The sequence below is a fragment of the Anopheles coluzzii genome, chromosome 2 (assembly GCF_943734685.1).
Source record: "Anopheles coluzzii chromosome 2, AcolN3, whole genome shotgun sequence".
Classification (NCBI taxonomy): Eukaryota; Metazoa; Arthropoda; class Insecta; order Diptera; family Culicidae; genus Anopheles; species Anopheles coluzzii.
This window is the reverse complement of record NC_064670.1, coordinates 21868536-22011911: the sequence shown is the minus strand read 5'-3', so window position 1 is coordinate 22011911 and position 143376 is coordinate 21868536. Positions and strand designations below refer to the sequence as shown.

At 47.3% G+C, this 143376-nt stretch overlaps 8 protein-coding genes across 10 annotated transcripts; 4 read left to right on the top strand and 4 right to left on the bottom strand.

Annotated features, from left to right (window-relative positions):
• Positions 1 to 81314: 81314 nt before the first annotated feature.
• Positions 81315 to 110820, top strand: LOC120948256 (octopamine receptor). Of its 2 annotated transcripts, none has more exons than XM_049606482.1 (3): positions 81315 to 81650; positions 83465 to 83960; positions 101766 to 110820. In XM_049606482.1, the coding sequence occupies exon 3, from the start codon at positions 101957 to 101959 to the stop codon at positions 103886 to 103888; it is 1932 nt and encodes a 643-aa protein (XP_049462439.1). In that variant the 5' UTR covers positions 81315 to 81650; positions 83465 to 83960; positions 101766 to 101956; the 3' UTR covers positions 103889 to 110820. The 2 variants fall into 2 exon arrangements, with proteins under 2 accessions (XP_049462439.1, XP_049462438.1); XM_049606481.1 differs by having other exon boundaries at positions 81315 to 81664.
• Positions 110821 to 114466: 3646 nt separating this feature from the next.
• LOC120948245 (delta-1-pyrroline-5-carboxylate synthase) lies at positions 114467 to 126393 on the top strand. Its single transcript, XM_040364375.2, has 6 exons — positions 114467 to 115106; positions 123366 to 124356; positions 124434 to 124675; positions 124785 to 125268; positions 125351 to 125632; positions 125719 to 126393. The coding sequence occupies exons 1-6, from the start codon at positions 114993 to 114995 to the stop codon at positions 125979 to 125981; spliced, it is 2376 nt and encodes a 791-aa protein (XP_040220309.2). The 5' UTR covers positions 114467 to 114992; the 3' UTR covers positions 125982 to 126393.
• Positions 126394 to 126755: 362 nt separating this feature from the next.
• On the bottom strand, positions 126756 to 128102 carry LOC120948253 (uncharacterized). The gene is made up of 2 exons (XM_040364386.2): positions 127984 to 128102; positions 126756 to 127899 (listed from the first exon to the last, which is right to left on the bottom strand). Exons 1-2 carry the CDS (start codon positions 128005 to 128007, stop codon positions 127159 to 127161), a joined length of 765 nt encoding a protein of 254 aa, XP_040220320.2. The 5' UTR covers positions 128008 to 128102; the 3' UTR covers positions 126756 to 127158.
• An 84-nt stretch (positions 128103 to 128186) lies between these two features.
• Positions 128187 to 132368, top strand: LOC120948244 (uncharacterized). The gene is made up of 3 exons (XM_040364373.2): positions 128187 to 128587; positions 128681 to 131957; positions 132033 to 132368. The coding sequence occupies exons 1-3, from the start codon at positions 128491 to 128493 to the stop codon at positions 132112 to 132114; spliced, it is 3456 nt and encodes a 1151-aa protein (XP_040220307.2). The 5' UTR covers positions 128187 to 128490; the 3' UTR covers positions 132115 to 132368.
• Positions 132369 to 132456: 88 nt separating this feature from the next.
• Positions 132457 to 134581, bottom strand: LOC120948249 (MAPK/MAK/MRK overlapping kinase-like). Its single transcript, XM_040364381.2, has 6 exons — positions 134092 to 134581; positions 133812 to 134016; positions 133519 to 133735; positions 132987 to 133441; positions 132807 to 132915; positions 132457 to 132735 (listed from the first exon to the last, which is right to left on the bottom strand). The coding sequence occupies exons 1-6, from the start codon at positions 134111 to 134113 to the stop codon at positions 132544 to 132546; spliced, it is 1200 nt and encodes a 399-aa protein (XP_040220315.2). The 5' UTR covers positions 134114 to 134581; the 3' UTR covers positions 132457 to 132543.
• Positions 134582 to 134623: 42 nt separating this feature from the next.
• Positions 134624 to 135534, bottom strand: LOC120948250 (uncharacterized). The gene has a single exon (XM_040364383.2). It carries the CDS (start codon positions 135532 to 135534, stop codon positions 134629 to 134631), a length of 906 nt encoding a protein of 301 aa, XP_040220317.2. The 3' UTR covers positions 134624 to 134628.
• A 127-nt stretch (positions 135535 to 135661) lies between these two features.
• LOC120948255 (DCN1-like protein 4) lies at positions 135662 to 140519 on the top strand. Of its 2 annotated transcripts, XM_040364389.2 has the most exons (6): positions 135662 to 135817; positions 136251 to 136677; positions 137573 to 137670; positions 137943 to 138196; positions 138286 to 138493; positions 138562 to 140519. In XM_040364389.2, the coding sequence occupies exons 2-6, from the start codon at positions 136586 to 136588 to the stop codon at positions 138627 to 138629; spliced, it is 720 nt and encodes a 239-aa protein (XP_040220323.1). In that variant the 5' UTR covers positions 135662 to 135817; positions 136251 to 136585; the 3' UTR covers positions 138630 to 140519. The 2 variants fall into 2 exon arrangements, with proteins under 2 accessions (XP_040220323.1, XP_040220324.1); XM_040364390.2 differs by lacking the exons at positions 135662 to 135817; positions 136251 to 136677 and adding an exon at positions 137144 to 137474.
• Positions 140520 to 140521: 2 nt separating this feature from the next.
• On the bottom strand, positions 140522 to 141584 carry LOC120948251 (protein FRG1 homolog). Its single transcript, XM_040364384.2, has 3 exons — positions 141431 to 141584; positions 140779 to 141360; positions 140522 to 140712 (listed from the first exon to the last, which is right to left on the bottom strand). The coding sequence occupies exons 1-3, from the start codon at positions 141487 to 141489 to the stop codon at positions 140565 to 140567; spliced, it is 789 nt and encodes a 262-aa protein (XP_040220318.2). The 5' UTR covers positions 141490 to 141584; the 3' UTR covers positions 140522 to 140564.
• Between the last annotated feature and the right edge of the window lie 1792 nt (positions 141585 to 143376).

Sequence of the window (143376 nt, the reverse complement as noted above, 5' to 3'; positions counted from 1 at the left end):
CACACACACACACACACACACACACACACACACACGCACATTGCAAATTGCAGCGTGTGGCGGGGCGCATCGGTATGCGATTTTGCACGCCACGGTTCCGGTGAAAGGATGGCTGGCGTTGGCGGGCAGGTCTCTTTTTTTATTCGCTTACTGCCCTACCCTCTTCACTCTTCACAAAGGAATCAATTTGAACTAACTAAAGCTTTCCTGGTTTCGTGATGTGATAAGATTATGTGCTCACGGTTTAGCACTGTACTGGTGCTGCTGCTGTGGGAGTATCTTTCACGGGGAGGATTGTATTCACGTTCGACGGCATTCGACGGCATCAGCGGCGAGATCTTGTTTGCGGTAGATTTAGTGCGCGCCGGCGGTGTCGAAGGAAAGCCGAGATCGATTCGAGACACTTTCGCGGCGGTTGCTCAGTAAGCGGATTTGCTCGAGCCGCGCTGCCGATACGGTTTATCCCGGCATTCACTTGCGAACAGGCGAAGCGAAACGAAAAGCAAAAGCGCACATTCGTTTATCGTTTTTGACGCTATTTGCATACATTCGAGGTGGAGCTGTAGGGCAAAAGTGCGGCATCGAACGGCTCCGTTGAAAATAAACACTGGCAGACGCATCGAACACTGCACGCCTAAAGGTATGCAATACGCGCAACGCTATTAACGCTTTCACGTGCTACACTCATCACAGCAGCAGCCTGCCACGCTCTCTCCCCACCACCCGAAAAACTTTACATTCCGGAAAGTAAGAAAACCAGCGGGCTCTTTCCCACCACACCCCCCCCCCCCTCCCTCCAAACTACCCACTTTATCTCGGTTGGATTAACGCTCAATCAAAGATTAATTTATACGCAGTGCATTAACGTGTTGCAATTCCCCAGGCCACCATTAATTTTACCTGTCTCGGGTACGGGTTGGGCCTTTTTTTCCCCCTTTTTCCATTTTCCCCAAAGCAGCAGACAACAGCATGTGCCGGATAAATTATCTTCCCTCAATCACGTCCCACGCTGTATGTGTGCGTGTGTTTGTGTGTACATTCCATGTGTTAACTGCTGGTGCATGGGTGAGCCGTCGCGTTTAATCCTTTGCCCTTCCGTCTAACCGGCACGCGCACCGGTGAGCAAAAATGCGTACAACCCATCCCCTTAAAATAACATAAATTATGGTCCAACTGGTCCCTCGTCTCTTTTCCTTTCAACTAAAAAAAAACCCCTCATTGCTCTACACTGCCGGCAATGGTGGCCTCGAGAATGGAAGGCAAAAGGATAAGTGTATTTAATCGAGTAAACAATCCCGTTTTCAAAACCTACAGGGAAAGGGTACGCCATGTGTGTGTGTGGTAGGCACATTTAACCGTGGAAAAATAAATGTGATTCGGGACTTTCCTGTTGTTTTGGTGTTTGTGTGTGTGTAAAGCTCCATGAAAAGGCGTCCGACACATGAATTCAATTTTAAGGGTTTCGCTTTGTAACAACTACAACAAAAATGGCAAAAGAAATATGGAGTCCACCGTACAAATAAACCCTCTCGACAACATATGGGCGAAGCATTTGCCACCCAGTAGAGGAAAGTGGGTAAAATGTGGTTTAAAATGTGATTCAAGCGTTGAAGACCGGTGGAACGGCAATGCGAAAAGGTGCCCGAGAGAAAAAGTCAGAAAAAAACAGGTTTCACAAACCTGTGTGCAAGGGGCATGGGATCGTCTTTTCTAAATGGAATTTTTGCCCATTAAAAGAATCAACAATAACAAAAACAGCAGCAAAAAAAAGCCCCTCCGCGAAGGACGAAAGCTTTCCCTATCGCACGCGACTTGGCAACTCGTTCTAATCTGTACGCGGTTTTCGTCCCGGGCGAGTCTAGTGTGGGTTTCTTCTTCCTTTTCTGTTTTTTTTTTTGTTTTTGCTCCCCCATTTCCATGTTAAATATAATTGCCAAGTTTTCAGTAAATACAATTTATGAGTAACTTCACCAAATACCACTCCGGAGCAGCAGCAGCACCAAGCAGCCTGGTGGTGGTGGTGATGGTGGTTGTCGGTGTAAACCGTCTCCCTGAAGGAAGGATACCGATGGCACCACGGTGAAAGGTGGCAGCAGCGTTCGAGGAGGATGTTTTAACTTCGGCAATAAGCCCACAACTTTGGGTGGGACGTACACGCGAATGCTGCTCTGCGTGCGCTAGAGCGACGCCCGGAATGTCCGCAAAATAAATGCGAAAATGCGGAAGTGCGATACATCAACGGGATCTCGTGTCGTTGCCGAGTTCGATTCGAGCAATGGTGTGGGAAGCAAAGCGGGGGGGAAGAAATAGGCAGACAAAAAAAAGGAACACACAGAAAACATACTTCGTTTCCTTATTCCCTCCCATCCCTGTGTTGGAATGTTGCCTATTGAAATACTTTTGCTACAATTAAACCATAAAGGTTCTTCTTCCACCCAGCTTCAGGGCGGGCCGCGGGCTGCTGGCGATCGCTTCGTTCCACCACCGCCTAGCAGCCGCCGCGGCAGCAACACGAAACGCATGAATGGCGAATGTTTGTCCTTCTGTACGAGGCAAACGAGAGAGTGGGAGAGAGAGAGAGAGAGAGAGTCCGAAGGAAAAGCGCGACCCAGCTTCATGCGCGATCCCCGCCGCTTCTACGAAGTGGAAAGCAAAGTTTTTGTGTGCCTGCGTTAACATTCCAAATTTCCCCGCGAAACAAACTTTTGGTAGCGCAAGCAGAGGAAGAACAAAAAAAAAAAAAACGGACCCAGAAAACACTCGCGGCCAACAGCGAACAGTGGAGTAATGGCAAAGGAAACTTTAAACCACACCACTCTCGACTCGTTTTTCCCCCGCTTTCCACTGATAAAAAGATCCGTTTTTTTGTTTCGGTAGGTAGCGAGGAGGAGGAAATGGAAGGCCGCGGGCTCGGGTGGCAGGACAGGATTGTAATGTAAGATTTGTAGCTGATTGTAAATTTTTCAACGTTTAAATTTCAATTCCTCACCGATCCACCGGGCGCTATCCTTCGGTGCGCTTGCCCTTCCCTTCCAGCTTCCTCCGTCGGCAACACGTCAACACAACTGACGTCGCGGGCAAACTTTCCCACACTGGGACCCCGTGTTCTCGCCGCCGCCACCGTCGCCGTCGTCGCCGTCGTTGTGATTTCTCACTCGGGGTGTCGGTGTTGCGGTTTAACCTCGGGCGCGCCAGAACCGTTTTCTATCGACGGGGGGAAGAATGAAAATTTATGTTGCTCACGGCTGACCGCACCCTCTATCGCAGCAGCACCGCCCAAACAGGTCGACGAATTGATTCCAACCTTCACCGCTTCACCGATGTGGAGAGTGAAAAGTTTTCCCAATTCATCTTGTTGTGGTTTCGGCTTGGCTGCTAAAGCACTTCTTCCCACCCACACACACACACACACACACACATATACATATCGGTAGCCGCCCCAGGGAAGGGCAAGCAAGTGCCGAAAAGGTGAAAGTGATAAAACGGGCCAAACGCAAAAGAAAAACGTCAATTAAACTTGGTCCTTGGCCGGTTAGTTGGGCCGACTTTACCTCCCGTGTGGGATGTCTAGTAGGTTGAGGTGGGTTGGGAGCAAGGAGAAGCGTCAGCGTTGCGCCAAAAGACGCTCGCTAAGTTCCCGGACGCGCTAGGCAACGCCGGCGTCGGTTAGTGCTAGAAATGGTTTCCCAAATTCGCCGCCCAACCGATAAGTGGTTATTTTAGCACACGAGTTAATTCTCCCTTTTTCTAGTTCTTCTTCTTCTTCTTCTTCTTCTTCTTCTTCTTCTTCTTCTCGTTGTCATTTCATGTTTGCTTAGAGACGCACAAAACCCTGGGGCAAAAGTTGGAGCAAATAATCTGCTACCAGCAAAACTTGCTCCGGCACAGTGATGTCCGGGGCCGATGATGTACACTGAGCACCTCCGGCGGATCTCCCAAAAAAGTTCGAACGGTTTCTTTTTCTTTTTGTTTTTTGTATGCGTCCAGTAGGGACATAATAAAGGGGGGCGAGTAATGAGTCGCCCTCGATTTTCTTGTCCTTTTTTTTCATTTTTGTTTAAAAGCTTAAAACATTAGTTTACCAAACTACTGGCGCAGTATAAATGGTGGAAGCTTTTAGGAAGATCACTCTCTTTTTTGTGAACTTTTAATGCATAGTGGTTTTAAGTGGAGTGTGCGTTTGAAAATTGATTCCGAGTAAGATCGATAGCTTTTAGTAGTTTAGTGGACAACAGCACAGCCCTCCAAACAAGGTGAAACGGAACAGTGCAGCAGAACAGGGCACCAACCGAAATACGACCACGGTTGCTGTCCAGCACTGTCCATCTTGAAACAGACACGCCGCGCTGCGTCAGTTCCCCGTATGGGCGTAATAATGCGAAATCATTGCCCGGGGGTTTCGAGCAGCAATTTCTCATGTTTCATGTTTGCATCGACAGTCTGTTCTTCGCTGGCAGCTGCTGCTGGGCTAATAGATTGTTTCCCGTGCTGAATCTGGTCCAGCGGTAAGATGTCAAGTGTTAGTGTGAAAGCAAAGTTCTACCAAAGGGAATGGGGAGTTTCCGTTCCCGGGCGCGTCCATGTTTCCTCCCAAACACTCATCCTTCCCTCCCCGCTCGGTGGTATGTCGCAGTGTTCTGGACGCTTCGGTGTAATTTGCCGAGAGGCACTGATGTTGTTGAGCTCTGCCCGGCGAATTCGAATGGCGATAGGTAGGTGTTACGTGACGTTGATATAAAATAGCAATCGCGGGGGGCGGCTTTCGGTTGAATCCGCATTGCCACACGGGCGCGAATCATTATTATTGTGCTGGTTTCTTGCAGCTCGATCTTTGAAGTGGCAGCTCGTTTGGTTTGAAGCGGTTTAAAATTACGATTTATTCTGGCGAACTAGCGGCGATTCATCGTGACAGTCAACAGTGATGGGCACGGCAAGGGCAGACTTTGAAGAAAAAGGAAAGTACGTGAAACAACATTCAGACATACCAAGAAGCTCGATACTGTTTTAGACAGTAAAACAATGAAATACAAAAAAAAAGCTTGTTTGAGGTTTCCAATATCTACTTTGCAACTAATAAAAGCAGCGCCATCTGGTAGGAAACCGTCAAATCAATCAACGCATTTGCTTTGATTAGTTATGTAGAAATGGTGTTTTATAAGCCAAAAAAAAGCCCATTCCTTTTTAATGAATCGTTTTTCTTTGCCAAGTTAGTGTGAATGCTCGTGAATGCTGTTCAGCTGAGCACTACTCCAATCTTCATCCGACGGCATGCAGCAATCAAGCTTCTCAGATTGCAAATTTCCTCAATTTCGGTTTTGATGCATTTACTTGGTTGGAGCTGCTAGTGGTGGCGGTGCTGCTACCGTGTTGATGCTGCGGCAGGACAAAGTTTGTAATTTAATTCCACCAAAGCAGCAGCCCCAATTCATTTGTAGCGTATGCGTACGCAAAGTTGCCGGTAGCGTTAAATTAAGCTCCGGACGAACAGTAGAGAGCGAACAGCTCAAGGGCAACCGGTGCCTGGAGACGGCAAGTTGCGCATAGAAACCATTGTCGGGGCAGTGAATGGGCTGAGCAATTTCAAAGTACACGCAGCTCTGCAGCATGCAAAACTAGCTCGAGAGTACTCCAGTGTTTCGGTAATAATTAAAATTGTCATTGGGGCCCTTTCCGTTTTTAGATCGTAGGCTGAAATTTCAGCCTGTCAGCTGTTTGCATTGTACAGCAGTTTTCGAGCAGCTATCTACCCGCTGCGCAAAGCGACGCAAGAAATCATGGAGTTCTGAGAATTTTATCATGCCCTCTTTTTCTCTCCAACGGCAAATTTGTCGAGCAGCGTTTCGAGCTACCCGTCCCTGGCTCCGCCTCATACCCCTCGCCAGAGCGCGCTGCCGAAGGTTTGAATGTGTTGGTGCGTCAGACGGCCAATCGCTGTCAGCCATCGTCCGTGCTCTTTCCCTCCCTAGCGCTATCTCATTCTCGCGTGTTGTCAATGCTCGCGAGCTGTTGTGGCGCCAAAAATGCCGTTAACAAACATTGCGGCGATGAAGTTGCATTTTCACAAATCAAACCAAAAAATCGCAATGAGTTCAAACACTGCAATATAAAAATGACTAAGCAAGCGCTAGTTTACGCTGGAGGGTTTGCTGTGCAACGCGCTGAACCCTAATTCGCATTGACACGTTCAGCCCGGCGCTGATTTTCATCAACTTTCCGTTCCACCAGCATCTAGAACGCAGGCCGGAAAGTTCACTGGCAGTTCCTGAGGCCTGCCATCGATCTGAACGTGTTAAGTACTAAGCATAACTTTGTTACACAAAGCTTTTGCTTTCGTATGTTGTAGATTACACAGATATGCTGTGCCGTCTGCGCAAAGGTATGAGCGTGCGTGTGTGTGCAACACTTTCGCCAAATGTGGTCAAAGAAAGGAAGGTGTTCATGAAAGGCGGAAAGACGAATGGAGGCCCCTGTCAATGGTAACTGATGACCGGGAGCAGGGGGTATTGGCACACAGCTGTTGGAAGATTGAACGGTATACTTAAATTGCCGGCGGATGGGGGGGAGGGGGGTGGCCATGGGACCCCTACGATCATCGGTCACAGTCCCTAAAATTGTAGTAGCCATGGGGGAAGGGGAGGTGCAAATGGTTCTCCAGCCACGGAGCCCTAACGACCATCTTTCCCGGGGCCCTTGTCGCTAATAATCTGTCCACTTGTAGACATACGGCATACTACAGCCTAGAAATCTTCGGCGACCGCCTAGTCCGCCTACCGTTAGGTCCACCGCTGGTTCATGACGGTGTTTTTTTTTTTTACTGTGGATGTGCATCCTTCCCCCTGCCTGCTGCGTATGCACCGGGCAGGAGACAGTATGGCAGTATGCAAGTTGCACACTGGATAGGAGCGGGCCAGCGGCACCGCCATCATTCCGCACATCTGCATGCCCGTCGCGTATGAACCGGCAGTCGTAGCAAGGGATTAGCCACCGGCTCCGGCTACGTGGTACTCAAGTCCTGAAAAGGCCGACATGATCGCGTTGGCTATTACGCCAATAATAATAATAAAAAGAACTTAGCGTAGCAGTCCACACCCGGGTAAGAGTTTATCTTGACTTTGTTGCTGCCGGGCTACCGCTGTGACGAGACAAATACACGGAATGCACTCGACCAAAACATGAACCTACCGATCCGAACCCATTCCAAGGCATTGCCGGTCAATCGGCGTCATGATAACTACTCCAAACCAACAAGCCACTAGATTCTGGACGGACAGGTGCAGCACCATACGCGCACCGTAATAAACAAATTAAGAATCCTCTTTTGTATGGATTCAATTCAAAATGTTGTTTCCACTTGCGTCCGCTAGCTGAATTAGAAATAAATGTGCAATATATCACACGCACGTTTGCTTCGATCGTGTGTCTTTTTGATACTCCCAACAGCAGAGACGATCGCAAAGATGCCAATGCCAATGGTTGTGTTGTCTCACAGGTAGCGAGATCGAAAATGCGTGGTATTTTGTAGCCGCAGCGGATGAAAATGTACCCATCAGAATCAAATAGTTTTGGGGTTTCCAAACGCACGCACACACACAAACACGCGCGCGCAAACTCACACACAAACACGCACGCGCAAACTCACTCACACACACACACACACAAACACACACACACACACGCGCACACATGCATGAACGCGCGCACGCCAGCACGCACGCACGCACACACACGCGCACACATGCATGAACGCGCGCACGCCAGCACGCACCCACGAAAGCGCGCTCGCGAGCACGCACCCCGAAGTCGCGCAAGCACGCACCCCCCCTCCCTCCACGCATGATCGATTACGGCTACCTTATCGGTAGAACGGTTGGTTCAGCTTTCTTGTAGCATCCTCATCCCTAGCGCCGGGCGGGGTGGGGAATCACGACATGATAGAATGAACGGTCACTTTCCCCGCGCTGTGTGCGTGTGTGTGTCGAGACCCAAAAACTCGTGACAAATTTCGGCACATTAAAAAAAAAATATATTGTCACTAAACACTGTGCTACATGATGTTTAGAAGGTCGTTGAAGAATCAAAAAAGTTCAAATTAAAAAATATTAGATTAGTGTTAGACGTTCTCCTACGCTTGTTTTAAATAGGCTTCTTCACCCTCAACTGGTAGGGGCATCGAATGGTCTCATCAGCAGCGGCACGAAATAAAATAAACCATCAATACACCGATAACACTCTGAATCCCAATCCAACTTCTCCCACAGCGTCTCAAGGTCACACACAAATTAATAAATGCTAACACCCACCAATAACAATACACAACCGCAATGCACATATATGAATCAACGCATACACCACAAACACCCAATCAGCTGGCGGCGGAAGGCACGGGCTGAAGCGCAAGTAGTGCAAGGCAGGGCGAGGGAGGGAGAAGAAGCGGACGAAAAAATGGGCGCCATTTTTTTTAAATTTTTTTGACCGTTTTTTTTTTTTGCTCCGCCGCCGCCCGAACTGTCCGAACTGTCCGAACTGCCCGAACTGCGCGACCCAGCGCAGAAATCGCTGAAGAACAGCGCGGGAGACCAGGCCAAATCTGCGCTGGCCAGCGCAGATTTTGGTGCATTTTCTGCGCTGGAAACTGCTCGAATTTGCGCAGCGGGTTGTTTTGCCATTTTTTCGAGCAGGTACTCGAATCTAATTCTAGCTTGGAGGCTAGAATAATCTAGACTGAAAATTGCAGGCTAATTGTGTGTGTGGTTTTGTATGGAGTTTTTACCTGATTTCAGCCTCCAACTGTCAAACTCCATACACAAAGCTGACTAGAATCGTGAAGGGCCTCATTTGTAGAAACACTAAACATACTACATTATTGCTGATGGATACTAACTGCTTGGATTGTAGAGTTTATTGCGGGTCAAAAAGAACACCACCATCGTTCGTAAGCCGACAAAAACACCGAGACATGAAGGTTTGGAATAAGTTTTTCCTGATGTTGTACGAAAAAATCCATACAACTTGACATGCAAAAAAAAGGGAAGAAAACCTTTTAATATGATTTACCTTCCAAAAATCACAATTCCCTTTCGCTTGAACCACCACAATGTGCCCCATTGTGTGATGGCGAACACTTGGCACAGATTTTTGCTGTTCTGGGTAGTTTGTGTGTGTGTGTGTGTGTTTGTGCCTTCTTTCCTTTTGGGCTTTTTGGCTTTTTGGTTGGTTCATAATGATAATGGCTACCGTTTCTAGCAAATAGCCTCCAGCGACTGTTTGTGTGATGATGAATATTTTAATTGGATTTCGTTCGTCCCGAAATTCGTTCGTCGGGTGTGTGTGTGAGTGTGCTCTTTGTTCTGTTTCGCATCTCGCTAAAAAAACGTGAAAATAAGAAAGAAAGAAAAAAAACATCTTTCCGGATAGAAAATCAAACATATTGTGCGAACGGTTCATTATTCTTTGCATTGTGCTGACAGATCAGTACCACAGGTAGGCAGGTGACGGATGTGACGGACTAAACTCACAAGGCCCATATCTTACGGGTGTGTCAAAAAGCTAACCCAGCTAACGGGGCACGGGTTGCCATGAACAGGTAAAACAAATATCTCTACACATGAAGCCAATTTTATCTGGTTTTTTTTGTTTCCACTGATAAGCGAAAACAATTTAAAATGATACAAGAGCTCGTTTGAGGCGAGGATGTAACCTTTCACGGACACCCTACTCGTTCGCCTGCAATTTGGAATCGTTCGTGGACAGAGGTAGCGGACAGCTGCCTGGAGGGGCGCGTATCATGTTCAAGCATTCTTAACCAATACTATCACGTACGCACCGCGAACACGCACAGCATTGCCACAACATAATAATAAAAAAATCCACTGCGTAGGTGACGGTAATGAACTTTGAGCAGCAATCGCAAATGATGGTGCTTCGGCCACACCAGGCGCCTCCATCCGACGAGAAGTGAAAAAGCTTGCCCTCTTCCCGCGCAAACAACCGTACCCGATGGGCGTGCGTGTGTGTGTGGGTGCGCACGTGGGTTTAAATTGAATAATGGTAAAGAGCAGGCAGGCTGCACCGAAATTTCGGGATCATGAGAGCGCGGCATGCTCCGGAGCATCGTATATCGCGCGCGGCAAAGCGAACGAGCTAACAAACCGCAATCATTGACACACGGTTTACGTACAATGAATTTATAATTTGTTGTACCGCTTGTGGGAGAGACAGAGAGAGAGAGAGACAGGTGCTAGCTGATAAGCGGAGAATAGAACGCAACCTTATCATTCCCTTTCGCGAGCACACGCTCCCGCCCTTCGCCGGGTGGTTCGAAAAGGCGTTAACAATAGAATATGTTGTATACGACCCCATGGCACTCGTGTTAACAGTTCGCGCGCAAAGAGCGCAAAGAGTGTGGGGAATTTGTTTGCGTAAAATGTTGGGACCTATTGCTGTACGGGCAAGCATCATCACGCTGCTGCTGCTGACGAAGAGACGATCACGCTCAGCATGCTAATCCCTGTTAATATGCTACACTGAAACCAAACCTGTTGTGTTGCTCGTACCAAGAAAGCTCAGCCAGCTTAAGATATTTTACAGTGGTTAAATGAACCAACCCCTCCCCCCCCCCCCCCCCTTAGCTTCCAGGAAGCTAATAGCGATTCATGCTTTCCCACTGTTAGCACATGGTTGGGTGCATTCATTTTTGACGCCCTTGCCACAGCACAGTGGTACGCCTGCACGTACACAACACTTTTAATCTTCCATTTTATCTCACCACACGCTGCAGAGGCAAGGTGCATTTCGACTGTAATGAGTTGGAAAACTGTTTCCGCGGTGGACAGAAACGTAGCGACTGCCAGGGCACACATACTTATTTTTTATCGCGGCAGCAGCCCACGTCAGATTTATGTCATTCCTTGCGCCCCCGTGTGGATGCACAAACGGCACCAGGCCTCAGCGTGTTATGAGTGGGGCTCTAAAATCAAGGACATGGGGGCCACGACGGAGCTCTCGACCGTTCTCGGTCCAGTGGCCGTGGGATTGGAAACGGAAACACGAGATCTTGCTATTTTGTTTTTCCTTTTTTATCTTTTGTATGCTTTTCAGACACCCTTAGCTGTCCGTCTGCAGGGATGGGCAACTGTCTTTTGGGACACGCTGCAAATTATTAAAAAAAATCGATGCATATGCTAAAAGTGCCTTGTTATAGATCACAAGGCTGCGATATATTCGAAGTGTACTAAGGTTAGAAGAAGTGCTATTTACAAGCGCTTCGATAAAGCAATTATCATTACATTTATTGTGGTATTTTGAGCAATTTGCATTCAATTCTAAGTTAGTGATTCTTGATTTTTGATTTGTGAATCAGTTCGTAGTAGTCGATATTCGATTTGAGACTCGAGAATCAATCAATACTAATCAATATCAATATTTTTCATATGCACCGATATTCATTTCGTCAACTGAGCAACGCTGACTTAACACCTCCACTGGTGTCTCATCCCTGACCGGCAGAATCATTGTCCGGTGCGGTGTTGTGGGTTTGCGAAAGAATGCAATTTTCCGTCAGATCACAACCACACTCACCCCACTGGTACGCCGCGTGGGCACTTGTTACACGATGGTAGTATACACCAAGCCGGATGTGGTCCCATTCCCATGTTCCTACTACCCGGACGGATGCTTGCTACTGACCGGCAGCAGTTACATCCCACTGGTTCCCTTGTGGTAGCTATTATTTGTCACGAACAAAACCTAAAAAAGAGCGGAAAGAGAATGGAATAGAGGGTCCCCATTTGCTCTTATCGCGAGCCATTTTACGACCGATCGTGCTGAGGAGTGTCCGTACCATGTGGGGAGGACATCGCGACGAGGATGCGCCTTGGAGTTTCCATTATTAATGTCGCAATTATATCCGCGCCCCGGACGACCGAGAAGACCGAGTAATTTGATGCAAATGTATCGCTGCAGTGGGAGCGAAACTTTTGCAAAACCTGCAACCCGGAAGTGGGCAGTGCAATCTGGTGTTGGATTGTTAAATCGCGGGAAAAATCCAAACGGTCTTCCAAAGTTGTTGGCGGTGGTAGCGAGTGAAGATAAAGAACCAGAACTGTTCCGGACCGGAACACGATGCTGCTGTGATGCCGTGTGTGTGTGTGTGTGTCGCTGGACTAGGGTTTTATATTACATGCTCGTTAGTAGCAGAGCTTGTTAATTTTACACAGCCAGCAAGAAGCGCTACTCCACGTTGACCCATAAATTGCATAACTTTAGGCGTTTTATAGCACCTCGTTGATCTGGTCGACAAATCAGCCTGGCAGTATGTAATCCTGCTAACCGTTCGGTAGCATTTCTTGTTGAACAGAAACTTTTTACCGCACTTTGTGTAAACTTCTTTACTTTTTCATCTAAATCTTGCTAAGCTGTGATTTATGTAAACTTGAATAAGAGAGGACACAGTATCTTCTACGCTTTGTGTGTTTGTCTTGCACTTTCTTCTTGCCAAGGAAGTTTAATCTAGTGCTGCTCTGTCATAATCGTTGGCATACAAATGTACTGAATATCAAACAAGTCAGCTAGAAAAGGGAACTGAGGGAGCTCGAAAATTTCCATACTTATTGTATTTTCCTATTTGACGGTAATCGTGAAGGTATGCCTTCATACCAGAGGGTCCAGTATGTTGGAAGATTTTATGATATTTTTTTTGCAATGGAATGATTGTGTCAGAATTCAGAACCCGCATTCAAGAGAGGACTGTCTACTTTTCCAATCACAAGACAGAAACAGTGGAAGCAGATAATAAGAATGGTTCTCTCTGACCTGACACTGAGCATCGAACTAGTGCTAAAGCCATGGAAAAACGTTATACATACTGTCCCGCACAATAAAGAATCGGTATTTTACGTGCTGCTTGATCGTTCCGTACACTTTCTACCGGTACCGTTTGTTCGTTAGTGTGCTCTATTTTTTGTTCGTTTGTGACAATACTTATTACGGTGATGGCTCAACCAGTAGAGGGTCTGAAATGTCTACAGCACTGCTTCACCGGAAGCGCGTAACGTACCACAAGTAGTAAGTAAAGTGAAATCATTGTTATACTATGCGGTGGGCCAAGTAAAACGCCATTTCACCATCATAAAAACCGTTCATAATAGTGGCCACTACCAAACCCTAAATAGCGTACCGTACGTGGTGCAAGGTTTCGTGCTGCTTCATAATTGTTTTAGTGTGAGATAAACTTTGCCCTCTTCGTTTTTTGGGGGAAGCCCGAAAATAAGAACGCACAGCACCACCGTCACACAATAGCTCAATTTATTTCAATAACATTCCATTACGCCTAGGATATGGGCTAACTTTGGTCGTACAATAAAATGCGGCCCAAACTTTCCGTTACGGTAGTTTGATACTTTTGCTAGCCCGACGGAGTTTCCCCCGTTTTGCACGTTGTGGTTAGCGTTTAGAGCGGGCATACATTCAAACATGGACACAAACCCACATTGGTGTAAGTTTGTTAGTGAAAATTTGAACAACCTTCGGAGCTAAATTTTACGAACAAAAGAGATATCAGCATGATCGCACCGATTTGCACAAACTACCGATACCAACCGGGTGCCATTGTGATCGGGCCATTCACACCGGAAAAAGGGGTTTTGCGGACAAACTCCTTCCCAACTCCCACTCACCCACAACCACGGACCCCTTTGTTTCTGCATCTGCAACTGGTTGGGTTGGATTTTCGTGAATCGATGACTTTAACGCAAGATTAACGGCAAGAAAGCCGCACCCCGAACCGGTTACGGTAAGCACGCCGGCAAGATAAACAAACTCCGGTCCGAAATTGGACCCCTCGGTCGTGTGCGCATTGTAGGCTTCACTATCGACCAACAACAATCTCACGAAGCCACGGAGGGAACAATCGACAGCGATAAAAGTCGATCGGTACCCGGGCACGGGCGTGTTTGTCGTGTTGTTGCCATTTCCACTTGTCTCAACTTTCAGCGACCAGCGATGCGTAAAAGCGCCCCGAAAGGATGCTATGCACAAACAGGAAGGATGTCGCATAAGACACACACACCGAGCCACACGCAACATAAACTCACGGCAGGCAGGTTGCTTTGGTTGATGCTCTTTTGTTGCTACTGTTGCTGACTGGTTTTGTTTCCCAGTTCTGTTCGAAACGTTTACGGTGGAAGTAAGAGTCGTTTTTTGTTGTTGATTCGGTTTCACTGACCCTCATCCATGTGCCAGGGGGAAAAACTACTCAGCTGAATGGGAAAAACAACGCAACACACAATAAACGTCCATCGTTATCTTTAATGGTTGGCTGGGTTTGGTCCCTTCGCCTTTTTTTTGCGCTGCCACGGTGACATTTGGTTTGAATAATTGTGCATCCGCTGTCAACGGCGATGAAGGGGGTGCCTGCCCGCTTGCGTGTTCGGCGGTGGGCATCATCGAAAACAATATTTCTCGTTGAGATAAGAAAAAACAACTTCATCAAGCTGCCCTGGTGTATCTGATATCTTTGTAAAAATGCAGCAAAAAATAAAAATAAACGCAAAACATGACGCATGCTACATTGCTGTAACTCATGCGACAGTGGTGGGCTAGCTCTTCTGTTATTCAATTGTTTTTCCCTCTCATGCCCATGCCTCAATGGGTGCTAAGATATCTTCTCGCTCTTGCAGATCGGCCTGTATGTGTCCGATGAATAGCAGGCCACAATTTTAAATGGCTTGCAGGCGAAGTAGAGATGGCTTTGCGAATGGAATAATTAATGATAGCCAAACGGGGGCCACAACGCTACACCACAACCACAAACTGTGTGGTCAGGGGATTGGGGTCACATTAGCGGGAGTCGGTTCGGTTCTGATGATACCAATTTAGTGGTGGCATGGGATTCAACTCCCAAACTTCAACCCAAAGACATTAATTATGCTTCGTAAAGATTGATAAAAGGCGCATTACAACACAGCGTAAGCCTTCGCAGGGGGAGAAGCGTCGGTTAAATTGTACGTTCTACAATCGTTTACAGCATATTAGAAAACCGGCTGTTGCCGAGTAGCAATGCTTCCTGTTACTGGAAATTGAATCATTTAATAATATTGTTATCTGCTCCCATTTGACGCTAATGACGTTAATTTCTTGCAACAAAGACTCAGACGATTAGAAACATCCAACCAATCACCTTTTCGCCCAACTACAGTCATGAGGTTTGTAGATTTCATAACTGGACATATGGCTAAAATGATTACCGTAAAACGAGCTCCAAGAAACGTCATTAAAGAATGGGAATGTTCTGCGAGTGAACGGGAATTTAATTTCGGGTGCTGCGGGAATTTAAACAGTCTGCTTTTGACGTTCACAGTGAACCTGAACGTTGAGATGGCAAGGGTTGAGAGATTGATCGAGTGTTGTTGTTGTTAGGTACGTGTTTGTATGTGTGTGTGTGTGCGTGTGTTTTTCCTAGAGCTCGAATCAATTCTTGTGACAAGGGTTGTGATCGATGCTGGTTAAGAGCTGGTCAGTTGCAGTAGCATAAACATGAGGAAGAGGTAAACTTACGTTCGACATGCATACACACACACACACACACACATGCACACAAACTCGTGTTTTGCATTGCGTGGTACTAATTGGGTTATGGACATTCTGAAGAACGGTTTGATTGGGCGCTGATACGTTGGAGCTTGCTTCAAAGCAATGTTTGCCGACCAGGGAATAGTAGGAGTTACTCATCCATACCAAACGCTATTGAAACACATCAGCTTACCCTAACCGTCCTCTCTAGCCGCTTACCAAAGCGATGGCCTTAAAGAGACGAAGTGTATCAACACTCCTATTCGTGGTGAGAAAAGTCTTGCCTTTCTGCAAGAGTCCCATTTCATGCTCCACATAAAGAAAGTCCGTCCACGAAGCATCCTCCAGAGACCGATAACTTCAATGAGCGCGACTCATAATCGTACTACAGCCGGGGCGAAAAGTTATTCGAGTTATTCAAGTTTTACTGTATATCCTCGAACGAACGGTTGAATGTTTCGATTCCCAACAAAACACACAAGCGATCACATTTAAAGCAGAATACTTTAAGCGAAACGATAATGTAAACTTGGAAATTATGTTACGAGTATCTTGCTTCGGAGCCGCTCCCGCAAGAATGTGAGCCCAGTGAAGTGTGGTTTAGAAAATGCTGGTCAAATACAACGCCTCCCTTCGGTCCCTGAAGCGTTGAAGGATTCCGAGAACTTTATCTGCTCAAAAAATTCGCAGAAACAAACGATGGAAGATGAAAAGACGACCAGGTGAAACCCCCGACGCAACGAACGGGAAACAAAATGGTTCGTTTTATTTTCATACTTCGCATAAACATCGTTTAATGTTACCACTGGTTCTAGTACATCGAGCCATCGAGCATATGGCTGTCCGACATCTCACAGTAACGACTCGCACAATATTTAACCTTGTTCTAGACGCTAGTATCATTATAGCTTTCATGGAACAACAATGAACAAAAGGAAAGTATGGCAAAATAAAACGAACGTGATTCAATATCGCTCGTCCACGATTCGATACCATCATGCCCTGCTGGGTGATGTTGTGCTTCACTCAAGCACCGAGCGGACACATTGCAGCAAGCAAGCTTGGCAGGCAACGAGGGAAAGGTAAAGATTTTTGTAACGGAATTTGTTTATTTCCTGCCTTTCTCCGTACGGAACCAAAGCCCTCGTAAGTGAGGTAAATGGTGAATGATGGAGAAAGTTTTATGTACTGCTGTTCTCGCTATCAGACGATCCCATGTAACAAATGCTACCAGTAATTCGGGGTGGCGAAGAATGATTTAAAAGAAAACAAACTACTTGCAGTCACTTCCTTAGCTACATTTTCTAGTATTGAGAATTATTCTTTTTAGCAAACTTTTCAGAACTTTAAAAGACGTTAAAACAATCGATAGTGTCATACATTGATGACTAATAGATTATTGTTCTTTCAACATTGCCCAACTCTTCCATTCATTACAATTCAGACACGTTACTGCTTGCTTCTCGTCTCGCTCATGTGTTCTTGTGTACGCCACGGCAAACTAAAGATCACTTTCTCAGGCGGTGGTTTTGGGCAGACTGTCCCGGCAAAGATTGAATAAGCGCTCGGGCGAGTAACTCCACTGGAAAGCGCTCACGAAGCCGATGAACAGTAGCGCATGCGCACGTGATGCTAATGCATTCCCGATTCAACAAGGAACTCACGTTCATGAAGATGTGTTTTATAGGCATCAACTTATGATGCTCACATCATTTATAAAATCGAATAGCTTATTTACGATGGATTACAATGTGTTTGTTCAAACGATATTACATAGAACATTTTTCAAAATGAAATTTTCTATTGATTGTTTTCTATTGATCATACATTTACGAATGCCGTGGAATGATCAACGTTATATCTACTTGCATACTTTACCAATGGTTAGGAATACAAAAAGGAGATTATTCTACAAAATTGCTGGCAAGTAATATTTAATAACTGCTCCTCTTAATGACATGACGAATAGATTATCGTGTTTCAATATCGATGTGTCAATAGTACTTTTAAATGCATCACTCAATTGCGCAAATTACATCCCAGCGTCATACATCATTTTCTGGTTGTATCGAAGCGCACCAAGCTGCAATGCCACTAGTTGCCAGCCGCAGCCGGGGAGTCAGAGTCATAAGCCAATTCCACACGGCTACCCAATACTTATAGCAATACAGTTTTGCAACCGTACCAACCGAATCATTGCAATTGGGCAACCTATTCTGATGCGATAGAATACAGGAAAGCGAGAGAAACAGCGATATTAACTTGCGAGCAAGAAAGAGAAAGAGAAAAATGCTACAAATTCAATTTCATTGCTAGTCGAACGCTTCAAAAGGAGCCGATCTAGGTAATGACGATTTATCGAATTTGGAACGCTTCAGCTGCCGGTGTGCATGGGGAGGGTTGGGGTAAACGGAGCAAGAGTATGATGTAACTATGCTGTCCGCATCCAGATAAATGCATTTGCTGCATGGATTTTGTCTGAATACTGTATCGAGCAAAGCATTTTGAAGCCCCAAACGGAGCGGATTGATACTGTGCACCAGCATTATTTCGTTGTTATCTCGTCCTTTGTAGCTTTGTGGTTCATGTATCTTGAGAAGGCAACAGGATAGTATTTCAGTTTCAATGGCAAAGAATATCATAAGGTTGGAATAGAGCGCTCGAGTAGAGTGGAACATTGTAAAGTAATTGTTCATCCTTGATATATCTGAACACTGTCCTACTTACGTCGTTGGTCTAAAAGCTAAAATAATGAACATCAAACGATGCCATGCGGATGTCCTTGGTGTAATTGCAATCCTTTTATAGTCGTAGTTAATCGGAACCGGATACCACAGCTACTTCGAGATTGCAGTAATTATGAGATATATGTTTGAGCATAGGTGAACATTCTAACAGAACAGAGAGCAAGTTGTTTAAAAAAGATAGGTAAGGAAATAATTGCACAAGTAGTTTGCTCCCTTTCGCAATATTCCGTAACAAGTTAGCTCCTAGTTTACCTCTACCCTCTACTTGTTTACGAGCGGCAAGATATATGTGGTGCTTTGATTGCTGAACTCTTTCCTTCGCTGAACATCTGAGGCGAAAATAGGAGCGAGATATAAACAACAATGAACGCTGATAATAGCTGCAACTAATATGAAAAGTTTCCTTCCCGTAGTTTGGAATAATTTGCGTCATCGAGAACTACCAAGTTCCATCACCACTGGCAGCATCTCAGCAGCGGGAAGGAAAGTTTATCCTTTGCCGTACAAGCCATTTGGTGCTCAGCATGGTTGTTTCTTTGCATGCTCAAGTAACGATTGTTAAGCACAAAGGGAAAAGAAAAACAATCGAAAAAAAAGAACACCAACACCAACAAAAGTCCGCAAGTATTTTGAGTTTTAATCTAAATTGCTTTCTCGAGGTTCCTGCTTGATTAAGCCGTTCTCGAGCCGCCTTAGATGGGAGATGTGTTCTAGGCGAAGGGTGGTAGATTATGATATTAAACGACAAAGTGATACGAGCGCACCGAGAAATATTGAGGTATAGCCAACACGTGCGAAGGATCCCGGTGCGACATAATTCGATTTTGTTTTCCTCCATCATCGAGAGCTCTTCAAAGGATAAGAAAGAACAATATTGACCCACATATTGAAGGGAAACTTGACGCAACTGGCGCGTAATCCGATGGTCCGCAACATCTACAAGAACGAGAGAGCAACATCCATCGAAAAGAACATATCTAGTCCATCGATATTAGATACATCATCGGTTCGGTTTGCAATAGCCCGTAAGCAATAGCCCAAAACAGTAGAGAAACATTTATTAATTCCTTTTCTGCTGCTGTTTTTGATTCAACTATAAAAAGCAAACCTCTTCTCCTTTGGATGCCTTTTTTCCTCTCGTTTACTTTGGTCAACAATGAGCGACACACTGTCAAATATTGAATTATGATCCTCCGGTTCGCACGAATGAAACATCTCAAGGTGTACGGCCTTCATGCCTCACATTTCGTCGATGTAGAATGAACATCCCAAACAACCTTCAAAGCGCGTCCGAAGACGAAGGATAAAGTGGGTAATATTTCAGCGATTGTGCCCCGAAGGATTCTATGCGAACACGCTGGACAAATAGAATGGGTTTCTTCTTGTATTTGATCATTAGAAGGACGAGTCCATGAATCGGACAACAACAGAAGCATTTCGTCTTCATGCGAATCATTCTCCATTCTACAAAACGGTAACGAAATAACCAACCGAGGCTGGTCATCGCAATCCAGATGCCGAATTGTGTTTGTTCTTCGTCTTGAATTTCGCTAACGATTCCCTTTGGGCCGGCAATCCGACCTGCTGGTGCGCGTTAAAAGAAGAAGAACGACGGACCCAACGAATCGTCCGCTGTTTATCGTCCATCGTGACGCGCTTGGCCGTGATTCGAGGAAGTTTGTCGAATGGAACGTTCATTATGCCGGACTGAGCAGGGTGGTGCGTGTGAAACACGATACCATCACGGTTCGTTGTAATGATGATAAAGAGATCCTTCGAGACTTTAATTCAATTTATCATTGCTGCAATTACTTTGCAGTTAAGATTCGAATCAGACTACAAGCAACGCTAATGCCATCGAGTAAATATAGCTTTAATTCAAGTTACACAACGACGGCCATGGGAATGTCTTCCTTGCAGTAGGATGTAACAGCTCATTGAATGTACCTGAAAAGATGGAGTTCCGGAAATATCCGTGTCACCTCACAGCCAATCACAATGATTGGGAGAGTGAAAAAGAGCTATCGGTGTGCGTTTGGATACGCAATTTGTCACCTGGAACCGGAGATAAACAACGTCACCAACCATGCGTGGCCCGTTGATGAGAATGACGCTCGAGTGTGTTCCTTCTGTGCGTCTGCGAATACCAGGCATGATGGCGCGAAACCCGGTAAGACCCTCGATACGCGTTTCGTTACATCAATAGCGCACCGGCAGTAGTACTATGACATCAAGGAGTGTGATAATCTTCTTACAGTCTCGCTTATGTCACGGTACACAATGTCGGGCTGAATTTCATGGTGGAATTAATCACGACCACGGAAACGTGCGCTGCCGGATAGGTCGATGCAATAATGGGACTTTCGCAGCGTCTTTCGTACCTAGCCATTTGACTGAAGAGAGGGTGACGGGTGTTCAGGAGAAGAGAAACAGCCACATTGCTCGAGATCTTGACATATTTGTGCCACTGCGACAAAGACGAATGTAGCTTATTATCCGTGCAAGTATCTCGAAGAAACATGCAGAATTACAATCTATTCTGTAAGACATGGAAAAGCTCTATCTTCATGAATTTGATTCAATCGTTGATGGCAGATGAATCGACAAACGATGTTTATTCTGCTGCAGCTGAAAGAACTAGGCTATGGGACTTTTGGAGATGACAATGACACACAACCATCATCTCCCAAATTACAATATAAAATATCTAGGAACACGGAATTAGAAAGGAATATCTAGGAACTCCGACAATACGGATAATCGAGCATTTTCACCTGGAACATGATACAGATATGATACTTTTCCATTCCTACAGTACTCTCCTGCTTTCTGGCGTAGGATGCTAACCCAATTTTCGTCCTTACTGATTCTTGCACGGCATTGCACTTCAGAAACAAACGGCAAAAGTGCAATCTGCAATCTGATCTGTATTTCAACACAGTGCGCACCCGGTCGGCGAAACACGTCCAAGCTGATTGCATGACCGTGGTACTGCCATTTCGCATTCCCGCGATCTCCCTCTCTCTCTCTCTCTCTCTCTACGTGCCAGGCGCGATGATAGTAGCTGGGTTTCCATTGCTGAAACCAACCTGAGCAATTGCAATTTATTTTAGCGGCCAACGGGCGAGCTGCATCCGCGGACGTGGATGCGTTCGGATGCGTAAAGTGAACTTGATTGCACAAGTGCACTGCCGCCGGCAACCCAATGAAATGAACACTTGGGCCAGCGATGGTTGTAGAGCTTCTGTTCGAGTTTTGCACCGAATGTATAATTATTGAAGAGAAATCTATTTTCAACACAAAGTCAACAGCTTCACAGCGACTAGATTGTGCTGACAACTATCACGTTTCTGGGAAATGTTGTATTTCATCAACCTGTTCGCATCGTTGGCGGTAAATTCGATTTCCTGTTCAACAGTTGCTACTCTCCAAACATAAACGAATGCGATGCACTACGGAATGAATGAACTTTGCTGTTACATTTGAAATAAATTCACAAAATGCGTACTTATACCAACAGACGCATATTTGATCAATAATGCTAAACGTAACTTTGCAATTTTGTAAGAATTGTTTATATTGTGAGCACGTCCTGAACCTCTGATTAGTTTGCTTGCCATTTTTGATGACACGACCAATTGTGTATTATCCGAAATATTCCAACTTTCAGGCGTGTTCAAATGTATTGCTTTGTACCCTTTTTTGGATTACTTTCATACTACCATGAATCAACCAGACGCATCCGAAACCCATTCATCGATGAATTCTATTAAGTGCGCTCCGTAAGATAAAATTTAATTTTCTGAATTGATGAAGCGTTGTGGAACCTTCTGCGAAAGTTACAGCTTTCCAAACATACGTACGCCTTCAAACTCTAAGATTCGTCATATTCAGCTGAAGTTTTGCTTGGTCGTGTGCAAAATGTCGGCACAACATGTTAAGCACGTCCAATCAAAGCAAAACTTTTTCAAAGCTGCATATTGCAAGCGTACCTTGCGCATCTGTCAGCAGAGCACTCCCACCATGTAGGGGAGTCCCAAAACGTAATAGCAAGAAAGTTTGTCGTTCAGACACAACCCCTTGCGGTGAACAGCGAGAGAAAACAATATTTGTTATAGAAATTTACTGGAATTGCAGAAAAAAAGAAATACCCCCATTCTATGAACGCTTCGGTAATCTATTTTTCATGCAAATGTGCATACGTCTCTATTGAAACTGGATCATAATCATGTCTTTGAAACAAATCTTCTCAATGTGCTTGAACAGATCCTTGCAGCTGAATGAAGTAATAAATTCCGAAAAGTAGTACCATCTCACATCCCTTTCCAGAAGATTTATGTTTCCGAAAATGACGTTTCCCGCTAGCTTAACTGAACGGAAGAATGTATATGCCGGCACATACCAGCCAAGATATCCATCGCCGAGAAGCGTCGGTATGCAAAGCTGATAGGGAGTTTGAAAGTACAAACACTGCCCCATAAGCGGCTTACTTAATTTTGTCTTGCCCGTATCAGTTCGTCCAGCAAGTACATATCTAATGCCGGAACATCCGAACATTGCCACACGGCACGATGTGCCTGCCGTTTGTTGTTTTCTGTTGCTCTTCTCCACAGTCACGTACGCCCGCTAGCGAAAGCTCTAATCAACACGTTTGAAGCTTATTTTCGTACCATTTGCCAATGGAGAGGCGCCTTTGAAAGTAAGTCATCTGCGCTAAACTCGGACACTGTTTACGCTCACCGTCCGTTTTGCGTCCGTTGAAGCTGCCCTGTCGTTGGTCTGTATGTGTATGTTTGCCCAGCACTGGCGCGCGGTACCTGGTGGGCTTCAGGTTTTGTTTTTCCTGTTTTTTTTGCAAGGCATTAGCTAAGAGTATAGCACAAAACCCTCGCTCGGTACGTGAGAAGTGTCGTTTTTGTACGATGAAAACAGGTTGAGCATGCCTGAATCGTGAATATAACAACATCTTACCCATGGGTTAACACAGTTGCAGTGTTGTGTGAATGTTTTAGGTTCTTTTTTTTACAAATCCTTCTAACAAAAAAACATCCAACATTGTTGCTTTCCCAGCTGCAATCGAAATGAAATCATTCTCTACTGCACTTTTGTTCGCTGTGCCCATCCACACGGCATTGTTTATTTGAAAAATTGTGTCTGTTTGCGATGGTGCTTGCTTGAAATTGCCCGAAAGCTACGCTCAACCTGACAAGCTGGGGTCTAAAATCGAAACCCCCTCCCTGAGCTCTTTTGACACTGTTTGAAAAGCCTGAGGCTGCAAAAGCTGGTAGATGTGTCTCTTCCGCGTGCCAGCAAAGTGTATGCCCGGGAGCAGCTTTTCTTTCCCTTTTTGTTCCAGCGCTTTGCGTAGGTTTCGGCACTTGCCGTTCTTGTTTCCGTGAACGTGGCAACGGTTTTATGCTTCAGTTATTCGTACATTTATGTTTGCCAGCGCAAATATTTGCTTTTCCAAAATGAACGGAACCGCTCCCGGCCCTAAAATGGCAGGCTCTATCCTAAAGGAGACATGTTTGCAGTTTTGCGGGTTTTCCGTCGCGTGTGGTTGATGTCACATTAAAGAATCAATACATATAAGAGGGAGAAGTGATAATTTATTGAATAGATAGAGTTATCTCTCCATTCGGAACGGAACATTTGGTTTGCGCTTTCGTGTTTGCTACCATAAAATGTATCCTGTCCGTTCCTTTTATTGCCAATATATCCTTCCTCAGCGCACTGCACGGTAGATTTCTAACTGTTTCCAAATTTATGACATCTGGCAGAGTGAGTACACCGAAAAGTAAACGCTTGACATTTGCGCGACAGTGCAAAGTTTATGTTAAATCGTCAGCGTTAGACGTGGCGTGGAAATATATTTCTACAGATGATTGATTATATGTGGTGGAGAAAACCGAGGATGGTTTTGCCTCATCACGAAAACGATATCTGCTAGAGATTGAGTGATGTGAGCAGTTTTCGTTTACCGCGTTCAATCGCCCCGCGCATGTTGCCGGTTCTCTTAGGGTCCCGTGTTTACTTTCCCATGTTTCGTGGGATGTGTAAATTGCCACTGAGCGGCAACCCAACCTCGCTCAAAATAGATTACGAAAATTTACGCCCTGCGGAGACGCCCGACGATCCGTTTACGCGCGCAGAACCAATCAATCCTTTAACCAGCGAGTTACTAGCACACTCAAACCCACAAACACATAAACGCATGAAAAAAGGAATCTATCCGCAACCACTCGAACGGCATGATTGATTGTCGACCGTTTGCATGATTCGACATAAATCATGCAAGTACCTTCTGACCTCCGACCAGGGACACAACAGTGCGTGAGACGACACACCAAAAACGGGTCCTTTTTGGGGTGGTTCGGATTATAATGTTAATAAAGCAATTGGCACTGTTCCGATCGAATCGATTGCAAGTGGCGAATCGATAGACGAGAAATGAATGTTTAAGGTTAAAAGTATCCATTTCACCCGAAACTCCGGCGGTCGTCATGAGCATGCTGAACAGAATTGCTATGTTTAGTATCCAAGACATTCTATGTAATACAAGCTTTTCGTGCTGAAACGTTTTCAAACTGGTCACTCAAACAGACGTTTTAACCCTCACAATATCATACACATTTTTGTCGCATCTCCTCGCATCCAGTGTGCCTTCCAACCGCAAACAAGAAAGTTTCAAGGTCGAACGGTTGCGAAAGAGTTACAACAGCGGCAGGACCACATAATGGTGCTCTTCTACAAATGAAGTAATCCCAACTAATGACCAAGAAACAAGAAAAAGATCCTGCCGGGCCCAAAACATGGCGTCGATCACTGCGAGCAGGACATTAATTATCAGGAAGGGATGCGAATCAACTGTATTCAAACATTAACCTTTCCCTGGTATCCCCGACACCAAAGCGGTCGACATTATATTGACTGGTTGCTGGAGGTAGAGCGAAAGAGAGATATAAAAGATGAAGGCAGTGGAGGCAGTGGGAAGGGATGAAACCACGCAGATGGGGCAAAAGGCTATGGTCAATGGTTATTTATGCGTGAAATGATACTTTCATTCGCCTCAAGTTCTGCTTCATTTTATCACCATCAGCTTATAGCTTCCGTGTAGCCGGCGGCGATTGTGCTCAGTCAGTGGCTGGTCGGGAGCGATTAATTTGATGACTAGATTAGTGTACGGTACAGGCCAACGGCTTGCGGGTTTGTTGAATAATTTGCATTCATTTAGTTTCTTTGTTGCCCGCCTGCCCAACTGCCTAAAGCGAAAAATTCTTTCTGTTCACCCTTTAGCAAACTCATGGTAAAATGCAAATTCGTACGTAAAATAGTGCCTTTAACGGTGGTTACAATCAAACTTCAAAAATCGATTTCTGTTGCTGCAGGTTCCTGCTGCTCATGGGCTTTTCAGCAACTTTTTCGAGGGTGCAACCTGTCCACGTGCATGAACGAATAAGTTGTGAATTGCAGTTAGTCCAATTTTGTATGGACAAAACGGGCGACGTGCCATTTTTGCTGACTTGGTAACAACTTGGTGTCCTTGCCCCTTTACCGGATCCGATCCGGCTGTGCAGTGAAGGAGTGCGTTGACGGAAAAGCGGGCGTTAGTTAGTAGCAGGTTATGATGCAGCAGCAACAGGAACGGTGGCGTATGGAGGCGCTTCCGATTATTTAAGCGAATATTGACACAGCTCGCCCTTGTGTTGCATAATTGGGATTCCATTTGTTCGGCTTCTGTGCAGCAGGATGTGCTAACTACTGCTAGCAAGCTTTGGGTGATTGTTTCGCTCACACCGTGTGCACCGTTCGGTCTGTTTCGTGTTGCTGCCATGTGCAGCCGAAATTTCGGACAGCGACCGTAAAGCATCCCAAGATAAAGTTGGTAATTTAATTTGCGAAGAAACTGTCGATAACGTTACCGGGAAGATTGTTAGCCCGTGCTGTAGCGATTGTTAGCTACACATTAAACTGTGCAATTAATGAAGTACGGCTGCCGCCACCGAATAATACACAGTGTACGGTAAGAACTCTTCTTTAAACATTTAAACAAACTACGCAGCCGAAACTTTGGTCGCTTCCAAATCTTCTAAAATAGCGGAAAGTTGTTGGAAGTTGCAACAAGTAGCAGTAGCAAAAACAGACAAACCGATACTCACTTACATTGTAAGCAATCCTTTTGATCTGTGCATGCAATAGGTTGTCATAGCAGAGCGCGCTCACCGAAGCGAAATGCAGTGCAGGTGTAATACATTCAAGCCAATTTGTCATTTCGTTTTAAGCATCAGCTCTGTTTTTCTCCCAGGGCACAACTTATCCGTGGGTTTCAGCGTATCTTGCTGTGTGCTTCATTTGCAATGCTGGTCGCGTTCGTAGCATTTAGAAGCGAGCGCTGCTTCTGTATGTCATTCGGGATTTTTTTTTTCGTTGCGTTTGTTGCTGCTGGTAGAGATATATCGTGCTACAAATGGTGACATAGCTTGCGTTTGCAAACTGGGGGGCAAAGTATAAACATCGACGGTGGGTAAAAGATCAAGGTATCATAACGTAGGGCTCCCCTTTGATGATGGCATTAGATAGCCTGTTACTGTTTTGCGACTTCATGAAAGGTATGCATTTGTAATGACAATAATGCATGCGGCGCTTGTTCGCTTTACTCTGATTAATACGATGGTTTTCCATCACCTCTTTTCTCACTCGTTGGAAGAAAAAGGTAATTTCGTTCGTTTCAATGTCCTTTTTCTACTAGCACCTACAGGCACCTGTGTCGAATTTTTATCGAATTTCATTTGGATACCTTTAATGGTACACCAACAGCAGAGCCCTATCATCTTACCCAAACACAGGTCTACAGCGCATTAATCATCAATCCCATTGTTGCTGCTTTACGTTCAGTCTGGTGGTGGATGCCTCTTGAAACTTGAAAGCGCGCTAAATCCGCAACACATACTCCATCTGTTGGCTAACCGCCAAGCGTCACACGCTCAAGTGCTATTTCATCCGGCCCATCCACTTCCAAGTTTGCTTGCAATCAATTACCGAGCTTTAAAAGGCTTTACACTCCAAAATGGAAATGAATCCAGTGCGCTCTTTTGACCAGTCCTTGCTGTTTGTGGACTCACGCATCCGGAGGAAAGCCTGCTTGTAAATTATAATGCATCCTTATTGCTATTTGTCGGCTTCATTTGGATCCCAGCCAACGAAATGCACGTAAATGGACACCACGGAATTGCATTCTTCTTCATTATATTAGCTGTTTGCCAGCACCAAACCCGTTTGGTATCCTTTTTCGCCCCCTGGGAGCACCAGGATAATCAGGAATGAGATGTTACGCTTCTCTCCACCAGCAACACGTCCGAGCACTTGCAGCCGGTTTGGGACTGCTGTGGCGTATGTTTGCAGTGTGTACATTTACATTTCCTATTGTATCGTTTCGACGGAAGCAGTAGAAGGAAATTTAATTTTAACCCGTACCCGTACCCGTACCCGCTCCACATTGATTCGGCTAATACAAACCCCGGGGCGAAAGCGGTACACCACGGAGCAGAATGCTGAAGGTGCGTCGGTGCTGTGGCTAGAAAGTCGGACCATCTTCTTTTGCCCGCACCCGGCCGGGGAGCGGTGGAGCGGTTCTCGGCAAAAAACAGTCGATGCGCTGCTGCGTTACACAGCCGGTCGGGCAGTGCACGGAAGCAGTGAAGCAAAAGAGTCCGTACGAAACGTTTCCCATTGAAGGCTGGCCCTGGCTAAGGGACCAGGGCAGCCCGGAAGGGAACGGCCCATTGAAAATGGGCGGTTCGGTTTACGGTCGCTGCCGAAGTGGAAACATTGGGCGATACTGATGGTTTGCAATGATGGTCGGGCGAGCTGAATGGTGCCTGATAGTAAATGTAGTTAAAGAAACTAAACTAAAAGGTCCTATTTTACGCCCTTCCAGTCAGGGCTTTGGGTGGGAAAAAAGACTTTAATACTCTTCATCTGTTTTCCACAGGAAGCTTTTCAAATCCGAATGGAAAACATATTGCGGAGAATGTTTCGTACCGTTTCCGGAAACATGCATTCAATGCTTCAAAGCTGGGAAATTTCTATGCTACCTCCTCTCCCTATGGAGTGCTCCATTTCCAACATATTGGTGGTTTGTTTGCTTCCCCACAGTGCCTCCACACTTGTTGATATGAACTTCTTGTACAATCTTTCACATCAAAGAAGCTGTGCAAAATTAATTAAGAACTCAACTGTGCAAGCAAGCTTGATTTCTATAGCTCAGCGTTGCCTTCTTCGTGACCTAGTGGTGAAAACCCCCGTACATCGGTACACTGGTTTTGCTGATTTTCTAGTCAAAGAAAACGATTCTCCGATGGCGGGTTTCATCACCACACTCACCGCCAACACACAGTTACAAGAAAACAGTTCCCCATTATGAAGGTTTAGTAGCGAGTTCCTTGCTTGCGGTGGCGATACAGCGCCAATGCTCACTTGAAACGTTACTTGCCATTGCAATTCGTTCCCGATCCGTGGAACAGTTTCAGTGAGAGAAAGGAAGAAAGAAGAAACAGGGACGGAGGGTAGGGAATTGCACTCCCGGCACTAACGATATGGATGCACTTTTCGCAGGAAAATTCAGCGTCGGGGTTTGCGTATGATTGAACCGTAACGCACCCAAGGCACCCCCGCTGTGTTTGCTGTTACTATCAGCTTAGGAAAAGCAATCACACTTTCCGCAAAAAAAAAAACACCGCTTACCGCTTACCGCTTCGGCACGATCGCAGTTGAAAAACGGTTGCCTCTTAGTACCGGCTTTCTTTAACCGCGTTGTGCCTGTGCGGGAAAACGGGAAAATGGTGCTGCCTCGAAACTTTCCGCTGCCACAGCACTAGAAAAGGAAACCTTTCAAGCTTCCCTGAGCGCGCAGACACACCAATGCATTGCAATTGCAACGGAAATGGAACGAAAAGTGTGCCATTTTCAATCAAAACACTCTCTCACGCACACACACACACACACACACACCCTAGAGTTGCACCCAAGAGATCACCGTGCCGTGCCCTGCGGTCTTGGGTTATGTGCGCGCACAGGGCATTCGGCGGTAATCGAAATCTGTCAGCAAACACGAAGTCGCCCGCAGCCGCAGCCTAAGCGTAGCCCTGTCGATGGCCATAACTCCTCCCGGCGTTTTCCCCCTGGAGAGTCATTTTCACGGTGTTAACGGAGGAGGCGTGAGGGTGTGCAGGATAAACGGTTGGTAATCTGCTATCGAATTAGTGTGCAATGTTTGTGCTGGGGTGGGAGGAAAAGAAGTATTGTTGGGAGTGGGTGGGTGTGTGCAGGGGCTTCGATTTCTTGAATTGCAATTGGAAGGAAAATTCAAGTGCGGATTGTGCTGCGTTTGCTTGCCATTGCCAGCAGTTTCCCCGATCGGCTCTTTCAAGGAGCTTTATTTGCACGGTCGGTCTCTATGATTTCAGTTTTCATGGTTGTTGACTTTATTGTTAATTAGAGTTTTCAATCGCGTAGGTCTTCTTCTTCATAGCTTAGATTTATTTTATGATTATTACTGAAATACAACAGTTTGCCGATTCACGTGCTACTTTATGGAGCGCAAAAAACATGCTACTAGAAACGCGTTTTATTTTCCCCACTTCTGTATTCGCATCTTTCAGGCCTCATGCGCAACTTCTCATCCATCAAGGACGGAACAGTTGTTTGACTTTCATCTGTCATAATATATTCCGTGCGTACTTGGGTCATGCTTATCGAGCAAGTTTTGTTCTTGTTGTGTTACTTCACACGTTTCCATCATGACCATGTTTTAGAGGGGTGCATTTTTCGTCCCGTTTCATTTCCCCCGCAGGGCTTGGTCGCTGTGCGGAATGGGAGAGCCTTTTTGACAGTTAGTTACACATAGTGAACAGAGCAAACTTTTACCGCGTTTCCCCTCGACCACACCCCGCAGCAGTAACCGAGTGCGCCAAATTGTATCGAATGATTGCCGTATTCCGTGACAACTTTTCCACCAAATGTGACACATCGTTTCATATTTATGAAGAAACTGCTATACGCGCACGTGCGAGGGTGCTTCTCCGCACAGTCGCGTGTGGCGAAAGACGAGAAGTGAAATTGAAACCCGTCCCATTGCGGTGAAAGTTTGATGAGATGGAAGATGATGATAACGCATCACTTTGGGATAAACTTTGCCACTTGCCACCGGTGGAAGAGATGCTTTACTCGCATGTGCTTTAATTGATTTGTTTGGTCTCGGATGGTCTTGGAGCGCATTGTTTCGTATGGCACAAGCTGCATCAATATTACACGAATGGTGAGCTATGGGAAGTTGTTATTGCTAACGAACAGAGGATATCGGTTGAACTATTGTCAGTGTTGGAATAACACTAGTAATTGCAACTCACATCAATAGCATGCTGCATTTGCACGTCTACCGGATGACATGCCTTTCTACGTGCACGCATTATAGTATGCTGGTTACTTCTTGGGATTGGCCACTTATATAATTATACCAGCAGACCGAACAAGCCCATGCCTCATCAGCCATTCATGCGTACGATTGTTCACACGGGGGAAAATCTGCCTTATGTAGTGCCGTCGTTGGGAGAAATTAATTTATGACATTTATTGATTCCCCAGTCGCAGCTTGCTGTACCACATCAAAGGAACAGAATGTACCATCATGCAAGCCTGGCAATATGTCAGACTGGGGGGATAGTTCTCTGATCGGATTGTCTATTGAAATCTCTTGCTGTTCGATGGAAATACTGTGTGCTATTGTCGTGTCTCGACTGACTACTGCGCTTCATTTGACAGTGACTTCAATGGAAATATACCAAGAAGAACACAATAAACTATTCAAAGGCAGAAATATGATGACTTAGAACATCATCGATGCACCATAGCAACATATTCAGAGCTGTTCCTTGAAATGAATTGTTTGTTACGCTATTGTACAATACATTTCTGCTTCTCTTTCTGAATATATTTAATTTGTTTAGCTACCTTCTGCCTTCCATCTTCGACTGCAGTTGGTACTCATTGTTAGCAGACATTCGACAAAACAACCATTCGACAACCAGTGTTCATTGCATTGGGTTGCCGGCGGCTGTGCACTTGATTGCACTTCACTTTACGCATCCGAACGCATCCACGTCCGCGGATGCAGCTCGCCCGTTGGCCGCTAAAATAAATTGCAATTGCTCAGGTTGGTTACAGCACTGGAAAACCCAGCTACTATCATCGCGCCTGGCACGTAGAGAGAGAGAGAGAGAGAAAGAGAGGGAGATCGCGGGAATGCGAAATGGCAGTACCACGGTCACGCAATCAGCTTGGACGTGTTTCGCCGACCGGGTGCGCACTGTGTTGAAATACAGATCAGATTGCAGATTGCACTTTTGCCGTTTGTTTCTGAAGTGCAATGCCGTGCAACTATCAGTAAGGACGAAAATTGGTTTAGCATCCTACGCCAGAAAGCAGGAGAGTACTGTAGGAATGGAAAAGTATCATATCTGTATCATGTTCCAGGTGAAAATGCTCGATTATCCGTATTGTCGGAGTTCCTAGATATTGCTTTCTAATTCCGTGTTCCTAGATATTTTATATTGTAATTTGGGAGATGATGGTTGTGTGTCATTGTCATCTCCAAAAGTCCCATAGCCTAGTTCTTTCAGCTGCAGCAGAATAAACATCGTTTGTCGATTCATCTGCCATCAACGATTGAATCAAATTCATGAAGATAGAGCTTTTCCATGTCTTACAGAATAGATTGTAATTCTGCATGTTTCTTCGAGATACTTGCACGGATAATAAGCTACATTCGTCTTTGTCGCATTGGCACAAATATGTCAAGATCTCGAGCAATGTGTCTGTTGCTCTTCTCCTGAAGACCCGACACCCTCCCTTCATTCCAATCGCCAGGTACGAAAGACGCTGCGAAAGTCCCATTATTGCATCGACCTATCCGGCAGCGCACGTTTCCGTGGTCGTGATTAATTCCACCATGAAATTCAGCCCGACATTGTGTACCGTGACATAAGCGAGACTGTAAGAAGATTATCACACTCCTTGATGTCATAGTACTACTGCCGGTGCGCTATTGATGTAACGAAACGCGTATCGAGGGTCTTACCGGGTTTCGCGCCATCATGCCTGGTATTCGCAGACGCACAGAAGGAACACACTCGAGCGTCATTCTCATCAACGGGCCACGCATGGTTGGTGACGTTGTTTATCTCCGGTTCCAGGTGACAAATTGCGTATCCAAACGCACACCGATAGCTCTTTTTCACTCTCCCAATCATTGTGATTGGCTGTGAGGTGACACGGATATTTCCGGAACTCCATCTTTTCAGGTACATTCAATGAGCTGTTACATCCTACTGCAAGGAAGACATTCCCATGGCCGTCGTTGTGTAACTTGAATTAAAGCTATATTTACTCGATGGCATTAGCGTTGCTTGTAGTCTGATTCGAATCTTAACTGCAAAGTAATTGCAGCAATGATAAATTGAATTAAAGTCTCGAAGGATCTCTTTATCATCATTACAACGAACCGTGATGGTATCGTGTTTCACACGCACCACCCTGCTCAGTCCGGCATAATGAACGTTCCATTCGACAAACTTCCTCGAATCACGGCCAAGCGCGCCACGATGGACGATAAACAGAGGACGATTCGTTGGGTCCGTCGTTCTTCTTCTTTTAACGCGCACCAGCAGGTCGGAATGCCGGCCCAAAGGGAATCGTTAGCGAAATTCAAGACGAAGAATAAACACAATTCGGCTTCTGTATTGCGATGAGCAGCCTCGGTTGGTTATTTCGTTACCGTTTTGTAGAATGGAGAATGATTCGCATGAAGACGAAATGCTTCTGTTGTTGTCCGATTCATGGACTCGTCCTTCTAATGATCAAATACAAGAAGAAACCCATTCTATTTGTCCAGCATGTTCGCATAGAATCCTTCGGGGCACAATCGCTGAAATATTACCCACTTTATCCTTCGTCTTCGGACGAGCTTTGAAGGTTGTTTGGGATGTTCATTCTACATCGACGAAATGTGAGGCTTGAAGGCCGTACACCTTTAGATGTTTCATTCGTGCGAACAGGAGGATCATAATTCAATATTTGACAGTGTGTCGCTCATTGTTGACCAAAGTAAACGAGAGGAAAAAAGGCATCCAAAGGAGAAGAGGTTTGCTTTTAATGGTTGAATCAAAAGCAGCAGCAGAAAAGGAATTAATAAATGTTTCTCCACTGTTTTGGGCTATTGCTTACGGGCTATTGCAAACCGAGCCGATGATGTATCTAATATCGATGGACTAGATCTGTTCTTTTCGATGGATGTTGCTCTCTCGTTCTTGTAGATGTTGCTGGAATCGGACCATCGGATTACGCGCCAGTTGCGTCAAGTCCCCCTCCAATATGTGGGTCAATATTGTTCTTTCTTATCCTTTGAAGAGCTCTCGATGATGGAGGAAAACAAAATCGAATTATGCCGCACCGGGATCCTTTGCACGTGTTGGCTATACCTCAATATTTCACTTTGTCGTTTAATATCATAATCTAATCCTTTCTGCTTCGTATCGAACGTTTTTATATTTCATTTTGATGGAACAGATCACGGTTTCGTGCGGTTTCCATCGAAAAAAATGAAATAAAATACGTTGAAACCGACGCGTGAAATAAAACCTCACTAGCAGTTGTACACCCTTTTCCTTTCAAATTACTTCTCCAGAACTATCAGTCTTTGTCTCATAGGGTTATTAACCCAGCAAAATACGTTAACTGGTCGAAGTTTGCCTTTGTCATGCATCAACTAAGTTTATCGCAACTTTTTGCTGCGGCAATTGAAACGACAGTCGAGAGAAAGGGTATCGCATACACACTCCGAGACATACCACATTATCTCGATTTAGCATTCTTCTTGATTCAACATACCATCCATATCGAGCCTGTCATATTTGACGCTTCGCAACAACGAATTTGACAGCTTTGAAGGAGTTTTCAACTTGCCCAAACAACCCTTTCGTACATCATTTTAGGGAGCCAACCCTGGTGCTACCGAATTTTGTTAAATTACAAGATCCACGTGGGCAAGAGTACACAAAATATGGTTGCTATCAGCCAGCAATTTCTGACCATACATAATCCCAACACGAAAGATGCTTTATTTTGGGAAAAACGGCCTCAGCTTTCATACCGAGACGGCCGAGTACACTGATACACACATGGACCCTCGTCACGGAAGTTGATTGATCCGCACAAAAACAACAGACATTTTCTTCTGACCATGGGTGATACGCAACTGGACCAGCAAAGTCATCGTTGAACGAGAACCGCTAACCCTTCCCCCCAAAAGCACCACTGCGTTACAGCATTTTATTGCGTGTTTAACCAAAAGTGGGAGGTACGCCCTTGGGGCACGATGGCACGTGCCACCGGGAAAGAGAAAAAGATAGAGATATCCCATGCAAACACAACTCCGTGCAACCGTCTTGAAATAAACTTTTCAGCGCGACATTTCATTTGCGTACACACTTTAATGTGCCGGCTGTGGTTGTTGCGTAATGCGTAACCTGACCGGCACGGTAAAAGGTCTTGCTGGCTGTTGGCAGGGGACCATTTTATCGCTGGTCGGGGCGTATAACGAGGCGAAGGAATTTCATTTGCAACATCAAATACCACACAGACACCCGGCCAAACCATACCGATTCGCCAAAAAACAGAACAAAAAAGGATTCTCTCGATGGAAACGAACAAGCGAACCGGAAATGTGACGATAAGTTACGAAATTTAATACCCTTCACCTTGTGGCATCGTCAAGAAAATATGCCCCCCCCCCCCCCCCTCCCACGACCAACCTCATCATTCAATCCCCGGAAGACGGAAGTCAATAAATGTCTCATCATTTTCCTATTGCGATGGGGGAGCTGTTGCGCCCTGCGGAACAATGCGCAAGCAATCCCCCTCGGCACAGGGGGGGTTTATTCGTTCTTTGCGGCAGTAAGATTAATTCGTTTCATCCATCATGCCGGAAATTCAGGAGCTTAAGTGAGTGTTGTTATGTTGCTTTTGCCGTTGCGTGTGTGGTGGTGTTGTTGCTCTGCCAAATAAACCATTAAATATCGTCTTGCGGCCCGTGGAAGCAAACAAAGCACACAAAGCACGCGGTAAAAACAAGCGATCGGCATTGGTGTGGGGCACAGAGAAAAACATGATTTTTCATTTCTCAACCTGCCCTGCCACCAAGCGTCTCAAGAACTTTATCTTCAGAAGAGTGATGAACGTTTTCGCTTTCAATTACATTTCCATGCAGTGCAATGGAAAAGCTACACACAAACAAAACAAGTTAATCTTCCTCCCAATATCTCTCTCCCTCGTCTTCATTTATTCGTATTAAATAGAAACCACAGCACTATGCTGCATGTTCACAGCGCCCAGGCAAACATTATCTCGCGCTGGTATGTTAGTTTTGCTGGCATGCTTGTAGCCGGACGGACGGGCAGTTGCGTCCACTCTCCTTAAGCACACAGTTTTCCCTTTCTATCTCATTCTCGTTTGCGTTGGTACTTCGCAGGAAATTATGTTTACCACCACCCAAAAACTCGGCTCGGGCTCGGAAGTGAAAGTTTAACGCTACGTTAAGAACCAGTAATAAACCGTCCTCTTGCAGTGTTGCTTTGCCCAGCGACCACAGCAGCGCTGCCCCGTTCCGGGGTCAATCTTTCCTTCTGCAACCGGTTCGTATTTCTGCGGAAAGCAAGGCCAGCGCGTGATCATACACTTTAAGTGAAGATGCTCCACCAAACAGCAGCTTGTTTAAATGATGTTCCATCACACGGTACGCGCTGTACCCACACACACACACACACACACCCTTGTACGACCGTGCGGAGGCCGTGGCGTGGCCGTGAAGCTAACGATTACCGACCGCGAGCGACTGGGGCAAATGGCTTACTTTTTCATCTTTTAAATAAACTTCTCAAACACCGAGTTTGGCATTTCGGTCGCTTTTTACGGCAACACACATTTTAGGGTCAATAGGGGAGGGCGGTGCGGGGGCGCGGAGCAAAAACAATTCCACCTTGCGGCAAACGCAAACGCTTGTGGAACGAAACGCAATGGAAAGTTCGTTCGGTTGTAGGCGTACCAAGAGGAAACCCGGTACCGAACGAGCTAGGCAGGCAATCGGCGAAACGTTACACGCGGGCCGAAAATGGAGCACCCGGCTGGGACAAAATCTCAGGCAAATATTTAAACTCTAGCGGCTTAAACTGACCCGCTTCAAGCGTGCATTAACGATGCAAACGTACCGAACGCACCTGAGCCCACTCGAAGCGTGTACGGCTTTCATTACTTAGAAAGATTAATAAAACTGGCTGGTTGTTCTTCAAATGGTTTCAAGGTGGGCTTGCACGAGCTAGACGGGTGATATTTCAATGCAAAGGTCACGAACGAAAGGAATAATGTATTTGCGCAGCGAAGGAGCTTAGGAGTTGGCAAAGCTCCGAGCAGACGTGGGGTTCTTTAACGGGTGTGTCTTTAACTAGTTTTCTTTTCAATAAACTCGTGTAATTCAACACGTCAAACTGATCGTTTACACGATTTATCATTTCTTTTGATACAGATCTTCTACTTTGGGGCAAACAAAAAAATATAACAGAAAGAAGTTTCGAAAAATTCATACCATTTCTGCTTATCGCTGGCGTTTTCATCTGGGACGTCTGAATCGGTAGCTTTCTTTTTCCTTCTTCTTTTTTGCTGCTTTATTCGGGCAACTCGGGCCACGAAGCGTGAAACTTTTGCAGTTTTACCAATCCCTTCCGGCGATCCGAAAGTTCATCTCGTTAAAATTGGACGGGTTAACGGGAGACGACAATCTTCGGCGTACGCGGGCGAAGCAAAGCATCTCAGCTGCAGCAGCGGAAGTGCTTTTAACATTCGCCCCGCGGACGTTTGTGGACTGTAGAATGCTTACGCAAGAATTAACCACCAAAGGTGCGGAGATGGTGGAGCGCATTTAGCGAAGTTTAGGGAGAAGGCGAGAGAAAAGGATGAAAGCGCAAGCGAAAGAGCTCCCGAGCGCGATAAACGACGCGCGTATTACAATGAGTGTACTCTCACTTAATTATGCGAACGTTTTCTTAATTAATGATACCGAACGCGACCCGTTTTTGCCCGTGCTCGCAGCAAAACCATCGCACAAACGTATCCTTCTTCAGTTGGATGAAAATCTGAAAACAGAATATAATTATCTGATTGTCCTTTTTTGTGGTCCTCCACCTGGGGATGAGAGGTTTATGTTCTTAGCAATGCAGCGCGCGCGTCCGTGTCTCGGGTGCAGCCTTACATTGAACGAGTCAATTTCCTTTTTCCCCCGTTAGCATGGTGCATGGTCTCTATTCCTTCCCAACTAATTTCATTCAATTTCTCAGGTGCTAATTTGTCCAGAGTTTGCTTTTGAACCAGCTTAACAACAGTCGACGCTCGGGCATGCTCGACTCGTTCCCTCTGCTTAGTAAGAGTGATGATACTACTAATCGGCAATGCTTGCAAAGATTGCTTCGGTTTTAGCTCATAATTTTCACCGGAACAAGAGACAACCACCCGTTTCTAATGGTATGTGCTTATTGCATTGTGTGAAGACGCGGATCGTTCACAATTTACACCCGACCTGCCACAGCGCTAGTGCACGCTTCTCGCATAAAGTAGCGACTCAAGCATCTCAGTCTTCCAATGCTTCCGGCGATCGAAGCTGCATTTGCTGCCAATGGCGGATCCTCGGTTCCACTCCCCCAGCCGGCAAACTTCCGCTGAAAGTTTGAAAGACTTTTGCAACCAACCTCGATGTTTTTTTTGCTGTTGTTATATTCATTCCCAGCTATTTCAGCTTGCTTTTCACCACGGCTTAACCCCTTAAGATAGCGAGCCACAATCATGCCGGCGTTCGGGACCGGCGGAGTTCAAGCATGCAGAAATGGATTTTCTATCGAGCGCGGATGCCCTTAAACCCCCCCCCGCCCCCCTTACTCCGCTTCTCGTGTATTTGCCTGCTCTCGTTTTGTATTGCCCAAAGGCTTGCCTGCGAACGAGGAGTGCGTTGCACAAAAAGGGCGGCACATCAGCCCACAAACTCTCCAGCCCATCCCCCGGAACGCTTAAAGTGGATTTCAGCCCGACCGAATCGATTGGTTGATTCTTTTGCCCTTCCCGCATTCCTTACCCCCCACCCCCCTCCCCCCTCTCGCCCGCCTGTTGGTGTGTTTGTGTGAAAGCTGCTGAAGGATCGGGTCAGGATAAATTCGATCAACGTGCCGTAACGGAGCGACCGAGCAATATGGAATTTCGGGATCGATAAGAAGGCGGGGGCCTTTTGCGCTGTGATTTTATTCGCAACAGTGTAAAAGCTCTTAAAGCAGCTTATCGTTTAGCGTGCCGAATAAAGGTCTTTGCTGGCTATAAAAACCAAGAACGGTTGTGTGTGTGTATTGCTTGTTTGCTTTAAAGATCATTCTAATGTTTAAAGTGCAATATTTTACAAAAAGCTCTTTTATTACTCATGCAAACAACGTCACCACCACGTTTACACATTGATCCATATTCGAGCTATGAAAGCTTTGTTAATATACCCTATGAAACAACTCATAAACACACAAACATACACACACATACAGGCTGCAACTTTCACACCTACAAAACATCGAACCCTGCAGCCAAGCATTATCTGCTATTTAGCATACCACCGTTTGGGGCGCAATTTTGGTTTCAGACCATCAATTAATTCATTCCACTCACACATTAATCATCTCACTGCCGTACCTCCTGCAACGCAAAGGACTCCACCCATCGGTTTAGTCAACCGAGCGCTGCCGGAGCACGTGCCTTCGGCAGCAATTTGATTTTCAATTTTCCCCAGAACCCATTGACACGACGGATGATCTAGCAGCGTGTGCGAAAGCTCTCGTGAGCCCCAAACCACAACACGCTATTTATTTCCCATCAAACCGTCGCCTAGCACCTTCCGAACGTGTTGCCTTATTCACCGCAACAGGTCTGGTGGTGGTGTGTGATAATTTGAAAATTAATTTATAATAACTTTTCAAACTGAATTGTAGCGCCATTATGCATTGCAGAGACTTATTATTTACAGGGTTTCCCACGATTTATTGGTTGGTTCCCACGATTTATTGGTGCGTTCCCACGATTTTTTGGTCATTTCCCATAATTTTTTGGTAGCAACCCACGATTTATTGGTCGGTTCCCAAATATTATTGGTCGGTTCCCAAATATTATTGGTCGTTTCCCAAATATTATTGGTCGGTTCCCAAATATAATATAATATAATACCGACCAATAATATTTGGGAAACGACCAATAATATTTGGGAACCGACCAATAATATTTGGGAACCGACCAATAAATCGTGGGTTGCTACCAAAAAATTATGGGAAATGACCAAAAAATCGTGGGAACGCACCAATAAATCGTGGGAACCAACCAATAAATCGTGGGAAACCCTGTATTGATTTGAGCGATAATCACAACACACGAATTGCGATGGAAAGGGTAATAAATAATTACGACGAATTGCTGGTGATCCACCGTGCACTAACACCGGGATAGGTATGGGATAAAGGTTGAACTATACGACGGGATGCATAGATGTAATTTTAAATGTAATCGTGATGCAATCATATTTCATTTATCGAAACAAGGGCGGATTCGGAACGATTATTTGCACGAGAGACATGGATCATTACAGGGATTTATAGGGAACATACCGTTTTTATAAGCTTAACATTCACACTAATTATGAATTATTGAAGTATTGACTGCACCATAGGTATTTTGACAGGCTCAAAATGATTTTTAACACACTTAACATTGTTTGTATGAGCTATGGCTCATATATTTTTACAGGGAATATTTTTTAAACTACAGTACAAAAACAAATAAAGTCGGCATTTGTGTTTGTTGTTTACGAGTAAAAATGTCATTGCATCCAAAGGATAACTTAAACTTGCACCGGACGCTGTAAACTTCAATCTAAAAGCATTTAAACTATTCCAAATAAAGAACTTGCCCGTGTTTGAGCGAGTTGAAAAAAACATGGCAAATACATTAAACTGAAATTTTCTATCCACACATCAACAACATCCACTATCACTAACAGTAGCAGCCGCAGACAAGCCCCATGAGTAACGGTTATTGCCCGCACTGTTTGCCCATTACTCATCATCCTGCCCGAGGGAAACTATTTCCGAAAATGTTCTCCCTTTTAGCCTCTTTTATCTCTGTTCCCTCTCCCATATGCACACAGCATCACTCTGCTCTCCACCTGTTGCATGCCGGGGATGCAGTTTGGAATGCAACGGCACAAACAGATAATTGTTTTCCACAAAATGGGAACTTTCAACACCATCTGTTCCTACTTTCAATGGTCGCTTCGAGCATGTTCGGCACGGTAAAAATGCAAAAAACTATTTCCACCGAACTACTTTTCTTTCCCGACTGGTAGAAGTAGCAAGCGAACAACGCTTCCCATGACAGTGCGTTACTATTTCCAGAGTTAGAGTGGCGAAAAAGAGGAAAGCTTAAGAAAAACGCAAAAAAGGAACGTGTAACATTTTTATGATCGTTGTTATATTGCTGTTTGCTGGGCTTAAATTTACATTTCCTTACCGGGTGCAGTTTGCTCTATGGCCCACCCCATCGGATGTTGTCGATGACACAAGGAACAAAAGGAACAAAAGGACGTACGAATTTACGGCAGAGAAAACAGAAGAATCAAGAAAGTAAGAAAAAAAGGAAAACAGCCTCATTTTGTTTCCTACCGTCGACAGCTTCTGTGGTTAGCTTCGGGCATTTCGTGATTTTTGTCCGGAATGGTTTGATTTAGTGTTCGGGGGAGAAACGTGCCCTTTGCACCAGTAACTTGATGGAAATGATTCGAATCTTAAGCGAGCAAATACTGCTCTCCAAATCAAAAACCGACTAAAAACCGAAATCCCGCCCGACAACCGGCCGTGTAAGCAAGCAAACAAAGAATGATGAAAAGCGGGAGGGCGAAAGCTGAAGAAAGAATCGATCTGTCGCGCCTTCTGGGCGGTGAGGCGTAACAAATCGGTTTCGGCTCGATTTTCAAGGGCACAGAAGCAAGAAAATGTAAGAAATGTAAAACTTTGCGAAGAAAGATTTGACATGCGAATAAAATTCCACTCGTTTCGCACACAATCAGTGTCTGTATGCGGTTGATTTTCCTATGTTTTCCGTACAATGATTTCTTTATCAACTCAACACTGTTTCGAGTCAGTGCACCACGCATAATGTGACAGTAATAGGATTAAGGATAATAGAAAAGAATCATGTAAGCGTGTAATGATTTGGAGTATATATTGTTTGAATTGTTTTTAAAGTCATTAATTCGTTGTTAGTCGTGTAGGTTGTATACATTCGGGCGTATTTGTATTGCAAATGCAATGTAGATTAGAAGTGCACTCTGATGTAACAGTCATAGTTTAGTTTTTCACTCAACAGTCGTGTAAATTGGTCTGATAAACCTATTTAAAAGATTAATACTGGCAAAACCAATTCAAGGCAATAGAAGAAAAACAAAACTACACATTAGAAGCCAGCTTTCACTGCGTAATATTCGTTAGTTAAAAAATTCGGTAGGAGTATGTTTTTTCCTTTAATTTGAGTGTTTTATCTAGTGAGGACATCACAGCTACTGGCTTTCTCCTTGTGCGTGTCTGTCTGCAATCTTTGTCAAGCAACCGGTTACGGTGAATACGTTTGGAAGGTCTGTTCGTCGGCAAACAACTGCTTTACCCATCATAGCAGTACTTTATTTTCGGTTCCACATAACTTTTTGGGCCGACGAACCCGCATACCATTCGGTTTGTTTGGTGAGCCACGGACTTGTACGTTAGATTTTTATCATATCGAGTGAAGTTACGAAATGGGAAAAGTTTGAAAGCTCAACCCTTCCAAAGCTGAGACCGTTAACAAACGGGTTGAGGGTTTTGCTTAAGCCGAGCAATTGTTTCAGTACTTTTAATCTTTTAATTTGTTGTACTTTGCCCATTTTGCTGTGTAGAGAAAGGGTACCATTTTTAAATTGTAAAATTGCCCCTCACTGTCACTGACACAAACATATCAGCACATGCCAATCGTTGCAGATGTCACCTGGTACCATCGATAATCCAGAACAAACGTAATATACAAATCCTACCACAGACCGCAGAACCCGGTGCAAAGTAACTTTTTGTTTCAACGCAAGCTTCCTTCGTTATGGGATTAACGGAATAAAGCGTATGAAAAATGTCATTGAAATAAACAAAACACACGCCCGACAACATCCGTCAGGGCAGATTTGCCCGTTGCGGTGCCGGTCGGTGGTCGCTGCCAGCATGCCAAATGAAGCTAATGGCTTGCTGGGTTTCGCTTTGATTACGTGATTAACACTCGCCGCAAATTCGATCGGGGCGAACGGAAGAAACTCGATGTAATCTTTGCGGTTGCGGGACGCACCGATATGACACACATGCATACCTAATGGAGGTTTACCAGCACATAAACACGGGCAAACAAACGGCACACACACGCACACACACATTTCGACACTCTCTGGAAGGCTGCGCTGCTCTGCTGTGATGTGTTAACGCGTAAACCACATCAAAATGCACGCGCTCGCCATGCTTGATTTTTTTGCGTGACATTAAACGAGTGGGAGTAACGAAACCTCTCCACCCCCTTACCCCTCCCGTATCGAAGCTGCAACATGGGGCACAGCCTTACAGCCCACATGAAAACCGCAGCTCAAATAGACCGTAGAGTAAAACTCCTACTTTGGGCAGAAGGGTAAAGAAATGCCGATTCTCCACCCTTTCAGCCCGACATCGGGCCCTGTGTCCTTAATGGGTAACATGTATAATACTAATTGGATGCCGCTACTCCTTCCAAAGTTCGAGCGACTGCCGAGCCTTCATGTTATATCATCATTTATCAGCGCTACCTACGGATTAAGGATTATTCTTTTTTTTCACAAGATCTGACACTTTGGTCAGTTTAATAAAACATCTTGTTGTTTTTTTTGTATTTAGAAGGAATTTCCAATCCATATTGTTGGAAATGATTGTATTCATAGAATATCTTCAGCGTAAATGAAAACATGGCTTCCAAATATGTTTCCAGCAGACTGCACATTAAAATGTAATAACCACCCAAATGAGCATTCCGTCCAACAGGCCAAACGAGTAGATTCGATCGAAAATCGAAAGCCGTAAAAAAAGCTTTATTGAAATTGATGAAAGGCAAATTCTTTCATAATTCAGTGGGCATCATCGTTCCTGATTTTTTGATGGCAATCCATACACAAAAGCAAGCAAATACCACACATTAATCCCCGAGAAATTCTGAACTATTGAACCAGAATAAATACCATGCACGACAGGCAGAGAGAAGGCAACAAACAGCACAGCGACAAGATTCGCATAATTTTAGACTTATTTGGAATACTAAACCCTTGCCACTAAATTAAGCTGATTAAATCATATTTGGGCAGCAACACCTGCATTCACAAAAACGTTCGCTCTGTAAAGTCTCGATCGAATTGATCTAAAATGCTAAATACAGAAATCAAATCACAATCAACATGAAACCAACAACTTTCCTGCTGCTAGTTTGTGGTTCGCTTGTTTAGCGCGATGCTGTTTCTTTATCTTGCCAAATTTCGTTCAGCAAACGTTAAGCGTGTTTCGTGACCAACATTTTAACACATTCCAAGCAGCGCACACACGGTTCACTGGAACCGTTTGACAACTTTCTCTGTTTGACTTCTGGCACCACCTCCCTGCCAGAGTGCGGTGTAACATGTAGTTCATTAAGTGTGCAATTTAACGCTTCACATGACTCGCACAAATCGCACTAACAAAAAGGCACCCGCAATCGACAGCTTTCTTGAGAAATGCAATAAGAAACTTGCTCCTTTGTCAACGCGAAACCGGGGCACACCGTGGGGGTTGCAAGATCGGAGCGGATTCCCATGGCCGGCAAGCAGCAGCAGCAGCAGCATCAAATGCTAGCTACACGGACGAAACTTTCCCTTCGCAGGGTGGCTGGCTTTATTCTCCGGTAGCAGCATGCAGCACGGCGAGGGTGGTTTCCGGAGCGTTCCGGGCTCGAGCAGCGGGCACTGGAGAGCGAGAACAAATAGCCATAACACTTGTTTGAGTACGCTTTCTCGCTAGATACACGGTGCGCTCGTTTAACAATGGGATGTGAGCATGGGGTCGGGGTGTTGCCAGTAGCTTCTCACACTGTTTGCGAGCGATAAATTGCCAATTAAGTAATTTAGCAATAAAACTTCCGTTTTTCATAAGATTTTCTTTTACTTGAGACGCACTCAAGCAAATTGTTGCAAGACCACAGCCGAAACAAAAACTTCGGGTAAAAATCAAATATAAATCAATTAAAGAGTTGACACTGCGCCACCAACTCATCTACTCACAATGCCGGTCGGTCACTAAACAACAACTGCCATCCCAAACAAAAAAGCTTACACTTGCCAGTAAATCTTTGCCCACAATCTAGAGCAGATCTAGAGCTTACTTGGTACGACGCACCGCTCACGCCGCACACAGCATTATCGAATGAAGTTTGGCAAACATAATGATCAATTCTACCTTCCCCACCCATTCCCAACCAAAACCGGGGAAGTATGGTGAGTGATTTGAATTTCAAATCACCATTCAAATTGTGCCCGGTGGGATTCCGATTCTTGCCTTCTGCCGACTGCAATCCAAATCCTTCCAGCTCTTCCGGCTCCCACACCGCTTCTGCGTCACCATTTTGGTTCTGTTATGATGATTGTTTCCCATTTCCCATCGGTTTACGGGCAATCGGCACAAGGGACCCGGTGAACAGATAAGGACGCCTGTAGGGGCAATGTCAAGCGGATATGATTTGTGGGAAAGATTATTTCGGGATGCCATGATTTGAATTTGTTTAATCAAGGTTAAGCCGAACGGGAGCCAACAGTCGGGGAATGGCAGTCATTCGGATAATGCTCTTCGGCTGTATTTTCTTTTACTTAGAATTGTTCTTGTGTTTGTTTATTTTTTTTCTCTTTCAGCGAGGAGTATGAGGTTTACAGATTTATGAAATTGCTTTTGTGCTGAAATGGAAATTACCGGTGATGTGATTTTCTGTCATTAGCAATATGCCATCAAAAAGATTTATGGTCAAAATGTTTATAGAGTTGCTTGGAACTGTGCATTTAAAACATTTTCAAAATACTTCTGTGTAAATGAGTCCTTCAGATATTAAGTTACATTTCTATTTAATAACTAGCACGCCCATTTAAACAAACGAATTTCCACAAAATGCGCACAATGGCAAAAAGCAGGCAACTTTTCCCGGTACTACTGGATACCCATACTGCAAAAACGGGCAGAGAGGATCAAATGATGGCATCAATTGATACTCATCGTTGTGTCCTTATGAATTTCCTCGAAAGCAGTTTTTGTTAAATCCTCCCGTTCTTTAATATACAGTAGGGGGGGGGGGGGGAGTGGGATGGTACCATCATCTTGAACCACGCGCGTATAGCGAGCATTGAAAGTAAACCTCTCGCAACCAACGAGGTGGAGTGAACTGTGGTTCGGTGAAAACGACAACAACGGGGAAAAAAACAAAAAATAAATTCCCGCAAAACACCCACGCGACAACGAGCGCGATCAGCACCGAGCTGTTCCTGCGGGCACTTAAATCTCGACGCAGTAGCAAAAGCCATTCTTCGCCAAGACTAGACAGGGCAAACAAGACAGGGTGTCTCGTGCGGTGTGCTGACCATGTGGATGCGTTTGGCGAAAAGGAGGGCACACGAGGGAGGTGTGCCGTTTTTTTGTTGCCATAGTCGTTGTACAGTTTCTTTGCCCACCCGCATTTAACACCAGCAGTGGATGCTCAAAAGCTCAAACCTGTTCGCTCGTTGCTGCTTATCGCCGACGTTAGCGCTTATCGTATGGCGCGCTCTCCAGTGACTGTCGCTGTGTCGCCGTGGCTTGAGGCAAACTTAGCCCGAGCACATGCACACACATACACACATATTCACTTTCTTGCATTATGTATGAATCTTTTTTTTTCACTTCTACTGTTACCCTGCATATGTGTGCCTGTTTGTGCGAGTGTGTGGTTGATGATGCTTGCAACCATCGCCCCAACACCATCAGTGCGGACACGTATTTCGCGCGCTTGTATCGCGCAACGGAGGGAACGCAAAAGTGCAGCGCCATCGCGTTATGAAACGTGCGTTTGTCACCAGAAAAAATGTCACCCCGGGGGTTCGACGTCGACGAGTGACTTTGCGAATGCAGCCCAAAATACGATGGGTAGAGAGACAGTAGGGGGAAAATTCCACTGACGTGGAAGCGTTAGATTATTTCTTCAACTCTTTTTCTTTTCTCGTTCATACCGTTTATTGCACACGTGAGTAGCGGCTGGCGAGTGCAAAGACAGTGGCTTTATGTGTCAGAAATGTTGGGGCCACAGTCCTGCTCCATACCACAGTCACCAGATTAAGAAATGATGGAGTATTGTCAGCGGGCGGGATCAAATATGATTTTTAAAGAGTGTGATTTTCTTGAGCGTCTTTTTTCACTGGATTAGTTCGCTGGTTGGTCATCTTCGAGATGGAGTTTCTAGAAGGATATCTGTATGAGATCCGCCGGTTTTTGTTGGCCTTTTCCCACTACTTTCGAATTCGCACGAGGTTCTGTGAAAAAATCATTTTGAAAACAAGAAAGCCAAATACCAACACACTATAAATACTCAGCCAAAGTACATTTGAATAAGTGGTAGCATATCGGCCAGCTGTAAAAAAGCTGCATGCGCTATTGGGTTTTTAAGCACATTAAATGTACAATTGCTCCCCTTCCGTTAAGCTGTTTTTATTTGCCCTGTTAATAGGGGTCCCCTCAATAGACTAAATGCGATTTATGTATTTATCTCAGCTCTCGAGCACATGCTGTTCAGTGGTCTCACGGGCTACAACCTCAAACGAACCTACCAAACCAGCATCCCCGAACCACACCACCACCAGCTAATGAACCGCAAATACTTTTTCCCACCAGTACCCGTCGTACCACGCCAACGCCCCTAATACCATGTGTCGATGACGGTGTCACAAAAGCTTGCTTGGCGCAAAGAGGATACGGTTAAAAGTTAGCAATCGCTCCACCATCTCCTCCCTGCACGAACTCCATTAGTCCGGTTCGGTGTAATTGAGTCAATGGTTTTGCTGTCCCAAAGTGAACCGAAACCTCCCAAATACGAAGGTGATAACGTATTGCCACAACACCACCGCCAGCTCGTAAATTGGCAGGTTTCAGTTGGGTGCTGACCACGCTGTTTGCATACAATCTAAAACCACTCGCACCGAACTTAGCCACCGAACCCTTCCATGCAGGGCTCGCTCTTTGCAGAGTGAAATGAACTGCAAACGCAGTTGCAGAGCTAACCATCTATTACATGGTCTCACACTAACCTACCCTATTTGCACCGATCCTCTCTCCCTGGTGACCGTAAAAGCCCGATAGAAACAATACTACTAATGGTGCGCACTGTCACACACACACACACATACACTCCCAAAACCATGACCGGGTATCATTTGGGCGGGGAAATATTTGGCCACGCGAACTAGACACTCCCATCACACCCCCCCTTTTCCCCTTCCTTCAGATCAGAGTTCCACTGGTTGGTTTGGAAAATTGGTGAGTCGTTCGAGAGCCATTAAACGCTAGTTTTGGACGTTCATGGTCGTGTGTACACGGACGGTCCTGTCCCGCAACACCACCAGATGGCACTAATGGGCACTTGAGCGGTGGGGCGCGGGAAGGGGTAGAACGTTCGGCAAAACAAAAAATAAATAAAACCGAAACTCCAACAACTCCCGGCGGCTAAAGGGAGACGGTCTGGGGCGGTACTCGCCCTCGTTCGTTCGTTCACCCGTTCGGTCTCGGGGCACTACTCGTTTATTTATGCTGTACGGACGGCCCGAAATGGACACCATTCATTCGGTGGCAGCGCCACATTAGGACCAACGCCGTTTTGGGCTCATACGCTGTGTTGCGGAATGGAAACAGTTGGCTGGAAGCTGCCCACAGTCACCACCGCCACAGCGGGAGGAAAGTCGCAAAGTCTCTACGCGTCCCATCACTTGGGAGTGTCCTGCGGTAACGAGATTTCGGATTATTTTTTCAAAACAAAAGACACATCGGCCACACCAACGGGCACAAAAAAGCCCGGTCTCACAACAAAGCTGAAAGCGTGAGTGGTGAGGTGTCGTACACCTCTTTCCACTATCTTTCACCGCGCCCACTGTGTTGCAAGGTCAATTTACGCATAAATAACGCGCCACTTTCGCCACTTCCCCTCGGAACAAACTCCCCAGCCAATGGCTCACCCAGAACCAAAGGAGAGAACCATTTGCCTTTCGATCGTACTACCCCGCTCAATGATTTGTGATGCCCAAAGCCCAACGGTAGCGACAAAGCCTGCACCGCGTGGGATGGTTTTTGAATACGTTTAAATCAAAGTCAGCGCCACTCTTTCCCACCCGGACGGAACCCAATCCCCCGAAACCATTAAAGCAAAATTATACAGAGATAGGCCGTTTTGGCAGCGGCCGTCCCTTTCCGTGGTGCCATCCGGTGCGAACAGCAGGCGATTGAGCTCCCATCTTCGTTCGTCTTTTGGTCGATCAAGCGTGATGGTTACCATTTTTTTATGGTAGCACAACGGGTGCAAAAGTTTACAAACTCATTTACAAACCGCGGGATGTGACACTTTTGGGGCTTAAATTGGGCTCATGTTGTGTTGTGGCGGACCGCACACCGGCACGATCGGGTGTGAATAATTTACGGTACCGAAGATGTTGAGCCGTACCGAAATGTGGGTGGAATTGTTCGTACAGGTTCCCTCTGTAACCCTGCTTTACACCGACCGTGTAAATTTTAGGTCGATTCCAGCAGGCAGCGCAGTAAGGGGACAGTAATGTCGGGACATAACAGTCGATGTTGGACAGATTAAATTGAAATAAAGGAGAGCAAAATCAACACACAATATATTGAGTTTTTCAACAAATAAAAACTCAAACTATATATTTGAATGAAGCAAGATGAGAGAAGGGTTTAGTGAAATGCAATTTCAATAGTGTAAACATTTGATATTATTTCAACGTAACTCCAAAATTGTAATTATCTCCTGCAATTAAAAGGGCATTGATTTCAATCACAACATTGATTGTATATTGGAAAGCCAGTTGATATAGGAAACTACTAAAAAAAGCAGTAACATATCATAGCAAATGCCTTTACTGACTTTATTTATTTAGGCATTCCTACCCATCCCAATAGTTTACAGTACGGTTATTAGCATGAGAGCGTGTGCATTTTACCATAAAATCACTAACGCTCAGTTACATCCCCGTTTGCTATTTGTTTGTCGTTGACATACAGTTCGAACACGTTTTAGAACACACAAGCAACACGAGGATGGGCATGTTATTGACGCAGGTTTGTCGGAAACAATCATCCACAAATTAATGCACCTGGCCGGCGTGAAACGGGCAAGCTCGAGCACATGTCACCCATCGACACGGACATAGTAAAGGATTTTATTTGTTTTCCCATATGCGCAGATTAAGCGCCAACCCCATTAGGATCTGTGCATGCTTCATTGCACGATGATGAAAAAAAACAACCACAACAACAACAACGCAACAACATTTACTTTAATCAAACACTAGTGAAGCAAACACACAGAGCATGCATGCACGATCGTACGGACTTGTTTTGTGGGGCGGGAATTTGGTGGTGGTGGTGGTGGTGGTGGTCAGTTGGTGCGCCACTTACACGGCCACGGTAGGTTTATGGTTGTTCAGGCATGCAGGATTGCCCTACTGCACACCTGGGGGCTGCTTATCTGACCCGGGTAGCGCCGTAGCGCGCGCCTGTTGAATTAGCAATGAGGCAATACGTTCGCCTGGCCGGTCCCGCTGTCCCAGGTGATAATCTCATCGCAATCGGGCCGGAACACGAAAAAGTGACATTAAGCTCCTACACTGCTAGGCGCGTGTGGAAAAATGCCGATGTGTTTGTGTTTTTTCCAGCTTTAGTTGCGTTGAGTTAACGAAAACAGGAGCGGGAACAGAAACTCTAAATGAATTACCGCTAGAAGTAGGACGATATCCCTGCCTAGCCAGTGTTCATAGACCCTGCTCTAGACGTGCTTTAATAATCTTGTTTGCGCCTAAATGTTCTTCTTGTCGGAGCGTAAGAGCGAGCGCAATTCGCCGTAGTACCTCGAATTCATCCCAGTGCAAACAAAACCTTCACCTGGCACGGTAGCTGGTTAATCTTTGCGAAATTAAACGCAGCGAAAAAGCCATAGCACAAGCACTGCTCTACAAAGAAACAGAGCGCGTCTGTTGTTCTGAGAACTCTTCTCAGCGTGGTGTTAAATAACCGTCCGAAATAACCGGGGCGGGACAAATACGCCGTTGAAAGTCGATCCTTCACTCTCATCTCTTCCTGCTGCTGCCATGTTGAGGGCGAAGTGCCTCATTCAGCCGACCAGCATATCGTGCCCTTGCTTTATTGCCGCCCAGGAACACACACACACGCGTTTAATGCGCCAAACAAATGGAAACAGAACCCCGAAACACGCCACGGAAGCTGGTCCTGAGCCATCGAAATCTGATCTAAATGCCGACACTGGCGCCCCAAAAACCCAACCCAGCTTGCTTAGACCTTAGCTTGGGTTGGCCTGCAAAGTTTTTCAAGTAGTTTGTTTTGTTTCGTCCGTGAGCGGTAGTGATTGCGCGAACTCCTTGAGCGGATCTTGAACTTTCACCTGCGCTACGATGGGATCGGTGGTATGCGGTTGTATCCCCCCCCCCCCCTCTCCAGCAACTCGAGCTGAACCGCGCACGCTTAGCAAATATTGGCTCAAAACATGTTTGGCCCCATTCCGAGGACAAGCAAAACACTCGCCAACGTAGACGGTGTTTGGTAGATCATTTCTTCCCCCCTCCCCCCTTTCCTTTCGGCACTCCCGCACATATGTTCCCGTGTTTGTGTGTTGCAACCGAACCGAACACTCAGGAAAGGGCGGTAAAGCTGGAGGTAAACAACTGAAGTACGAGCGTTTAACGAGTGGGACAGGCCCGGTGGAAGATCTCGCGAGTGAGAGATTTTATGAATAGGTAGGTTTCTCGAGAATGAATTACGAAAAATATGAGCACCCACATATTTCTACCTCTTCTTCCTCGCACGCACAAACGGTGAAAAACGGTGGGTTTCATTTTCTACACACATTCAATCAACATTCCCCGACACCGGAGTGCCATTGTTTTCGCTCCCAGTGGCCGGTACGGTAAAAGTATTTTCCGTAGAAGTGGCCCGTTTGCAACATGACTGTAATCGATCGGAGTTGTTGGCCAAACGGGTGGGCGGCGGCACGCACCCCCTCGTTTGCTAAATGTGCAAAGTGAAGCAACCGCTCAGTGTGTGCGCCTGTTTGACATATTGTTTTTCCTGGAACATCTCCAAGATGGCAAGCCGTATTTGACAATGTTAATCCTGTGTGTGTGTGTGTGTGCGAGTGTGTGATTTTTTCGCCCTACAACAACTCGGCTGAACTTGATTTGTAGCACATTTTTCTCCAATCAAAACATTCCATTTTGCAGGAATGCTACACTCGCGGCATTTCAATTCTTCCTGCCAGTTTCGCCTTGCTAAACGTTAAATCTATGCAAATTCAATTTACAACAGAGATGGCGAGCCAGCCGCTCGAGAAAACGGCAACAATGTGTGCGAGAGTGCGGTCTCGATCGGAATCATCCTGCCACCCCGCCCCCGGTTGTGGCTTGCCGAGACTCTTTTCATCAACGTGACACACACACACACATGATATCCAGAACCCGCAAGGCTTATCAACTCTGCGCCGGCGAAACGCTGCCTGACAATCTGACAAAATTCGAGCAATTCCACGCTTCGTTAGACCTGTTTGGGCGCCAGCTCAAAAAACCTTCCACCGGGAAAGTAACGAACAATGAGCACGGACAGGGCGGGCATGTTGCTAAGGGGTGGTACACGGGTAAGGGGGTAGAGTAAATGGGGGAATGAAAATTCCACTCATCCAGCCATTCATCCGCCCGGCACATCTAGCTGAGAAAATAAGAGATAATTTCTTTCGGTGTTTCTTTTACCAAAACGAGCCATTCCTGGACGTGTGTGTGTGTGTGTACTTTCAGCAAACCGGTGGATGAGTGGGAGAGGGGAAAGAAGTGGGTAAAATGTGTTTTCCACAAGGGAGAATCTGATTTTTCATCCCATTGCTGTGGGAAGAGCTATGGGCTCGGTGCCTTTTTTTAACCAGCAATCGCTTGCTTTACGCATTTGGTAACGGCCCAAGCCCCGGGGGTGGCCAGTTACGGAGAGGAGAGGATTATAAATAAATGCTACAAGACATCTGCCACTGTGACGTGTCAGTTAAATACACTCCGATAAGCCCAACAGCACACATGCATACAAAACCGAAGCGCACACAAGGCAAACAGCCCCCATCGTCGTTGCATCGGAGCTTATCTGTTGCCCCGGCATAGTTGGTGGCTTTTCAGCTGTCGCTTTGGCTTTACAATCAAGCCTCGTCAAGCCCGGTTGCTGAAGTTCGTGTTGGCAGGAGTCGCTCGTACCGGGAAAATGCATCGTGTCCTGCCCAGATACTTCAGCGGCACCACTACACAACAGAGCGTCATGTTGAGGAAGAACTGGTACAGAAACTCATTACTCATTGCAAACTAATGGAACCTGGGTGTGTGTGTGTGTGTGCGTGAGAAGGAGAGCGAGAGAGTAGGAAAATGAGCAAGTGAAAAACCAGTGCAGCAGTCGAGTGCAGCTAATCATCCGATGATAAATGTGATAAGCTGGCGGGATACCACAGCATAGTTTTATGTGCTTGCGCCATTCCAACGAGAAGTAGACAGGCAGAGACAGGAAGCAGTGCCTGTAACTATGCATCTTTCCGGAGTGACTGTCTTTTTAATACCTCTTCACCTGGCTGCGGTGAGGCAGCGGCAAAGGGGAACGGATGCCCACCACATTCTTTCGCGTGAAACCGTTTACCAACTCCCGAAAGGGTTTCTGGCCGTGGCGTTAGTTTGCGTTTGATCTTACACGAACGATGGCTTTGAAATGGCTTCATTTGCATTAATTATACCGTACGGTAGCGCAGATTGTGGTACGAATTTCCACAAACAGCTTTGCCGGTTTCTTCGCAACAAGCAATCAATCAATGCGTGTTCTTAAGGGCGATACCGTCGAGTGATTCGATAGAGAAAATCTACCTCTACTGGCAGTTGGCTGGCAACGAGTCCCGCCATTGACCTATAATGAACTTCGGTAAAAGCAGATACGTCTTAATCCCAATAGAGATCGAGTGGGGGGAGTGCGGGAGAGGATGAGCACACGCTAGCTTTCTCACATGGAACGCCAATAATCAGTGCACGCGCACATGTTGGGATTTGTTGGCAACCGAGTGATAATAACGCTCGACAGAGGCTGAGTCCCTGAATCGTGAGTGGTTTCGTTCGCTGAAAACAATAAGACATTATTGCGGAATGTGCGTTATATATCCTTCAAGAGCGTTTGTGTGCATGTGTGAGTATGTGTGTCGATGAAAGAAGGAAAGTGAAGAAAAGTCAATCAATCATGTGGTGCGCTAGAGCTAAAGATAGTTAGCAGCTCGAGGAAAGGATGAATCACCATGATAATCAATCACTTTCGATGAGGCGATGCTACCTTTCATAGAGCGAATGCTACGCAGATGCTTTAGTGTCGAGCACGTTCGCATAAGGGAGCTAAATATGGCATGTGCGTATTATGAAGTTATGCATTACATATTTAAGCGACCAAGTGGAAAGGTTTGTTTTTAGATTTAATGAGGAATCAATAAAAATAATTCGTCACACACAACCGTTTTGATTGCAATTGCACGCCTTACCTGACATAAAAGTATAACCAAAGTGTTCGATAAAGTGAACTCTTTTGCCTTCCGCATGAAAGACCAGGCGCCTCCATTAGAATTATTATTTTTTTCGTTTCATAAATTCAAACAAAAATGCAATAAATGTAACGACCATCGTTACAAATGATGCTGTTTACAGTTGTGTAGCGTTAGAATATCTCTCCATACGTAACGTCATATCTGTTAGGTAGCTGATATATTACAAAAGACCAGGCGTCTCCATTTGCAATCTTTCTAAAGATATTTGAAACTTTGAAAGGTTTCGTAACATCCGTCTCTAGGGTAACCGTTACACAAACAGCTCCTGTTAACCTTTTCGCTTCCTTTCAGTTACAATTCAACAATACACTTGTACCGTAATTGTCCTATTAAATTGCAGCGACAACAGATCAATCACCCTTCAATCACACACCGTTACGTCAAATCCGTTGATTTTGCGAACCAGTTGGACGACGGATGGCAAAGAAGAAAAAAACATCTACCCTCACCAGACAATGATTTGTTTGCCTTTGCTGGCAGTTTTCGTCCCCCCGAGCCAGCATGACCTATCGTTACGATCCACGCGTTGCGTGCGCGGGAGGAACAAGAGAAATTGAACCATAAACCGAGAGCCGTAAAATATCGCAGGCCACACCACAAAAAGGGGTGATCATTTCACATCAACCAAACGGGGGAAGCCTACGCCTAGTGAACGAAACAGAGCTCCTGCTGCTGCTGCTCAACAGATGATTTCTGTCTGAGCTGGAAGCGAAAGGGAAAGCTGTTGACGATCTGCTGCCTACCCGGCGAGACGAGTACACACCAGTGACGAATCGCTTCGGGGTGGAGCTTTTATTTCTGAAATTGAACAAACATGAGCAGCGGTAGACCAACATCGCTCAGAATTGATTGAACCGAAGGGCGTTAGGGCACAAACGGAAGGCACTATAGGGACACAGCAAAATTGTTCGGCTTTTTTTTCGATTGTGCAAAGCAAAATGTGATAGGAAATAGGTTCGGTGATAAATGTTTTATTTATTTTTCTTGTTGATTTGCACCGAACAATGGTGAGACTGATAAAAACCTTTCACCAAAACGCTGCCAAACTACCTGCTCCCTTAAAGGTGGTACAAAAAGGCATCAGCATGATATGTAGGCTTTAAACAGCTTCACATTTCCGCATTGCTCATGCGACCAGCAATCTGTCCAGAATGGAAAATGTTTCCGTTCAAGGTCGCATTCCAAGAAAAGAATGTTTCAAAAAAGGCAAAGAGCTCGGAATAGCTTTCTTATTTACATGTTTGGCTCTACCTCGCGATATGTATTTGCGCTTATGTGCCCAAGGAAAAGGCAGCAGAGGGTGGAAGGCGACAGGCGAATGGTTTTTGTGTTGTTGCCTTCGAAATCCTTGACGAAGGTGCCTCTTAGCATAAACATCCATCAAAAGGACATACGATGCATCCCGTCAAAGGCCGCATATCTTTTGGCACGTGTTTGACTTTGGCCTGCTCTGGAGTGATATTCTGTTGCCAGCTGTTGACATAAGGAAATAAGGGAAGCATCAGGGAAGGTTCGCAGTGAAGCAGCCCCGTAGGTACTATATAACGGCTGTCAGGATTCATGAAAAAGAAATAATACACATAAGTTTGCTTCATCGTTTGCTGGTTTACAGGAAGGGAGTCAACCATCTTTCTGTATACAACAATTTTTATAAATAATAAGAATTTAGCTATTATTGACGTTGGTAAGCCAGATGGATTTGGCAAATCCACATTCATGAAATTCAAGAAAACCGACAACACTTAGTACCGTTCATCCGGCCTGTCCTTAACCCTCCATTTATACAAATCAACAACCAACCGCTAACTTACAAAAAAAAACTCACAACGAATCGTCGATTATTATACCAGCCGCAGGATGCCCTGAAGGTCGTATGTCGCTTGGGTACCAAACTTAACCAAACAGTCTCACCCACCGAGACACCTCCAGACGAACCTCACACAAGGCAGCTCCTCTTTGATATTGTGACGAGATTTATGTTAATTCTGGCTGTTTCTTGCTATCGTTGCTTACTCTTTGCTTACAATTGGGAGTAAACCTTCTGCCGGCAGAATTTATTAATATCTGTCTAGAAAGTGCTGAAGCAAAGATTCCCCCCTTTTCTCATTTTAATTCAATATTCCTACCCAAAAATGAGAAAAAACGGCAGGCAAAATGAAATAAAAAATGTACACCTTTTCCACGTTCTTACAGTGTTACAGGGTAAAGAATTCAAACATCCATTGCAGCGATTTGTGGTAGTCGAGATCAGAGAATTCATCTACAAACACCGAACGGGGCTTACGACTTACCCCGAATACGAGCAGACGCAGGCCGAAGTGACTGATTGACGGGTGCGTATCCATCTGCCGGAAGCTGCTGTCACAGGCACCGGGCGATGACGTGCACGGAGGCAATATTAAAGCTTCAAGCAAGCGCTTTCATAGCATTATTTTTTCTACCGTTTGAGCAAATGCGGGATAGAGGGCACGGTCGTGCCCACATTACTCGAGTGTCAAGGATGGCGCAGCACACTCATTTACATCCGCCCCGTGCTGCGAGTAGCGCCGTGATTTACGATCTGTTTCTTGCGATGAACCGATAGCAGCAGGCAACGTGCGTTGCGGGCACGTAATGCTGTGAATGAAATGGAAAAGAAAACGTATTTCAAACATTGCATTATTTCCTAGCTGCTTTGTAAAGAAAAAGTACCAATAATACAGCACAGGCACACAGATTCGCATTTAAAATTATCAACATCGACCGAATCGTACTAGCAGGAAGGCTCAACACACCGTATGAAATGGGGCTTCGTTAGCCTAATCATACACTCACCCCTTCCAGCGACCGTTTCAAGAGTTTCGGTAGGTGTTTTGTGTTTTAAAGCAACCGCCTTTTGCCACTCTTCTTTCACCAGTAACTAGCGCTCCGAGATTCAGTAAATCACACCAAGCATTATGCTGGTGTAGTCTATTTAAGTTTGATGGATCGCCTCCTGCTTTGGTGGTGGATTGTACCACCTTCATCCTCTCCTAACCAGTGGGAAGATCAGTTTTGCTGTACCCGGCGGGTCCCATCCGGCCAGCAATTGTAGCATTAACATGCGGACGGTATCGTTGTGCATACCTTTTTTACCACCCGGTGACGTTCAAACTCCTTCCTTTGGCGTCCGTCGCCAGACTGGCCCACGCTGGAAAAGGTGGCCCATGTACGCTGGCACTGGCGGCGTGTAGGTCATAAATAGTTTCACTTTATTACAGCCACGGGACTGTACAGTGAACATGTCTCTCCCTGTGTATGTAGGTAATGTGGTGCTTCCATTCCGTGCGAGTGCTTGTGCCAGGACTTTGCAGCACGTTTCGTCTTCGATGCCCTCCAGTGGAAGCTTTGTGGGTTTGAGTTTGTGTGTATGTATGTGTATGTGTGTGTGTGTGTGTGTGTGTGTGTGGGTAGCGGAATTCTCGAAACACTTGCCGTAATGCATGAAGAAATACATCTTCCAGCTAGAAGGACATTATGGATGCTTCTCCTATTACCTATTCCATTATTGTGGGCATGTGTGTGTGTGCAGATGTGTTCGTGTGCGTTAGCGTATAGGTGGCATTATGCACACGGGCAACCGATCCAGTGAACAATATGTGCTCACATACACACGTCCCTCCTCGTTCATACACGGCATACCGGCCCGGTCCAATGCTGACATCCTTATTTATAGTTTGTCGAAGCCTTTTATTACTGCCGTTCAATAGTCAGGCTCGTGCCACAGGGGCATGGGAGGAGATGTGGCGAGCTGTAGTAACTGAACCCGAATAAAAATTCTCCCACACTCATCTAAAGTGCCGTTTAATGGATTTACCCCTCTTACGCTGTCTCCTTTACCCCCCCTAGATCACCTTCTACACGTTATTTCCTCGATTCACAAACGAACGGCCCCCCAAACGTACCTTTTGTCCTGCAATATCCCGGTTCTTTCAGTTTTGTTCTTTCCTGTTGACTGCACACTTAACGATTCGGTACTTTTACAGCGATGATCTTTAGAGAAAATGGCATACACACAGACAAAGAGCGGACGCAAAACATTCCCGAAATCGGGATGGAGCAAAACACAACACACCACCGGGGCACGTCAATTGACAATTGCTTCTCATCAACCGTTTCCATAGCTTGCTACGATTTTACGACCATGCACAGCAGTCGTCAGCAGTAGCGGCACAAACCACATCGCAGTAGAGCCGCACACTACAATGCTGCAACGAGTAGTCTCTTACTCTTTCTCTCTCTCTCTCTCACTCATACACAAGCTCCCTCTTTCAGTCAGATCAAATTCTGGATGATTTTGGCAAAGCGAATCAAGTGCATGAATGTTTCATGAAATAATCTTTTTCTTTTTTCCCCGAGCCACACACGGGCAACTCTCCCCAGCTGGGGAATTGCATGATGTAGATTGATTTCGAAAGCAGCCTAGCTCCCCAGTTTTGTTCATCTTTTTTTTGTATTTTTTTTTTGTGGGCCGAGGGAGTTTCATTTGGCTATGCAAACGTCCCGCACATCGCTCGGGTGAGTGGGACTTGGGGAATACGGGCGCAGGTTTTCGGTGGGTCCGTTTGAGTGCCGATCGAATAAACGAAAGCATCCGCATCATGCAAAAGGATGCGAGCAGCTCGAACCACACACAGTGATAAAATACCCAGGGCTGGCAGCACTAGCAGCACAGGCGGCGCATTGCATATTTATGGTAAGGGCGTGCGCCTGGCGCTGGCTTATTGGAAATGATTTGAGATAGTGAGCTCAAGATTTATCCCGGCCCGTACAACAAAGCAGCAGCACGCCGCCCGCTGCACCACACGATTCAAGTCCGCCAATCGCATTTTTTTTAACCTAATGCATGTACATGTTTTATGAGTAACGCTTAGAACTGTTTTTCGTTCCACTCTTCTTTGCTGATGGTACAATGTAGCAAAGGCAGCGAGTTTGATCGGATCAAAATGGGTTGAAAGGGGAGGATTTTGATTTTTTTTAAATTTCCATAAATATTTCATTTTCAGTTAGTAGATCACTGTACAGCATATACAAGCAGGCAGCACCCTTCCTGCATGGCAAATTTCACAACGACAATATCGAAACGGCCAAAAGCAATGCGAGTGCAAAGATTTATGACCGCCATAGGCAAAAGTTGAAAGTCTTGCGCCAAACCCACCCAACAACCGAAGCGTTTCAAAATGGGCCGCTTAGCATTAATACCACAATCATCAGCACCACACCGGTGTGGAAATACACCCGTGAGGGAGAAAACGGCCTCGTCAGGCGACGAACCCCCATTTTCACACTGCGCTCCAGGCACATCCCACCAGGCGGGTCGGGCACGGTTCACTCGCGGCCACGCACAAAACAACAGAGCCTATGACATGACAATCCGTGTATTGTCACCCCTTGGGAAGTGGAAAGCTCGAGCTCAGAGAAAGCGAAGGCATCCAACCGGGTCGGTACCGGGTCTGGTAAGCAGATTAAGAGATGTGCAGCGAACACCAGTGACGACGACGACGTGTTGTTGGCATTCCCGGAAATGGCTTTCAAAAAGACACCGGCATGCAAAGCAAAAATGAGGAAAAGTGATGGAAACAGAAAGGCCACGGTCATAAAAGGGAGCCCTCATTTCTGATGCAATCGCATGTAACCCGAACCCCGGGACTGCCATCTTTATGACTTCTTCCGCTTGCTAATGACAAATTGTCACCAGCGGTGGGACACTTCTCGCTCGTCGTCGTTGTTGGAGCACACATGAATGTGGGGGAGGGGAATGTGAAAAACTCCCACAGATCAAACGCAGCCGAGCGCATTCATGTAGGCTTAGTGTGTGAGCTTTAGTGCTATGTTTCGTACCATCGCGTGCCCGTGTTAGCTGTTCAAGGGTTCTGTGTATTGCAAATATTCACGAACAAAAGGTGATGTTGCGTTGTGATGGAATAATAACAAAATACTTGCAACTTTATTTAGTACTTGTGCGCTATTTTACATGCGCATTTCGGAGAAACATTGGAACAGGGAAGCAGCAGTGTATTACTCGCGCTTGCAATATTTTCAGGCGTTCGTCTTTCATTAGCCGTTACATAGAATTGTGTAAAATTATTAATGTGTTTTTCATAGCGTCGATCAACTCTCTGCCCCATGTTTCACTACTCTACTCCCCTCCCACCCCCAGCCTCCTTAGTGTAACAATAGCGCATTGTTTTACTTTAATTAACGAGCGCGCGAATTGAACGGAATTACTGGCCATGAATGCAATGTAGGCAATACATTAAACCGCCTCGACCCCATCAAAACGCCTGATGCTCAACTCAGCCCCGTAATACGCATAAATGTTATTTAATTAACAGCGAACAAGAGTTCACACACAGTAAACGATCGCGGATTGAAACGAGTTGAGTTTGTGTGTGTACCTCTCACCGTCCCCGAACTAAAATCCGACCCGAATACCGTGGTGCAGTTTCGCACCAACTTCGCTTGTACATGCAGACCCAAGCACAATGGGTAACCATTTCGCTGGAATTATCGTACCGTATATTCAACGTTCAGCAAACTAAGTAAAAATCGCGGAACAGATTCACGGTAAACGGAAACCGGCCATTCGCCACACCGTGGACCGCTGCACTACAAAGTTACCAAACCCCGCTCGTTTGTCGGGTTTATCGTGTTCATTTTGTCATTTCATCGGACCCTCCTAGTGCCGTACTTTTTCAAACAGAAATTAAACATCCCTTCTTCCCGGTGAAGTGCACTTTTATCAGAAGTGGAAAATAAATCTCCCATCGCAAGTAGTGCGGCGTAGTAAAAGCGGGTACTGCTCCCTCTTCCCTTTCCCACCTCACCCATTTGCTGAGTGGTAGTGGTGCAATTGTGCCATTGCTTTTTTTTCTTTTTCTTCCTCCTGTCCCGGATGGATGGGCGGGAGCCCCCGAAAGCCAATTCGCCAATAAATTCCGACCGGAAAGGAAATGGAAAACCTGAATCTGCCACCAACCGAGCTGGGATGGAGTTTAATCGAAAAGAGCGAAGAGCGAATGGTGCGAGAGGGGGAATCTGCACTAAGAATAAAAAAAGGCTGATTTTAAATAAAATAGCGCAGCAAAAAAACATATCTGATACCAGCATTCGCCGAAGTCACGATTGCTACCGGTCAAAAAGTGTGGGCAAGAGCCCGATGGGAGATGTAGAGGAATGGTGGGGAGGCAATGGCAAAGTGAACAGCGTCTCGGTTTGGCCACATGGTTGAGTGGTTTTTATCTGACAGAATGCATTTGCAACAGATTGTCTTTCTGTCTGCGCTGCTTGTTTCGGTGGGTGACAAGAGGAACAATGTATTTGGGGGGAAAAGGATAATTGGAAAATGTTACTCACCACGCTACCACGCCCCAAAAAGGGCAGCAGCAGTTGTAGTGACGGGCGCAGGAGGCCATGGTCTATCAGGAGGCTGTCCGTATCAACATGTCGTGAAGTACACTTTCGGCCACCGCCTGCTTGATGGGGCGGGAATGGGTCTGGCTCTGTCATCGGTGACCAGGAGCTGTGGGAGATGTTTTGACAAGTGCGTCTGGTTGGGTGACTTTTACATTTAAATCACCGCCAGTTCGCTGGTGCATCCGGGCTTGTTGTCACTTCGCCAGAAACCCCTTTAAAACAGGGAAGTAATTCGTACACCTTTTCTCAGAATATTTATACACTCGTTTTTCTTATTGTATTACATATTCAAAATGTTTTAGCTCTTTTACTATCCAGTTGCATTCCGTCTCAGCTTGTTAAGCATGGCTCAATTATTCCCAGGGTTATGCCGCTAAACTAATGAGATGATCCGCCCCACGTGATGGGCTTTGTGCAAGACGATTATTTGTGTTTTTTAGCCCTCAACAACCCCTATTTAGCCGCGCACTTTGTTAAACATAAGGGTAAAAAGACTTTTCGAGCCGCGAGTTTACTGGTCAACAACACACGCCTTTAGTCGTATCTAATCCTTCCGTCCTTTTTTCGATTTATCCCTTGCCTCAGCCAATCATTAGGAAAACCTCTCGCCCTTTAATGAGGGAAAATCCTCATCTTTTTTTTAATACAAAGACTTATTATTAGAGCAACCGGTTAGGCGTACTTTTGGGTTCAACTTTTTTTCTCTCTCCAAGACCATCCAAAACACACAATAATCACATCGTGCACGAAGAAGACAGCAGTTGGCAACACACGCGACAGCAGAAGATGCCGTTTCGCAAACCCTCAAGCCATTAGCCGATCCAACCGTTCTGTTTGTGTATGTGCCGGGATCATCAATCATTCCAGGAATGATAGCATAACAATAGTACTTTTTTGTTTCCACGAAAACCCATCCCCGGCTTGCAGAATCTACTGTTATGCTCTTCTGACCGAAATGAACCAGGTTCATTGGAGAGCAAACGATCGCGTGTATCACAACGCGGCTCGCACAACTTTGGCCAAAACGGGAGCGAAGGGTAAAACTTTACCACCAGCCCCACAACCCCACCAAAGCGCGCCACTTGGCCATTGTTATTAGTTTCGACGGCGTGCTAAAACTTGCTCGTCGTGCGCGTCGGGAATAGTGCAAGGATTGCCGAATAAAACAACTACAACAATGCAGTTCGCCGCTCGCTTGAGTTGCCTCTCACCGTCGTTGATTAGTATCGGTTTGCAGCCCGAAGCCCCATAATTGATCGTATCGATATGCAATAAGCACTCGTCGGTGAAGCACGGCGCTCACCCGTGGAGAGAAAGCAAGGCAGCGAACGCCGACAGCTAAAACGTTGAGCAAATCCTTAAGTATGCTGTCTAATTTCAACCGAAAGGGTTTGAGAATCGTTTTTAGACCGTTCCAAGAAAACGGTCCCTACGAGCGCCCGCGGCACACACGCACGTACAAGCGCCGATAAGTTTGTTTGATAGTATAGCTTAAAAGAATCTCAAGTATCGTTCTGGCGTTCCGAGAACGAAGGGCCCGCTGGCTAGCGTTATTTAGCGATCCGGTTGCCGTCGTCAACTGGGTCGGGGCGGGAGGGGAGTTTGCGCATCTTCCAATAAATCTGGCTTCATTACTAATAATTGTTTCGCGGAACCATCCGAGACATGTTAAATGAGAGAAAGTTTAGATAGAGGAAGGGGAAAAAAAAGGTTTGAATTATAAAGCACCGTACCAGCAATGGTGGTGGGACTTGTAACAAAATTATCACGAAAATTCCATAACACATTCCCATCAGATAATATTACTAGGCAGGAGCAATGCATTTAAAGAAATTCACGTAGCAAAGCAGAGAAATTTACATCCTATTCGTGGTATCGTACTTTGTAAAGACAATTTACAGATAATTTTATAGCTTCCAGATTAGCGGGAATTATGGTATTATCCCTCAGCTGTAATATCCGTGGAAATATCTGAAGTATGATGTTATGTAATTATAGGATTTGTGATACTTTTTCAATCTCGTTTTGCAACACTCACAACATTATAAGACATGTAAATTGTTTTTGAGGTATACATATCGTTAAAACACCTGCACAAGAGCTCAAGCTGTACTCAAACAACCATAAATTAAGAGCTCAAACTGTAAAACATTGCGGTACAAAGGATAATCTGTACAGCAGGTTTGACAATCTTATCTGGATACCACTCACTATCGAGATACAGACGGAGAGATACAGTGATAGAAAAATGGCCAATCTGAAGCTATAGGTTTATTAACGTAATTATGAAACCATCGTGACGTTTGCTTTACCCAACACTTGGGAGACGGACTAATTACACCAAGCAAGCAATATAGCGAGCGAGAGAAAGAGAAAGAGAGAGAGAGAGAGAGAGAAAGGCAGAGAGAGAGAGAGAGAGAAAGAAAAAAAAACAATAGAGCAGAAGGCCCACTCTAATGAGAATCGGAAGCCGACGAGAGCCACTGCCGACCAACCGTGTAGCTGTCGTGAATGTGCGCTATTAATTATGGGCCGTCCATTTGTTGCTGTCAGACGCTCCGGGCACAAAACAGACCCAGCTCGTTCTCGCTCGTTCTGGCCACCGCTACTACCGGTTGTGACACACATCGACACGAAATGATGTTCATTTGTCGCGTGTCCATGGGGCCGTGCCGGTGGATGTGTGAAGCCGCCCGTCATCGTCTGCAGTTCTGGGAACTGACGGCTTTCCACACGTTTGGCCAAAAGGATCGTTCGCGTCTCCCTTGCGCACATAGACACCCACACGGCGTGTTAACACACGTGGCCGACGACGCAAGGCAAAGGTGGCTCGCTTGGTGGACCAAACGGAGCAAGACACAAACGGGACATTCACGAACATGGAGGGTTCTTGTCCTCAGCTGGTGGGCGGGCGGAGGTGGGTAAATGTTTTGTTGCGGTCGCGATGAACAGCTTTTGTTATGGCAAACTATTAAAAGAGCAAACGAAACCAAATCGTGCGGTGAGCATTGGTTGGTTGAGCTTTTTCTCTCTTCCTTTTTCTCTGTTTCGCTTTCTCTCTTTCTCGAAAGGAAATTAATCAACCCCACACGTATGAATATTTAACACCGTGCTAATTTATCAAAAGCGGACAGCAACGAACACACATTACGGTAGGTTAATATTCAACAGCGATGATAAGAAAACACGCCTCGGAATTACTTTATGAATGCACTTATGGCATGAAAAGCGTGCATAAAAATGCACCAACGCTGAAGAGCATTTCAATGCACACGTTAGAGGTTGCATTCATGTTGATGTTTTGTTGTACGATAAATTATAAAAACACACACACACACACACACATACTGTCTCTTACCCTTGCACTGTTATTTCATCATTATTACGTATGGTTAAACATCACCCGGACGGTGTTTATTCTGTTCGTCCATTGCATAAAATCGATTTAAGCACCATTTAACGCTATTAAAGTGCGCACCCGCTGTACCAACAAGCTAAAGAGATGCACATTTCCCGCTTATCCTAAGGGTTTGCTCTGTTGCTTTCCACCCACTGTTTTGCCTTGGTGCAATTGCTGTTTTGCTTGGCTTTCGCCCAGACAGTCGCCCTGGATGTGATGCTCACCCCCCCCCCTTTCGCTCGACTCAAGCTACGCGAAAGGAGAGCGGCACCGGAAAACATTGGCGTTAGGATACTGCACTCCAAACAGCCCGCCAGAGGAAGGGCGTGAAATGCGTCCCCAGCCGCCGTAGCTTCAATCCTTCCCGGAGCATCTTGGCCGTAATCTTATTATCGCGCTAGTTTGCACACTCGCTAACAACTTCAGCCTGATATCAACTTTAATTAGAGCGTAAGTACGTAATAACTGTCTGCCAGGTAGGACACGCGCATCCGTGCACGTTGGCGCTGCTGCGGCACCACTGTGCTGTGGTAGTGCGACCGCGAATGAGCTTTTGCATACATTAAAATTAATAACATTTGCTTCTCTGCCCTTCACCAACCGAGCGCACGTTTGAGCTGGCCTGTGTGTGTGTGTGTGTGTGTGGGACAACACACGGTAAAAGTAACGTGCTCGAGAGTGTCCGAGATGGGCAAACCGAGCATTCCCCAGCAGCACGAAAGGACGAGGATGAAGAAAATGTAAATAGTATAAATCATCATTACCGTAACTGGGAGGCCAACCTGTACGCTACCGTCCGGATGGTGTTTTTTTTTTTTTAATCAAGCTTTTGAAGCACATGAAGCCAACACTGACTGCACGGTCAAATGCTTGGATGTGAGGCGCACGGACAGCAAAGCGCTTCATTAAGTGCTGACGAAAGGAAACGAATTAAAAGATTCCATTCCACCGTATGTCTGTATTAACATGTCATCAGCAGGATAGCGGTGTGTGATGTTTCCCACACAGCAAACAAAAAGGTAAGCTTCCTTCCGGGCACCGAGCGTTAGTAAAAAACAAACGAACTAAAAAAGGCAATTATGTTTCCGGTATCAACGAGAATGTTTGAAAACATATATTTCCGGATGCGGAGGAGTACGGTCGTCCTTCGCTTGAAGATCAAAGCACAAAGACCGTTAGAATGGTTTTGCAGGATGAATTGGAAAGCAATTTTATGATTCGGAAGCAGGAACGCTATTACAACTATTACAAAGACTAAATAAGCATACCAACGGGCAAAGTGAAACATTTCAAAAGTGTGTTTTCAAACGTTTGCTAATGAAGTTTGTGATTAGTGTACGGCGGATCATGATGATGATGCGAGGCATGAACCATTGCTACCAGAGGGCGCAGCTTTAAAAGATTCCATTCTTCATTAGCGTAACAATTTCTACACTAAAACCGCATTCATTCAATGGTCGTATGGCATTTCTTTAGTGCATAATTCAAGTGTGACGACATGCGAAAGCAATCGCTTTGATGTGATTAACCACATGGAAGCGGTTGGCCACTAATAGGTTGTGAGTTGGAGAGCTGAGTAGTAGTTAAAGCAATTCCAATTCATCATACGTTGTTGTGTGGAGCAAATCTAAAATTGAAGTAATTCGTTAGTAAGAAAGTATGAATAAGGCATTTTGAAATAAAGCAAGCTAATGTCAAACTATTCAAATATAAATCCGAAATTCTACATACATTGTAATTTTAAACCATTTTCACCACTTACTGACTCCATGCTATTCGTTGATTTTCGAATGCTTCGAAACATATTTACTCCCTGCAACATTGCATTCCTCACAATCAGCACTTATTCAGCACATTTCGCGAAAATGCGTCACATTCCTATAATAGGCTACGTACAGAAGCACACAAACATACACGAACGCTTCTCCAAACGGCGACCGATTTCGATGGTACACACTTCATTTACGGTGCACTGAACCGTTGCGTACGACATTGGCACGTGTGTGCGCATCAAATGATTACAAATTAATTAAAATGTCACTCATGCAAAGAATTCTCCATCCAGCGCTAGCACGTGTTCCGCGAGCTGGAATATAGAATCCCGGTTACTGCTACGTTTACAGTGCCGCGGAATTGTGCGAAGAGCCCGCTATATCCTGTACAGTGTCTACGCGCGTTACACCAAAATCCACACCGAATGGGACACACACACACATATCAACGCTGTCTTCACAAGGCCGACATTCCGACGTGGAAATCAACACCAGTTCCCTCCTCCCCACTGGGATGGTGGTTCATTCCGTTCATCAGCGGATATTTGCAGGTTATTGACAGTGCATGATGATTCCACGGGAAGCTAGGTCACCAATTGGCCTGGCAGCGCTGTCCACACGGCTTGACCGTGGTCACACAAACTTCGAGCTGCACAACAAAAGCCGCACATCACTGCGCAGTAAAGAGCCACACCAAACACACACACACACGCCGATTTTGGCAGGCTAGTCAAATAAACTGAACACGTACGTCTACAACCGATGTCCACTTGGCCACTTGGCCAGATCCTTTCCGACGCTTGGGTTGCGGTTTTATCAATGCGCGCACGATGGCTCTGAACTGCTGACAGCTGTTCCGACCGCCGCTGCACCAGTCCGGGGGAACAGGCTCACTCGCTCACTAACTAACCAGCTCCTGTGGTCGCCGGTTGCTTTGGCGGCTGCGGTGCAAGCGCTGGATGGGAAAATCACGGCTTTCCGCGGCGGTGTTTGTGCGGTTTCCAGCGCCTACTGTATACATGGCAGGGCTAACTGGGTTTTGCGAGGATTTTTCGAGAAACGTGCAACCAAAAGCTGAACTTTGCACTGATGGCCATACGGGATGCATTATGTTTTGGAGCAGTGATGAAAGGCTGTTGCGATACTGCTGGGCACCAGTTTATGGGCCATCCGTTTCGACCCAGTGTTAAAGGAAGGGCGAAAGGAAAACAGAAAAAAAAACACACAAAAATTGGTCAAAAACATCTGCGCTACGATTTGGGAACAGATTGCTCGGTTGCAGCGAGCAAGCTTCCCACGATACGCCATGATACATACGTCTCACACAGCTCATACAACACACGGTCCCACGGCAAAGCGGAATAAAACAAACCACAAACGCGATGGCCGGGGTGAAACGGCGAAGGCAACAAGTCTGCCTTGGCAAACGATGCCACTTGCGCGTAAAACTCGCATCCAATAGGCCACAGATTGTTATCGCGAGCAAACTGTTTGTTTGTATGTCTTGTACCGCAAGACCTTTACCCCCTGTGTATGTGTGTGTGTGTGTGTGTGTGTGTGTGTGGCCTGTATGAGGCAGCTATGTCAGAAAAAAGGCTTATTTGGCAACGGATTTCGCCGAACGCGGGCCCATGGAACAACTGGAGGAAAACAAATTTATTGTCCACCGGAACGTGAACCAACGGATGGTTATGCCCTGATATGTGTGTGTGTGGGGAGGGTCTCGTTTGCTGGAAATGCAAACTTTCAATTTATGTATGGATTCTGCTAACAAGCGAGAGATAGAGAGAAGCATGGAGAGAGAGAGAGAGACTACGAAAGCATTTATTTATTATTTTAATCTCACCGCAGCTGCACACGAAGGCAGCCGAAGGTGGGGGGCTTTTGAACAAAGAAACAAATTTGGAATTGGGGACTTGTTATTCCTCTTCTTTGAGGAAATCCGCTCTTCCCTCAGCTGCCCTTGATTGGTGTACCTGTTTTACCTGCTATCTGCGCAACAGTGGTGCTGAAACGGAAAAGGAAAGGTGGAGGAATGATCGCTTCATTACTCGCACGACCCTGCCAGCCAGTACTTAAAACCTTCGTCGACAGTAAGTCCTTTCCGACCGAACCCAGGCCGTCGGAGCTGCGATCATTATCGCCATTGTAATGAGCGGGTGTTGTAGCCTAACAATGGAACTCGTTTGAAAGTGCTTTAGTGCCCCACTCTCTCCCTCTTACGGCTTACACGCCCGAAAATGAAAGAAACACACTGATTATCCTTGTGTGGCAAATTGTCCCCCCGGGAGTATTTTTTGTCGCCGCTCTGTGCATACTTGCAGGCGCTTTAAAGAGAACTTACGTTCTTCCTTTTGTTGTTGTGGTTGTTGCTATTCGTTTTAAAGCTCCCGTGCCATTAAGATCCCATTTACACGCTTCAGCGCCAGATTGACTCGTTCCGGAAGGAAAGATAAATCTTGTTTGTTGTACGGTGCTCCTGGTCCTGCGGAGTGGGGAAAACCTTGCGCGGTAAAGAGCGCATTTGAATTCAAACATTCATTAGACCACTTGTCCGTTTTGGGGCTGGACGGAGGCCAACCAAAAATCCATTTCCTGGAATTGAGGGTAGCAATTGAAGTTTACCGATGCAGGCAAACGATGAATGAAAAATGTAATAATGCGTAATTTAGCATTCCGAGCGGGGAGCAACCAAGGAGAGGAGGAGGAGAGTTTTGCTTTGTTTTGGTTTTGCGTGAAATTTGGGTATCACATTCAGCAAAAAAAAGAAAAAAAAGGAAATATGTTATACGCGATATAAAAAGAGGGTTAAGCTTCACAATTTCCAGAAGGATTTAATACCTACTAGTGACTAGAAAATGGCGCACAGACACACACAGTCACATACAATGGTACTGATTGAATACTTCAGCGCATTGTATAATCAACCAAACTGCACACAAACATATCCTGACCTCAAGAATCACAAAGAAACGGATGTTTAAAACATTCTAAACAAACGCAATGAAACAATGTGTTCTCGGTGAGTCGGAATGTTAATGTCATTCCTTTATCTTACATCGCGTGCCGCTACCATGAGGCCTGACAGCAACACGCATCACTGCCAAAATTATGCTGCAGCAGCACCATACGCATCATTATTGACCTGCCCCCGCTGCGATTGGAAGATTATAAAGCTTCGGAAACACGCTTCAACGAACAGCACGACAGTGGTAGATGGAAAGTGGAAAAACCCAGGCGATTAATCATATTTATTGCAGGCTCCGTTTTCTCTGGAAACTGTCGACGGCAACACGAGCATGCGAGCATCGCACCTCATAACGCGGATAAACTCGAGGACGGTTGGCAAGCTCTGCTCCATTACGATAATATGCTGGCGTTGTATACCCCCCCCCCCCCCCCCCCCCCACCCGTCAATAAGCGGCAAAAGCGAGCTGTAACCACCCGGCTGCTAATAAGCTGCTTTTCATTGCGCGAATTCGAAAGCGAACACGGGCTCCCAACGCCAACACAAAAGCGCTGTAGCATAAACCAACTCAGGCTAGATTAGGCGTCCCGTGGAACTACCCATTCAACTGCCACCACGGGCTCACCAGTCTCTTCATCCATTTCATTAATAATTCGGCTGCCGTAGTGGGGGGCAGAATCAAAAGCGTACATCCCATTGACGGGGAGCCTTTTTACCATTTCCGGAGGCGCGCAGCAAAGCTAAGGATGAGGCGTCTCGTTCCCGCTCGTATCGATTCACCAACGCTCGAAAGTGGTCCAGCGGGAGGGGCAAGACGACCCAGCCAGCACAGTGAGTCGCAAGGGAAATTTTCAACTCAACGTAATGCTCACGACCCGGCAAAGCAGGCAAGCAGGAACGTTTAACGTGGGCGCTGCTCTCATATGTGTTTTCGTACGTTAATAGCGCTGGGACTTTCTGCACGAGATGCTTGTTAGTTTTGTCGTGGAAAGGAGATGGCTATGTTACGAGCGCACCGCAACCCGTACAGTTGTTGCAAACTGAAACTTAGATTCAAGCAAATTTTACATCATTTCGTACACTTTTTAGAGGTACAACACTGTACCCTGTGTTTTTTGTTTCGCTTTCGCCTTCCACCTTAACTTTTCCTCAGCATACACTCACCTCACACACACGCACACAGTGCAGAATTTAATTGGGATGTATTTATGTGGCTCACACACACACACGTGTGCACAACGCACATCACAGGGTTAATTAAATTTTAAAAGAAAATTAAGTCGAAACAATGCATTTTCCATCCACTGCCAGACGGGGGACGCAGGACGTTTGCAGTCGCGCAAAACCAAACGAGGCAGCAACATCCATCCAGCTACCACGTGGAAGCCACACATTACCACAAATCCGGAAGCTTATTACCCGTCACCACCATGGCAACGGCTTGCGCTGCCTGGCAAGATAAAGCAAAGATGATGGAGAAGCAAGAACGCTTTCCGTAAAAGGAAATGCTTTCCGTCACCGAACCGGGCGACATTTAAATATCACAACGGACCAAAACATGGCCGGAATATTAATGGAATGTGGCCGAAAGTAGTTAACGGGCGCGTTTTTGCCCAACAACGAAGCGGCGACATAAAAGAAAGCACATTAAACTCTGTACACAGTGCGCCAAATGGTTTTCGCGAAAAGTGTGCAGCATAGCAAAAAAGGAAACAAGGAAAGAGAACAATCGTCCCATTTGCCAGAAGAAAAACGGCGGCCCCAAATTCAACGATGCCATTCAAACCTCATTGGAAATAACAAATTCTTCAGCCAGCATCCGGGTCGTGATTTAAATAACGGCGGCTAGCGCTGCTAGCCAGCCGTCCACTAATGGACTGTGGCGCCCGGTGCGATTCAATTTTCGACACGCGGCCCAGTACGAAGCAAACGGTGCGCCGCCCTGTCACTTGCGCTAAAATGACCTGTCGTTTTCCACACATTTTCACTTGACTGACAATTTACAACGACCAAAAAAAACCCATTGGCGACTTCGATCTTCGCAGCACCCATCCTGTGTGAGGTTGTTGGAACAGTGTGAGAGACAGAGAGAGAGAGAATCAAATACAAACACAGACATACAAGGACAAGCAGCCAGAACCAGTGGCTCAATCATCGCATCCGTCATTGACAGTGCTGTGAGGGCAACCTTGTTTGGCAAATGATTTTTCCCCCACCCTCTTCCCGTACAACCTGCCGCCATTTTGCCGACATTGGCAGTCAGGACCAAGTGTCGATGGGTTTGTGTTTTTGCTGCTTCTTATGCTGGTTCTAGTTTCGCTTCCCGTTTCCAACAGCCAAAAGCAATGCACACACACACACACACACGAACGCATTGGGCGTAATTTCCCAGCGGCATTCGCACTTTTCGCCACTCGCCGGAAATCTCATTTCTTAGTATGTAAATTTCTCGCTCAACTCGCTCGCTCCTGTCGTTCTTACTCTCTCTTTCTCTCTCTCTCTCTCTCTCTCTCTCTCTCTCTCTCTCTCTCTCTCTCTCTCTCTCTCTCTCTCTCTCTCTCTTTTGTCTCGCGTCCGCCAACGCTCGTTTGCACTTGCTTTCGAGTGCGCTCGAGTGCAAAGAAATCTGTCTTATTCTTCGGCGCACACGGTGGAGTCTTCCGGCCCCGTACCTTCCATTTGTGCGCTTGTGTCTGTCACGGTCACGGCCAGTACGGAATGGGCGGAAAACGAATCTCACCTTCCCGTCCCTGCAACGCACCAATATACCCGCGTCGAAGATGCTCGATGCTAATTGGAGCAGAAACGGATTTCAACTCTAGTTTCATGGCCCTTCGTACCACTTTGCCCTATCCCTTTGCTGAGTGTCAGTGCGCCTTGCTTGAAGAATGCCGAAAGCAACGAAGAGTACCCGGGACGAGCAAGAACCACTTTTCTAATCCCAGGTTTTTTTTTTTTTTTTGAGCATGGAAAGGGATGGTACGATTTGCCTAACTCGTTAAAGACGACCAACTGGATAGGCAAGCGATTCCACCCATTTCGCGCGAATTGTTGGGATCGTCACTGCTAACCAGCGCCACCAGCGCCAGCGTTTCGTGCGTTTAACCCACAGGCAGCATTTATAATTCATCCTCCCTTGCAGGACGCCATTCGGAAGCGTTGTGGGCACATTTCCCGGGTAAAGCGAGGCAGTTTATCCACCAGTGTCAATCATCCACCGGCAGCCATGTGTCCTTGTCAGCGGGCTGGCAGTTTTTACAGCCAAAGCTGCGGATTGCTGCATTACTGGGAAGGTTAATACGCAATCTAGACACCAGGAGGGGGGCAATGTGCTGTCGGTATACGTGTGTCTGCACGTGAAAGGCTCATCATGCTGCTAATCTTCTTCCTCCCCTTTCTGGTATCACTCCCGTTATGACAATAATTATTGATGAGAATTATCGAAAATCAATGTTTGTGCCATTCTATTGGTTGCGATTGGCGTTTTTTTTTTCTCTGCATACACTTCCCTCGCTCAATAATTGATCTAATTGAGAGGAGCCACTCAAAAACAGCGTGTGAAGGCGGCGATGCAAACACATACACACACACCCACAGCGATGCGAAAGCGATAATTAGCATTGCATCGTTTAAGCACAGTTTAATGCGCATACCATTTGCCTAATTAAAACCGATTATCGTTTGAGTTGCTAATCGTTTGCTATGAATAAAACATTCGTTTTTATTTGAACTTGCATTATCGCACAAACAAAACAAAAGTTAACGTGCTGCTGCTCCCTATTACGTTAAAAAATCTGCTTCAAAATTAATCCTTTTGCTGCACTGATTGTCCGCCCCTACTGTCGGTGTTCCGGGGGCTCAGAAAAACCAAGTGCCAAGTGCCAAACTGCTTGGCGGTCCCAGCCCCCCCCCCCCCCCCCCCGCGAACTCTGTCATCCGACACTGTCACCCGTGATCGACGTCTAAGTGGGCGAACGAAATGATGAAATATTTACACAGCCCGGCCATGGCAGCGGAGAGGCATCGATTTCCTGCCATACATTCGTTCGGGGGCCATTCAATTCAAACAATCAACCCCGTACGGTGCGGTGCTGGGTCATGCTCGCCCCGCCCAACAGGAAAGGCCCGACGACCGGCTGTGGCATTGTGTTTGTTTTTCTCCCTCTGATGCTTTTCTCCTCCCCCCCCCCCCCCTGCCTTTCTAGCCGATCCGAGCGAATAAACGTGTCCTTGTCTCCGGCGGGACCATGTGTGTTTGTGTGTGTGTGTGATTGTATGTCAAAAAATAAATCTTTCCAAAAGTGAAATCGGTCGGTAAGCATCCGGAACGGTGAAAGTTCACGTTTTGCTCAAACAAGTAGCAAACTGAGCAGGGGGGGGCAAAATGTGGCGCTGTTTTGTGTTTGTCCGTGTTTAATCAGCTATATGCAGACTAGCTGGAGGATGTTGACTCTCGAGAAGAATTGAAACCGTATAGTTACCGTACGTACGGCCAAACCCTGCCCCTGCCCCGGGAGCTTTTGCGTTTGCGCTGGGGCCCCGTTTTTGGTTGCAGACATTCTTTGCGTACGCAGCGACCATCAGCAACACGTGGGACGATGTATTGCTTCCAAGCAGTTTAGCATTAATCATAATAAAGGCATTACACATTGAGGGCGGCTTGGGCTTGGACTTGATGCACGAAGCGAGACGAAAGCCACAGCCCTAGGACCATCCGTTTCATCTTTGGTACGTGGGACACCGACCAACAGCAATACGGCCGTAAAGCTTGACTGCAATTTCGTTATTTTGTGAGAAAGAAATTGTTCATTCCATTTATTAAAGACGCCCAACGCGGAGGTGGGAATGTTTTGTTTTGTGTTTTTCAAAGAAAGCAGCAGGACCATCCATAACAGATTAAAGCTAATTTTGCAATCAATCTTGCGAAGCATACTTTGGAGACCTTTTTTCTGTTGATACAAAAATTAATACATCTTGACAAACAAACAAACACATAAAATGAAGACACTTAAACTTGTACACAAACAGCACTTCCGTTTGCTCTGACAAAATCGAACCAACCCCTGGGGGTGGTGTATCCAAACAATTCTCATACTTAATGTACACTCGCGTACTTGGTATTTCAATTTTGCTTTTTTGTTGTTTTTTTTGACAATTTGTTGTGTAAAATTCTGTTTTCGAGCTTTTTTTACACGATCATTCTCAGACGGGGCTAGCTGTGCCGAGTTTTCGCTGTTGATATTTAACTGTTTACACTGTTTGGAAGCGTTTCTTTTTTATGTTTGCTAAATTGGAAGCAATCATATCTTTCCTGGTTAGCCTTCACTAAGACCACTCTCTACTAACGACAATAACAAAAAATAACGCCTACACCAGCACTTGCACAAGAGTTGCTATTTACACTTATTTTCTACCAAGAATGCACGACTTACGGGAAGGCGATGAAATCAAACTTTTAACGAAAATAGGAAGAAAAGTCCTTTCATCTTCTTCCCTCCTCCCCCGCCTCTCCTCCCTCTTCCTCTCACCCTCTCCCAAACGTTCCTTTCCATGCTACGTTTTTCTTACAATTTCTTCCTCTTGTTCCTATCATTCTGTGCGATGCTTGGTGGCAAGGCATCGATACAACAATCGGTTTCGTTTTTGTGTTGCTACCCCGGAAAACTGACAGTTGTTGCCCGAAACGGAATTGATGCTTTATACGCCCACGACAAATCTACACCCGCCCTCGAAGCCACCAGCCACCCCACAGAACAGAACGCTGTCGCGCCACGCCAATTGCGTCTAGCCGGAAGGAAAGTGTGAAGCGAAAACACAGGCCATAAAAATGTCTCCACCACAGTACTGGTCGTGGCTGTGGGCTGCGGTGCAACGGATGGTGGGAGGCTGCGATCGACATCCCACACTACCGTCCATCCCCACAATAGGAAGACGGTGTTGAATTTAATGGAAAATAACGACCGGCGCTCGTTCTGTGAAGCCACAAACCCAAGCGCCATCGTCAGTCAGTTAAACACGCACACACACACACACACACACATACACACACACACACACACACACACACACATCCACTTGCAACTACTGTTTTCACAGAATACACGTTGAGAAGGGAAAATGAAAAGGGGATGGAGGGAAAAACAGCCCAAAAAGAGACTAAAGGGTAAACGTACGAAATGAAGCGTAACTTGAAGGGTTGCTTGAGAAAAGGTTTTTTTTTTGGTTGGTAAACGCCATCGGCAATGGAGAGGCTATGGGCAGAGAGAAGTGCCGGGAAAGGAGCATCGCTGGGACGTGATTTTTCTCACCGAAGGAAAAAAATTCTAAGATGTGTTGGAACAGCGGAACGAGCTGTTGTTGTTATTCCGGGGGTGGGTTTTTTTCGCTTTCCGTTTCACGATTTTCCAAACTCCAAAACCGCATAACACAACCGATTTATCGACCTTCGCACGTACGCACCCCACTGCGAAGCTGCGGGACAAATCCGAACATCAAATTTGGCTCACCTCTTTCGCCAGCCCCCTGCCCCCTCTTCCGCCAACGCAAAGAATGCAAGAAATGTATCGAGTTACACCATTTATCATCCTGATTTATTGGTAAACATACCAGCGATGGTTTACTTCGTGTGGCACACCCCTTATTTGCGCATTCCCTTCCAAGTGCAGTGAGATTTATTGGCGATCGATTAAAGCCGATCCTCACATACACACAGAAGATTGTTATTGCTGACATTTCCTTCAATCGAAACTTTCAAGCTCTCCATCGACCTTTCTGCCCCAATCCACTACAGTTGACATCAAAAAAGGTCACACCAATTATAATCTTTGGGCTCTAATTTGAAGCATTCGATCCACTGGTTTTCCACACATCCCGTACCACGTGCTAGCAAAATCCCCTTCCGCCGGGAGCGGTCCAGGGGAGCGTGTTTAAACAAATTTATGCTGGCCTTTGCCACTTAGCACTGGCCTGCTGGTGGGTCAACGCCACGGTCCACCCACGTCCAAAAAGCTTTATTTGCATTTTTGCTAATGAAATCAAATAAAGGCAAACTTTTCCAATTACAACCATGTGCGTTCGGGGCTGCCGGGACATAGGGGCATCCCTGCTGCCTGTCTTTGGGGATGAGAAATTTGTCCACTGATTTAATGAGCGTGCTGGTGTAAGGGGCAACACCGCACACATACCCACACCGGGTGTGTTTGGCCAGTAGCACGGAAATCCGCCCCATGCTGGATCTCTTCTAAAATTTCCAAAAACGAAAAACTATCAAACTGTGGTCTACCCTGAAGCAAGTTATAGAGAAAAGGATGTCTACCCCCTCCTGCTACCATAACTCATTAGCTAATCTTCAAGGAAAATATCATAAATTTAAATGCAACGGCACTAACGAGGGGCGTCGCCCCTTTCCGGTCAGCAATTGCGGGTTGAGCTGGCGGGCTTTCCATCTATGTAAACATTCGCCAACAAGCGAACGCTAACAGTTTTGCCGGTGCAAGTGAAAATCGGATATGTGTTTAATGAAAGGTCACACTTTCCCGAGGTACACAGCACCCTACAAACGGGGTGTTTCGCAGCAGCACTTGCGCGAGTAGGGAAGCTGTATCAATTATGGCTATAACGTACAATATTTTGCCATGCAAAATGGGTAGTTTACTTTCTAAAACTTTGGGCTGATATTTTTAAAACCAAATGTGAACATTTAAAAACAATTGAGGAGCAATAATTCCATGTGTAGTTAAAATCAATACCCAAGTGACATTTGCTCGAATTTGTTTTTCCATAACTGCTCGATTAGTACTCGATACGCCCGAAATTGTGGATTTGTGTATGATCGAGTGTGTTCAGAGCGCTAAGATTTGCTTTGTTCGTAAATAAGACTTTCTTCTATCGATGGATGATGCTGTCGAGCTCATTTTACATTCATAGCTTTGGTATTTAATAAAAAAACAAAAGCAAATTTTGTGTGAGGTTATTTTATAAATAAAAAATCGATATTATTTCAGTATAAAATGGCTACATGACCAACAATAACGATAGAAAACATCATTTCCGATTTAATCTAGAAGAAACCAACGAAAAAGCCGCATCACAGTTGATTTTACAGGACTTTTTCTAAATTCTCTTTAACTGGTGCAGTTTAAGGGAAGTTTAAGGCTCCATTTTAAGGGAATTTGCTCAAATTCCCCGTTATTCGTGCTCGAAAATGTCAATTGGGTAGTAACTTTTGAGCCATTTTGATAAGCTCAACTATGGTAGAATTTGGAGATTTTTAAACATCGATGCAAAAAGTTAATTATTTAACGATTTCATCGACTTTTTCCAACATTTTTTCAATAAAGTGCGTTTTTTTCTTTTGCCATAAGTTTATAGTTTGCTGCAAAGTACATATACACTAAAAAGCACCTTTTTTCTACTAGCACGTTATTTCCACCAAGATAAGCCCACTCAAATTTTTGGTTGTTCTTCAATCGATTCTAACACACAGACACACGACAATTATCTTCATCTTAAATGGAAGAGAGTAGCAGTTGCTTTTCAAGCTCCGCTCACTCACTTGACCAAAAAAGCTTAACCGAGCTCGTTCCCACCATGGAATGGAGTTGCATGACCCACAAAATGTGTTGCGTAATTAAAAAAGCATCCATTCTTCTAACGGGTTGGCAACATCATTATAGTACCATTAAAGAGCCGACGAAAGCGAGAGAGAGCGAGAGAGAGCGAGAGAGGGAAGGAGTAGTTTTGTTCGCAGCTGCTGCGGATGCTGCCGGCGACAATTATTTTCAACGAGCGCGTGGAGCATTAAAGCATTCGCCCGCACAAAGGGAAATAGGCGTAAGAACACGTACCACCACACCATCGTGGGTGGCCGTGGGTGTTGTCCTCCGCCGTTCTTCAGCTCCGGGAGGTAATGATGTCTTCAAAACGGGGGGCCCACAGTTTTACATTAACAACGCTTTGGTCGAAACAACTCATTTCACCACAGCTACACTACGCCAAAATGTTCGCCTGCTTCTGCACCGTGAACGTGCACAGTTCATAAAACATGGTTGGCTTAAGCCGGTGCGCTGACTTTCTTGCACGGTACAGGTAGCTGGGTGTCCCTATTTAACGCTTGGCCGATGCAGAAAAGAAAACGGTAAGGATAGCTTATTTTTTGTCTGTTTTTTTTTTCTTTCCTGGGGAAGGTTAGCCTTTTTTGCTCTCTATTGTACCTTCCATTGCTATCTCTCTTTCTCTCCATCTCTTTTTCGTGCTCATTTAATGCTTTACTCCAAACGAAACATGACAGATTCTGAAATGGTGGTACACTTCTTATTTTATGTTTTTTTTTGTTTTTCCACAGCTCTCCCGTCGCTTTCGTGCTAAAAGCAAGAAGGGTTGCTTCCTGTGGCACCATCATAACTGATGCACGAATAATGTACACGGTGATGTGATTTATCTAGTACAACTTCTACCGGCGTTCCTGGGACCACGGTGTATGGTCCCTGTGCCGCTCTGTACGGGAATGTAAATTATCAAATCACCAACCAAACGGCCAACAACATCGCCAACAACTCTCCACCGAGAGCTATCCTTTGTCTTTGCTTAAAAGCGACTCTTCAAACGTACATTGCTCCGTGTACTGTCGCGCGCGCTACACGCGCACCACTGCTGTTGTTTATCCGGAGAGTGCAGTAAAATTTATTTTTATTTCCAACCGTACCGAAAATAATAACGATTTGCATCCATCACGCACGCGGCAACGTTTGGAAGCGTGTCGCCGTTTGGCTTGCGGACGCTCTTTGCCTTCAACAAAACCCACGTTGACGTCAGCGTGTGGCACAGGGAAGATGGAAGTGAAACGCATCGCAAGATACGAATGCATCGGTTGCTAAAATTCGATTTTCCCACACACTGCCGATTCATCTAACAAGCATTTGCGCTCTATATATGTACCTTGCACGTGTAGCATCTTCAATAAGCATTGAATGTAATGCTTGGCGCATGGTTTACGGCACTCAAATTCGATTCTACCGTTGCGAAAAGTTGAAAATAATGGGCTGATAGCGTCGTACCATTCGGTCGGTACGTACATTGTCAAGTGCGCTGCTAGCGTTGGCAGCACAATGTAGAAGCACATTTTACTTTATTTTTTCTCCCCTCTCTTTCTCTTCCCCTCTCTTTTTTGTATGCATCAACGGTGCATCGGTGAAATTGTAATGCATCATTTGCCCCGTGTACTCTATGCGTCCTGAATGATTTATAGTGTGCTGATGGCGCGAAACTTCAATCCCCTCCTACCAACCCACCGGTGCACTGCAGAGCATGTTCGATCATCATTGACGCAGTAATTAATAGCAAAGTGCTTCCGTTTGATCCGTGGGTTGGTTTCGGGAAAGCTTCAAAGCGCTTTGCCAACAAGTGCCGCCGTGAGCGAGTGTGGCAGCAGAAGTAATGGCACCTTGTTGCGCGAGAAAACCTATTTCTTTCCCTTTGATTCGAATTTCCCTAGTACCGTTTACCGTCGTAAAGTATGCACGCGCAAGCTACCGCATGCTCCCTGCCAGTGTGCTGCTGCTAACTGAGGCCACGAAACGCTGCGGTTCATAAATTAATCAAACAACTACGAACTACGTGAGCGACTGGGCGTCTCCATTTCCGCCGCACCAAAATGCCCGGCAGCGCGAAACATCGAAAATAAAACACACCAGAAACCGGGAAACCCATTTCGGGGCGTGCAATAGGCGAAACAATACTCAACCTTTCGATGCCGCAATGCCTGGGGGGGAGGGTCATTTTGTGAAATGTGAACATGGGAGAGGAAGGGGCGCGATAAAGGTTATAAATGGATTTTTGGCTAGTGTCGCATTGGTACGGCGCTTATTTGTTCACCCGCCCATCAATGAACGAACTGCCGGGTGAACACAATAGTCGAACGGGGAGCAATAAGTGAAATAGAAAAAAAATGGCGAAAAAAGCTAAAATTCCAACTAACCGTTGACATGGTTTTCTAATTTGGCCGCCGGGCCACGTGTTGGCATTGTTTGCAAGGTTGGCGTGATTTGAAACACGCACACAAACACACACACACCCTGTTTCTGTCGATCAACGTCAAGTGCAGTTGATATTTTACCATTTTTCTCTATCTTGCTTGTATTCCTTTTTCCCGTACGATCCTTCCGGGACACAGAAGAAGGGCGGGAAAACGGAATCGCACGCTCGGGATGATAGAAGTGGTTCCTTTATTTTTGCTGTTGGGAAGCATTCCTACCCTAAGACGCTGCGAGTGCTCTCGCGGCAGTGTTCATTCTTCCAGTGTGAAAATGAGTGCCACTCTCGGGAGTGTGCGAACTTAACCGCTGCGGCGAGTGCCCACGAGCGGTTCGGGGTTCCGTTTGCGAACGAGCATGTAAACAACACGACGAGCGCACGAAACGATCGCCCGAGTGCATCGTGCGCTGGCTCCAGCAGGCAACCGTACCGGGGGCCGGTCAGTTCGATTCTGTGTCTGAACGGCGCCGGAAGTGTCGCTGTGTCGCGTTGCGCTTGCCGCGCGTGCCTGCTGTCTATCGCGTCTGCCGGGAAGGGTGCAGCTCATCGGCTCCCGCAAGACAAACACACACACCGACCTCCGTAGTACGATCAAAGTAAGCAGCGAGTTGTAAGTGAAACAAAAAAGTGGAACAGGCTTTGAGCAAACAAAATCACGAGTGTTTTTGGCCGGTTCGAGGGAAAAACAGAAGGAGGCAAAAGTTTCGTTTGAATTTTGGTTGCTTGCCGCGCTGAACGAAGCAGCAGCACCTAGACAACAGTGTGCGGTGTTCGGTGGATGTATGTGCTCTTATGTGTGAGTGTGTGTGTGTTTTTCTGTGTGGTTGTAACGGGAGTAAACTGACGTCCTCTGCCAGGTGTGCTGCTGTACGGCCGTAGTACGTCTCCAATTGTTTCTATTTTTTTTTTTTTTTTGGTTTTGTCTCGCTAGTCTCTCTGGGGGCACGATGACGACGGCGGTCGTATTCGGGGGCTAAAAGTAATCACAAATTGTAAGCATAGCGCACGGCGCGTAATAATGGTGGTTCATCTGGTTTATCTCCCGGCATGCTGAACCGACATTACGTGCACCCGTCCCACAGGTGGAGGGAGTGGTGCGGTGGGGTTGGGGTTGATATGTGTGTGGAGGGACATTAGCAGATGATAAAGTCGCATCATTTCTGTTAATGTGCGATGAGCAAGCGGAACTGTCTTTTTTTTTGGTTCTTGCTTCTTTTTAGATTTACTTTCACACACACACAATGCTCTCAGCCCTGACAAAAAAGACGCATTCGTCATTTTCAGCGTTTGAGAGAGTGAATTTTAGAGAAAAAAAACAGCAACACAAAAAATAAATATGAACAAGACACTTCCTTTAGTTGCTTTAACGTTTCACCTTTAAATGAAGCATAAAATGCGGTGCTTCGCTAGCAAACGAACGGATTTGGGATGATGATTTCACGTAGTGTCGAATGTGGCTTGAAAAATGTTACTTTTCGGTAGCATCGTCCAATACCAGCATCGCTCCTTCTGGTACATCTGCATCAACATCATCACCATCACCATCATCATCATCATCGCCAAGAGACGCGACGCCACTTCGTGTTTAGTGTTACAACGTGCGCGCGTGTGTGTGTGTGTGTTTGTCGGTTTGTACGTATGCCATTAGAAAGTGTGCGAAAATGATGTTAAATTCAATCACTGCTGCTGCTGTTGCTGCTGCTACCGTTATCGTACGGCAGGACGGAGCTGCCCATGGTACGAGAAACGGCTGTGTCGCAAAAGGTCAGAGCGAGCGTCTTCAGTCCCGCCATCCATCGAACGAAACACGTGTGTTGATCGCGTCTCGTCTATCGTCGCGCGGTACAGTACTGATGCACGCAGGTGATTGAAAGTGGGCCGCAGCGCACATTTGCTGTCCCTACCTTTCGCCCCACCGAAGGTGAATAATTTATGCTCGCGACACAACTGACACGAATGTTTTTCTGCTGGAGTGCGCGCGCGTGTGTTTGTGAGAGCCTGCAGGGAAAACAAGTGCGAATAAGCTGTGTTTTTTTCGCTGTTAACTAGTGGGGGCATAAATTATTCTTCAGCACTCGCCGGCTCGGCAGAAAGACAACTCGATAACAAGGTTCGATTTTTTCGCACCATCGGCGTCGGTTTGGTGGAACCCTAGCAACCGAGCAGCCGGAGAAAGATTCAACTCGAACGAAACAAAGTAACCGATGATGGACCGAACCAGTGCAGGCGAGGCGTGAAAAATGCGTTCCCCCCATCACTGTTGTCAATGTTACGCCAGGGGGTTGAAAGGGAAATCATTCGTTCGGGAGGCGTTTGTGTCTGGAGAAAGTGTACTGTGCCATTTGTGCTCGTGTGTGTGTGTGTGTGTATGTGTTTCTGATCGAGGTGAGTGATTTCTATCCCATTTCAGCATCCAGATGCGATTTTCTCCGTGCTACGGTAGGGCGAGAGCATCAGTGAAATCGTGAACATTGAAACCGCAAAGTGAATGTTACTGCCGAAAAGCGCACAACAAACCCAGCCGATATAGACCAGTGTATGTGTGTGTGTGTGTGTTTGTGCGTACGTACAACGGTAGAATAGTAAGTGAAACGGTTGGTTTGTCTAAATGCAGCCCGCACCCATCTGCCCGCCTACAGCACGATCCCCACCCGCGCCGGAAGACTAATTTAAACGGCCAACGGTAGCGCGTCGTGACTTATTGCTCTCCGCGGCGTTCGGACCGCGGGGCCCGCCCCTGGCGATAAACGATGGCAGATTGGAGCGGCGGCCACCACCGGTACCGTCTTGGGCTATTTTCGTTGCCCGTTACATCATTCGGCCCATCGTCGCCGTCCGTGCCACAGGTCGTGCCGTCACGAGTACGCATCACGCCAGTAGACGAGCGAACCAGCAGCCCTGCGCGTGTAAGTTATGTCTGTCTGTGTGCAAGTATAAATAATTTTTATGATTTCCAATGTCTCGAGGCTGTTTGTTCGGTTCGGAGATTTCCTGCCATCCGACCCACGAGAACGAGAACGTTGTCGCGTAGTAAGGCAAAAGGAGCGAAAAGGTGACGGGGAGGAGACGGCGCGTACAACAACAAAATCGCTCGCTACCCTTATGCGCTACCTTGGCAGGGCCCGGCTGCCTAATCAAGACCGGGCCGGCGGTGGCGGTGGTCAGTCGGCCGGAAGTCGCAAGATAAATTGAAAAATTTACATCTGCAAACAAAAACGAAAATAATATCAAAAACAGCGAAACCCCCAAAACATCCAGATTGCCCTCGAGCGTGCTGCACCCAAACACAAACACCTCCGCCGCGACTGGGCAACAAATTGCTTCTATACGACAGTGTGCGTTTGTGTGTCGGGGTTGGGTGAGAAGGGAGGAAAAAAACATCACATAATGTCAAAAACAAACACTTCAGGTCGGTTTGACTTCGGGTTCGCTTTGCGCATTGACACTGATTGAAACAATTTCAAAGTGTCCGAATCTCACCCCTGACTCTGACTCACCCAGTGCTTTAAATTCGTTTCAACATCAACAACAACAATAACAACACGCTAAACCGTCTGTGCGAAACCATGACCGATCGATCCGATACGATGCGATTTCGCTTCAACGGCTGGGCAACGTTGGCCCCCCGAGAAAAACTGAACAGATTGCCACCGCGCTTTTCAACAAGCCGCGGCCAGACACACGCCTGACAAGGCATCTTTTGTGGGTACGTGACGGGATGAAATTCGTTCTCGGAAAAATGCTTCTCATGCTTACACGCACATTCTATATTGCAGCAGCAGCAGCAGCAACAGCAAACCGGCAAACTGCCCACTGGTCACTGTCTCACTTACGACGTTCGGTCGAATTCGGTCGTGTCAAGAGGAGATCAGTGTATGAAACTTGCTTTATCACTCACCGACCTTCGCTCGCTGAAACAGGACAAAGCAACGCAGGAAATATACAAATTCCGTTACAAAAATCTTTATCTTTTCTTTGCCGTCGCTGTAGCCGAGCCTGGCTTGCGATGTGTCCGCTCGGTGCTTCTGCTTGAGTGAAGCACAACATCACCCAGCAGGGCATGATGGTATCGAATCGTGGACGAGCGATATTGAATCACGTTCGTTTTATTTTGCCGTACTTCTCTTCTATCTACTTTCCTTTCTTCTTTCTATCCATGTAAGCTATAATGATAGCGGCGTCTAGAGCATGGTTCAATATTGTGCGAATCGTTACTGTGAGATGCTGGGCAGTCGTATGTTCTTACTCGATGTACTAGAACCAGTGGTAATATTAAACGATGTTTGTGCGAAGTATGAAAAAAAAACGAACGATTTGTTTCCCGTTCGTTGCGTCGGGGGTTTCACCTGGTCGTCTTTTCATCTTCCATCGTTTGTTTCTGCGGAATTTGATAAGAAGATAACTTTCTCGAAACCCTCCAACGCTCCAGAGACCGAAGCGAGGCGTTGTATTTGACCCGCATTTTCCTAAACCACACACACACACACACACACACACACACACTTCACAGGGCTCGCATTCTTGCGATGCGTGTGACACTCTTTCCAAGTTTACATTAACGTTTCGCTTAATGTAATCTGCTTTAAATTTGATCGCTTGCGTTCTGCCCTGCTGTGGGTATCGAAACATTCATCCGCATTGAGGATAAGCCATAAAACTTGACAATTTACTACACGTTGCGGGAAACATTCTAACGAAAAAGGACGTCTTTCCTTTACGGACGGAGCCTGCAAGAAGCTTATGAGTCGCGCTCATTGAAGTTATCTGTCCCCGGAGGATGCCCCCCAGGGCGCACTGCCTGCCTTATGTGGAGCATGGAATAGCGGTTTCTGGCTTGAGAAAGTCCTTCCCTTTAGAAAACAACGATACGCAGCTCTTTAATGTTATTGCTTCAGCTCCCCTCCCCTTGTTTAAGCAAGCAGTCGAGCGCGATCGTCCTCGTTGCGTTGAGTGTATCACATCAACCCACTGGAGAGGGTTTGCTGGTGAGGCGGTTGACTTGAGTCCTGCGAGTATCAGCTTTCAATCAAACCCCTTTCACCAAGCTCTTTCCCATAACTCAATTAGCTTCACGCAATTCAAAACACAACCGTACGTGTGTGTGTGTGTCTCTCTAGGTTGTGGTAAAACAGTGCCATTTCCCCTTTCCCACACTGACCACGACGTATGCCAGCTCTTAACCAGCGACAACGATCGAACCCTTGTCACTGGAATTGATTGAACTCGAGCAACCTACCGGAAGGGTTGGGTTTTTACTCCATACCGTTTCCCTGCTTCTCTGTCACACACACACATGCACGAGGAGGGTAAAGTGTAAAGTGAGTCAAGTGCACCCACAAGAAGGAAAGAAGGTTTGCTAAAGTATAGAAACAAAGACAGCCAACAAACTCCCCGCACCTTTTTTATGTGTGTGTGTGTTTGCGATTGCCAAGCACAAAGCGGTACGGCGATAAAGAACAACGGTTGAAGAGCCTTTAATTTCTTCGCTACGCCATACACCCTCTCCTTAAGCGGGTCCATTACACATTGCCCACATACTTGACGGTAGCAAAATACCGGCCTCGTTTGGGCGGTTTTGCCCGTAGACCAGCGGCAAACACTTTGCCCAAGCAAACATTTTACACGTGCCCGGGCAAAACATTCTACGCACCTTGTCGATGTCTACACCGATGTCGATGTGGTGCGGGGAAAATGGGACTCGTTCTAGGAAATGTCTCGTTTCGGATGGACATGTTTTTTGTGTTTATCGCTTCTTAACATTTTTTCTACTAATTTTAGAGTAAAACAGCGGGTGGAAATATATCTTCCACCTCTAAATTTGAGTGCGATATTTTATTTTTAGCCACCACTCGCCAATCATTAACTCCATTTGCGTCTGATTATGGGTTGAAAATTGTTGTCCAGTATATTTTCGAAGGGGGCGCAAGTTTCACGCAGACGGCACTTTAATGGTTTAACCTGCCGTGCGGGGTCAATGGGAAAACCACCACAAGGGGTAGGACAGGGTTTGGGCCATTACCCAGGCGGCGAACGGATTGGTCCAAGCTTTTGCATATTTTTAGCTTCACCGCTGGGATGTGATGCTGGGAAAAGCGCCAGTCTCGATTGTTTCTGCTGTTAAAGCCTGAAATTATGCAAAACGCCAACCACACGCCCAGCTGGGTACACGGTCCCGTCCGGGGAGGGAGCGTTGCTTTAAAAAAAGCATCATCCAAAGCCTTCATCCCATCGGCTTGAACCAGTTGTTGGGTGAAGGATGTGCGTAGGCTGAATATATCCGCACCCCGGATAACCTTGAAAGCCGAGATAGAGAGAGAGAGAGAACGCAAGAGAGAAATTCCCTGTGGCGGGTCGATTCGGTACACGTGCACGAAAATAAACTAAAGGCGTTTATCTACGGAGAAAATGGTACTTACGGGACCCGGTGATGGCATTATCATGTTACTAGTTCGGAGAAATTGACAGAAGCTAACGGTAGTTATTGCAAGCCAGCTGTTTGGCTAGTGATGAGTAAATTTCACAGAAATTGCCGGTTCCTTTTACAGAAGGAAGTTAGAGTATTCATTTCAAAACCACACGCACACACACACACGATCCGTATTGCGGATCGGAAGCCCGAATCGATCGAACTATCGACAAGGCACGGACAGAACATGGGAGAGAAACAGGACACAAAAAGAACATCGTATGTTAGGTCTCGCTAGTCCGGTTACATCGAAGAGGCGTTGCAGGGAAAGATCAAAGGTTAAACACTTGCACGGCGCCACACATATACGTCCGCCGTGATAGCCTTCCAAGGGTGGCGTTTGTCAGTGTCACGGCCATGCTGAGTCTTTACCAGCAGCTCGACCATCGCCGAAGCTGGTCAGCATTGTCTGAACTTCCAAACGACAGCCGCTGTCAGTTTAGCAAAAACATAACCAATCACTGCTCCCGGCGGCGAGCGACGTGCGACGCCCGTTCAGCATTATTTATGCACCCTTTCCGGTGCAATGAAGCGGGTCAAATAAATCGTAATTAGGACTTAGCCAAGCGGGGAACCGATATTTCACATCCCACACACACACATTCTGTATTGTCTGCCGGGGGAAGCGTGTTCACATTTCATGCTTATTGACAGCGGCGATGACCACTGAAACTGATATTAATGTACCTCAATTAAACGCACACACGGACACGGGGAAATGCGTTTCACATTCATGTCACAATCAATAAAAGACACACACACACACGTACATATGCATGGAAGCCAATATCAATTGAACGGAACGGCAGGAAGGAAGGTGCACCATCCACTGGCGTTCGCCCTTTAAACCTTAAAACGGTTGGCAAATTAAATGTAACCGAGCGCGTGCGTGATGATCTTAATGGGAGTTTTATGACAGGGCGCATGGCACAAAAACCAATATATTGGTATACCCTGTCTATGTGTGTGAGTGTCTCTGTGTGTTCTGGAACTGAAATGAAGTCTCGGTGTGCGTCAAGCCGATGGTCGGGAGTTTGTGTAGGGGCGGAGAAGGCAATATCGGAACTATTACAAATCCGGCAGCTTAATCTGCTTCCTCGTTTGTTGCGTTCGTTTCGATCTTACCATCCCCCCCCCTCCCCACAAAACCCACCGATGATACACGTGGCCTTTATCGCCATCCAGAAGCAGAGCCTTATCTCGTGCTAGTGTCTTCGCACCGTACAGCAAACCGGAGGATGAGCCCGCCCCGGTTCGAGCGTTTTGATTGGAAAACCGGAGTGAAGGCAAAGCGACGTGCAAGCGACTGCCAGACCGTTTTCTTGCGGCGGTTAGACGTACGCACGAAGCCGACTTGCCAGGGTCAGGCAGAGGTCGGAGGCAAAACATCTAATTCAATATCGTGTCACCTTCTGGCAGCGGCAACAGCTTGTGCACTGCCGGGTGTAGGGAGCCCCTCATATCCAAACCCCTTTTCGGCCTGTGGAAGAGCTCCTTACGGGATATCTCTTTGCAGGATATTAAATACTGCTCTGCCGGGACGGTGACGTACGAGCGGCGCCCATCCGCCCAGCCAAGACACAAAAGTTCCGACCGACCCATCGATCGATCTTGCGCTGCGCCGGAGACGTGGGATAATTGGACGGCCATGCACGCACCGGAGAGCGAACCGGAGGCAAAGCCACCAACACCAGCACGAACGAAGAGCGCCGCCTAGCAAAGTATTCTAATTTAAAAACTCCTCTAATGAAATTGGGAAAAACATTAAACAGGACCACCTACGTTTTCGGGGCGCGCTTGTGCACGTCCGGTGCGCGGTAAAAGTTCGTTGGCTGCCACATGAAGGCGGCGCAAGGGCGGCGGCAGGAGCGTTTGCCCCATCGCCCATTTGCACATAATCAAAGCAAATTAATTACCGAAACAAACCGGTTTTCGTGCTTTTGCTTTCCCTCGCGACACACACACACTCACTCGAGCAGAGGGGCGAGCGCAGGCCGGAAACTGGCAGCTTAAAATTTCCCACACTCCACCGTACAGCAGCAGGCGTGCACGTGTTTGGCAATTAATTTGTCGCCTATTCGCTCCACGCTATGTGGGTGTGTGTGCGTTATAGACGCACAATGTCACTTCTAATTTCTCTGTTTTTTCCCTCTAGCCATCGTGCCAGCATTTGGCATCATCTCTTGTTGAAAACTTTGAGGTTTAGTGGGAGTTACAGCGACATCCAGCCCGTCCAGGGAAAAGGCAAAAAGTGAAGGGAAAAATCATTATTCTACCAGCATGAGACAGATACAAGTGATCCGTCACGGCATGGATCACCATAAGGCAGCTCCAAAATCCACCCAGATTACCCACGGTGCACCCACCACTCCACCCGCCATCGACAACCATCGCCCCCCCCCCCCCCCCCAATCGTCCCCCACTCTTCTGCCAGCGGTATGATTAATGAATGGGAACAGAGCACGCGTAATCCCTTCCCATACGCTACTGCTGCTGCTGCAACAAAAAGGCCGAATCTGTCGCACACGGCTAATGACTGAACCTCGGAGAGCTTAAAATTCATATCACACTGAGCGGTAGTAAAAGTTGGGCTGCGTCTCTCCCACCCGGACCGGGTCTTAATGCCCTCGGGCAAATCAGCGTGTGGATAAAGTTTGCCAGCTCCTGAAAATCGTGACAGAAGCTGAAAATGGAAGCAGAAAATGGAATGTAAAATCAGGAGAGAGAGAGAGAGAGAGAGGCAGAAAAAACCGAAATTAATACAATGTTGCAATACTCACACACACACACATAGTTTGTCCTCGTTGAGTGGCTTTTTAAGGGCCAGTTTTTGTGTGTGTATGTTGCTTTCCACACTGATTTAGCCGAATGTCGCTGCGAGAAAAACACGATTTTAACCATACGTATGCAGTTTAGCTCATCTTTTTTTTTTTTTTTTTTGTTGGGAACTACTTTTGGCAAAAAAAAACACTTTTCACATTTCCTTTTTTACCCCTTTCATGATCACCACACCATGGAAGGCATATGACGCAGACTGACCAAACAAACTGAACGAACGAAAAAAGAGAGCTGCAGACACACATGTAAAACCGCCAGTGCCAGATGGATGGGTGGAAAACTATGCGCGGCCACCGGAAAACTGTGGTTGCATGGAAACGTGCCAAAAAGCTACTAAAATGGCAAGTGAGAAAACCTAGCCGGTTGAAAGACGGAACGATGAAGAGAGCGAGAGTCGACAGTGGGGGGAATAGGGACCTAAAGCGATCCCGCGTGGGGAAAAAAGCAACCGACCGTGGTGGTTTCCAAAAAAGAACAACTTACACACACACATTTCGGGGTACAGTGTTGGTTTTGCACCATTTTGGAGCGTTTTTTTCCTGGCGGTCACGAAACCACCGGTGCGTACTTGAATTTTTGGTGCAACTCGGCCACTGGTGGTGTTGGTGTTGGGAAAACGTGTCTCAACTTTTCCCCCATTTATGGAGCTGAACAGTTGTACAGTGTAAAGTGTGGCAAAATAAACCCCAGCGAGTGCTGGGTTTTGGACCAGCACACACGCTGGCTCAAACGGCGCATTCTAACGGGCGTAGCCGGCTAGTTGTTGTTACGGCAACGGATAGAAGGAATGTATTCTGCCAGAGTACTTAGTTATACAACACATTTTAAATTGTATGCCATTTTTAGTTACATAAAGGTTCAATCTGCGACTAATCTGTACGGCGCACAACGTTTGCTGGAGGTTCATTTATGCTCGCACGCACCGGGCGTTCGTCTCATTGTGATATGTAAATTTCAACTCGGCAGACAACCTTTTTAGCCCAGGCTCGGTGCGTCGTCTATCATGGGTTATTATCTTTTGGGGCTGCGTTTTTCCTTGGACGGGACGAGAGTTCATCTATCAAGATGCTCATAAACCACCCAAAGGACAGCCATCTCGTTAAGATCGGTTTACATAAGAAGCCCTTTCTGCTTTTAGCTTATTCACCAACCAAAAAAAATGAACGAAAGGAACATAAATGAGAGAAAATTGAAAGTATAAGCGAAAAGCCTTGGCCAGCACCCAACGCGTATCGCCAAACCAACGCACGAGAAGATATTGGAAAAAGGGATTTCACTGTTACTAGGCGCATGGAAAAATTCTCATTTTGTGAATTGGATTTTACTAAGCAAAATCATAAATAAAAGCACGTCCACACCCATATATCGGTCATCAAAAAAAAACAGCAACAGTTACAAAAAATACAGCTACAAACCCCATGCACCAAGAAAGGCACACACAAAAAAAAGATAGATTTCACCAAAAATATAACGCCCATTGCTATTCATAAGTCGTCTCCGTTCCCATAATACGATCGGACACATCCATGAATCCGATCCCAAATCGGACGCTGGCACGAAATCGAGGACAAAATCCCTCCAGTCGCAAGGGGTGGAATCTGTCTGTGCACACGTGCGCGCGCGTGTGTGTGTGTGTGTAATATTGATTCGCACAACTGTCCACTGTTCATCGAAGCGACAAAATAGACCCATCGTATTCATTACCGAAAGCATCAGCATCATCATCAACGGCAAACATTATCATAAGCAGCGTGGAAATGGTTTTATTTCGTTGTCCAAATCCGAAATTGATGCGCTCCCGGGCGGAAGCGTGTTCTCGTAATCGAAATAGCTTGTGCAATCGGATTCATTTCCTTCTTTGCTGGTCTTTGCCCCCCTTTTTTGTTGCTGCCACTCAAAAGCCCAATTGGTGGTGCGCGCTTAATCATCAACGAACATGGCATATTTAATGAAAAAAGTTTTCCCTTTGCGCACAAAACGGCCAGAATCATTGCCGCGTTGCGTTCGGACGAATGGGCATTTTTTATATAATTAATAATTTTACTTTCTAACAATCGACCAACAATTGGCCAATCTGGGCAAAACTGTTGCCAAACTTTAACAATTTATCATCATCCACGGAAAGTGAAATCGTTGTTCTGGCAGGACAAAGCAAGAGAAACAAACCAAAAAAAACACAGATACTTTTCAACAACAACAATAACCCACCAACGACCTTCCAAGAAACGAAAACATTCCCGGTTAGGAGCTAAAATTGTATTTATTGATTGTATGTGCGCCATGTCACAGTATTTGGATATAACCAGTATCGGAACAGTAACGAGTAGATTAAAGGCATCTCTGCACCCTCTGCACCGCAGACCTTCCCCGCCCTCCAATCGCACCCCCAAATTGCTCATCACTTTCACTCGCCCCATGTGTTGCTCTCTTTGGCGACGGGCGAGTTCGTTTAATAGAGACGAGCACCACCGAACACCATCGGGAATGATTGGAATGACATTCCGATAAGTAGCAGAACACACCGGGCAGAGGCAGGGTGTGTGGGTGGGTGTGTACCATCGACATTCTTCTTTTCCCCACCCAAATGCCACGTCACTTCCATCCTTTTTTTCTCCACTCGAATACATTTCCCTCGTCGCTCCCCATGCGCAACCCAGTAGTTCGTTGGCCAAAGTGCCATTCAAATTCCGCCAGATCTATCTCTCTATCATACGACTCTATGTATATATATATATATATACACACACACAGAGTGCCAGAGAGAAATATATATTCTGCGAAGTGTTTGATAAGCTGTTAGCAGCAGACAAGTCATTCGGCGATTCAATTCATGCCGTCAAGTGAAGGGCGAAATTAAATTGACGGCCGCTGCCTTTGCGCGTCTTGCATTCCAATCAATTGCCACGTGATGACGATGATGATGACGTTTGCTGAATTCTACTGCCGCATCTCTCTCTCTCTCTGCCCGCGGTGCTCTAGCATTAGACTAGAAATTAGAAATCAACCGGTGTGCTGCTGAACGGGGGAACGGTGAATGGATTGTGGAGTGCGGGACACATGGGGACCCCCCACGCAAAACGGTTGGGAAACGAATTATCAATTTCAAATGTAATACCATTAAAAACGCAAACGACACGGGCAGGTCTCGTTAAGGGGGCGTAATACAGTTATTTCAACGATCGAATTGGTTTTATTGGATTCTTTGAGGTTGGAGATTAAAACCGATAAGCGCAGGTGGTTCATTTCTAAAAATAATTGCTGAACCCAGGGTGAGATTGGCTTGTCTTTATTGTCAGATAGGACATAATTTTGCGAGTAACAAATTAACGTTGGGAGCGACAAACACCGTCTTTGGATCAAACTTTGAATTACATGTGAGTAACTTCTTATTGAAACGTTGTAAGAACAGTTTAGTTTAGCAAATTCAATTAGTGTTGAGGACGTTACCGTGGTACAGCCATGAAAATCGCACCTTTTCCTCGTCATAGGTCCGATTCCACATCAATAAACCGAACAGTGTCCTGACGATGTATACTGATACAACGACTAGTCCACATATAGAGAGCTCTGTCTGTCTAAGTCCATATATGACCTTCTATAGTTGTTGCACTCTTTTACTTCTATTAGTAATCAGACAAAGAAAAAGAGGTCACCAGCGCAGCTTTAGAGCAATCATCGCAAATAGCACTTTTCTGCAACAAAAACGAGAATATTGAGATTTAAGTGTACATGAACTAGCTTCCAAATTATTACTACAACCCTAGCGTTTCCCCTAATACTGCCAATATAAAGGCAAGCAACATCCCACACATCATTACGATCAGCACACTGAACTTACTTCCCCCATTGCATAACCAGAATTCCACCAGCTTATGTGTTGCAGTCGCCATCGCCGCATGAACACGAACGACCAAATCCCCCACAAATCACCGTCGCCCGGAAAAACATGTCACTGCGCTTACACAGAAGAGCACTCACGGAAATGAAGCGGGATTACTCGATTGCGTTTTCTCCACCCCTCGTGGCCCCGTGTTCCAGTGGGATCGATGGTGGAGGAGGATCAGCGGGCGGTTTCTTTCTCTTTTTTTTTTTTTTTGGCTCAGCTTAATCCACACGCCAGCGACGACCGGTCATTTGACCAAACTCGGCGAAAAGGGTGTTGGCCCACTCACTGGCAGTTTGCCGTTGCGTGACAACCGCATTATCTTTTCGCTTTACCTCCTGCTTTTTCCACTTGCTATACACACCATAGCACCGGGCGCGCTTAGCATACTCGCACACTCCTGCTGAATTCCATCGCAACGGCTGCCAGCATTCCCACGGTTCCTCAGTTAGTGGAACATTTGCCTTCATGTCTGCTTCCTTCCGCCAACCATTCGTTTTACACACGTTTTTGTTGCCCTGCAGCGACAGCTAAACACCAATAAAAAAACCTCCTCTATCAACCAATCAGCCTTTCGATCGGTTGGCTTTGATTGCGAATCGAGTGGACGTTTATTAATCACGTGAAGCGGCAAATCAACGTCACCACTCAGGCAATGGTCACGGGATCGCAGGGAAATAGGCCGCTTACTAGTGCATTTTTACCCCGATCCACTGAATCACCTTGACATCATGTGCATCATGTTGCATCCTCTTTTTGTCCGTTTGCGCCAAACACATAGCTGCCCGGCAGGACAGAGCAAACAAAAAACCTGAAGTGAAGGGAAATTTTATCTATTAATGTCTCCGTTTTCCCTCTTCCTGTGGCGTTCGCTTACCGTGCGTGTAAGCGTAATCGAAAAATCGTTATCCATTGTGCTTTGAAAATCGATTCTTGATTAGCTTGTACCATGGTGAGCACAAGCTTTCCTTGTTTTTTTGCTTTCTTCGCAACCAACACACAGTTTAACAACATTTATGCTTTTTCCTTTTTAATTTATTGCCCTACGCATAATTTACGACCGCTCGTGATGATAGCCGTGTGCACCCCTTGCTACACCCTTCACACGCACAGCATAATAAAGAGAAATCAACGGGCAACACAACAGTTTTACAGTCATTTGTAACGTTGATGAAGGTTTGATTCACCTCGCTTAAGCCGCCCTTCTCCCAGTGTTTCACCGCTCCGCCATCCATATCAAGCTGAGCCCAGTAATCTATGATTTATTGCACGTGGAAAGCTTATGGATAGCTCAGCCCGCTCAATCACACCCCTTTTTCCACGCCTGCCCGCCGCTTCACTTCGATTGATTTTCTTCACCCCATAAACGAGGTAGAAAATCAAACCCATTTTATGTGCTGCCTCACCCCACTATCTTTCACCCATTTTGCTCTTCACAATTCATTTTCCCCCGTGCAGAGCAAATCATAATTCATGTTTTATGATGCGAACAATAAATTGTGACCATTTTATGATGACAAACACTAGCACCACCACCAGCCAGCCGCCAGCCGGCCACTAGTGGGTCATAGGGCCACATCTATCAAGGGGGGGGGGGGAGCGCGCGCGATTGAATTGGCCAGTTTCGTTCGGTTTCTTTCACAACCACACATCAAACGCATTTACTGCTAGAGGGCGGGGTAAGCACTGCAAGCTCCATAAAAGCAGATTACTATGGGCACCGCGCTACCATGACCACCGCGCGGCTCGAAGAAAACTTTTGTGGCCCTTCACTTTTCGCGTTAATCAACACGAGAGTTTGGTTTTTCCACGGGTAACGATCTTTATTTACTGCTACCGGATTTTGTTTTTTGTTTTGGCAACCATCCATCCTACTGCCATCGAAAACCCCATCAACAACGCAAGCAGACGGGGATACGCGGTCTGTTTGCTGAACCAATCAAACGGTGTCGACCACAAAACGACGCTCATAAACTACCACCTACTCAACGATGAAGGCTGTTTTGTGGTTCGATCAGGGGGGGCACACGCTGGCAGGCAGCGTCAGCTGCCAATGAGCCGTTGCATTGTAGGAAAAAGCAGGTGGCGGGAGCAATGCGCGTGCATGAGCGTGTGAGATACATTCCGAACCGAAAAGAATGAACCTTCGCAAACACCACAGGTGTCAATCTCGACCAACCGACCCACACTGACGGGGGGGGAAGAGTACTGCTCATGATCGTGTAACCATTTGCCGTGCTGTTGTTGCTATTCGTGCACATTTTACGCCAATCGCAACCACCCGTGCAATCCTCTTTTCGTGGACGGGTTGATGTACAAGGAGCAGCAAACTGCATCAAGGAACATCACACTTCATTACGTGCGCCACGATACGGTTGTTCATCATGATTCGCCTCGCCACACACACACACAGATGCCAGGCCAACACAACGTCGAAATTGCTTCTTGTCACGAAATTTGCCCCCTCTTCTGCTTAACAGCCCCCCCTCGTTTTGCTTTAGTTTGGGGTTGTTGTTTGCGAAAAGAGTCTGAAAAACATTGGCCAATCTTTTTGGCACTCGCATCGATGCGAACAACTTCATTAGTGCGGTAAAATGCACTTCTTGCCCTGTTTTCCCACGTGCGCACACCCAGCAGCCTGCTCGTGAAGGTTAACGATCTTAGCAAGGTCGCATACATCACTCTTTGCTGCCAAATGTTGAGTATTGCGGCACGACCGGCTACGCCCTGCCGGACGGATGGATTCATCATTACCGTATCGTATGCACGAGCACCGGGGATCATTTAGGGTTAAATCGGCAAAACATCCTCCCCATCAGCAGCTCTGCCGTGTGTGGAAGAATTCGGGCAGGGATCACATCGGCAAACGGCGCACAGCTTGCAATATTAAGTTTCCACGTTGAGCTGTACCCTGTGCTGTGTTGCACCTATTGGACCGACCCAAGGACCCCAAGGATAGTGATAACAGGCACACTTCTTTGATCACGTTCTGATGGTCTAATAAAAGTGTCACAGTTTCTTCACCTTATTATGCAGAGTTTGGGACATGCTCGGTGCTGTAGGAGCTCGAAAGTACGGACGCTGCCGAAAGCGTTCCCTGGGGATAGTTTTACTTAATTGAACAACATGCAGATGGGGCTCCCTGGGGGACGGTGCACAATTTCCACTCAGACACGAACACTACTTTGGTCGATTATCTAAGCATTTAGTGCTGACAACTATTTTGTTTTAGTGAAATGAAGCATGATATTATAGTTGTTTTTCAAACCTAGTCGCTTGTTTCTCTTTGAAGCTCTTTAACCTTATATTAAATTCCAAATAACTTATTATTCAATTTTTCCCAACGACTTGATGTTCAAGGAAAATCTGGCAAAACATGTAATGACTTGTTGGGCAAAAATTCTGTTTTTGGTTAGCTTATTCTTCAAATTACGCTAGCGATTACATACCCAATAGTCGTATAAGCCTCTACGTGGGTATATTATGTCATGTAAGTTTTTGTCAAAATCAACGTGTGGCCCCTCGTCATGTAAACAGCTTTTACTTTAGTAGTCTTACTTATCTCACATTATCTTGAATGTAATGGTCTGATAAATTCAATCATGGGAATCAACATGTTTGTCCTTTTCTCATCTTTGTTTCATTAGATTGTTCCTTCATGTCAACGTGTATTATAAAACAACCTTTACGGTTAATTTGTTGTTTTGTCACTGATTGCTATACATCAGTTAGTTCTAGAAGAGTCGAATTACGCCCGTCCAGTTTGTTAGGATGAGCACTTTGAACAGCGGCGTTAAAAATTGCGAATAAACGCCCATAAATAAGTAGTTGATTTGATTGTAAGGGTGTTTCGTGTCGTTTCGTGTTTCGTTTCGTAGGTCTTCAAATTATGCTAGAGCTTAATAAATCTACATTTCAACGCCGGGAGGAGATGGTGTGTCTTCAGCGAATCATCAAGTCGATCTCTTCATACAAATCCCCGTCCATCATGGCGACCAAAGTAATAGACAAAATAATCCCAGACAAGTCCTAGTCACCTTGGTTTGAATGAAAAGTAGAACTAGATTAGGTAGAAGGTGATAATTGACAAGAAGCTTAACTTAGAATGAAGCGATAATGTCAGCTAGATGTTACATTGTACAACTGATGTGAAATGATTTTACCAACACTAGTCATACTGTGTAAAACTTGAGCATCTTTACAACCATGGGCTATTACGAAAAAAAAAAACCAAACGACTCAATGTTTAGCACATAACGGTTAAGATTATGTCTGTCATCTAGTCACTTACTCACGGCATTCGCATAATCGAGACCCTCAACCATCTCGAACGGTTCAAATCGGCTGTGTACGCCACTGCACTGCCAAACTAGTTCGCCCCTCCCCGAGTAACTATCGCAAACATTACCCCGTCCTTCCAGCGCGCCACTAGCGGACACTAAAAACTAAGTGCAAATTGGCAGCAAACGCTGATTACTTTTGTCAATAAAATCATTCCCATCAGCGATCACTTCCCGGGTGCATGCCAACGTGCCATCGCGCTCTGCTGCACTCTGCTGCAAAAAGAACCGAGCGTGCCGACGGTTGATTGTTCTGGAAGCTGTGTGTGTGTGTGTGTGTGTGCCTGCAACTACTAAAACGAGCGGACCGAAATAGTACCTTTCCCCTGCTCTCAATTCCGTTTCTGCTGCACCCAGAGCCGCATATAAAATATGGTAATCTTTACAGCAAAACTTTCCACTCAGCTGTCACGCAGACTCCTCCCCCCCCCCTCGAAACGGACCCGAATGGTCACGTACCGTCGTGTTTAAAGTGGAAAACTTTAATTTCCTTTTCCAGCACTCACAGCTCACGCACGTTTGATCAGACGGACAAGGAAGACGGACCGGGCCGTCGGTTTTGCGGGAATTTAATATTACCAAACGCCCACGACAAAACTCTCAAGAGTTAGCGGGAAAATGTTGTACCAATTCCCGTTTAGCAAAGCAGTTCAACAGCAGCACTGTGGCAAGAAATTTAAACCCACAAGCAAAAAGGGACATATACATTCCAATTTCACCCGCACTTGTTCCGCTTTTCATTCCTTAAAAAGGTTAAAAGTTTTTTTTTCCGAAACGGAAAAATCCCTCCCGTCAATTGTGCCATACGTCACGGGCAACTGACGAGAAGGATGAAAATGAAAATGTGTCCGAAAAAAATGAAAGTGACCCTCACTGTGGGACTCCACTCACCATCTCTCCACCCTCAGACCTCCCCGCTCCGAGATTGCGCTATTTTCGATCGGATTCGGCACTTTTGGCACTTCGGGGCCGCCAACTGATACGTTGTTTACTATTTACCCTCGTGCCTGGTGTCTCAACAGAATCAGCACGAAACGAAAAACGGAAACGGTCGATGCGTACCACCCACCAGATCTTAGCACACGCTGCCACCGCCCCTCCCGTTCATCATCGTAAATCTCGCTGTCGTCATCCCGGGGCATCCCATCATTTGCTGCTAGCGAAAGGGCACGCTTCCGAGATTGAACGCGCAAAAGATCCAACTACCACACCACCGGAGCCGTTAGTATAAGATACGTTAAAACACTCAACGCACGTGTTTTCCACGGCAGGCATAACTCTGCTGCTCGAAACGCTTAAGCCGCAGTGCTAGCGTACCGAACACGCCCGACCGGCACCACACACCACCACCAACCTCAGGCTGCTGCCTCATCCGTCCACCGGCACAGCACCACAGATACGTTGTTCGCAGCTAATAATCTTAATCATTCCCGGCAGCGATTTATTTAGGCGCGTCGGCCACACAAACATGGCGCATCAACCAACGCCAAGTGGCAGCCGCTTTTAAAACCACCCCCAGTGCTCTCTGCTGTATATATACGAGTGCGCCAGTGCGCCAGTGAATGAGTGAATGAGGCATTAAGTGCTAAATAAAATAATCAATAAAACCCATTCGTCTCCCGTACCGTAGTACGGCATCGCTTATCTGTGAAAAAACATGCAAATTACCACCCACGCATCTAACACACATCTGGGGCCAACTCTGTGGAGTGAAACACACACACGCACCCAGATACATGGTGCTTAATGGGGTACCGGCAATGGTTGAGGTTTTGCTCCATCCGCAATCGAAGATCCTCGGTAATTCCGAATCGGATTTTCAATATCAATTAATTAAAAGCACAGATAATATTATGCCAATAGACGGATAGCATGATGATGATGATAATGATGATGATAGCGCTGGTCCCAAGCGTCCCAACATTCAATCCTTTGCAAATTTATCGTCCCACGCCATTGTGTTCGAGCTCAGATGGTTTTTCTTCCAAACCAAACCATTAAAATCTCGACCGATTCTCCGCCCCGAGAGGACTTGTCAAATATTTGCCGTTCGATAAAACCCGTGAAATGAAGCACACCCACCGGCAGACAGATCTCAAAAATCAACAATAAAAAAAACCACTCAGACACCACGCACACACACACACACACACTCAGCATTTTAACCCTTCCGCTTTTCCGCACTTTTCTGTGCTAACCAGCTGTCAGTAGAGATTAAGGGACAATGAATGGGCAAATATCGAACCGCCTCTCCCTCTTTTTCCCCTCCCCAGGTTAATGTCCTCGGGCGTCTTGCCCGTCGGAGACAAATTATCTTAAGCCGCAAACGATCCTACGTGCGGAATATAATTTGCACCAGTGCTCGATTACTTTGAGGATGCGTGGAAGAAAGATGGTTTGGGTCATAGGGTAGTAGCGGGTAAGTTTTCGGCCGAGGAAATGGCCCTGGGTACGGTAAGACTCCCACATTCTCTCTTCCCACCGGGAAGATGGAAAACGGAAAGGTTTCGAGCGTAAAGTTTTCGATCCATTCCGGTGTTCATTTCAAACAGTCCTTACCCCCCGTGGTGAAAGTAAGTACGAAGGGGCACATCAGGGTGTATGTTTGCGGTTCCGACACACACACACACACCTGAACCGTGAACCGATGTCACCCAAACTTTACGAGCCCACTTATGAGCACTATTGCCCGCTTTCCTCTTTTCCCTTGGACCGGCAGTCGGCAACCCAACACTACGGGACGGTTTAAGTGCTAATGAAAACGACCCCGCGTTGGCGAATTGACGGGCTGCCGACCGTACGTTTCGTGCATTACGAGGGGTAAACAATTTGTTCGGCTAGTTGGGAGGGGTTTTCGGTCTCGTTCGAATTACTTGCCAGCCAAGTTTGCAGCCTGTAAATATGGGACTTATTGTAGAACTTGTTGGGAATATTGTAGAACTTGCTCGATTCAACTACCATACGGAGTTGGGTATGTGACCCACTTTCTTATCTGGAACCTGCCAATTCTTTGACGCTTCGTTGCTTCCCGTATCTGCAAACATACGCTGAACTTTTGTGGACAGCCTAAAGGGCTTTTATAGCTTGAATGAACCGGTATCATGACTTCACAAGCACGCCTTTACCAAAACCTTCTGTTGGCAGTGTTAACTAACCTTCATTTTCCTTTCTTTACCTTTTCCAGAGAGCCTAAAAACTGTCCAACAACTCGCGTTCCCTGCAGCGATCGGGTAGCAGTTCTCTTAGTGTAGCGAAACCACCTAGTCAAATCGGTCCAGGACCTGCATGCGCTGAGTGTGACAGGCCGCGGCGACACTCACCGTCGTGGCCATCGGCGCAAAAGCGAAACCTTCCCCCACTCCACGACTCACCATCATGGGTGTAATTCTGCAAAACTTTAGCCAGCCGGGCGCGAGGTACAGCCCCGACCAGGTGCCCCAAACACCGCCGCCACCCGCCGCCCCATCACCGACGATATACCGCGAGCTCGACATACTGCTCCGGCACGAGGGCTCCATTCCGGCCGTGTCCCTCGCCGGCCTAACCGCAACGCTCGGGCTGGACAGCAATGGCGAGCTGCTCGGGGCGAACTACGGTGCGAACGGGTCCGATCTGTCCGAGCTGCTCGACGGCTGCCCCAAACCGGACGACACGCTCTACCCGACCATGTTCGGCATCGATCTGGCCGTGCCACAGTGGGAAGCGATCGGTACGGCCCTCATCCTGACGCTCATCATCATCATCACGATCGTCGGCAACATCCTCGTCATACTGAGCGTGTTCACGTACAAGCCGCTCCGGATCGTGCAGAACTTCTTCATCGTGTCGCTGGCGGTGGCGGACCTGACGGTGGCCATACTCGTCCTGCCGCTCAACGTCGCCTACTCGCTGCTCGGCCGGTGGGAGTTCGGCATCCACGTGTGCAAGATGTGGCTCACCTCGGACGTGCTGTGCTGTACCGCCTCGATCCTGAACCTGTGCGCGATCGCGCTCGACCGCTACTGGGCGATCACCGATCCGATCAACTACGCCCAGAAGCGGACGCTCGAGCGGGTGCTGGCGCTGATCGCGGGCGTCTGGGTGCTGTCGCTGGTGATCAGCTCGCCGCCGCTGATCGGGTGGAACGACTGGCCGGAGGAGTTTTCCAGCGAGTTCCCGTGTCAATTAACGAGCAACCAGGGCTACGTGATCTACTCGTCGCTCGGCTCGTTCTTCATCCCGCTCGCCATCATGACGATCGTGTACATCGAAATCTACATCGCGACGCGGCGCCGGCTGCGCGAGCGGGCGCAAGCGTCCAAAATCAACACGCTCGCGTCGCGCAGCATCGGCATGGTGGCTGGCAATGGGGAGAAGGAGCTGACCACGACCCACCACCAGCAGCAGCAGCAGCAGCAGCACCAACACCACCACCAGTCACACCACCACCAGGACGGGCACGCGATCCAGCACGACCAGGAGTCGATCAGCAGCGAAACGAACAACCACAACGAACAAACCGACACGGGCAGTGGCGGCCCGGTGCTGGCGGGCAGTGGCAAGCCCAACAAAAAGGGCCACCTCCGGTTCGGGGGCTACCTCGGGCGGGCGCTGGGCGGTGCGGCCGGCCGCCACCGCAAAAAGCAACACCACCGGAAGCGGCCAGGGGACGGCCCGGCGGAGGAGGGGGAGGACGGCCGGCCGCACCGACTGGCGGCTAGCGCGCTGCATCAGCGCGAGGACGACTCGGTGACGGACAACCCGGACCACTCCGGGTCGGGCGACAGTGGTGGGGGGGTCGGCAAGGCGCCGCTGGACGCGGCCCACCCGTCCACCCTACTGCCCCCCACCGGCAACTGTGATATGACGGGCGGGTCGGCGACGGGCGAGCCGGCCCCGCGGAACGGGGCCAGCAACAACCATCACCAGCGCGAGGTGGGCTTCCACGAGTCGACGGCCGAGTTGATGGTGGTGGCGGCGGCGGCCCCACCCACGACCCGGCTCGGCGGCCGGCTCAAGCAGTCGTTCCGCAAGCCGGGCGGCATCAACCAGTTCATCGAGGAGAAGCAGAAGATCTCGCTGTCGAAGGAGCGGCGGGCGGCCCGGACGCTCGGCATCATTATGGGCGTGTTCGTCGTCTGCTGGCTGCCGTTCTTCCTGATGTACGTCATCCTGCCGTTCTGTCCGTCCTGCTGCCCGACGAACAAGCTGATCAACTTCATCACCTGGCTCGGGTACATCAACTCCGCGCTCAACCCGATCATCTACACCATCTTCAACCTGGACTATCGGCGCGCGTTCAAGCGCCTGCTCGGCATTAAGCCGTAGAGAGCGACAGAGAGGAGCACAGAGCGGGGGGACGAGCCACACAGAGTAGGGGAAAGGGGGGGGGGGAGCATTCACTTCCGGGGAAAATCAGTTCACTGTTGTGGCAACGGCACGGTGTCCACTTGACGTGCTTCTCTTCCGGCAAAGCAATGCTGTACAAAACGGGATCGGGAAAGGGGAGCAAAGTGGCATTTAAAAAACCCAACATACACGCACACACACACACGTACACACTCATCAGCAAATGACCTACAAATTACCCTCACCCAAAGGCAAAGGGCGATACCGGAATTCACTCGTCAAGTCGGCCCACTAAGTGGGACGGTGCTCGAAAGCTTTTATGTACGCCAACGACTAGCGGAACTATTAACCGTCCTCTTCGCATCTCATCCATCCATCCATCCATCCGTAAGTGTCCCTTTTTGTACTACCAGCCCCCCTATCCCCTTCTCACTGTTTTCCCTACCCACCACCACCACGCTCTGTATTGTGTAGTTCTCGCAAAAAGGAACCAGCACAGAAGTGGGTTGTTGGTAAAAGCTTTTCATCCTCGCTCGCTATTGATTTTTATCTTTCGCCCCCTTTTTTGCGGTGCTTTCGGTTCGCTAATTAATCTACGCACTGTTTTTCTTCTTCTGGACCTCGTTCATTTATTGTGTTGCCTTTCCGGGGGGCGGTGGAAGCAAGCAGTGAATCGGCAACAAGAGGGAGAGTACTCTAAAAAAAAAAACAGCACTCTCCATGCAAAAAATAAAAAGACAAAAAAAGGGCTTCATCCCTTTGTCTTAAAGCTTTTCAACTGTGCGATACACCTCCCTTCAACCAAAGCTTCCGCGAGTTTTGTTTATGCACTGTTTTTACACAATTTTTTGTTGTTTACTCGCGTTCAAGGGATTTTGCCAATTGTGTTCATTCATTCCATTCGGACGGGCGGATGTGGTGATGAAACTTCAAGCCGGGAGAGAGACAGAGAGAAAGATATTGTCCCGTTCCGGACCGTGCTCTGCCTTCTACATACCCGGAAGTCGGCAATCCCGCTTGTATGCCCGGATCCCCAGACCGGTACCCGTTTGCATGCGCTTTCGTCCAGCACTTTTCCACTCAAAAGCCACCGAATGGGGTCGGTGGAAAAGTGGAGGAGGTGCTGTCACAATTCAAGGCCGGTCCCATTCAACCGGTGCGCTCTTATCTTTGATCGTTTTCGGGCCATTTTGTGCAAGCGCGAGAGTGTCCTTCGCACGGCCCTATCGCGTTACAATATCGAGTTACAAATTGAGAGGAGGGGACAAGCACACGGTCTGCCCTGCCGCCCCCCCCCTTGGTTGCCGTTCATCCCCGCTCCATCCATCGTTTTTTGTTTTTTTTTGTTTATGCATCCCGCTTCTCCTGTTGAGCCAAACCGCTGCTAACCCACAAACCGGAACCGGACCTACTGGTAGTCGGTGCTTTCTTACAAACCACACCATTGCCTGCCGCCTTTTTGCGCCCGACTTGTTTGGGCCAACCGGACACTTTCGACCGGCTTTTCTTTTATTTCGATCCTTCAGCAACAATCTTCATCCCTTCCCAGTTCTACCGACCCTTCGCCGCGGTAACAAGCGCACAACGTTCCCGGGGAGCTGGTATTGTAATCAAACCAATCTTGCCAACAATAAATTCCTCGCTCCGACTAGCCCGCTTTGGTACACTCAAACCGCTTCAGCTCGCCTTGTTTTGCGCTTGAGAGTAGCAAGGCAAAGCGAACGACAAACGGTTCACATCCGGTGGAAAACGGCTGCTTCGGTCGCCGAGTCGCCATCCCTCAGCCACCCCGAGGCTAACTACGTCGGTGTGCTACGACAACAATAACAAGCCACTTTGTCCCCGTCACCAAGGGTAGCGCTGGAAAGACACAGCAGCGGTACAACAGCATGTCCTTCCTTCCCAGCCAGCCAGCCAGCCCACCGTCTGGCACCAAACCATTGGCACCAAGCTCCAGCACGGGGTGCCCCGGGGTGGTCCATTCTTCATCATGCTCGTCGTCGTCAAGGCGAACGCGACGAATCAACCGCCGACGCAGCAGCGGTGGCGAAAAGAAAAACAGTTTCAAAAACATGCCCCACCCTCCCCATTTCATCGCTCCTTGTCATGGGGAGAAAATATGTGGTGGGAGGGTAAAGTTGCATACCGCAATTTCTAACCACCACTTCCACCTCCAAACAATGGCGGGAGAGCGAAAGCGAGAAAACAGAGAGCTGCCATACGCGCGGGATGTCCCCGCCGCGGAAGAAAACCGACAGAATTGGGGAAATCCATTTGTATGTTGCTACCGCGCGATACATTCCGCCAACTCCAGCAAACAGAAGAAGAAGAAGAAAACAACAACCGGAAGGTAAGAAAAGGCTCTCTCCCTCTTCCCTTTACCACAGCCCCGCAAAGTAGGGCACTTTGGGGGCGCCCGCGATCAGGAACAATCATCGGGGCGCGCGTTTCTGAGAGACGGTTGCGCATCGGAACATAATACGCTTCAAAGTTCCGGCCCGCCAGCCAGGGCCAGATGGATGGCAAATGGCAAAGTGGAAAACTTTTCGCCCCGTGTCAGACCGGTTCCGCGCGCCGTCCGCGTGTACGGCTGACAATCTCCGGATCTTTGCGGCGACAAAACGCTCCTGCTAAAACACAATACACTGTCGCTGGGGATGGGACAGTGTGGCACGTGCGACACAAGCGCCCTCTAGGCAGGCTGGCTCGGTTGTAAATGCACCATTATTATCTGCTGTATGGTTTCACATAAAAACAAGCATACAAAACACATATCGCTACACATCATGCGGGCACATATTAGCACATTTTGCATGTGTGTGTGTGTGTGTATGTGTGGGTGATTGTGCCTGTGTGTCGTAAGAGTACTTAACGTGTTCCGCAGAAATACTACCGCCTACAAAGGGCAGGATCCAACCAAAGACGCTTTTCCACGTAATGATGCTGCGGTTTTAAAGCTTCTTAGCACGCGCGCACACACACGCACACACACACACACATAATGGAGGTTTGTGTAAGACGGTGCGCCGGAGATTACTTCTGCTTTATGTGTGTTTTGTTTTGATTTTGCATAATAATTATTATGTCAAAGGTGCTGTGTTTTGTGTTGAGCACGGGAAGCACGGAAATTAATTACCAAATCCATCCTGCCTTTTTTTCCCATCGGTGTACAACTTTGCGCCGCAAATTTAACGCCTCCATTAACATATTATTGCTCAAGGCAGCAGGCAGCGTAATTGCAAGGGAAAACATAATTATTATTAAATGAAAAGCTCAACTTCCACAGCAACTGCAGTGGATAACAACTACCAAACAAAGCCAAACAAGTCCTTTGCGGCAAACATTTTTGCTTTGGTTAGTTTCCTGTTCATCATCTCTTTCAAATAGGTTTCTCCGGTCTGCAACTTTCTTCCCTGTCTGACGTTCCTCTCACACCAGCAAACCAGCGAACTAGTTCATTTGCATTCCAATCAGATTCCACCAGCCCAAACAAGACAATAATAGTCTATCGACACTGACACAAAACTATGATTATTATGATTATCGTTCTCGCGTCCTGCTTCTCGATCAGAAGTGCAGCTGCGTTGCTTCCCAGCCCACTTCTCCTTGCATTTCCCTTCCCGATCCTTATCCGCCCTTTCCACCCCTACCAAAGAAAATCGAAAAGTCGAAACTTGCGAAAGTTCCAACCGACCGACGTGCGCCCACGTGTTGGCTGGTTTACTTTGCCGAAACTTTCCCTGCAGTAGCTTTCACACCGTGACGGGGGAGTGTGGAGCTGGGGTAATCTATTGTTTTTTTTTTTACAGTACGGTCGATCCGTGGACAGGCGAGCGTTGAAGCGAATTGGTGTAGAGAAGAAAAAGCAAAGAAACTTAGCACACAAAACTTTCACCGGAAGGACGGGAGTTTAGTTTAAATTTAGACGGGCAAAGAGAGGAGGAAACAAAAACTAGACACCCTTCCTCCTCCTTCAATTCCCGATTGGGTGAACCGTTTTCATCCTCCTTTCCCCCCCGAAATGGAACAAAATCAAACCACGTGTGCTCGAACCGCTCAAACTTCTGGCTCGTCTCGGGTGGGCTGTAAGGATAAGGATAAGGACTGTAGGGGGAGTCTCTCTAGCGAGAGAGAGAGAGCATCAAACTAAATCAAACATTGGGCCGAATCTTTCGGGGTTCAGGGTCAAAGGAATCTCTAAACTTCTTACCGTAAGTCAAACACAAACGCGACACACACACACCCGACCAAAAGCTAACTAAGAAAGCAGCCACACACGTGCCGATATGTGTGCCGATGGTCGTCCTCCAGCAGCTTCTTTTTTCGAGCCCAAAGAGAACCCGCTGGACCCGCTGCCACACATACATATCGGCGCACAGCCCTGTACCGGGGCCAGCTGGAAGCTCGTTGCAGCAAGACGTTGACGTTAGCAAACGAAGCCTTTTCCAACTCCTTTGTACAGCAAAAAAACGCCACACAACGCCATATTACAGGAGCGACAGGAGCGACACAAAAGGTGACAACTGACTGTTCTGCCCCGAAACCTACCGAAGCTCCGCATGCGAGACCAACTCGAACAGGATAGTTGTCGTCCCATTTTCTTTCACTTACAACACATGCGCTTCTTTGCGCTGGAAAAAGTTTGGCACACAGAACGTGGGCTGAATATTCGGGCAAAACTACACTTTTGTGAACGGTTTCGAAGCCAGGCGAAGAAGGGGAGGGAAAGAAAACATAAACGTAGAATTTACCGTGGGTGGTGTGTAAGAGAACGAGGCACTGCAAACACACACCACCAACGAATGTATAGTAAGAATAGTGTTTTAAAATACTGCTGCTGTCGTTCAGTGCATTCCATCGCTTTCCTTTCGGTCGGATCGACGGGATCGGACAGGGGGCTGTGGTGCAATGGAAGGATGCACGGAAGCAGCATCAACGGCAGCAGCGATAGGTCGATAGTAGTGGCAATGGAAGTAGTTTAAGTAGTACATAGTACCAGTACTATGCAGTGCATGCGAAGAGGATAGGAATTTCATAACGTACCTGTTACAGTTTCGTTTCAATGCGATGTAGTGGGACTATTTTGTACCTTTCGTTTATCAGTAGCGCATTCCGTTTTCACTAACGGCTCCCCTGGGTTTTTTTAAGATGAAATAAGAAGAAGAAGAAAGAATAAAACACACACACCCATAAACTTACTGTAGAAAAGGGGAGACACATAACAAAAACACAAATTCATCCTCATATCGTTCCGTGGTGGGTCCAGGGCACGGTTTTAAAACTAGTCCCGCCCGCGCGCTTGTGTGTATATTTTTGTACATGTGCATAGCAAACAGAAAAAAAACACACAAAAACACATACACAAAACTAAAAAAGTTCGGGCAAAAAGGGTCCAGAGAATGGAAGCGAAACAGGGATAAGTGGAGGGAGGATAAGCGAGGTGAACGAGGAAGTGAGGGAAGCAGGGAAAAAGGGAATAATTAAACATTTCATCAGTAGCGAGATGAGATGTGGCAACTCTGTAGCTAGTAGTAGTCGTAGTAGTAATCGTAGTCGTAGTAGTAGTAACAACACACACACACACCCAGTTGGCGCTTCTTTACTGCTGCTTTGGGTGGAGTGTTCACGGGTGAAGAGGCCGGTAAAACTCAAACGAGCGGTCACCTACACCAGGTGCCAGGTACGGTACGGTCCGTCGCAATGCGCCACGGTGTGTAAACGTGTTTAATTGGGTAGTGCTAGTGGCGGAACATGCGAATAAGCAAACGAATAGATGTGTATAGAGATGAAGTGAGCAGCTGGGGAGAAGGGAACGTTTCCCTCCGGTTGTGTGGGGGAAGATTTTCTTTTTAATACGAAAAAAGCCACAGCTTCAGCATGGAAAATTGCTAATGCCGTGCTTATCATTGCTGTACCGTCAAACGGAATACAATTCGGAGTAAGTTAGATGTAGAGAGAGACAGAGAAAAAGAGAGAGAGAGAGACAGAGAGAGAGAAAGAGAGAGAGAGAGATGAAGATGATATAAGAAAAAAACAAAAAAAAACTAAATAAATAACGAAAAGCTCTTTGTACATCCCTCTCTCTGTCGCTATTCCTCTCTCTCTCTTTCTCTATCACTCAAATACTCCATGTGTACATAAATTCAAACGATGTAGAGCCAAGCTGGTTTGATAAATTTAAAAAAAAATGCTAACCATCCTACAGCAAATGGATGGAAGCAAAACAAAACGAGAAAGACAGAGTGAAAGTCGCGCAAAGAGGAAAATTAGTTAAGCCAGCCACAGTGTGTTATCGAACTCTAGATGTGTATCTAATAAATCCAATTCCAAAATTCAAATAAAAGCAAAACCCTCTCCAAGAGGTAACAGACACAGATGGCTCCCCCGCATGGTGGGGAGGGAGAGAAAGAGAAAGAGAGAGGAGTAGCGAGCAGCAATTGAAAAAAAAATGTGCAAAACGGAATGGTTTGGGGGGGATAAAAACATAAAGAAGCAAAATTTACTCTTTACCAACGCATGGCGCGGGTCTGTTGAATGTTTTTTGCACCCGTTGCGGCGGAATGCAAGATAAATAATAGTTTAATATCAAAGCGAATAAAGCAACCAAACAAATCAAACAAAACACACACACACATACACACCCACACACAGCTCGATTAAAATTTAAATAAACAAACACTAAACAAACGATACTATAAACGAGATTAAATCAAATCGGCCAACATCAAATCTAAAACTGATCGTTAAGCAACAAATAGTAAAGCAGAGCAGAATGGTGAACAAATCGAGAGCGAAGAGGGAAGAAACAGAGAGGTGTTTCGTGGAAGAAGAAGAAGCAAAACAACAAAAAAACGCTGCCTAGTTTTAGTTCAATTTGCAATAAAGAATCTGTTTGAACAAAATGTAAATTACGAATCGTGCCACTCCAACCACTGAATCGATCCGATCGATCCGAAACTCCAACAGCGCTTGCAAGGTGGTTAAAAAGAGTAGTCAACAGTAGTGTGAACACGGGACGCAATCGGGAAATCGGATCGGATATTATAAAATGTCATCTAAATCCGTCCTCATGCTGCGTTTCGTTTCCGTTTTCCTCCGATTCGACTGTAGCGCCCGCTGCCATTGAACAAACCGCTCAACGTTTCCTCGTCAATCAGCCGGACAAAGTGTGAGAGAGAGAGAGAGAGAGTATGGGCGTGCTCCACCAGTAGTATGACACACTTCCATACCGTCTTAATTTCCAACAGGCATTCTCCCCTTTTTGTCTCCACCTCCATCCATAAATAAAACCCAACGGACATTCCCACTCAACAGCCGAACGGGGCTGTATAGAAACGTTTGCTCGTTTCTGATTTAATTACCATTTAATTAGAAAGGAAAATTAAAAATTAATTAGATTCGCAGGCCCCATTTCTGGCCCCTCCGACCCTCTCTTTCCGGCGCCGTGCCCGCACAGGAGTGACCCTTTTATCTCCCCCACCACCTTACGAGCACGTTCCGGCCGATAGCCGGACATGGACGCGCGGAAAGTGAGCAGTGAAAACAGCTCACCCAAGAGCAAGAAAGGAAAAGAAAGACACAGAGAGAGAGAGAGAGGAAAATGCCGAACGCAGAAAAATCAAGAAAAGTGGTTGGCAAAGTGAACGATTTTTCCCCTTCCTATACGCTTGCACCAGTTTGTCTTCGACACCCTCAAAGAAGAAAACTGTTGAATCAAGGTAATGCATACACTACTCCCGGAAGAAAATACCTAAGAGAAAGAGAGAGAGAGAGAGAGAGAGAGAGAGAGAGAGAGAGAGAGAGAGAGTAAGAGAACGAAAGAGTTCCATCCAAACCATTTCTTCGATCAAGTCAAACCATCAAACAAACGAAATGGAAAAGTCACTTTTATCAGCAAACTGAACTGAGGCAAAAAAAACCCCTTCCGAAGCCTTTCAAAGTCATTCGGACGACGCGCTTCCTTTCAAATCGGGAAAACGCGTGGCCACACTCTCTGCCCTTCCCTTGCAGACCACAGCAGTCCACTCCAACGGGGCGTCGCGACCCATCTCCGATGGCTTTGAAGCTCGTCGTTATTCGAGCCGGGCAACCAGTTCATGTCCGGAAAAATGAACTTCAGCAAAAGTTCTTTCAGCCGGCTTTGCTTTGCCCGGGCTGCATACCGACTTTTGCCCGATAGGTCCGATGATAAACTTTTCTGAAGCGATTGATTTGATTACTATCCTTCCCACTACCGGTTTGGGCAAACGTGGAAAGGGGCTCCCCTCGGACGCCTTTACTGAATCGAGCGCCCCACGCGCCGAGAAAGCAAATATCGACTCCTTCCATCGATAGCGAATGGAAACGTGAACAAGAGTTCAAAGGCCTACCGCAGAGCCACAGAGTCTTTCGGTTTGCAACGGGGTCCACCGGTGCTTGCGATGGCCAACTTTTAATCCGGCCACGGGGAGGCAAACAGCTTTGCGCCATCGTGCTGACAAAATTCTACAACCTCAAAAACCACACACATCCTTTCGTCACAGGTCCGAAGGTCAAAGGTCTTTTGGTCAAAGGTTTGTCTACACATCTGTCAAAAGTCACAGCCAAAAACACGGCGCAGGGGCGGTAATAAGAAGAGCCAAGCGACGGGAGACGCGAACAAAATTGAGCGCGGCTGGGAGAAAAAAACAACAATTCAATACAGTAGCCTCGCGTGGCACCGAACGGTCGTAACGGCGACTTCATCGCGACTATCATTTAAAGGGGTCAAATCAACCGAGGAAGACTTTTGAAAGAGATAGAGAGAGAGAGAGAGAGAGAGAGAGAGAGAGAGAGAGAGAGATAGAGAGAGAGAGCTTCCCGTCTCCCGTCAACACACATTCACTCAAACGGATCCAACACTGGCGGTACCGGTAAGGATGAACGACGGATTGGACGGCATTGCGCCACGAATAAGCTCTCCTCCCGCTACCTCCTTCCCCACGGGTAAGTTGCGGTTTGTTTATCATCGCAAAACACCGGCCACCATCCACAGCTCGATTTCGGATGGCACCCGGCGCACTCATTCTCACCAGTAACCTAATCCGTTTCTTCTCCCGAGTCCACTTCCACTGTTGTATCCCCCGGGGGTTGAGCTTTCGGTGCCAACCGGAGCTTTGTTTTTCAACAACGAACCAAAATAGGCGCAGAAATCAAACACACACCACTAACCACGCGGTGTATCATGTTTCACGAGTATGCGATACCCCAGGGCTTAGGTCGTTTAGCGGGAAAGTTTCCAACGAACGCACCAACAGTTAGAATTGTACCTCACTGTGCTGTGAAGGGGATGGAGAGGGGAGGGGGGGAGTGAGGGAATGGGACAAACAACGGCAGCTTTGTGGGGCAACCAACTTTTACGCTGGAAGGAACTCACCCTTAAAGCAACCGAGGCAGTATCATCCCCGCAATTAATTATGCGTCCACCGCAAAGCCTCCGGACGGGAAAAGGAAGACGATCCCTTTCTTTGGCCATCTTTTTTGGGCCATCTTTACTTTCTTCTTCTTTTTTTTGGTTTTTTTGACAGTAGCACACCAGCGCGCTAACGTGCATGAAATTATGTTTCAATCAACTTGGCACGCGATAGCGAGACCGGTGGTGAAAGCAGGACTTCAACCAATCAATCCAACAACGGGTTGCGTTATCAAACAGTTCCCACTTCGGCTCCCTCCAACCACTCCAACCCCCTTGGGAAAGATTATAATGCGCGGCACAATCATTACCACATCACGTGACGGAGCGGCTCGGGGGAGTTTGCATATTGACACGATGCCCAGAGAGACATACGCACACGAACGTGAACAATATTACCACCCGATTGGAGTCTATTGTTGAGGAAGGCAATGCTGGTGCCGCGATTGATAAACGTGACCCCCGAAAACAGACTACTCACCCACCCTCCGCACGCAGGCACAGATGATAGGCCGGTCTTTATTATAGCCTTTGCCCGGAAAGCATGTTCAGTTGCGATGATGTTCGGTGCGAATTCTATAATGCATCCTCGGGACCTCGGGTCCAAGGCGCAGAGCGTGGCCTGGTGCTGATAATCGACGCTCAACAGAATGCGTCACTGCGTGCAGGCGTGCGTCATCCAAAACCGACAGACACGACGAGTGGAGGAATTCACAGGAACCTTGTGGCTCTGGCTCCGTGTACCTGGGATTGCATTTTGAGCGTGCGTACCTTCCGTACCTGCACCTGTTTCCGTTCCGTTCGTCCGCGTACAGGGTACAAAGTCCCGCTCAATTGCACCCCGAGCCTGAAGCAACCTGTGGCAACTGGTCAGCTTCACCCACTCCATCATGCTGCACACGCGCGCTCCTATGTTGTGTGGACTGTACGTTTTGACGGGAGGACCGAAGCCAAGCGGCGAACGCGAGCAGCGGAAGGCGTAAGCGTAAGTGAAGACTACAAATATCAGCTGAACAGGCAAAAACCAGCCGTGTGTCGTCCGATAAGGATGCTCTGTACTGATGCCCCACTAAAGGTCTCGCTGCAACAGCCCGCACGAGGTACAGAGAGATAGGGACAGAGAGGGTAAGGGCAGGGAGAGATCTCTTATCACAAACCTCCGAGCGGAAGGGTCAACCAGAGGCGGGCAGTAGAAGGGAGTAGAGAGCATAGCAAAACTTTCCTCATCAGCATTCGACCCGGGCAGCGATCAGTTGAGCCGGACAGTCCGGAACAGCACCACACACATCATCATCAGCCGTAGTTCCCGCCCTTTTCGCTCGCACCGTCCGGCCCGTGAGCGAGTGTGCCTTCGACGCCTTTTCCGTCCAGCGAAGTTCACCAATCCGTGCCCAGCTCGAGCTATTCGAGGTGAACTTCCTTTTTTTCCAAGCGTTCGAGTTGCTCGTGAAAATGCAGTGAAATTGCAGGGCCCCAGTGTTCGCTCAGTGTCCCTTTTCGTGCTCCTAGAAGCAATCCCCGGAAGTTCGTCTGAAGTCTGACCGTTTCGTATAGACACAGAGACTGCCAAGAGTTTCATCGTCACCGTCCTCCGTTACTACTGTGTTCCTTATTTACAAATCGTACCAAACGTCCGTCCCGGAGTCGCGCAGAATGATGAGCTTCCTAAGGATGTTTGACCGCACCGGAAAGGTGTTGCGCGCCGGCCAGCAGCGTCACTTTTCCATCGTGGGCAGCCCGAGCGTCAGCGCGTACCTTATGCAGCAGGTAAGTGCCGCGGTGTTTGGGATTGCTGCCGGGGCAAACTGGCAAAGAATCAGCGGGTGAACGCACTCCACCCAGAAAACCTCGGACTCTGATCCAAGTCCAACGATCCGCTCGTGACGCAGGCACCGCGTCCAGACGTTCAAGGGGAAAAGGGAGCAACAAAAAACAACAATTGGTGTGCGTTTTTATACTTGCTCAAAATCACAACACAAGGGCATAAGTACCGTACCGTACATTTCCTCGCATCGGCTCGGCATAACCCTTACAGTGGCCGCGGCGTGTGAGCGCGATAACCCAGGCGGCACGCGGAAGCGGCACCATTGCAACACAGACACAATGTTTGGGCTTCGGGATTGCCCTGAATATTCAATCAAGATCGAGCGAGGCCTTTTGACGCAAAGCTTTGCCTGCCCGCAACGGTAGAGAAGCGAAAATCTACACATTACACCGGCACATTACCTCTGGCATTACAAAACATATCGATTAATTGGTGCAGAAGTACATTTTCTATGATGCATTAAATTTCCGTAAAAAACAATATCCTTTAAGCTGTTTACTTGCCGTTTTGGGGAATTGGGATCCAGGATTTGTCAATTCTGTTTTTGGTCGTTGCTCATAACAATGATCAAAACTTGCGTGTTGACAAATGTGTTAGATTGTTGTTGCTGAATTGGCCATTTACCTTATAAGTATGTGTTAGAATATGTGTTGGTATGGCGAGTTACTAACGTCGAAAGCCTTTGACTCACTCATGAGTACAGTCTTTCCCTGCGTTACGCGAATAATGCGTTCCAGGGACATTTGCGTAACTCGGATTTTCGCGTAAGTCGAACATCGCGTTTGATAAAAAAAAAATAATTATGATTAATTTTAATAATTTAATGTGCGATATTACTTTTTAACAAAATTCCTGTAGATAATTCGATTAATTCTGTGCATTTTGCGATTTCAAACTCTCAACAAAACTGCAATTTATTTTGAACTAGTTAATTTGGCCCGGTTACAGGGTTATGCAAGATAATTTCTGGGGTATATAATAACCTGCATGCAACGGATTTCTTAAAATACAACGTAAATTCCATGTGGTTTTTAATTCCAAGTGATGCATTAAGAAGCGAAATTATCGAACATTTCGAAATTATCGAAAAACCGAACATTTTAGATTTTTTTTCGCGATATTGTTAACATTCCGTATTTTTTACACAAAAATAAGCAACAGAAATGAGTTTCCTGTAAGTAATTTACCAAAAGTCAGAAATTCGCATATTCAACTGAGTGAAAACCCGACTTCGAATCAAGCATACTCTTACCGGTTTTTGAAGACTATAGTTATAAAGTTTTTTTAGTTAATATTTCAATCACTAATCACACTAATTTTTACGGTCAAATTATGTAAGAAATCAATATTATGGATGTGATTCTTACTATTCATTTGAAAACAGCTTCAAACTAAGTTCCATGTGTATTATACACAGTTTTTAGGTATCTTTGTTTACCAACACGATAGTAACACAATACGACGACTATAGGAAGTAAACCACCATTACAGATGCAACGAAGTTGTCATAAAAATATACTTTTTTTTGTAAATTTGTTGTGTTTGATGGTTAAAATGCTTGTGATTACGAAGATTGATTGATTGATTTCTGTTAAAATATTCATAAATTTACCTTCCTGACACTTTAAATCTATTAAAGCACATCTGTACCCTGACATTGATATTTTTACCCTACCGGTACTTAAATTGTATATATACCGGTATAACAGCTCCAAAAATCGTGCCGGCCTTGGAATTGTTCCCGCACCCACACCAAAACCTACACTAAACCCATAACGGTCCTGGAACTGATCCTGACTCCATGCAGATCCTGCAACACATACCTTTCGGTACTGGAACAGAACCCTCTACTGATCCTTGAAATGATTAAGATTCCATGTCAGTCATGGAACAGATCCTGATTCCAAGCCCTGATACTGCTTCCTTATATATTTCGGGACCTGAATAGTACCTGAATCTGACTCACTAATCGAACCACCCAGTCCAGTTTTCCTATTTTTATCTCTTGTTGCATCGAGGGGTCCTGCGGTACTATCGTCAACTCGGACATTTTAATAACATGCCCGTCCCATGGACCGTCGCCCTAATCAAGGATTGACTATCCGGCTAAGTGGTACTATGTATCGAAAGCCTGTATAGACCGGCATGACCTGTTACTCCTAAAAGAAGCTTATTTGTTTTAGTTACTTTTTCGTATAAATGTTGTCGCAACGTTTTCATACATCCGGATCCAGTTCTTTGGACCACTGATTGGAACATTTTACTTACACGTAGTAGAAGACATTCTTTAGCTATGCTTAAACCAAAAATTAGGCCAATGCATAGAAAAATCTCGAAAGACCACGGAAAAACGTTCAATTATTAAATTCAGACTGTTATTTGTATCATTCTTCTCCATACCGTTAAAAACACTAAAAACTAAGTCGGCGTTGCCGTTTCTATAGTCGATGTGGTATCCATTGTATGGATGTAAAGTAAGCAAAAATCATCCAAGCTACCGCTGGAAAGTAACGCTGATCAGCCTTTACTAGAATTTTATAATAGAGATTTGGCAATTGTTGGAAGGAAATTGTACCAATTTGACGTAGGAAGTTGTCAAAACTAAAAATTCGCGTAACTCGGGGAAAGGCTGTTTTGAAAAATTGCTACAAGTGAGTATCTAGTCCAGGGGTCTCCAAACTACGGCCCGCGAGTCGTATGCGTCCCGCGAGAGTCTTTAATGCGCCATGACTTTGTAAAGACTGAAATAAAAAGTTTATTATTCTGATTATTTTTATCAAAATTTCAATGCTTAACTTATTAAGTTTAAAATAGAGCTTGAATAACAGAAAATTGTACAACTTTGATACATTCAGTTGACATTTTCTCATCAAAAAAAGATTTAAAGGTTCATCCATTAGCTAAAGGTAACGTCAAAATGACCCTCAACAACAACATTTATGAAGCAATACGGCCCGTACAATGAAAAGTTAGGTGATTCCTGGTCTAGTCGATGCGAAGAGTAAAATTGCTCATCGTTATTGAAACCTTGAATGAATTATTCAGTTAACGAACGGCTCAAAACTCTGTTGTTGCTAGTCTGCATGGTCGAGTTCGTTCACAAATGAGTTAAACATAATCTTCGTGATGTTTTTAATTAAATCACTCGTAAAGAATGTAACCCACTACACACCCCAACTCAGTATGTTACATCACCAACATTCTCGTCCAACAGCTAAAAGCTCAATCTTGTACTAACAAATAACGAAAATAACTCACACGATGTGTGTGCGCCATCGTGTTTCGATTGATTTTGCATCACCCTGTAAAGGCCCAATTCAGTATTAAAAGCGTGATACCGTGGCTAGGTTACCGGATTATCGAGTCAGCTTCGGACGAGGCGGACAAATAATTACCACCCAATTATGGATACACCCACCCCGGGGTGCGTGAGTGTGTGTGTGTGTGTGTGATATTTACCACCCTAAACCACGAGCACATGTGGATGTTTGGCTCCGTTGGGTGTCGCGGCGCTATTATTGCCTGCTAAATGTAATTACCAGTGCCTACCAGCGCACCAGGCGACCTTTGCCCGTGGCGGCTCACACACACACACACACACCCACACACCAAACAGCGGAACAGAGTCCAAACAGCAAACGGTACAAGTCTTCCCAACCCTGGCAACCCGGAACAACCGTAATCCGACCGAAGGATCTAATGGGCAACACGGCAGCTGTTTGCTTGCTTTCAACCGCCCATCGGGTGCCTTCCTGACCCTCTCCTTTGGCGGGTGTGTGTGTGGGAAAATTATTTGATTTGAAATATTATATTCGAACAACAACAACAACAACAACAACAACAACCACAACTGTTTGATTGATCTTATCGTTCAAATCGAAGAAGCAGTGGAAATAGAAAGCGAACGGTTCGAAGATGCTTAGGGCTTGATCCGCCCGCATGATTTGTGGACTTGTGGACAGTGCACGTGCGGCTCTAGCGGCACTGGCGGGGGCTCGAAGCCCTTTTGTTTTGAAAAGCAGACTGCAAAACAACCCCACTATCATCGGAGAAGCATCGATGGTGGTGGTTGGGACGCCGCCAAGTAAAAACAATCTCGAATCGGCGAACCGTACCGATCGGAGATGTATCGCGACAGAACGGGGCACAGGTTGGAACGGCTCACGCTGATGTGGTAGTAGTAGGGGTAGTAGGGGCACACGCTTTCCCGTCACTTTCCGGCCCACCTTCCCGTACTTCCCCGTGCTTTGATTTGCTGAGCCAAGCGATTGCTGATCCCCGCGATATTGCCATTCCCAGCGATCAGGACCGGGACAATCTAATTCCGTAACTTTCTAATCGTGATATCGGACCGTGGCAGAAGCAGAAGCTTTTCTCTTTTGATGTGCCCACTACTGTGCCCACTTGAAAGGATTCGCTTCCTGCCGCATCTGCTGCCCCTGGTGGTGGCCCGTATAACAATAACATGGCAGCATTTGTTGATGTCCATGCCCTCTCATCCACGATCCTGAAGGCGCGGAAACATAGATTAGATGAAAGCAAGGGACATTTGTTTGTCGCAGCACGCAGGGCCAGGGATGATATTACACTACTGTACACCTTACACCTTTTCATGCCGTTCCAATGGGGGCGGCAAAGCGTAATTGCGATTCAACTCGACACTCGGAGGCGAGAGGAAAGGGGGATTTGAAAGGTGGACAGCTTCGGCAGAGATTTTCTTGGAAAGAGGCAGACCACTTGGTAGGTAAGCTTAAGGTAATTGCAGCTTCCGGGAAAAGCTCTTCTTCCTATAATAGCTGCCGTTCGCTGCATCTCAAACATATTTTAGACATCAAAAAGCCTGCGGTGCTTTCGGATTGCGTTGGTTTTGAGTTTTTTTTTTTAAGAATTTCGGTGTCCTTCATCTAGCCAAAGTTGTACAACATGTTTGGTTTAAAAAGTGCCCACACTCCTGCCATTTTTGGAATGTTAATAATGATAAATGCGTTGCTCGGTAGGCTTTTCGCTTTCCTAGCAATAATTTCCCATTACTCTGGCAGTGTGTACGCTGCCATTCCAATTGTGCAATGTTGTGCTAACCGGGTTCGACGTGTGAGCCTTTTTGCACAAATTAAGTACCGAGCCGTGATTGTCCCGCCAAGCAGCCAAGCAGGGCGTTTAAAACAATCGTAAAGTTTTAATAACTTCGAACGCCTCTCGAAACACAAACACAATTGAGCGCCATTGCCATTGATTGCGGAGCTGTTGGGTGTAGTGGTGGGTGCTCGGAATCAGACCTACCCGATTCCGATTCCGTGTTCGGAGTCAATTCCGGAGCCGATTCCGATGCTGGAATCGATTCCGATTCCGGAATCTACATCTGCTTCGGAATCAGAGTCGGTTCTGGAATCAGAATCGGCTCCGGAATCAGAATCGGCTCCAGAATCGGATTCGACCTGGGAATCCTAATTTGTTCCGAAAACGGGATAAAAATTGACTCCAGAATTGGAATTAGCTGCGGAATGAGAATCAGTTCTTTAATTGAAATAAGAAGTTTCAGAAGCGAAAACAATCTCGAAATCGCAGAGAATGGATCGTTTATAAGTAAATTTGGATACTTTGCGGTTATTCGAAACCGATTCTAATTCCGGAGCCGATTCCGAGACCAATTCCGAAGCCGCTTCCGATTCCGAGGCCGCTTCCGGAGCCACGTCCGGAGCCGATTCCGGAGGCGATTCATAGCCTAGCCGGACCTAGCCAGAATCGATTCCAGCGAAAATTTATTTTTTCCCATCACTAGTTGGGTGAGCAGTTTTTCCTTGTCATCCTTGTTTTTTTTCTCTTGCCAGCTAGCATCTGGTCACGCCGGGGGGTCGCCCGTTCGACCAACTCCCGCCTAACGTCGATAGAATCTCGGGTGGAAATCAAATAATATTTCAATTACTCCTGCACAATCGTGCCCAGCACAGTGGGTGCGGGATTGGGGGGGGAGGAGGGTCAGTATCATACTTTCGTCGGAGTGGCATTCGTTCGTCGCAGGCTTCGAACCCGACTGTTGCGCAAGTAGACAGCGAACGCACTGCACCGCGGGCGTGACAATGCGTGAAGCCGAATCAAAGTAATTATAATTCATCAAACCTTCGCTCGGGCTTTGATTTCCCGCACAAAGCGGAAGGCCAAGGAAGAAGGGGAAGAGAACAAATAACGCATTTGCACGCCTGAACGGCAAATGCAATCATAATGAAAAATAATTTCCTGCCTCGCTTGTTGCACCGTTATTGCTGCACCCGACTGCACTGTGTCGGATTATGCCGAGCTTTTACAGTGTGCTGAGCTTCATTTTTTTTTTTGCTGAACACACAGCTACAGCGAGAAAAAAAGGAATGGAGTTGTTTTGTTGTGTCTTGTGCGCTGAGTACATACAAAAAAGGAATCACAAAACCTTCGAGAATGAGTCCCGTGGGCCGGGAGCAGTGTGAAGCAGGTTGGTTGTGCAATCTTAATTAACTTTAAGCCCGATTGTGTGCTGGCTGGCCAGTTTGGTATCTTTGTAGTGATAACTTGCGGGACAAAAAAAAAGATGGAAGGAAAGTCATTATGCTAGCCAAAAATAATCACTTTACCCGCCAGCCGAGACCTCAGCTGGTGGGCGGTCTTGGAGCCGCTTGCGTGCATTAAGCTTCGGTCGTTTTCGGTGTGTCTTTGTGTGCACCACTAGCAGAATGGAAATTAAAAAAAGGGCTAGCAGAATATGTTCTAAAGAAATGGATTAATGTATTTCGCGATTGCTAATGAAGCTAAATAAATTCGTCCCAACTCCCCTTTTTTTTACTTTAAAAAGGATAACCACAAATCTTGGCTATTCTTGGCTATTCTTGGCTGGTCCATCTTTTTGACGCATGGAATGAATTTCGAGCCTCACGCTGGTCCCAACCAGTCCGTCCCGCTTCCGCACTGGAGCGCATTTGAAACTGTAGCCCAGGGCAGGACGCGCCAGCAACACAACAGCAAAAAATAGCTCCACTCTCACATACCGATACATCCCTGAGCGAGCCGATTGTACCGACGGCAACTTCACAGCATAATAATGAGCGAAAAAGGATCTCGGGCAAGATTGCAGGGCTACGGGCAATGGTGGCAAATAATGATACAAAAATGCTTGCACCCACCAGCAACGGGGTTTGCGCACTCCCCCTTTAGCCGGACCTTCGCGGGCAACGCGGGTGCTGCTAACAATCTAAGAAGCGATCTAGCGCACGCACACACACCCACAAATCGCACCGAAAATGGATGCTAATAGCGCCCGCAGCAAGAAATAAAATACCCGAAAAAATGTAAAACGTGTAGCGCGGCGCACGAATTTTGCGCGAAAGAGTGCGTGGCGTTCATGCAAAGCTGATGCGGCCCGCGATGGGAAAAGTTTTCGACCCATTTTTTTTTTTCGTCGCAAAAACCCATTCTTTCCCTTCCAATTTTTGTGCGAAGGAGAACGGCTTTGAGGAGAAAAACACACCAAAAAAAAACGTTGCGACATTCAAACTGCTTTCCCCCGGGAAAATCTGTGCATCTTCATCGCGCGTGCAAAAGGTTGATGAAAAAAGTTTCGATTGTTTTCCGATATGATATTGGGTGCCGGTTACATTTTCCAGTGGGTGAGGCGGGTTTGGACCCCTTTTTTATGTGTGTGTATGTATGTTGCTTGTAGCGTGTACCCGGAATACTGAAACGCACAGAGGGAAACTTTTTCGGTCGTAGTAGGCCTTCCTTCACGCGAAAGGATACCGCCGACCGGTCGACCGTGCGCGATGGCATGATGCGATATTCATGTAATGGCAATCAAAAACATGTCGAACGCCTACTTCGAACGTGTTTGTATTTTGTTTTGCAATGGTTGCGCTGTCGTCGTCGTCGTGGCGACCTGTTTAAAATTTCAAATCGTTTGTGGCTCATCCTGTGCCAGTGGCGCCCACAGGTATCTGTGGGATGATGGGCACGCGGCCCCAACCCCGTCTTGAGGTAAGCCAACGATAAAGGGCAAAATAAGTAGCCACCGGCGGGGGTGGTTTGTTTTCATGCTTGGTGCCGCTTTGCCAACTGCAGCACAAGAACTCCAAAACCATAATGCCGGTTAGATTATGTCCGACCACCACCGGAATGCAAAGTAAACCGCATTAAGTTCAAACCCGTCGTTTGGTTTTGTTTTTCTCCTCCCCACCCACTAGGCAAGAAAGGCGAAAAACGTTAACCGCACCCTGCACGGTCTGCACGAGCGCAAGCAGGCGACATTCAGCGAGCGCAACCAGCTAAAGTACGCCCGGCGGCTGGTGGTGAAGCTGGGCAGCGCGGTCATTACGCGCGAGGACGAGCACGGTCTCGCACTGGGCCGGCTGGCCTCGATCGTCGAGCAGGTGGCCGAATACCACGTGGAGGGCCGGGAGTGCATCATGGTCACGAGCGGTGCGGTCGCGTTCGGCAAGCAGCGCCTGACGCAGGAGCTAATCATGTCCCTGTCGATGCGCGAAACCCTTTCACCGACGGACCACACGCGCCAGGACGCGGGCACACTGGTGGAACCGAGGGCGGCCGCCGCCGTCGGCCAGTCCGGCCTGATGTCGCTGTACGATGCGATGTTCGCCCAGTACGGCATCAAGATCGCGCAGGTGCTCGTGACCGAGCCGGACTTTTACAACGAGGAAACGCGCAAAAACCTGTTCAGCACGTTGTCCGAGCTGATCCACCTGAACATAGTGCCGATCATCAACACGAACGATGCGGTGGTGCCGCCGATGTTCATCGTCGACCAGGAGGTGTCGGCCACCGGCAAGAAGCGGGGCATCCGGATCAAGGACAACGACAGTCTGGCGGCACTGCTCGCGGCCGAGATTCATGCCGACCTGTTGATACTGATGTCGGACGTGGACGGCATCTACAACAAGCCGCCGTGGGAGGATGGCGCGCGGCTCATGCACACCTACACGGCCGGCGACAAGAATCTGATCAAGTTCGGCGAAAAATCCAAGGTCGGTACGGGCGGCATGAACTCGAAGGTGATGGCGGCGACCTGGGCACTGGACCGCGGGGTCAGCGTGGTCATTTGCAACGGCATGCAGGACAAGGCGATCAAGAGCATACTTACCGGGCGCAAGGTGGGAACGTTCTTTACCGAGTCCACCGCCGAGAAGGCGACCCCTGTCGAGCAGATTGCGGAAAATGGTAAGCCACAGCCGTCCTGGAAGGTAATGGGGGCGGTTAATCTCATTATTTTTCACTCGTTTCTCTTTCTCTCACAGCACGTAATGGCAGCCGAGTTCTGCAGAATCTTACCGCCGCCGAGCGGGCACAGGCAGTCAACACACTGGCCGACCTGCTCATCTCGCGACAGTCGCAAATTCTCGAAGCGAACGCGAAAGATCTGGACGAGGCGAAGAAGTCGGGGCTGGCCAAACCGCTGCTTTCCCGACTGTCCCTGACGCCCTCCAAGCTGGAAAGCTTGGCCAAAGGATTGAAGCAGATTGCGGACGACAGCCACCGGGTAGGGGAGAACACTGCAGTTGACAGTTGGCGCTGCAATGGTTGCTTTGTTGAGAGACCGTGCAATGTTGTTTACACTTTTCCAATATGTTTTTTTTTTCAATCGACAGAACGTCGGGCGTGTAGTGAAGCGCACCAAGCTGGCCGACGGGCTGGAACTGAAGCAGGTCACCGTGCCGATCGGGGTGCTGCTGGTCATATTCGAGTCCCGGCCGGACTCGCTGCCCCAGGTGGCCGCCCTCGCGATGGCGTCCGGCAATGGGCTGCTGCTCAAGGGCGGCAAGGAGGCGGCCCACAGCAACCGGGCCCTGATGGAGCTGGTAAAGGAATCGCTGGCCGCGACGGGTGCCTCGAACGCGATCTCGCTGGTGTCGACGCGCGAAGAGATTAGCGATCTGCTGTCGATGGACGAGCACATCGATCTGATCATACCGCGCGGTTCGAGCGAGCTGGTGCGCAGCATCCAGGAGAAGGCCCAGCACATCCCGGTAATGGGGCACGCGGAAGGCATCTGCCACGTGTACGTCGATCGGGAGGCGGATCTCGACAAGGCGCTGAAAATCATTCGCGACTCCAAGTGTGATTATCCGGCCGGTAAGTAATCCCCACGCCACGTGGTAGTGATAATGAATGCGCACGTTTATATTCTTTTTATTGTGGCTTGTTTCTTTTCCAGCTTGTAACGCCATGGAGACGCTGCTCATTCACGAGGACCTCCTGCAGAACAGTTCCTTCTTCACCGACGTGTGCAACATGCTGAAGCGCGAGGGCGTCAAGATCAACTCCGGCCCGAAGCTGAACCAGATGCTGACCTTCGGCCCGCCCCAGGCCAAGTCGCTCAAGTTCGAGTACGGTGCGCTGGAGTGCAGCATCGAGGTGGTGAAAAATCTCGAAGAAGCCATCGACCACGTGCACACGTACGGCAGCGGCCACACCGATGTGATCGTAACGGAAAATCGTACGTATCAAAGGATCGAGTCGAAAAAACAAAATACGAAAAAAAAAAACATTTTAAACAACATCTCTTTACCGTTTCCATTGCAGCCACGTCGGCCACCTACTTCCAGAGCAATGTGGACAGTGCGTGCGTGTTCCACAACGCTAGCAGCCGGTTCGCGGACGGCTTCCGGTTCGGGCTCGGCGCGGAGGTGGGCATTTCCACCGCAAGAATACACGCCCGCGGCCCTGTCGGTGTCGAGGGACTGCTCACGACGAAGTGGATCCTGAGCGGCGTTGACCATACGGCGTCGGAGTTTACCGACGGATCGCGTGCCTGGCTCCATCAGTCGCTACCGACCGACCAGTAGCAGGTGGTCATCCTTCCGCTAAATTGCTCTTGCCTGCAATCGCTCGCCAGCGTGCTTCCGTTTACGCAGCTTTGTCTTACGGACGATTGATTGCTGCCTCGGAAGGGCCGTTGTGGAGTGGATCTCCCAGTCAGATGATCCCACCCCAAAAGGTGCAATGCACGCGCGCGCGCGCCACGAATTGCGTACACAAAGCGGGAATGCGCAACACAATCGAATAAAACTCAATTAATTATCCTTACCGTATCAAATTAGCGTGACGGATCGGGAGCATAATCACTTTGTGACCGCCGGCATGAGGTTACCTGTACTGGGGTATGTGCAACGGGTGTATGTGTTCGTTTATGTGTGTGAGTGTGTATGATTGGGTTGCAAATGAAATAAAAGCCGTCTGTAAATAACGATAGTTTAATTCCTGGTGCGCCGTTCATTACATTCCTTGTGTCCACGTTCTCAGGGGTGTGTGTGTATAAAAATTAAATTAATTTCATTCGTGCCTAATGAGCGTACAATAAATTATGCAGGACCGAAAATTCGCCAGAATGATGCACGCGCTAAAAGTCGGGATGCCGAAAGAAATGATCGTGGTAAGAGGGAGGTGGGGGGGGGGGGTCATTTTATCCCTCATTATAAATTGCAGAGAGCGGCACAAAATTCAGCGCAAGCCAGTCAAAATTATAGTCACGCTTGTTGCAGCACTGGAGCATCAAATGTTATCGCACTGCAACTGCAAATGCATTCGCTCTCCCTTAACAACTCTTGATTGACAATGCATTCCTGTTGCTGTAATTAATCTTTATTTGCGATAGTTATACATCGTACTTGTCCGTAACACGCCAGCACAGAGATAGAGCGAAGGCTTTCCGGATTCGGCCGGGCTACACAATATTTACAACTCTCTTCTGACCTACCCACTCCCTACTCCTGCCACGCGCATGATTCCGCTTCCAAATGGTTCGCGGGTCTACAGTACAGTGTCTGTGTGTGTGTGTGTGTGTGTGTTGTTAAATTTAATGTAAATACATAAGTGTAGTGTTATCACATCCTGCAACACTGTTACACGCTGCATTGCAGCTGCCGCCACCAGTTCCCAGGCGCGACCCAGGACACAGGTACAAAGGTGCCATCATCACCACCACCACCACGCGTGCGTTCGTCTCGCATGAGCCTCCGCGTTTCAGTGATTATCGAAATCGGACAAATCAAACACCGGCATTTCGAGCGGTGCTAGAGCGGTGGACAGATTGTCATGCATTAATCCGTGCGTATGCTTCTGTGTGCTGGGGCCACCACCACCTCCTTTGCTCGCGCTGGCCAACGATTCCGTGTCCACTAACCCTTGCCCAGCTTCCGAGCTGCCCGCGGGAGCTTCCCGTTCCTTCTCGTAGTAGCGCAGCTTCTCCCGCAGCTCCTCGTTTTCCGTCGCGTACTCGTCCACGTTCTGGGCCATGCGCTGGATCAGTATGTGCAGCGAGTGGTTCAGAGCGATTAGCTCGTTCACCGTTTTGGGACCACCGCCACCACCACCACCATTCACCGCCGGTTGGGCCGCGGTCAGCATTGTGTTGAGCGACTCGAGCAAACCGTCCGTATCGTCCAGGTTGTGATAGATCGCCACCTGCAGGTCGTTGTATTTGTCCATCTTTTCAATCTGCTGTGCGAGAAAGTCAGGATTCTTGCGGCGCTGGTAGTCGAGCGCCCGGAGGTACCGCTCGTACTGTTGCTTCCGCACCAGCATCCAGTCGACCTGCTTGAGATGGTACTTTCGCTGCAGCTGCAGCGACTCCTGCACGACGGTATTCGTCTGCAGCTTGAGCGCCTCGTTGAAGTGCGACACGGCCTTCCGGTGGCACTCGATGGCTTCGTCAAAGCGTCGATTTTTTGCAAAGTTTTCCGCCCTTCTGCCGTACATGTGAGCCTGCAAGGGAAAAGAGCGACACGCGTTTAATCGTTGCAATACATCACAAATCTGTACCACCGTGCAGCACAAAGTAATTATTACCCTATTTAGATGCGAATTTTCCATCGAAAGTGTGTAGCACAAGCGAAACGTAAACAAACTTTCACGCCACCACTTGCTTTGTTGTCGAAACCCGAACGTGAAACAGCTGATCCGTTGCCTGCCACAAGCGCGGCAGTGTTGCCAGCTTCGACGCGAGCGCTCCCGCCAGCTGTCACTTTCATATTTCGCCACATTGTTCTATTTACGTGTTTGTTTTTACGACGTTTTTACCACCCCAACTACCGTGAAGTGCGCGCCTTAATTCGTATCTTTTCCCTTTTTCTGAGTGTTTTTACCGTGTGAAAGTGATTGTGTGTCGTGTCACGCTCGCTGCAAAGGGTGTACTGTTTTGTTTTTTCCTCCGCTCATTAGTATGAAGTGTTATCGGTTTGCCATACACCACGCCAGCCATTCGACGGGACGCCCTAGCTGATAAACAAAATCCCCACGAGCGCTATCGTGAAGCCATCCTACCATAGAAAGAAGGAAAGAAACCGCCGCACCACAATGTGTAGGGACGAAATTTTAGCACACCTGACGGAAATGTTCGGTGATCATATTGAGCAGGAGCGAATCATTGCCACGATCGAGCAGTACGACGACTGTGAGTATGCGTCATTGCGTTTTCAAGGTTTTCGCCTCCTTTCCTGTCCAAACTGACCGAACCGTTTGCTTTCCCTTCGACTGCGGTGTCTAGTGAACGCGTGTGTCGAAGCGCTGCTGAAGGACGAGGAACAGATCGTTTCATCCCCGGACCGGCCGAAACCGGACGCAGCACTGCCGATAGCATTACCACCACCACCACCATCGCCCACCGATGGGCCCGACTCCTCGACCGGCGCTACCCGCAAGCAGGTGAACGTGGCGAAAGGCAACCTCCCGTCGGAGATGGCCACCAGCTTCGCGAGCCTGCTGCAGAAGGGCAGCTTGCCGGTGCAATTTCAGCAGCCCGGCAACAGCGCCAGCCAGCGGCCCCGGGGCCCCGGCAAGCACAAGCCAGCGCCGGACCAGCCGGCGAACTATCAAAACATCCTCGACATGGTGGGCCAAGGTTATCGCGTCATGGTGCTGATGCGTGGAGCACCGGGCAGTGGCAAATCGCACCTATCGCGGGCGCTTATCGACCACACTTCGGGGGGCGATTATCGTAATCACATATTCAGCGCCGACGACTACTTCATGGTGAACGGTGTGTACAAATTCCAGCCCGATGCGATCGACGCGGCCCATCGCTTTAATCAGCAAAACGTGCTAGCGAAGGCACGTGACGGCTGGAGCCCGATCGTGGTAGACAACACGAACATCTGCCTGTGGGAGATGTATCCGTACGTGCAGATGGCGGCCGACCACGGGTACTTTCTCGAGGTGCTCGAGCCGCAAACGCACTGGCGGAACAACAGCCGCAGCCTGGCGATACGCAACACGCACGGCGTGCCGGAGCCGAAGATCAAGCGGATGCTGCAGAACTACGAGAAGCTTGCGAGCGTGCAGGATCTGTACCGGATGTGCAAGCTCGAGCACGCGCTGTACATTCCAGTCAAGATGCGCCACTATCCGATCCTGCCGAGCGACTTGCTCATTACTGGCGACGAGCAGCGGGCACCGGTGGACCAACCGTCGCAAACGGCGACCGCACAGTGGAATGACGCATGGGAGGGTGGCATGACGAAAGCGACAAAAGACAACGGCGGACAGAAGCCTAACCTTTCCGCCATACCGCCGCCGAAGCCGCCTCGCGATCCGCAAAAGATAGGCACGCCCATTAAAGTGCCCGACTCCACCGGGCACCAGGGCGCGATGGAGGTGGATTGCGTCGGCGAACCGGCCGGTGCAATCGGTGGCGCAACCATCCGGCTTGACGAGGACGATTTTGTCTGGGATTTTACGGACGACTGGCGCAAGACGGCCACCAACTGGAAGCCGTACGACACGGAAAGCAATCAGTTCTGGGGTCAAACGTCGTCGTCGGCGTCCTCGTCGACGAAACCTGTCCCACCGGTGAGCGTGCTAGAGCTAGAATCGCAACCCCAGCGAACGTCCAATCCGCTCCACGAACCGATTGCGGAGTATCTCCTTTCCAGCGTGAAGGAACCGACCAAGCTGCCGGCAAAGTTTACCGATCCGGCACAGAAAGCCCTTCCTCCGTCCACCGCTCTCCAAACGCCAGGCAAGGAGAAGGCGTCGAAAAAGACGGACAAAAAGCGAATCGCCTTGACGAAGCACAAGCGCGGCTGCCCGAATGAGAACGCGAGCTTTTCGGAGATCTGCAACCTCTACCCAAAGGTACCGGAGTCCTACCTGTGGGATCTGTTCGAGAAGTGCAGCGGCGATGGTGACTGGGTGGCGAACCTGCTGCTCGAGGAGCAAAAGTTGGAAAACTTTGAAAACCCGTTCGGCGATGCTGGCTCTTCATCTGGCCAACGGCGGCGAGAGGAAGGTGGTGAGCTGGTAGATGCCCTCACGGAGACGGCGGTCAAGTGGAACTTGCTGGAATGTAGCTGCAACGAACCGGTGCCGAAAGCTGTCCCGGTGGTACCGGTCGCACCGTCGCTGCTCGAGGTGGACACCTTGGAAGCGGACCAAATGCTAGCCGCCGCAAGCTACACACCCGCCGGCGGCTCCTCGGGACATCAGTCACCGCGCGAAACGGTCCGGCGGACGGGGCAGGGGGGCCAGCAGCACAACAGCAAGGAAAACGCCCAAGCGCTCAAGAAGGAAATCGAGGCACGGTTCATACTCGGCAACGAACACTTCTCGGAACCGATTCAGAAGCTGCGCCTGGCCAGACGCATCGTCCCGGCCGCCGACGAGTCGCCGCCCGAGGAGCTGCTCGATCTGGAGACGGCCGACAAGGCGACGGACAGTGAGGTGGTCGAGCTGCGGCTCGGCGTCGAGCTGGTGCAGCAGCTGCACGCCATCTTCCGGGACAAGCACTGTCCCAAGTCGCTCGAGCTGGACGACCTGCAATCCGACCGGACGCGCGTGTTCATGGCAACGGAGACGGCGGAGCAGCTGTACCTGCTGTTCCTCGATTCGGTCTACAGCTACACCGAGGAGGAGCGGCAGCGCAGCCTGCGGGAGGACGCCCGCATGGCGCAGCTGATGCAGACGGAGGAAAAGTATCCCGCCCTGTTCAAACCGCCAGACCCGTCCGGCGAGCCGAACATGAAGGACATCATCGAGATGGAGGAAGCGCTGGCCGCCTACCAGAAGGAAACGAACGCCACCTGGCAGAAGGCGGACGGACCGCCCGACCTGGCCCAGCAGATGTCGCAGCAGAAGCTGAAGGAAATGTTCCCGCACCTGAACGGTGACGATCTGGTGGAGATTCTCGCTGCGCACAACAATCGCTTCGACGAGACGGTGCAGGTGCTGAACGCCTCCATCCCGGACACCGTGCGCCAGCAGATGCTGGAGAAGGAGGAGCTGCTGAAGAAGCGGGCCGAACACGAGAAGCAAAAGCTGCTCGATCTGTTCAGCTCACCCACCTTCGCCACCCCGTCCCCGACCGGGTCGAGTCTGTCCGGCGAGGAGGCGATCAATTTCCACCTAATCAAGGCGGAAGAGTGTCGCAATCTGGCCCAGCATCATCTCGACCTGAAGAACGAATGCCACGCAAAGGCCCGGCAGGCGATTCAGCGCAATGTGCCGGGTTTGGCCGACTATTACTCGCAGATTGCGCGCCTGCACCGGACCAAGATCGACATGTACAACAGCCGGGCGTCCAACTGCATCATGGAGGTGCACAAGCTGAAGCTGAACAATGACGAGGTGCTCGATCTGCACTATCTCCACTCGCAGGAGGCGCTGCGCTGCTTGGAGCTGTTCCTTGCCGAGCATGCCTCGAATCTGCTCAACTCGCAGCAACGCTTCAAGACGCTGTACATCATCACGGGGCGCGGATTGCATTCCGCCGATGGCAAACCAATCATCAAGCAGCGTGTTAAAGCCATGCTGAGAGTTAAGAACATAAGGTAGGTGCCGTAGCAGTGTGATTTGGGGTTGGTGTGGAGACTCATGTTTTTTCTTTGTAATCCACTCCATTACAGATACACCGAACTGAACCCGGGTTTCCTCAAGATTAAGCTGTTCAATCGTGATGACCTGGAACAGCTTATGATGACGGCCTAAAAGGAAGGCCGAAAGAGGGGAGTTTCACGTACGAGAAAGTGTACTTAAGCGCACAAGCGTCTCAAGCCACCGCAATAGGGAGGAAAGTCGTCGGAAATCACGCTGTTTCAAGCTACACGCCCAATCGCGTGTGTAGAAGGATGGACGGGAAGGGATAATCACGTTGCAACCCCAATGTACCTGATTTGCAGTCACGAGTCATCCGAGAGTCATTTAGCGAATAAAGTGAGTGCGCTCTTGCACAATGAAACGGATTTACGCCACGGATGTAAATGGATTTTTTTTTTCTAGAAGCCGTGTAAACGATCCATGAAACCCTGAAACACTTCTCCTGGTGCATGAATCAAAGCAAATGTATCAAAATATACATAAAATTACAAAACTACCTCACTTTCCTAGTGGTGAATCCGTATCGTCGCGCGGGAGAGCTTACTTTTCCCGGCGGTACAGCGGTTCATTGCACCACAATTTATGCTCTATGCTTTTCGGATTCATATTCCAGAAGCGTTCGCGTTGCTTGTTAATTTTCGTCTGCTCCTCCGGCGAAAGAAAGTGGAACGTGTTGTTCGTTTTGAAGCTTTGCACACTCGCGACCGACGAATCCGGCATTAGATGCTGATGCTGCAAACAGGAAACGATTGATCAATGTGCTGTCCCCGTCGTTATCGTACCGGGGTGTTGCACTGACTTACCTTCGTTTTGTTCCTGAGCTGTCCCGCGCACGATTTCATCTCATGTTCGTTCACTTCGTTGTACAGGCTTTGGTGACTTAGCGAGAATTTGGACAATTTTTTGTGCCTTCTGAAAATGAGAAGAGAAAAGGGTATAAACCACTGGGAAAGCTTTGTCACCGCCCTCCCTTTGAACCATACATAAGCTCCTCGAAATAGGTATGGTTTGCGACATTTTTCGACGATAACCGCTGATCGGGACAGTATGCGAGCATCTTCTTCATCAAATCCATCCCGAACACGTTCATGAGCGGCAGATGCCACCGTAGTTCAGTGGCTTGACGCTTAGCAAACTTTAAGTTCTTTACATTCCACGGCCGGAACCGCTCCAGCACAGCGGACGACGGGGAACCGAGCAGCTCGTGTATGCAGTCCAGCATCTCGATCTCGTTTTCACCCTGAAACAGTGGCTTCAGCGTCAGCATTTCATAGAAACAGCACCCGACCGCCCAAACGTCCATCTTGGGACCGTAGTAACCCATGGAAAGCATACATTCCGGGGCCCGATACCACCGGGTAGCGATGTAGATGGCGTACGGCGGACGTTGTGCGATCGTGGCCGCCGTTCCAAAGTCTGCCAGCTGGAGGGTTTCTCTCTAAAAACAAACAAAAAAGCGAACATCCAAAATAAATGAGTTTCCATTACCACTTGAGATCCAGGTCCACACCCCACCTTGCCAATGATTCCGGAGGAAAATTTTACTAAAATGTTTTCCGGCTTGACGTCCCGATGGAATATGCCGTTTTGGTGCAGATGCTCCAGCCCCAGCACGATCTGGTAGAGCATTTTTCGGACGCGGTTTTCCGAAAACGGTCGCACCCGTTTCTGCATGTACTCGTACAGGTTGATGTCCATCAGGTGCATGATTAAAGTTAGGCTTTTGTTTTCTCTAAAAATATATAAATATTACAGATCAGAGTTGGTCCATCATTTCCCGATGCAACCGTCCGCAGTTTAAAACTTACAACACGTGGTCACATAGCTGCATAACGTTCGGATGGCTCGGCACCGACTTCATGAGCTGTATCTCAGCGTACGCTACATCGCACATCAAATCACTGCAGCTATCGATCAGATGTTTGGCGGCATAGGATTTGCCCGACTTCCGACAGCGCACGAGAAACACTTCCGAATAGGCTCCGCTTCCGATTTGGTGAATGATGTCGTATCCTGTTGGCAGGAGTGAGAAAGAACAGAAGATAAATATATGAATTTATAATCAATGCGTTACCAAATATTGCTTACCTGTTATTTTGAAGGTACTCATCTTTCCTGTCTTTCCGTTTTTTTACCAGTGAACGACCGTTTGCTTTCGAAAAAAATAACAATTATCAAATAAACCAACCATGCGGACAATCGAGATACACACACCAAACCGTGCAAATTCCATACGAACGGATGAAAACTCAACGACTCCTTTGTACATGTGTACTTGGATTAGAAATTTATTGAATTCCTGCGCTCCTTGATTGGTTACTACAGTTCCTATCATACATTTCGTGAGCAAAGTCGCGAAAAAGGCACAACGTTCCCCTGTGCTTGCTTATAAAGTATTTTCCCTACGATTGGAATAAACCTGACCCACATGGTGGTATCTTCTCCGTTTTCCTCCATACTCGCTTCTGCGGTGGTTCTTACGAAATAATAACAACCTCTAACTCTCTCTGCAACAGCTTCTCTATTGCAAACGTTGGCGAAATTTCAAATCGTAAAACAGTATTCCACTATCTTAAATGCATAACACATCTGCACTTATCCTATTGCCAGGGTCATGCATGCTTTTCACAGCTTCTCCACCTTCTCGAACAGCAGCGCCCGGTTCCGTATGGACCGGCGGAATAGATTCCCCTTCGACTGGAACTCTTTCTTTGGTGGTGTTTCCAGGAACACGCCCTCGAAGATGGTTTCCAAATTCAGCCGACTCCGGCTAACGTTCCCATCCGGCGGGGTCAGTCCGATGCGGGCATGTATTTCGTCCAGCGTTACATACCCTTCGGCCGGCTGCTGACCGTTGGTGCCGGTGGTGCTGGCGGCTGGTGGTGGTGGCGTCATCCCGTACAGCGGCGTGCTGCAGCCCGAGTAGCAGCTGCGGCCGGATTTTGGCGTCGAGGTGGGCGATTCGAACGGTTCCAGCTCGATCGGTGACAGTGATCGGGCCGAGGGCGACATCGAGCAGGCAGAGAATGGTGGCATTTCGTCGAGCAGGCTGCCCTCCGCCACTCCACTTCCGTCGTCCGATCCGTTGAACGGCGACAGGTACCCGTCCTCATCGGACGAGCTCGATTCGTACTCCTTCCGTACCGGTGGTCCAGCCGTCGCCAGCCTATTGCTGCTGATGCTGCCACCAACGGTCTTTGGTGCCGTTGTGACTTTGTGCATCGTAATTTTGGGGGCTAGGCGAACGTCGTGGCGTGGGTAAACTATTCGTTCGATCGTTTCCTCGCGAGACGCACTTCGCACAAGGGGTAGCTTTCTGCCAAGCTCAAACAGTCGAAAGGCAAACACAACAAACAGGTACACCAGAATTTCCAGGTAAACGAATGCAAGGACGCGAAAGCGGTTCACATTTTCGACAACACTTTGAATCGCCGTTTGACGTTTTGACAGCACGTGCGCTGCGTCTCGCTTCGTTCGCTTGATATCTCTTTCGCTCGCGTTTCCTGATCGCGGTTTGACAGCTCGATGCATAGTCGAACCCCATCATTGCATCGAGCAACGCAGATTGTAGCAGTGGGTTCGACTATGTGATTACCGTCGTTCGTCGAGCTTCGTCGTTTCCCTTCCCGTTGCGTTGTTGAAAACATGAAAGCATAACCATCATCATCATCAGCAGCAGCAGCAGCAGTAGCAGCAGCAGCATCGCCACACGAAAGCGACACCAAGTGTATACTTTTTCCTACCCGTACCTGCTGACTACTTTTTCCTCCCCGTGCACTGCGCGATAGCCTTTGGGGCCAATCGTTCTGGAAAGGTAAGTATCGCTCAACCTGCTGTGGCTGCCTTCGGTGTTCTGCCTCCCAGCACGCCCAGAGCTCACGGCTGATGCTGCGTTCCGGGGCAAATCGTTCCCTCAGACTCAGCTCAGAGCGCAGCAGCCACAGCGGACACGCGATACCCGACAGCGAAACACAGTCGGAAAGCTGTGTCTACTTTTCCGGGTGAAACGCTTGCAGCTGGGTAGTGCGACGCCCGCTAAAGGACCGATACACATCCGGGTACCGCTGTGCACATCCGGAAACGGGTGCCCCAAACAGCCTAAGCAGCCAATTTTAAGATATTCAGTATTGATTTTTGTCACCGTATTGCCGTATTTAAGGGCAAAGTTTACACACACTGATAATATTTCCCCCAACTCGTTTTTATCTCTCTCTCTCTCTCTCTCTTTCCATGCCGTGCGTGAACAGCTTGGGTTGCTGGGATCCATTTGCCTTAAACCCTCATCAACTTATCCGGGAAACTTCCGTCCCTTTGCTCGGGACACAACAACGACGGGACGGTACTGCCTGGATCGTCGTGAAGACTGATCGCTCAGTAAGGCTGCTGCGTTTGCTGGTGGTTGTGATTTCGCAAAACAAACGACGATTGGCTCCCGTGTGCACGTGAACAAACTGATGTGGACATAGCTGGCCGCTCGATTCAGAGAAGCAACCAACGCCTAGCAGGACAGCCCAGGAGATTCCGCCGTCAGTGCCCACTTGGACCTGCAGGAAGCAAACGCTCCACAATTGACAGATTACAAATGCCCAGAGGTAAACGTCGTCACGCCATAGACATGCGGCCCAGCGAAGAAGACCAGCAGTCGACCAAGCGACAGCGAAATAGTTATCAAAGGTAAGTCGCAGCAGCAAAAGGGAGAGGAAGCACCTTCCCGATTTCGACGTCATTTGTTGTCTACGGTTGGTGCGTGTGTGGTAAGAGCCCCGATAATGAGCCTGACCCGTACAGGATGTTTGGGACACGTCGTGACCGCTGTGTCCAGGCGTGCATTTGATTTATACGTTTGTTTCCCCCTTTGCTCGAACGATAAGTTGCTTGGTTCCCCGTCTCACCTCCCGTCTCCTGCCAACCTCCTTCCTTCCCCCTCAAAATGACCGACCTGGTCGGTGGAGCTAAATTAGCGCTACGCTCTCTTATGCCCACGTAGTAGCAATGGCAGTATGTGCAGCGTGGCGCGTCTTTTTTAAAAAAAGATCAACACGATATTTTTAGCACACAGGGGCATACACACACACACAGGGGCATACACAGGGAGGTCCGCAGCAAGCGAATGAGAGTTGCTTTCCTTCCTAATTTTCACTTTCCATTTGTCAGCGAAACACCGTCCCCGAAACAAGCACCAGCACCACCAAGCACGGTGTGGTGTGGGTTTTTCTTGCGCCCCGAGCGTGTGTAGAACAGCGAGTGAAGAACACGATAACAGTGATAAAAGTGTCTGTTGTGGTGCGACTCGACATTATCATTCTTTCGGTCCATTCGGCCTCATTTTTCCGGCTGGCAGGGCGAAAGGGACGGGTTTTCTTCGATGTTCGATAGTAGCCGAACGTCTGAAGTGGCGAATGTGTAGCGCGTTTCTCGACTGATCTGTCAACGGAACGGAGGCGAGCTATATACGAGATGGGTGACGGAATGTACGGATCTTGCGGATATGCGGCGCCTACTTGGGATGGGTCTATTTCACCGTTGCCATTGTTACACTGACATGGTTTGTTTTGCCTTTCGCTTGCAGCTCACGGCGCTACAGCAAATCGGAGGACGCCTTCAATCAGAAACGATGCCTCACCTGGTTCCGGGAGTACACCACGCCGGACGATCCGGACACTTTAGGTAAGATGGCGAAACACAGCTCAACCACCGTACGTGTATTATGTGCGTGTTTTTGTGTGTGCGTGCAAATGTGTTAAGTAATCGGCAAAAAAGAGCCCGCTGAGTCGCTTCGCTAAGGACCAAGTGCACCTCCGGTGGCCGGTAAACAATGGGTCTAATTTTAGACCACAAACGGAAGGGCCGTTGGCACTTACTGGCTTTGTTTGTCTTTTGAAGGGAAACATGTAGCGAAAAGGGGCTTTTTTTCTAATCAACTTTTCCCACGTTTTTAGGTCCCGAAGGGATGGAAAAGTTCTGCGAAGACATTGGCGTCGAGCCGGAGAATGTGGCGATGCTTGTGCTGGCGTACAAGATGGGTGCCAAACAGATGGGCTTCTTCACGCAGAGCGAGTGGCTCAAAGGGCTAACGGATCTGCAGTGCGACACGGCCTCCAAGGTGCAGTGCAAGCTGGAGTATCTGCGAAGCATGCTCAACGACCCAAACTCGTTCAAAATCATCTACAGATATGCGTACGATTTTGCAAGGGTAAGTGTGGGTCCCCCGTTCCCCTTACACCGCGAGAGGCTAATGCGCGACCATCACCCCTCCCCATTCTGCCCGTTTCGCTTCCACAGGATAAAGACCAGCGCAGCATGGACATCGAGACGGCGAAAGCAATGCTTCAGCTGCTACTCGGCAAGCACTGGCCACTGTATGCACAATTTGCCCAATTCCTAGAGCAGTCCAAGTACAAAGTGATCAACAAGGATCAGTGGTGTAATATTCTAGAGTTTTCCCGCACCATCTCCAACGATCTAACAAACTACGATGTCGATGGAGCTTGTGAGTATCAATCCCACGTTTCAAGGGTCCTGTAGATATCATAGCGATACTAATGCCTTTCTTTGCAGGGCCCGTCATGCTGGACGAGTTTGTGGAATGGTTAAGACAATTGAGAGCACAGTCAACGATTAGCTGAGGATTACTGCAGCGTTAGATGCCGTGAGGAGGAGCCCCGCACCCAGTTCGCATGATTGCAGTAAGAATTCGAAGACAAAATCCACAACAACAGTAAAAACAACATCGAAAAGGTTCATCCTGCACCAACAAAGCGACGATCCTTTTAACCCATCCTAGTAGGCGCCTGTTTTTCCCCCTTCACACCAACACAACCCAAGCAGTAGAATCTCCCACCCAAAAATCTGGTCTAGCAATTCCATGGGAGACAGTACACACATACACACCCAACACGACGCAGTACGGTGCCAGGGCGATAGCGAAGCAAGGGGGGATATACAGCAGCAGTAATCGTAAATTCTTCCCGCGTCCAGAGCAAAACGATGAATATGGGTTAGAGAGTGATGTATATTTTTGAAAGGATCATTTTCTGCTTACCTATTACCCTTTTCTGTAATGTAGATATTGAGTGGATTGTGTTCATGTCAGGACATTCTACTACGATACATATATTAATGCGCTTTGCTGTAACATACACCACTAATGCGACATAGGTTTCGTAGGTAACTTATCATTTTGTTTACCTTTGTTTAAGGGACCTTTCTTAACCGTAATCTGCAGCAATCGATTAGCGCAGATTAGCGTACATACATTTTGTCTTCTCTCTCGTTCTCTCTCTCTCTCTCTCTATCTCTCTTACTTTCCCTCCCGCCCTCCTCAAGTATATCGCCCACCTCAGCAGCATTAGCCTCAAAACCGAAACCAAAAACGAAAGTGCGGGAGCAATGATTTTTAGTTTTGTTTTGTTTTTTTTTTTGCAAATTGATTTTGCTTGCCTGGTCGAACAGAACCGCGTGAATTCAATGTTCTTTTCACAACATTGCAATACAATGAAATTAGGATCTATGCAAACCACATATACGCACGAGCGCGAAACGGTAAAGGAGGAAACGAAAGCAAAGAACTGAAATGAATTGTGTGAGTGAGTGAGTGAGTGTTAGGAAAAGAACAATAAATGAAATTGCTAATGATAGATTAGGGGTACCCTTACCCGTCCAGTGGGGGAGGCTGGCAGTTCCAATCCAAACGAAACACAGTACACACAGACACACACACACACATACACAAACAAACTTAGAACTTCTTCTAATTTTGTCCGCAATCGTAGACGGAATCTGTTTGTTTGTTTTTTTTAGACAAACTCCGTAATGCACAGGATGCATGCGCAAAAAAAACACGAACGAGTTGACCGTTCGCGCAAGTTTATATTTATAACAATTAGCTTCATACGACAGGACGACGGGACGATGGGTCACCGGGAAAAGGCACACACACACACACACACACAGCGACTAGGGCCCTAACGAACTGATATTCCGATAACGATAAAGTGGGTAGGGGGGGGCAAACAATTTTGGGTGATTGAAATCGATGTGGCGATGTGTGCAGTAGTGAGCAGAGTTAGTGAGCCGCCATCCATCTTACTCATGGCAGCAAACTTTGAACCCCTTTCCGTAAGACAAAGAAACAAGTAATTAACGAATGGCAGACATACAAATTACCGCAAAAAACAAGAGTTCACTTACAGCAAATAAAATAGTCGATCATCAAAATTCGGTTTAGCTTGTAGCATGGTTTTTGGCAAGGAGCTACACAGTAAAGTCACATAAATGCAGAGATGATAAAACTTATGGCAAAATTCATTACTATCATTACGATAAAAAGAAAACAACATTAAACTACGGCCGCCACTATACTCTCACCAAAATCAAACTAATCGTATGACAAAGTAACACACATTAGCAGCAGGCGGGCGCACGACAACTTGTACCGAGAAGAGGAGGTGTACCGGTGCAAAGGGCAGCAACGGTCATAATATGCGTAATAAAAGTCCAAACATACTTTATCTTAACCTTGTGTCTTTAAGCGTTCTTTATTGGGGGCGAACAATCTATTCTTATTTGCAGTATCGATCCGCTTTCATTTTGCTTCTCCGATCCAGCAATGCTTCATGCAGAGCGCCGTCCTCCTTTGCCTTTTTCAGAGTCAATTTGTCCTCCTTGCTTACGCGTATCTTCTTGTCTTGGAACTTTTGAAACTTTTTCCTGCAAATAATAGAACATGAATACATATTCACTGCTAGTTTTGCGGCAGCCATTCACCATACTTACACATAGTTTAGCTCCACTTGATCGAGATCGCCCGATTCCTCCACCGGCAGCTCCTTGCTGGAGATGTCCTCCCTTCCGGCGCAGCTCCGTATCGTGCACACCTCATCGCTGCCCACCTTCTTCTTGATAGCCACCAGCGCATCGTCCTCCGGATCGACCGACACGAAGCAACCGTTCGCCGCCAGCAGTGCCGTTTTGCCCTGCTCAAACACTGGCTCGAACTGCTCCAGCGCCGACACCGCATCCGACCGCCCCGTTATCATGCCGTCCTTCTCCACCTTCAGGTATTTGCCGTAGCCGGACTTGAAGGCCACCTTCTGCTCGTTGATCAGTACGGCGCTGAAGATTTCTTCCGGATCCGGCGGATCACCCTCGTTGTGCGGTGCGCCCAGTGTGAAAAGCCCGTTGTCCAGTGCTTTTACGTACGCCTGCTTATCGAACTGGAGTGCGATCGAGCCGGTAATGTCGCTAGTTTTCGCGACCTGCCACCAACCGCCATGCTTCACCGCGTCCGTATCGACCACGAGCGCTCGCTTCGCTTCCTTATCCTTCTTGTCCTTTTTGTGCTTTCGCTTGGTACCCCTGGAAAGACGGGAAAGGAGGAGGTTTTTATAGAATTGTATACGATTTTTACTCACTCATCGGTTCTTACTTAGAACTTTCACCCTTCAGAACGAGTTTACTGATTTTAGCTTTGTTGTATTCGGACATTTTCGATGCTTTCGCAGGGATATCTTCCCAAAAATTTTGCTGCAATCGATGTAAACAATCGAAAATAGGCTGTTTGACAGCGGGCTTTGTTTACAACGCCCGTACAACATGGCGAGCAGTTTTGACGTTCGAATATTGCTACTTCTCGCTCATTTTCTCTACCCTTCCTTTACTTGCCTACAGTGCTCGTTTCGCAGTGAACTTTTTTTTGTTGAAAAGTTTCAACAATTCGTTGAAATACCGTTGGGATTGTTTAAACAAAATTATATTCTGTTTAATCAACAAACATCTCTTCTAAAAGAGGAAATAAATAGAATACTGTTTTCCTTAATATTTTAGAGCACTTACAAAGGTCCACGTGTAAATTCCTCTCTCGTCACCACTCATTTCATTTCATTAAAGAGCAATTTTAAACCAGCACCCAAAAAACAAAAGCCTCTCATCATCAGCTACTCAAGATCAGTTTTTTTAAAATCTAATCTCCATTTAAGCTCCTGTAATCCATGCAGTACGAGTCAGTACCACGCTAACAAGTTCCGCTCATCACCAGGTGGGGGGAGGTCCGCGCTCTCTGCTTATTGTTTAACATTGCCGCCTGTCTTGTCCAAAAACCTTAAAGTATGCTTCCAACGTTTCATGATGTCCCATCGCTGTTTTGTGTGTTGTGTGCTGTCCATTCCCTAGTATCAGGCCCACCCGCACCGGATGATGTTACGCTATCTGATGCTACCTAACCTTGACGGAACTGGTGCAGTGACGGTAGATGAAGTAGAACAAGCGACAACTAAAACAAAACAAAACAAAACCTCACGCCAGTACGCTAATAACGCACAATGAACTTCCTCTTGCACCGAGCCACAAGCCACGGCACAAAGCAGGAACCCAACGGGCAAGAAAGCATCAACAATATCAAAAACAACAATAACAGCAAAAAAGCATGGATCTCGGTCAGAGTTTTAAGCCCCTCCCCATCTTACCACCGCTTAAAATCTCCACCAGTCGCATTCAAAGCCTACTGAAGGCCGTTTTTAAGGCTCGCCAAAGCAGCAAAAACAAAACATCCGTAACGCACAGTTCGTCCCATTGAGGAGAAAGCTCCGGGTGGGGGATGGTGTGCAGGGGTGAGATGCTGTGTTGTACAGAGCGCAGAACGCCACAAAAAAGAAACCCTCGCCTTCCATTAATTTTATCCAGTTGGTCGCACAGTTTGAAGTGTGCGCCTGTTTTTGAGCTCCAACCACCGTGTACAGCTGGTGCGCCTTTACGCGCGCGCTAAAACACTGCCAATGAAGAGGGAAGTGCGAGGGATGGGGGCGGTCTCTGACTTCAGGCTTTTCGACACTCACACCCAAATCCTGGCAACACCCGGGACAAAAGCATTATGTTCTTGGCTGGCTCCCCTCGCTATTGTTTCTGGCCGGGTGACGTTAGATCTTCGAAGTTTCGCTCGCCAGCGCCACCATGGATCGGACGTACGTTGCTCGTAGTAACCATGGAGGACACGATACACCATCAAAGGGGGTGTCGTCGAACGAGCACACTACTCTTGTCAAGTGCCCGCGAAGATAAGAAAGCGCTCTCCATTCAATCCTTCTACCCACGCTGGGTAATGTACTTCAGCGGCAAGGGATGGATTTTATGACTGCTCAATTGTGGAAGAGTTTCGCGTGTTCACACCGAGTGTCCGGACAAGTGCTCTATATCCTGGTTAAGACACAACACTTGTTGCCTTGTTGTTGCAGGAAACGTTGTTTAGGGGTGAGAAAGAGAGAGAGAGAGAGAGTGAGAGAGGGGGGGATGAAACATTGCCAATAATCCCGAAGCACTGGAGCATTCAACGGATTGATACATACCAAGGCGCGGGCGATCATCCGATGACGATGGATG

Bases quoted from the DNA above. Each gene is read 5' to 3' on its own strand.
- LOC120948256 (XM_049606482.1), top strand. From the start codon at position 101,957: ATGGGTGTAATTCTGCAAAACTTTAGCCAGCCGGGCGCGAGGTACAGC.
- LOC120948245 (XM_040364375.2), top strand. From the start codon at position 114,993: ATGATGAGCTTCCTAAGGATGTTTGACCGCACCGGAAAGGTGTTGCGC. The intron at 124,357-124,433 runs GTAAGCCACAGC...TTTCTCTCACAG, and splicing joins CGAGCAGATTGCGGAAAATG to CACGTAATGGCAGCCGAGTT. The intron at 125,269-125,350 runs GTAAGTAATCCC...TTTCTTTTCCAG, and splicing joins CAAGTGTGATTATCCGGCCG to CTTGTAACGCCATGGAGACG.
- LOC120948253 (XM_040364386.2), bottom strand. From the start codon at position 128,007: ATGGAAAATTCGCATCTAAATAGG. The intron at 127,900-127,983 runs GTAATAATTACT...TTTCCCTTGCAG, and splicing joins AAAATTCGCATCTAAATAGG to GCTCACATGTACGGCAGAAG.
- LOC120948244 (XM_040364373.2), top strand. From the start codon at position 128,491: ATGTGTAGGGACGAAATTTTAGCACACCTGACGGAAATGTTCGGTGAT. The intron at 128,588-128,680 runs GTGAGTATGCGT...TGCGGTGTCTAG, and splicing joins GATCGAGCAGTACGACGACT to TGAACGCGTGTGTCGAAGCG. The intron at 131,958-132,032 runs GTAGGTGCCGTA...ACTCCATTACAG, and splicing joins CTGAGAGTTAAGAACATAAG to ATACACCGAACTGAACCCGG.
- LOC120948249 (XM_040364381.2), bottom strand. From the start codon at position 134,113: ATGAGTACCTTCAAAATAACAG. The intron at 134,017-134,091 runs GTAAGCAATATT...TCCTGCCAACAG, and splicing joins GAGTACCTTCAAAATAACAG to GATACGACATCATTCACCAA. The intron at 133,736-133,811 runs GTAAGTTTTAAA...ATATATTTTTAG, and splicing joins CAGCTATGTGACCACGTGTT to AGAAAACAAAAGCCTAACTT.
- LOC120948250 (XM_040364383.2), bottom strand. From the start codon at position 135,534: ATGCATCGAGCTGTCAAACCGCGATCAGGAAACGCGAGCGAAAGAGAT.
- LOC120948255 (XM_040364389.2), top strand. From the start codon at position 136,586: ATGCCCAGAGGTAAACGTCGTCACGCCATAGACATGCGGCCCAGCGAA. The intron at 136,678-137,572 runs GTAAGTCGCAGC...TTTCGCTTGCAG, and splicing joins CAGCGAAATAGTTATCAAAG to CTCACGGCGCTACAGCAAAT. The intron at 138,494-138,561 runs GTGAGTATCAAT...CTTTCTTTGCAG, and splicing joins CTACGATGTCGATGGAGCTT to GGCCCGTCATGCTGGACGAG.
- LOC120948251 (XM_040364384.2), bottom strand. From the start codon at position 141,489: ATGTCCGAATACAACAAAGCTAAAATCAGTAAACTCGTTCTGAAGGGT. The intron at 141,361-141,430 runs GTAAGAACCGAT...CCGTCTTTCCAG, and splicing joins CTGAAGGGTGAAAGTTCTAA to GGGTACCAAGCGAAAGCACA. The intron at 140,713-140,778 runs GTAAGTATGGTG...TATTATTTGCAG, and splicing joins CAAGTGGAGCTAAACTATGT to GAAAAAGTTTCAAAAGTTCC.